General features: G+C 46.9%; 1 protein-coding gene, 1 long non-coding RNA gene and 1 pseudogene across 3 annotated transcripts; 2 read left to right on the forward strand and 1 right to left on the reverse strand.

Annotated features, from left to right (window-relative positions):
- Positions 1-9582: 9582 nt before the first annotated feature.
- Positions 9583-25557, reverse strand: LOC139052750 (uncharacterized). Its single transcript, XR_011510044.1, has 3 exons — positions 25422-25557; positions 18578-18713; positions 9583-10135 (listed from the first exon to the last, which is right to left on the reverse strand). It is a non-coding gene; the product is annotated as an uncharacterized lncRNA (long non-coding RNA).
- Positions 25558-27888: 2331 nt separating this feature from the next.
- On the forward strand, positions 27889-96345 carry LOC135897529 (UDP-galactose translocator-like). 2 transcript variants are annotated; one of them, XM_065426176.2, is made up of 4 exons: positions 27889-28018; positions 33747-33994; positions 40588-40671; positions 95334-96345. In XM_065426176.2, the coding sequence occupies exons 2-4, from the start codon at positions 33818-33820 to the stop codon at positions 95979-95981; spliced, it is 909 nt and encodes a 302-aa protein (XP_065282248.1). In that variant the 5' UTR covers positions 27889-28018; positions 33747-33817; the 3' UTR covers positions 95982-96345. The 2 variants fall into 2 exon arrangements, with proteins under 2 accessions (XP_065282248.1, XP_065282247.1); XM_065426175.2 differs by lacking the exon at positions 27889-28018 and adding an exon at positions 28025-28440.
- Positions 96346-111945: 15600 nt separating this feature from the next.
- On the forward strand, positions 111946-112793 carry LOC139052752 (uncharacterized; annotated as a pseudogene).
- The last annotated feature ends 31386 nt before the right edge of the window (positions 112794-144179 follow it).

The following is a 144179-nucleotide window of genomic DNA, read 5'->3' on the forward strand; positions in this document are numbered from 1 at the left end:
TATCCATGTGCCAATAGAAAGCAAAGAACTCATTTCTCAATTGTCGCAACATTTCTTTTTCATTCCATCTTCAAGAAATTTGTTTACTTCTTTTCCTGGTCATTGTGGACTTGCTTTTGCCAAACTATCGAAAACTTCAATGTGTGCATAGCATAGTGGGCCTGTAGGTTTTCTTTTTTTGTATTTAGCGCATTGCCCTTCTGACTGGACAAATTAAGTAACTGCATTACAAATATTTCACTTCCTTGGAATGTCTGTTCCATGTGCCTCATTACACGGTTGAATTTGGCACATGCACCTTCATATGACCAAGTGTAGGTTTGTATTGCTATGGAAATAAGAACATGCGTGCTTCAATTGTCTTCATCACATTGCTGATGCCTTCAATGTGTGAAAATGGCTTGTAACAATATTGCTGTGTTTCATGTGAGGATATGAAATAGAATAACTTTCTTCTTTTATGCTGAATGTATTCGCCCCTTTTGCCTGTTGGGCTTCAAATCTTATAGATAATGGTGTGAGCAGCCTGGGGTGTGCCTGAAGAGCAATGCTAGTTTGTGCATGATCATATTGTTGCTGCTGGGAAGATATCTTAGGCACATTTTTTTCATGCAATTAACACAAATGTTTCCATCTTTCCCCTTGTGGCTCAATCGTAGTAGACCTGTTCATTTTTCAGTTACTTTGTTGTTTATTTTTGTTACATATCAGTGTTATGTACTATCAAGTTAGTGGGAATATAAAGCTATTTTATGTTGTATTCATGGGAAATCCTAGCCGATCCCTCGTCATGGGTATGTGCCATATGTCACAGGCAACAGTCATTCTAGTCTCTCTTCTTGTGGTAAAAGTATCCCAAAGCCTATTTTGTATGCTTGCAGATGAGTTGAGGTTTACACATCAATGTCAGCTCACAAAGCATCTAATACGGCAATCAGTCAGCCACCTCCGCAGATGGAGAATTCTGCAGTTTCCAATCATACTGTTTCTGTTGTCCTTGGCAGCGATGTTGATTGCACACAGAGGGAATATATTGTAGGACAATAAAAATAACTTGTCATGACAAGGGCAATATATGGTAGAAATTATAATAGGCTATGACCAGCATTAGCGCAAGCCCTGGGGTATCTAAAAAATGAGTAAAGTGCTGGTTTTCATATGCTATAGCTGCTGTGTGCATTAAGCTCAAAACTTCCTTCTTGGCAACATAACCCAGGAATGCCCACTCCAAACACTCTTGCACATGCACTTTGACAGCATCTGCTTTGACCTACCTAATCGCATATCAGTAAAGATGCATCTAGTTCACTAAAGACTGACAATGCTGCAATCGAATGGAACCAAACTGTTCTCGAAAAGTTCTTGAAACCAGTCAAGCAGGTTTTTGAGAACTTTTAATCTGGCAAAATGACAAAATGAAAGTATTTGAAATAAGTGATGCAATGCTGATGAGGTTTGAGCATGCATTTCAATGTGCTTGGCCTTCATTATCTCTTATCATAGTGAACCTGCCAAATTGGCAAGGATCTTGAATGAATTCTTCACTAGGCCCAACTATTTTGTTGCTGCCCTGTATTGTCTCTATAGGAAGGGTGCACAACAAGAATCTTGTGGCTTCCTGTTATAACACTCTATAATTTCCTTAGATGTAGGGCCATTTGATATTCACCAATAGATACTTCCACAGGATTTAGATGATGCCTTTAAAGATGTGTCCCTCATGTTTACATGTAAAGGAGCACTGACATTTAACTTTTGGACTGAATTTTTTCATATTAGTCTGGTTCCAAATGGCAGCTTTTATGACCACACCATGCCACTGAAAGCTGCATGTGCTTTGAGCGATTCTTTATGTGTGCTAAGACTTGCTTCACTAAATAAATTTTCTTATGACTCTTTTCAAACATCTAAATTAAAATTTAATTCTAGTGTTCTATAAGTCACAACCACGATACGATTACGAGCCATGCCATAGTTGCGGACTCCGGCTTAACTTTAATCGCCTGAGGTTTTTAACATGCACCCACTCCACAGTGTGCACCAAGACGGAAAGACCAATATTGTGCTGCATAGTGGTCCTAACATGCTCAGTTTTCAATGACCTAATAATGGCATGGCTTACTGATGAACAACTGCAGCATGCATTATTTGTTTGTGACCTACCATGCAATGTTGTCACCAGATTATGGGGCCACGCAGCCTTTGGCACATGTTTAAAAGTTGGCGTTAAGGATATATTTGTTGCGCATAGAAGGAATTTGAAGTTTTGTAGTGTAGTTAAATGAATGACAGCACGCATAAGAAAAAAATTGTGCCAGGACTACTTAAACTCTGCAGTGTTTGAGTTTGACCAATTCTTACGATTTTGCACATTTCGGATGACTGCAGGTCATTCATTGCAGTTATACCAGCTTTTGTACTTTTTAGACATGCTGTTTGCCCCGGTTTTATACAGTGATCATAAATAGCCACACCACACCATGTTGGTAGAATTCAGAATTTTAGTGAAATGGGGTTGCTCCATGTTGAGGTGCACCAGCAGGTCATAGTAAATGGAAGCCAGAAGCAGCAGCACTTTAAGGTATTGCGCCGCACCATGTAAAGTCAAATTATTGTGCCCCCCTCCACTCTCACTGGCATAACCTGCTGGTGAAGCATTGTGAGCAAGCTTTCGAGGTACGCTGCGCTCTTTCCAAAACAGCGTCCGAGGCAGCCATCGATTTTGCCTACAGGACGAAAAGTCCCTGGCCAGGAGTGCATCGAACATACGAAAATAGCTGTCAATTGTGCTGCTGAACTTCTAGAGATTTATAGTTTTGACCTCAGGTTGCAGAACACAGCAATGCTATAGCAAGCAGTGTGGTGAAAGCTGTTTCACGGCTCTACCACGGCATAGCCAGCACTGCATGCATATACTATATACAAGCATGAGGTTTCAGCAGCAATACTTAACAGTAAATTGTATTTGTACAACTTCACTCTGTCTTTAACACTGCCAGGCTATAAAATACATGAGAAGAGGTCACTGTCTTTCATTTGATGTGTTTATACAAAAAAAGTGTGTGCATGGATGGGGTTAAGGCTCCTTTGTCAAGCCAAAATGCTTCCTGGCATGATAAAGTGAAGCCTTGTGCACTTCAGTCTGCAGTTGCTCACTGCACTTTCAAAAGCGCAATCAGCACAGAGAGCACAGGAAAACACACAAGCAATGGTTCAGCAATTTATTTGAAACAAATGCAACTTTGTTTTACAGAAAGACCACATTCCAAAAAAGCAACCACATGCTATGCAGACAATACAGCCAACTTATGTTAATTGTACAGATGTTAACATGCCCTTCCTTTATATGTGCAAATGTTTCAAGTCTCAAAGTGTGCCCCTACTTTGTAGCTTGTCCTTGGAACAATGGATGATTCAAACAAATGCTAAATTTAGCACCATTGCCACACTGATAGAAGAAAACTACATATTAAAATGGTAACTTCTTCGAGAACAAAAAAGGGTGTATAGTAAATTTCCAATAATCTGACTCCGGTTAATTTAATTTTTTCAGTTAATTCGAACCTGGCCGACGCCCATGCATTTCAATGGGATTAAACATTCATCATTTCGATCCTAAAACTGGCATTCGCCGGATAATGCAAACTTGACCAGACCCCAATAATGACCCCTTTTAGTGGCAGCGCATGTCTCAGTAGAGCTTAGGGGACCGTGAATGCGTTAAACAAATGCCATCTCCTTTCTGAAATGCCTATTTTTGACCCACCCGAAAAAGATTTTCAAGCAGTAACGGTAGCTGACAATGTCAGATTGTGGTACTTATCCGATTCTAACGAACACTTTTTGCTTTCGAAGGACATTGAGACAAAAATTGCCTAGCTGTGCAATCGATTGCAAAACTAAAACCGTGATTGTAGCATTCATATGCTTTACCACATATCATGGCTGTAATACAGCAAAGCTGGCTTTAGAAAATCAGCTGCCATTCTAAAAAATGAGGTACGCGTAGGTTTCTACTTTGGTTTGGAGTTGAGGCATTTCTACTTTAGTTTTATACTGTGGACAAATAGAAATTTGATGCACGTTTGTTTCAGAGGCGTGTTACTCAAGCACATATTGCCAAATGAATTAACGGTGCTTCAGCAGGTTCTTGCATCTTAATTCGACCCGTCAGTCTCGTTAGGGTAGAATTCATGGAAGTTGATTGTATAAATTGCGTGATGAAGCACCAAGAAAGTTACCTTGCTCAGGTAGTAAAAAAAGCATGGAAAAAGTGCTTCACACAACATCCACCGATGTTCTGTTGCAGATGCAAAAGCTGCCTCCCTTATCTGGAACAGAATAAATTCCTTTCGAAGGCAAAATAAAAAACAGAAAGAGAAGTCATCAAGGCATTCCACATCCATCTTATTCAGTCTTTCCAGTGTTGCTACATCACCATTTGCTTAGCCTCTGATGCCAAAAAAAATTGTCGAAAATAAAATAACCTGATTCCCATGTTTTTCACCATCCAAGCAGTGTTTACTGTTAATTATTTATTACTGCTTTCTGTAACCTCACCTGTAAATACTGCATGTTGACCTATATGTTAACACTGAGCTATACGATAAGTTCAGTGAAAGTTAAAAAAGAATACTGGATGTTTATTTCTGTTTTTTTTTTTAGACATAAGAAGGGGTGCTTAAAAGTGAGCCACATTTGCAAAGTGCTTGAATAAACAGCAACTACCCCGGTCATGCGCTAATTGTGGCCATGCTGTCCCTGCAAACTTCTTAATCTCATCCGCCCACCTAACTTTCTGCCGCCCCCTGCTACGCTTCCCCTCTCTTGGAATCCAGTCCATAACCCTTAATGACCATCGGTTATCTTCCTTCCTCATTACATGCCCTGCCCATGCCGATTTTTCTTGATTTCAAGTAAAATATCATTAACTCGCATTTGTTCCCCCACCCAATCTGCTCTGATCTTATCCCCTTAACGTTACACCCATCATTCTTCTTTCCATAGCTCGATGTGTCGTCCTCAGTTTAAGTAGAACCCTCTTTATAAGCCTCCAGGTTTCTGCCCCGCAGGTGAGTACTGGTAAGACACACTAGTTATACACTTTTCTCTTCAGGGATAATGGCAACCTGCTGTTCATGATCTGAGAATGCCTGCCAAACGCACCCCAGCCCATTCTTATTCTTCCGATTATTTCCATCTCATGATCCGGACTCGCGGTCACTGCCTGCCCTAAGTAGATGTATTCCCTTACCACTTCCGGTGCTTCGCTACCTATCGTAAACTGCTGTTCTCTTTCGAGACCGTTAAAAATTACTTCAGTTTTCTGCAGATTAATATTCAGACGTACCATTCTGCTTTGCCTCTCCGGGTCAGTGAGCATGCATTGCAATTGGTCCCCTGAGTTACTAAGCAAGGCAATATCATCAGCGAATCGCAAGTAACTAAGGTATTCTCCATTAACTCTCATCCCCAATTCTCCCCAATCCAGGTCTCTGAATACCTCCTGTAAACATGCTGTGAATAGCATTGGAGAGTTCGTATCTTCCTGCCTGACACCCTTCTTTATGGGGATTTTGTTGCTTTCTTTATGAAGGACTGCGGTGGCTGTGTAGCTGCTATAGATATCTTTCAGTATTTTTACATATGGCTCGTCTACACCCCAATTCCATAATGCCTGCATGACTGCTGAGGTTTTGACTTAATCAAACACTTTCTTGTAATCAATGAAAGCTATGTATAAGGGGTGGTATTAAAATTAGATCTTTCGTCTCCTGTGATAGCTTACTGGTATCCTGTCTAACGAAGTTACAACCGACTTCTATTGCACACTCCTTAATGATGCCCATAAGATTTTCGTTCATTGCTTCAACACTAAGGTTCTCTTCCCGAGTTAAAGCCCTATACCTCTTCTGTAGCTTCATCCGAAATTCCTCTATTTTCCCTCTTACCGCTAACTCATTGATCGGCTTCTTATGTACCAGTTTTTTCCACTCCCTCCTCAAGTCTAGGCTAATTCGAGATCTTACCATCCTATGGTCACTGCAGCGCACCTTGCCGAGCACGTACACATCTTGTATGATGCCAGGGTTAGCACAGGGTATGAGGTCTTTTTAATTTTTAGTTTCGCCATTAGGGCTCCTCCACGTCCACTTTCGGTTATCCCGCTTGTGGAAGAAGGCATTCATTGTCCGCAAATTATTAACCCTACTAATAACTCTCTCCTACTATTCCTAAAACCTTTGCCATATTCCCCCACTGGCTTTTCTCCAGCCTGCTCCTTGCCTACCCTGGCATTGAAGTCGCCCATCAGTATAGTGTATTTTTTTTTACTTTACCTATCGCCAATTCCTCGTCTTCATAGAAGCTTTCCACTTCCTGTTTATCATGACTAGATGTAGGGGCGTAGACCTGTATGACCTTCAATTTGTACCTCTTATTAAGTTTCACAGCAAGACCTGCCACCCTCTCGTTAATGCTATACAATTCCTGTATGTTACCAGCTATATCCTTATTAAACAGGAATCCGACTCCTAGTTCTCGTCTCTCTGCTAAGCCCTGGTGGCACAGCATGTGCTAGCTTTTTTAGCACTGTATATGCTTCATTTGCCCTCCCAACCTCACTGAGGTCTATTATATCCCATTTAATGCCCGCTAATTCCTCCAATAGCACTGTTAGACTCTCCTCACTAGAAAACGTTCTAGCGTTAAACATTGCCAGGTTCAGATTCCAATGGCGGCCTGTCCAGATCCAGAGATTCTTGGCACACTCTGCTGTATCATAGGTCTGACCGCCGCAATGATCAGTTGCTTTGTAGCTGCTGGGGACTGAGGGCCGGGGTTTGATTGTTCTATGCATATAGAAGGTTGTGGCCAAGTACTGCACCAAGGTGGCCAATCCTGCTCTGGTGAGGGAGTGCATTACCGGTTCTGGTCACCGAGGTCAGGCCACCAGGCCTGTTTATACAGCTGTATCAACATGTGGATTTTTTTTTATCCAGTGGAAAATTGCGTGGCACCGGGATTTGAACCACAGTCCTTTTGCACATGAGGCAGATGCTCTACCTCTACGCTATCGTATCGGGGCGCAAGTAGTAAGTAATTATACAGAAAGCGTTTTATTTACTGTAATTGGAGGATTGGAGTAGATTGGTTCGACCACTCAAGGAGTGGGAATGTTTCAACTGTCAGAATTCCGACAAAAGGACTGGAATCACATAAACCACAACTCTGAAGGAATGAAGTGGGAATAGAATGGAACGCTCCCACTCTGCGATTCTGCGCCATGCCGATATATCCTGTTCTTGGGCAATGCCAGCGCAGCTCTAGAACCACAAAGACGACCGCACTACCAGGGCGAAACACATCGAAGGCCCATCAGCTGCTGCATGAGCACGTGCTGCCAACGAGCAATCCTGCACAACACACGCACGCACACACACACACACACACACACACACACACACACACACACACACATATATATATATATATATATAGACACACACACGCAGTGCACAGACTGGTACTGGTACCCTAGGTAGGGGCTAGGACTCGCAAAAACTATAGTGTTATCCACAAATGTGACGAGTAGCAGGCCGCCGAACTCCTTGCCCTGTGCACGTTGCTGTCTATCTTCATGAGCCTAGATCCTGGTGCAACCACTGGTGCCACGCTGCTATTTTCAAAGGCCACCACTAGGTGAAGCGCCAGGGACCGCCCAGGCCAGGGGACATTGGCTTGGTCCGATACACAAACGACAGTAAACTTCGAATTGACAGGACTACGAATTGGATTAGTAAATTCTTAACTAACCGGTACCAATTTGTAACTACTAATTAACTTTCTTCTCCGCGATCGCTAGTAAGATCTGGTGTGCCACAAAGCTCTGTATTGGGACCAATTTTATTCCACCACAAACATGGCTACACACAATAGTTTTGTTTGAAAACATGTGAGTACATATGCTTGTATTGGACAGCAAGAATAATTAAGAGCCAGTAAGCAATGTCAAATACATGCAATCTGGCTTACAAAACAAAAGGAACTGGTCACTATTTAGTAATAGTTTTCCTTTGTGTGAAACAACTTCACCCTTGAAAAGTTCCTCATTCTACAAAGGTTTATATAGTGAAATATAGAAATATTTGGATGTATTTGAGTTATCACCTGGCCCAAGGAACTTCTAGTGGCAGCCTGTCTTGATCTCGCAATTCCTGGCACTGCCCAATATACAGCATGCCTGACTGCTGCAGTGGTCAAGTACTCTGCAGCTGTAGGAAACCGAGGGATAAGGGTTGATTGCACAATTTATGGCATTTCCAAATTTTTAACTTAGTACCATCTCTATACTATGTCGACACTATGCCACTAGACCATTGCTGTGCTGCAGTCACCATAATATTAATTACACATCGTATACACAAGCTATACAACTGTTTAGGCAAAATTTTAAACTGCGCGAGGAAGACAGGACGTGAACTGAAACATAGACACACGCAAAGGACAGACTTCCAACTGGTTTTATTTTGTGAAAGCAAAGAATATATAAGGTACTTCAATATAGCAAAACAAGGAGCAATTGCAAATAATTTGTGCACGAGGTATTGACGAAAAATATCAAGGCCATGTATGCATTAAGAGTGCAGGAGAGTCTTAATGTGCCCATCTAAGACTTTAATTCTTTCCTTGAGAATCTCCTCTTGCAGTGCAGGAGCTGCAACAGCAAAAGCTGCCTGTCTTATGAGGAACAGAATAAATTCCTTTCGAAGGCAAACTCAAGAACAGAAAGAGAAGTCATCAAGGCATTCCACATCGCTAAAAGGTGTGACAAGTTAGCTCACCTTCTTGATCCCTATCAAGGAAAGAAAGAATTCTTAGATGGGCACATTGGGACTCTACTGCGCTCTTAATGCACAGGTAGCCTTGCTATTTTTTGTCACTGCCTCGTGCACAATTTCTTTGCGAATGTTCTTTGTTTTGCCATTTTGAAGAACCTTATAAACTCTCTGCCTTCACCAAACAAAGCCAGTCAGAAGTCTACACTTTGTGCATGCATCTATGTTTTTGTTCATGTCCTGTCTTCCTCGCAGAGTTTAAAATTTTGCTGAAGCTACGGGCTGACTAGCCCAAAACATGCCTTACTTCAGTTTACAGCTGGGCTTGTTGGTAAAGCTACACAATGCAGCTCAAGTGTGTCTGCTCTTCAGTGTTCTCATGATGTGGCTCAGCCTTGAGTGCATGTGTAGTTTCAATACTGGCTACTATATTTTAATGACTAATATAATTTCTATCTTCAACTTCCAGCCAGACAGAGTATCTCATACTACATTCTGAACATTGCTGCAGTGTAGCAGGATTTCTGTCTAATGCATTGGCCTCTACCACCAAATGCCTGAGAAATTAAAAAAAATTATCTAGATTCCAAGCACAGTGGGGATTCATATTACAGGAGGCATACTGCAGGTAAATGGCTACTGTCGGGGTTGTCGGACGATCCTACGGCTGTCAAGCTGATGTAGGAGTCGTCGGACTACCTCGCCGCTGCCACCATTTGAAGGAGTCGGCGGTCGTAGATGAGGAACTCGGTTAACAGGATTTATTTACAGGATTAACATATTTTAAGACAAGATACATTGGCAGTCTAGCGCGACTCCCATATGGAGCCCGCAAGATTAACATTCAGCAAAACAGCATTCGAGCACACAGCTCACTACTACATTTTGGCATAACATCGAGCACTCAGCTCCTTACGACGAGCACGACACGAGCACGAGCACACTCTAGCAGTCTGCAAACGCTGCTTATAAGCCTCCGCTTGACGTCATAGTTCGACGTCATCGTTCGGCGTGGACGGAGCACGAATGGTCGGGAATGTGCGTCCAATCATGGTAAACTTGCCGCCGCCCCGCAGTACAGCCCACACACACAAAGGCTAACACGTTCGAGCCTACACACACAAAGGCTAACGCGTTCGAGGGCTTTGTAGAACTCTCGGTATAACCCGCGGTGTCTTCGACCGAGGGCCTCGTAGAACTTTGCGCCGTCCCGGGTGGCGCGGCGGCGCACCACATTCCAGAGCTGCCCGCGCGCCACGTGGCCGCCTGTCATCCGTAGTTCTCAGAAGGCGCCTCGTCTGGGGGGGTTGGAACACGCGCAGCGGGCTGAAAGCTGCCACGTTGCCACCCCCGTACGGCCATTCCTAACACTACATAGTGTTGGTTCGGGTTCTTCCAAACATTGCAGTGTTGACCAATGTGTTTGTGTCTGGCGAGTGATTGCATATATGACACAAGCTTTGTGAGGAGAGTACGAATGCAAAGGCATGGTTTCTTTGCCTCTTTCCTAACACTTTGTGGCGGCTGCTGTTTTGATGAGTGGAAAACTTGGCTTATGCAGTATGCGCAAATTGGTTTGAGACTTTTAAGACCAATTTCCTTGAGGCAAAGTTTAGCATGGAGCCAGTTTTGTCACAAGGAAGTTATTCCTACTCACACACGCCTGTTTTGTTTTTGTTTTTTTCATTTAGTTTCAGGTCCACCTAAAGTATTGCCGTCATGACAGCCGTCACATATAATATGGTGGCATCAATTTTTGTATTAATCATTCGAGTATTGAAATCTAAAAGTTTGCAGCAGTGTAAAAGGACAGGAGGACAAGAGGAGAGAGGAGAAGAGAGGTTGCAGTGTAACAGAAATAGGCAAGCACTAATTGAGCGACAAGACCACTGGACACAGGAAAAGCAGATTTAGCTGAAACACAGCAGCCTGTAAGGAAGAGACGGAACATAATTCATTGTGAAGCTAAGTCTGCATCACAGTTTTATATACCATCGGAAATCATGAACAAGCCAGAGGCAAAGCATACTGTTACGGGGATGTTGGGAGTATAGAAAGACTGTATTTACAATATATATTGTCACGTGGTAGTGACGGTTGAGAAGGCAGCAAAACTATGATTAATGAAACGAGCGTTTTATTGGGCGAACTTGTGCACTCAAAAGAGGCTACACTCAAAGAAGGATGGTAGCGGCGAACACAATCGGCGGTCGTCGAAAATCTGATGAGCGGGTCAAGCGCGTCAGCTTTTATACATCTGTCGTCAAATGTTCCAGAGCAGTCACTGGGACCTGCGTGCCTTCCACAATGTTCCACATTATTCGCGTCGCGCACACATGCGATCAGATAACACAAGTTGCGGTGAAAGACAGTGGACGGAACCATCGATAACATTCCAGAAACTTCTTTTACATGCAGGCACGTCCTGTGCGATAACATTTGTTAGGCGGCGAGAAGTGGTCGCCCAATAAAGATAAAGAAGTACACGTGTCAATATAAAAGATGAGGCAGAGTAGTTAAGATGGCTGACCACCAACAGCACGCAGCAGCCAGCATGCTGCGGTCTTCTTCCTCTCTTTTTTCGTCCTTCCGTAACAGGACCCCCGGGTGGTGAAGCGCCGTCTCGGCTCATGGTAGGCAAAAAATCGCGAGCGAAGTATGGCTTCAGCCGCGAAACATGCACGACGTCAACAGGCGTCAGACTTGAGGATGCATCAAACCGAAGTGGCAATATCTCGTAATTTACGTCGTTAACTTGACTTAGGACTTCATAAGGCCCTGTGTAGTGAGAGAGACGCTTCTGGGAGAGGCCAACCCGACGACATGGTGACCAAAGGAGCATTCAAGCACCTGGTGCGAACTTAACATCGCGATGGCATCAGTCGTAACTCTTTTGGTATATGCTGCGGGGCTAATAAACGAGATCGGGCGACTTGACATGCCCTGTGAGCACGATCGATGACTTCATCAGCATGGTCAGTTGCAACACGTGGCACAGAAGGGATTATGATGTCAAAGGGCAAAGTGGGGTTGCAACCATACAAAAGATAAAAGGGTGAATATCCTGCAGTGTCACTTCGGGACAAGTTATACACAAACGGCACGTAGGCCAGCGTGGTGTCCCAGTCGCGGTGATCGCTGGAGACCTACATCGACAGCATCTCTGTGATTGTTCGGTTGGGACATTCCATAAGACCATTTGTTTGTTGGTGGTAGGCGGTGGACAGCTTATGCTCAGTGGCACAAGAGCGGACGAGGTCATCGACAACTAGAGACAAGAATGAGCAGCTGCGGTCTGTAATAACTGTCAAGGTGCACCATGGTGGAGAATGACGGCGTGGAGGAGAATATCGACGACGTCTGTTGCACAACTAGTCGGCAACGCCTTTGTTATCGCATAGCGTGTCATGTAATCAGTAGCGATGGCAACCGACTTGTTAGCTCTAGTCGTCGTCGGAAAAGTGCCAGGTAAGTCAAGGCCTAAGCGAGAGAACGGTTCACAGGGAACTTCGACTGGATGGAGTCCTCCGACAGGTGGTAGGGGAAGTTTCTTCCGGCACTGACACAATTCGCAAGTTGCGACATAACAGTGCACAAAGCAGTAGAGACCTGGCCAGAAGAACCGGCGTTGTACATGATCGTATGTATGCAAAACTTCAAGGTGTCCCACCGTCGGTGCATCGTGAAGTTGTTCAAGAGCAACAGATTGCAGATGACGAGGACGGCGAAGGAGCAACTCAGGGCCATCAGCATTCATACTGCGGTGGTAGAGGATGCCGTTGCGCGGCAAGAACATGCGGCATGTGCCGTCAGTGCTGTCGGAGTGATTGCACTCCGGCAATGATGGACTGTAAGGACTCTTCGCGTTGTTGTTCGGTGCGCATGTCAGTCATGTCACTGAAAACCATCACGCAGGTCACCGGATCATGCACAGAAGGATCAAGTGGATCCACGGAGTGACAAGAGGCAGTTAGTGTCCTTGTGGAGGCATCCAGTCTTGTAATTGACAATAATGGAAAATTCCTGGAGCCACAAAGCCCAGCCACCAAGCCGTCCTGTCGGGTCCCGTAGGGAAGACAGCCGGCAGAGTGCGTGGTGGTCTGTAACGACCCAAAATGTACGGCCATACAAATATGGCCGGAACTTGACGACAGCCGAAACTAAAGCGAAGCACTCCCACTCGGTGATGGGGTAATTTCTCTCAGCAGGTGACAGCAGGCGGCTGGCGTAGGCTATCACGCACTCCGTACCATTCTGTTATTGATCGAGAACAGCGCCGATGCCATGGCCGCTAGCGCCAGCGTGGACTTCGGTCAGTGCAGATGGATCAAAGTGGGCAAGTATGGGAAGGGTGGTCAGAAACCTGATGAGAGCGGCAAACACATGAGCCTGCTCTGGGCCCCATGAGAATGGCGTGTTCTTCTTTTTGATCTGTCAAAGGCCGAGCAATGTTGGCAAGGTTTTTGATGAAACAATGAAAGTAATAACACAGGACGAAGAAGCAGCGCACGTCAGAAGCAGAATGTGGCACAGGGAAACTGCGTATGGCACGAACTTTTTACGAATCTGGTTGGACACCGGATGCGTCAATGAGGTGCCCCAACACGGTAATCTGACGGCGCCCAAATTAACACTTCGTGGAGTTGGAGGCCAGCTTTCCAGAAGACCGCAATGATGGCAGTGAGTCGGGTAAGGCAGCTGCCCAACATGGGAGAAAAAACAGCTTCGTCAAGGTAACAAAGACAGGTGGTCCATTTGTAGCATCGCAGAAGAGAGTCCATCACAAGTTCACATGTCGCAGGAGCACTGCATAGGCAAAAGGGCATGACTTTGAATTGATATAAGCCATCCGGTGTGATGAAGGCTGTCTTCTCCAACCATTTCATCAACCGAAATCTGCCAGTAGCTGGATCGAAGATCGATGGAAAATAAGTATTTAGCTCTGTGCAAGCAGTCCAAGGCGTCATCGATGCATGGTAGTGGGTAGAAGTCTTTTCGCATGATCGCATTTAAATGGCAATAATCTACGAAAATATGCCAGGCGCCATCTTTCTTTTTTCACATGGACGACAGGCGTAGGGCTGGCTGATGGCTCGATGACCCCTTTGCGGAGCGTTTTGCTCACCTCTGATTGGATGACTCGACGTTCAGCATGCGATGCACGATAGGGATGCTGACAAATAGGATTTGTGTCTCCAGTGTTTATATGGTAGTGAACAACAGAGGTTCAGCCTAAAGGCCTGTTGCCAAAATCAAAGATTCCACTGTACGATTCAAGCAGGAGACGCATGTCCCTGGCCGGTGCAGAGGTAAGGTTAAGTGCAGTCATTTTTGCAAAGTCGTCCGTTAAGGAACCAGAGCTGGGCGCTGCGATTGGCACTAATAAACCACTCTCAAAATTCAGACTCTCAATATCAAATTCAGAACCACTAGGAACGCTATCCAAGAACATGCTGGCCGGAATCACTTGAGGGCACAGGCTGAAATTCAAAAGAGGTAAAACAATGTCATTATTAAAAACCGTGACCGGTTCAAAGCACATCGATGATGGGGCGAAGCACATATTCACCATCAGGAACCTGTGGCTGGGCAGTCAAAATGACATAAGTAACTGCTTCGGGTGACAGACGCACATCACGAAGCGAGCACAAGTGCAGTGCTCGGAGCATCGGCGAGTTGAGGCAGTTCTAACTGAAGAACGCCGGCCGTGCAGTCGTGGAGAGCAGAATGAGTGGATAAAAAAATTACCGACGATTACGTTACTTCCTAATGCGAAATTTGAGCGCAGCAAATAAGCTGTTTCACCTTTTCGATAGATTGAGGCAAAGAAATCGAGCAACACATGTATCATCTCGACGGCGGCGACGGTAAGCTTCTGCTTCGGCGGCACGCACCTCTGGATTCTGACGGCGACGGCGCTGGGCCTCTGCTCTGGCAGCTCCTTTAGCAGCAGCAGCAGCAGCAGCAGACGGAGGACTTCCATCGGTCGTCTCGCTCATGGCTCAGAAAGAACTGGCAGATAATTTCGCAGTGGCGAACGGCAGCGGCAATTTCGGCTCGGGCGGTGCACATATACAGATCCGCCGCCACCGATCTGGCTCTCTGATTGCCACCGCACAGGGTGAACGGCAGCGGCAATTTCGGCTCGGGCGGTGTACATATACAGATCCGCCGCCACCGATCTGGCTCTCTGATTGCCACCGCACAGGGGTTGCATTGGAGGAGGAGCGAAGAAAGGAATTAAGTTCGAGCCGGCGCTTTGACAACCGGAGACTCACAGGAAGAGGGGGGAGGGGGGCGGCGTGTACACCCAGCGGCAAACGATGGGGGCAGAAGCGCGCGCAGCAAGCGGACAACACGATAAAGGGAGGAGGGAAGAGATAGCAGCGACTGACTGATGCCGCTGACGCCGATAGTGAGTCAACCCCAGCTGCGGAGTTGGTTTCAGGGACAACGCCGCCGATGCCGACACAAACAATATGACACCCTCGCTTCCGCAGCGCTAAGAACCAGGTCTAGCCGTGGGAAGGTGGTCACGTATTCGTCGACGTGCCGGGGCCTACGTGAAATAACCGGCGCGTCGGCAACTGAAGAGCACCCTATCCGCCACACAAGAACAGAGGGGGGGGGGACCCTTTCCTCCTCTTTCTGCATGGCGGCGACGGTGTTCTATGCAGTCACGTTATCTTGACTCTCTAGCGGCGTCAGCGGCATCCAGCGGTATCAGTCGGTCGCTGCTAGCGCTGGGGGGATGAAAGGGGGGCGGAGCTGGTTACGAGGCCGACGACGACGCGAAACCCAGGAACGGACGCCAAAGAGCTGCGCTCTAAAAGTCAAATCCTAGGATAACGTTGTGAGGGAAGATGTTGCTCACAGAAAAGAGAACAGAAGTAGGGCGGCCAGCTATACTTGCAGTACACATTCCAAGAACCAGCATTCCACCGTCAGCCATGTGAAGCACTCGGGCAGCTGCTGGGGTGAGGACCTTCTTTAAAATACTACGCAGGCTAGCACTCATCACAGGTATGTCGGCTCCACTGTCGATGAGTGCTTGGACAGCTATGCTGTCTATTTTAACGCCAATTACACTTCTCCTTGTGTGCATAGACAGAGGATTTGCTGCAGCATTAGGCAATGCAGCACCACCTCCGAGGGCTGCATTTCTTAGTTTTACGAACGGGTGCGGCCAAACGCCACAGGGGACGAAAGGCGACGTGGCTGTGGCGAACGCGAAGATGGGCGACGTGTTTGCGGTGAACGAGACTGGTGTCCGTGCGGCGATGGTGAGCGACTGTACCACATGTTCCTAGCAGAGTTGGCGCTGTTAGATTCGGCAGTAGGCGAAACGTTGCGGGAATTTTCATCAAAACGGCTCAGGTTGCTTGGCATGCGAAGTGTTAAGGGCCACGAGTTGTGACAATATCAGGCGACATGACCAATGCGGCAGCAGGTGAAACATATCGGCTGGTCGTCCGCAGTTCTCTACTCAGTCGGGTTGCGATAACACGGAGAGAAGTGTCGGGGTGGAGCAAAAATAGTAGAAGGGCGTTTGTTAGCTCTGGGATTGGCACCAGCACAGACAGAACGTAAGCCAATGTTTTCAAGTTCCTGGTGAATGATGGCTTGTAAGAAGGGGACTGAAAATGTTGTAGCGTCAGGGATAGGCGAACAGAAATGCAGGCGCCATCGCATCCAGTTCACGTCAACGATTCGCACCACATCCTCCGACAGCAACACATGCTGCTGTGTGGGTTGATCTTCACACGTTGCAGCAGTAGTGGGAAGTCTGGGGAATGGTTGCAAGACGCATCGGCTTTTGGCATGCTGGAATCGTCGGCACTCTTTAAAGATAACATCAACTGTCGAGCAGCTTTTGCGCATGAGCAGATTAAAGGCGTCGTCAGCAATCCTTAAGCACATGCCCGACCTTCTCAGCTTCTGTCATGTCGTGATCGGGTTTGCTTTACGACAAAGTGCCAGCATGTCTTGGATGTACAAGAGATAGGACTCCGTGGGGGATTGGGCACAGGGGGCCTGTTCCTGTTTCGCATCAATTTTATGGCCGGCTGGTTTGCCAAACAAATCTGTCAACTTCTCTTTGCATTGGTCCCAGCTGGTTAGCTCCTCTTCGTGGTTTTCATTACACATTTGCCATGCCTCTTAGGTAGAACAACAGGTTGACTAGCACACGCGTGGGGTCCCATCTGTTGATTCCACTCACACGTTCGTACATAGCCACCCACTTTTCAACATCGGTGCCATTGGTCCCACAGAAAGTTCCAGGATCCTTGGGTTGCGCAACCACAACCTTGGCTATGCCCAATGACAAGGTACTGCAAGATGCTACTTTACCCCCAGATGTCACCTCTTATGACATTTCAAGGCAGCGAGACTGAGACTGCACTGTATTCAGCGGCACTGACAACCATGATGTAGAGGATTGACTTTCCCCCTATGTACAACACATCAGCAGAATAAGAACAAGGAAATGCCCCACACAGGTGCATGGCACTAAACTGGATGCACTACCTGCTGTATGCAAGAGAGAATGAGGAAGAATGAGCTTCCCATTACTCCTGAGCACCTACCTACAACTGCTTTTATGGGCACAGCATTGAAGCTGCAATAGCGGTAATGCCTAACACCACATGAAATACAAAGCACACTACGTCAACACAGAGAAACCAAAACAACTGCACACACTTCTCACCGAAATAGACGCAACACCTGCTTTGTTGCATCTGAGCTGAAACGGGTGAATCCCAAACTCTGTGTCACATAACATCTGAAAAAATTAGCTGCTACGAGAGAACCAATGAGATTAATCTGGCGCGCTATGCATGCATCTTTAGCCTAATATGTAAAGAATTGGGCTGCTGCACTAAGGACCCAGATTAACGACCCACCATCAGGCACATTACTAACTATTATTGAGCCTAGCTGACTGGATGTACGAAGAAGCCAGGAGACAGCTCATGATAATGCTTTGCATAAGAGACAACGAAGCTGAACCCACGTTTTCTGCCTTGTGCTTGCAATGCTCTACCAAGTGAGCTTCAACGGCAGTTGTCCCAATGTCAGTTTTCTTGGATAGCTGCGCATATGTACTAAGCATAGCCGTGGGAGTGCTAGGCAGCAGCACTCACAGTTATGATGGCAGACGTGTAGTATCCTTTAAAACACCGACATTACAAAGCACATGATCTTAGAAGCTCACAACTGGCTAATAAACACTCGTTTTCTACCATGAGGCCCCAAGGCAGCCGAAATCAAAACATTTGTATCTTATGAGCGAGAAAAATCGGGGGAACCATGCAGCTCAATTTTTTGTTTACAAAAAGCATGTGATGGCAACAGACAATGAAGCAACAGTGATATATATAGAAAAATGGGTTAGAGCTGACAACAATCATTGGCAGCTCACACTATAATGCTTTCTCTACAATTTATTGGCTCAAAACATCTGGCAGCAAATCCTCTGGATTCTTCTACTATGTCTTTTGCAACTGAAATTTTAAATGTGTGTAATACTTCATGGCAACTTAAAATGGTTAAGCATCTCCATACCTTAAATTTGTGGACCAGCTTTGTCACCTTTCTAGAACAATAACTCTCTGGTGTCATACATCACTCAAACCAACTAATTCTCACTCAAAGCACTACTTATTAAATCTACCTTTAGATGAGCAGTACCTTCATTAGACGCAGCTGCATACCTTTTTGCAAATGGATATACATACCACGCTCAGATTGAGCAAACCAAACAAACCAACAGCAACCAGTACTTGTGTCCATTTGTCTTCAACGAGGCAGAGACAGGCCAGGTCTCGATAAACACAACAAATATAAGGTACAGGCAGAGGAAATAAGCAGAAGCTGTAAAGACAGCAGCAAAGTGAAACAAATTAGACAAGTTTGCAAACAGTCAGCGATCTGGGCCGCGGACAATGCACAACGTTACTGCTACAATTAGAAGCAAATGCTCCTCATGCAACAAGAAAAAACACGTTTTAGCTGTAAACAGAGAGAAGAAGAAGAAGCCGACTAGTGCGGTCGTGCAAACATCGGCTCCCGCTTCGATCAATGTTCTTGCGCCGAATTTTTGTGCCACCCCTGAGAACCTGGTGGCGATCGACGCGTCGTATCACAAGGATTACGTGGATGCCCATTTTTTGCCGGTGGGTTCATTTTTCGCTTCGTTGAAAACTGTTTTCTGCGTGCCACGTAGAAAAGGTGCCAGCCCCTGGCTCGCGCTGTAGGCCTAGGCCTCACGCGCACGACGGAATGTAGGCATGGCCTCCGGCTCAGCTGTTGAAGGCATGGAGATCACCCCAGAGGAAGATATCGGATGGATGACAGCCATCACTCGCCGAAGGAGACGCGCATTAGCCGCTGGCGGGAAATCCGTGGCTATAAAGGATACCAACCATGGCGGGAAAGGTAGTCGCCGCACGGCCACCTCGCAGAACGTGCTTAAGCGCGTCGCTACCGCCTCTAGGATCCCGATGCTACCGAGGGATCACATCAAGATAATTGTCCGCCCCCGTGGCGGCCTCGACGTTAAAAAGTTCAGCCTGGTGCATCTCTCCAGAGCGCTGGCCATGGCAGCAGCCTTAGCGCCGGAAGACACGACGGAGGACACGTACTGTCCGAACGGCTGTCAGAACATCTTGGTGGTATCGACTCCGCGGGAAGAAAACGCAAAAGCTTACGCCAAGGTACGCAAGATCCATACGAGGGATGGACCCTTCGAAGTGGCGGCCTACGCCGCAGCGGGAGAAGATACATGTAAGGGTGTTGTTCGCGGTATCGACCTGGACATTAGCGACGCGGAACTGAAAACCCTTTTCGTCAATCACCGAAATCCGGGCCTCGTCGAGGTACGTCGGATCAAGCAGACTACAACGGTGGTGGTACTTTTTGAAGGACAAAGAGTGCCAAACCACGTTATTTGTGGTAACGTACTCATGCCCTGTTATCTCTACCGACGACAGATAGATGTGTGCTACGGCTGTGGTGCAATCGGACATAGATCCGACGTGTGTCCCAATCCGGCAAGTGTTAGAAAGTGTAGGGGCTGTGGAATCACTTCCCCACCTGAAGACCATCATTGCGATCCCAAGTGCGCTATTTGCGGTGGTGCACACCCAACTGGGGACCGAAAATGCAGTCGAAGATTCCAGATGCCTTACATTGTGAGGCAAAGGCGTCGTAGGCGCCAACGACAGCAAGCACGCTGTACACAGGTGACCGAAGACATTGAAGACAGCAACAATTCCCAGCGCAAAGGGGTCATGCTAGAAAATGACGCCAACTTGCGCTCTCGCACGAGAGGACGCTCCAGCTCACGAGGGCGCTCCCGCTCCAGGGGGCGTTCTCGATCCAGAGGACAACCCAGCTCTGGAGAATCTTCTGGTGTTGACCCGCAACCCCGAGGACCTGGGTCAAGATCGAGGTCCCGTTCACAGTCGACCCCAAGAGCAACCTGGGCCGATCGAGTCAAGAACGGAGGCCTTGGGAAACCAGGACAACCGACAAGGGCAAGGTCCAGGAGTACTAATGGTAGGGCACAGCCGGAACGTGAGTCAAATCCCCGAATATTGGCATTAGAATCAGAAAATCAGAAATTAAGGCAAGAACTGTCTGAGCTCAGGGAGGCTTTCAAATCCTTTAAAGAAAGGTCCGAAACACCCCGTAGTCAGATGGACACAACGGCTCCAAAACCCTTGGCCGGCAAACCTAAACGTAAAGCCCCCCACCCCGTTCCCATTAGCGAAACAGAGGAAGAAGATTTAGAAACCTCTGAGGCAGATGAGATGGGAGAGAGTGAGGCACCCCCCAAGAACAAAAAAGTCAGAATAGCCGCAAGGTTGGCCACAATAGACAGGACTCTGGCGAAAATCATGGAGCTCATCACTAATCTAGATGCTCGAGTGGGTCAACTAGAAAGGCCCAAAGTTAAGGCAAAGGCAAGCGCAGCGGCTGCATCGGCAGTCCACGGAGGCACAAGCGGCAGCCCGAGCGCGGACTCTAGGGGTTCGGGCAATCAACCAGTGGTATCATAATGGCTTCAAACGACAACAATAACATTAAAATATGGCAGTGGAATTGTGCGAGTTTCCGAAGGCGCAAGGCTCCCCTGCAGCAGCTTATTAGATCGGCCAAAGTTAAGCCGCACGTTATTCTCTTACAGGAAACACTAGCTAAGGAGGATATCTCTCTACCGGGTTACAACTCCGAAACATTGACCATTCCAGGGGGTCGGGGAATAGCGACTTTGGTTCGAAAGGGTACCTCCTATGAAACTCACGAGCTTCCCAAGTACAAGGTTGGTCTAGAAGCACAAATGATTGAACTCATTCTGAAGAACAAAAAAGCAGCTAACGTGTATATAGCTAACGTTTATAGCTCTCCGCAAGATAGGAAAAGGGAGTTTAAGACCCTCTTGGGCCGCATTTCCAGTAAGGCAGATACAGCCCCACTCGTAGTGGCTGGGGACTTCAACGCTCCTAACAAAGAATGGGGCTATGGTCATCAGAGCGTCAAGGGTACTAATTTAGCAACCACGGCAAGTGAATTAAATTTTGCTCTTATTACAGATGCTAACTTCCCCACGAGAACTGGTACCTCTACTACCAGAGATACAACCCCCGATCTTACATTCCTTCGGGGAATTGAAGGCTCATGGGACAATCTGCAGGAGAATTTAGGAAGTGATCATTACATAATTGAAGTGATCTTACAGACGCAACCACCACCACTAAGGAAATATGAGTATGTGGACTGGGATCTCTTCCGTAAGTTGCGTAAGGAAACCAGCATAGATGACGAATCTTATGAGGAGCTCTTAGATCAACTAAAGGCAACGATTAGGAAAGCTACTAAAGCAGTCTCAACAGAAATCGAAGTCCCAAAAATGGACTCCAAACTAGCTCACATGCTGGAAGCGAAAAATTCTCTCCTAACCAGATGGAAGAGTCACAGACTCAATAGAAGACTTAGAGCCAAGGTCGCCCAAGTTAATCGTGATATCGAGACATACGCGGCTCAGCTTTCACGTCAACAATGGGACGAAACTTGCTCAGAAACAGACGGCAGATTGCGCAGAGGAGGCAAATGGAATCTATTGAAGAGCCTACTTAATGACAAGCTCTCCAGAGGTACTACAAACCTCACCATAAACAGACTCGTCAATAAACAGATAACTATAGGACGGACAGCAAGAGAGGTCGCAAACGACCTCGCACACATGTACCTGCCACTTAAAAATGAATATAAAAACGAAGAAGAAGTAAGCGAACCTTACTCCGGAATATCGCAACCGGACTTGGACAGTGACTTCACTGCAGCTGAGATAAGGCATGTACTTTTTAATTTAAATGGGAGATCTGCCCCGGGTCTGGATGGCATCACAAATAAACTTTTGCGAAACCTGGATGATGATGCCATAGACATAATCACGGTCAAAATTAATAGTCACTGGAGATCCGGCACTGTCCCACCGGAATGGAGGGAGGCCAAGGTGACGTTTATACCAAAACCCGGGAAACCACTAACAAAGGAGAACCTCAGGCCCATATCACTTACATCCTGTATTGGTAAAGTAGCCGAACATGCTATTCATAACAGGATAATAGAACACATAGAAAACCAGGAGCTTTTCAGGCACAATCTCATAGGCTTTCGGAAGGCATTATCCACACAGGACGCCATGCTCATGATCAAACGGGCTATTATTGACGACCCTAGCAGGGACGTAAAGGGCATCCTGGGTCTCGATCTTAACAAAGCATTTGATACGGTGGCACATAAACATATTCTACATGAAATCTCAACCTTGAACCTGGGAAGCAATTTTTACAATTATGTGAGGTCCTTTCTAGCTAATCGGACAGCTCGCGTCAAACTCGGCATAGTCACAGGCGGTCCATACAATTTAGGCAACAACGGCACACCACAAGGTTCAGTATTGTCCCCACTCCTCTTTAACATTGCCATGCACAGGCTCTCGGAGGAATTGTCCAAAATTCCGAGCTTGGGGCACGTCATATACGCTGACGATATCACAGTGTGGGTCCCCAGGGGGTCACTCGCAGCACTAGAGCAGACACTACAGGCAGCGGTAGACACCACAGAATCCTTCCTTAAGGGCACCGGACTCAGGCTATCACCTAGTAAATCTGAGCTGCTGCTTTTTAGACAGGGAAGACAAGGTGTTAGAAACCTTGTGCCTTTAGAAACTCTGCCAATAAAAATCACAGACAACACAGGACGGGTCATACCCAGAGTAGAGCAAATAAAAATTCTAGGTCTTCTCATTGACGCAAGGAGCTGTAACGCTACAGCCCCGAACCGTCTCACAGGTCAGGCCAACAGTACTTTAAAGCTCCTGGGCAGGGTTTCAAACCGAAATGCAGGCCTCAAGGAGGACAATCTCATCAGAGCATATCATGCATTTTTCATCAGTCATGTGACGTACATTGCATCATACCTGAACTGGGGGAAAGGAGAGAAGGCTAAGCTAAACGCACTTATACGCTCCGGACTCAAAAGGGCTCTGGGACTCCCGCACGGAACGAGTACCGAACTCCTCAACAAGTTAGGACTGCATAACACTATAGATGAGCTCATTGAGGCACATTCGATGTCACAAATTGCAAGACTCTCCAACACTAAGTCAGGGTGTAAAATTCTAGATGAAGTCGGAATACTGCCTCGAGGAGGAGACGTCTCTAAGCTCAAAATACCCAAGGAGGTGGAGACACAATTAGTTGTGGACCCCATACCTAGAAATATTCATCCTGTGTACAACAAAGGCAGAAGGGACGCCAGGGCCAAATGCATTCTGGGTAAACTGCACCAACAACACAGCTCAGCTCTTTTTGTCGATGCAACTCGTTATGGATCGGGCAACCGCTACGCTATTGCCGTGGTCGATGAGAGCGGTAAATTAATAAGTGCGGCGTCACTAAGAACGAGCTCCATTCATGCCGCCGAAGAAGCGAGCATAGCACTTGCAATTACAATGAGGAGAGGCTCCACAATTTTCTCCGATTCCCGTACAGCTATTAGGAATTACTCAGCCGGCTTCATCTCAGCGGAAGCACACAAGTTACTTAAACACAGTATTAATACTCATAATTACGACCAACTGGGTAGCTCACACCTAGTCTGGTTTCCGGCTCATCAGGGCCACTCGGTCAGCCCCAGTGGCTGCAATCCTAACGAGCAAGTTCACTCTGCTGTGCGAGATCTCACATGCCGCGCATCAGATCAGGAACTGCTCCAGGATGACTGCGGCTCCTACAAAGACCCACTTACTACTTTTCACGAGATCACCTCACACTATAGGGACGGTAGGAGATTTTTTCCTCCCCCCCATCAGAAGCTCAACCGAGCTCAGGCAGTCACATTAAGAATGATTCAAACTAAATCTTATCCCACACCTTTTGTGCTTAACAAAATTGACCGGGACTTTCCCGCGGAATGTAAAAGTTGTGGACACACTCCGTGTCTATTTGATCATATGTTCTGGCTGTGCCCCAACCAAAGGGCTTCGGATCTCAACAGTGAGGAGGACTGGAGTCGGCGCATATCCAGCGATGTCCTCCAAGATCAACTCCTGGCCGTCCGGAGAGCTCACGACATCGGGAAAGCCTTTGGCCTACCGGTGCCTACGTGGGCGGAGCCACCAACATAGCCCGGGGGCTTGTGCCCTCGGACCCTAGTTTCTCTGGACTAAAATAAAGTTCTTGCCATGCCATGCCAGCTGTAAACAGCACGACCGCGCGGAGTTGGTTGATATTCTAAAAACAGCACATACAACAATTAAAGCAGACACATTACATGTGTCATCTGTCTTCTTGCTGTTTTTACAATATCGGTCACGGTTGCAAAGCTACGCACATGATCTATGAACGAAAGCAACGGACGTACATATAAAGCTTGGTGAGCTGATTCATACTAATATATATATATGTTGAATTAAGAAAGTTCCCGTAAAAGTGATAGTAGCAGCAGCAGTAAAGTGGTTTCGTTTACCACCTCGCTCACATCGTACGCATTGTATTATTTAACTCCACGGCTCGCAAAGGAGCTACTAAGAAGCTTCAAGTGAAGGAAATACGCTTTCGATCGTTATCTCACTGCAACGAATGAAAGCCTCTGACGCCCATACCGCGGTCAGCAATGAGAAAGGTAATTAAATGCAGCAATGCGCTGCATGGGTAAATAAGGAGGGCATAGCGTAGTCATCCTATTGAGATGGAGAAAAATAGACTTAAGAACGCGATAAACATCATAGGACGACATCCACGCTAGTTGAGTGCATGCATTTCTGGCGCGTGGAAGATGTCGCTGTTTTTTTTTGTTAATTTTTTTACATCGGTGCAACGCGTAGGAACTGCAGTGTTGAAGGCCCGAACGAATAAATTATACTGCGATCACTGCGGGCCTGCGACAACCGTTTCGTGTTCCTTCGAATTTCGAGATCACATCGACAACAGCTCGAATGCGCAACCGGCGTTTTACGTGTCAGCAAGAGCACGACGTGAGCAAGAGAACGGGTAATCGCACAACACTTACCGTTGCTCCAAGTACGTCGCGGTAGCACCAGCAGCTGGGCAACAAATGTCATCAAGCCCTGCCCCACCGCAGTGTCCGCAACTTGAAGCTTCGCATTCGCCCAAAACTAAAAGCGGACCACAGCCCTACGTACGCGCGCGAACGAGACGCAAGCCATGCCGTCTGAGTTCGAGAGTAGCTATTTCATAAAAGCAAAAACAAACAACAATGTGACGTCACATCCGGTAAAGTCAACTTGTCCTCCTTTCTCACCTTCTCTCAGCTAACGCATGCGCAGCGACCACGGAGCACTCGGGGGCGATGTTCAGGTCTCGCTTACCCATTGTAGCCGTCGCGCCTTGAGTTGCGGTCGGTTGTCAAGAGATGGCGCCACCTACAGCCCTATCTCCGCCAAGGGGGCTAGGGCGGTGTGGTGTCGCGGCGGTAGCGGCGGCGGCTGCTTGGAAAGCGCGGCGACACAGGGAGACATCGCAACACATCCGTTCACTTGTACTTGAATAAACTGGTTGTGCTCTGGCGACTTTCGACGAAATTTTAGTTTCTTGCAGTTATGGCAATTGGTTCACTAAGTAGCGTTCACGAGTAACGTAACAAAAAGCCCACAGCAGTTCGTTTTACACGTACACGCTCTCATCCTTGCATGTCGCTTCGCGCAGCATTACTATAGTCTCGCGTAATTCTGCTGAAAATTGTGGTGTCAAAGCAGGTTCAACGACAACATAAAAGCTATTCACTTGAACTTGGTGTGTGCGTAATGAAGGGTCCATCTTCTTTCTGGGGTTTTACGTGCCAAAACCATGGTTCTGATTATAAGGCACGCCGTAGCTAGCTAGTGGAGGGCTCCGGATTAGTTTTGACCCCCTAGGGTTCTTTAACGTGCACTACAACGCAAGCACACGCGCCTTTTTACATATCGTCTCCATTTAAATGAGGCCGCCGCGGTCACATTCCCGTAATTACAGTTTAAGCACCTTGCGGGACAGAGGTTTGCGGTCAAGGAACTTAACAACCGCATTCCTGTCGCTAGCGCTGACGGCATAGTTGGTGAACAGCGGCTTCATAAACTTCTTAGTGATGAGCTGCAGGAGAACCTTGCGATGGTCGCTGTCTGTGTTGCCACAGCTGAGAACATTAAGTTCCATGAGCGCTGCGACACTTCTCTCAACGCAAACCTCCAAGGGCTTTGTGAAATGTTTTCTGTGGGGAAGCACGTGGTCTACAAGCTTCCGAAGACCAATCAACAGTTTTGCGAGTTCCTGGCTCGGGTAGAAGAGCCCGCCCCGATCTTGGTGGGCAATGAGGCCAAGGAGAGGTGTGTTGCCTTTCTGACACTGCAATAGGGCGATGCAGTTCGAGCAGACAATGCTTTCACTTGCAGCTCTCACTATGAAGCCTCCAACCATGGCGACGCTGGCTTCGTCCGGACCTGTTATGCATGGTGTCAACGTTGTGAGGTGGTTCTTTAAGTCATTCACTGCCTGGTCGAGAAATTTGTTACCGGTGGCAGGCATGGTGGGGCTGTGTTGAATGGGAAGCAGCTGCCTTGCGACGAATGATGTCGAGCTCTGAACGTTGCTCTGGTCGGAGGCAGCAACGATATGCCTGTCTTCAGCATTTTTTCCAGCCCGCATATCGCGCTCTTCACGTCAAGTATATCATTGCTACCGCAACTTCGGCGCAGAAAGCCAAACATGGATTCTATCGGGTCACTCGACATTTTGCGTGTGAGCACAAACCGGAACTTCTTCACAGTCAGCAAGTGACGAATGCACTGCACATTTGACGTGGTCGCAAAGACAAGAGCGTGGTATGTTTCCTTGCTTAAAAAGCTGCCAGCTGCACTTTCCTTCCTGAGGTCTTCGATGTAAGCAAGAAAAACAATCTCGAGCCACTCTAATCTAGGATCATCAGCATCCGTAAACTGGCGGGCGTCGGCGTTGTTGCAATGGATGTGTTGTTGGCAGTTGCTGATGTCCATTACTGTAAACCACCTCTGTATCATTTGCATGAATTCAATTGTGGGTCCTGCTGAAGCGAAGTCCAGATCACATGTGTGGCCGGCCTGATCTTTGAGGTAGCAAAGTGCGGCAGTTACGGGAACTGAAAACAACTGAACCGCTGACCTGACGTTCATTTTTTCGATGTTTGTTGGATACAGGTGTTTTCTGGTCAGGAACCTTACTGGCCTCACTGCCGAGTTTTTCTGCATTTTATACAGACTTTTCACATACCTTGATGTGATCTGCTTTTCTTTACCGAAGTCCTTCGCCAGAAACTGTGACCTCACATTTTTGATGATATGGCTTTGGTCGAAAGAAAGAAAAATCTCCTTAGAGGGATCGGCAGGGTGCGAAGCCTGTATGCTCGCCTTGCCTCCGCAAAGAATATCCATCGCTGCCACATTCACCTTGTGGAGGCGTTGCTCGGACCAGTAGGTCGTGGCTCGGACGCTCGGACACATACAATTGCCCTTGCGTGACGTAGTGCTATATCAGCCAATCAGCTTGCCAAGTTTTTGTCAACCAGCCAATCAACGTGCGCCTGATGGCTGGTTGATCGTACTAGATGGTAGAATACGTCTCCAGGCATTGCCCCAGGTTGCCTTCACGTCATTACTCGTTTTTTTCTGATCGTTTGTTTTACAGCGTTTCAATTGACGTGTTTGAGCGCCTACTAATCGTTCCACGTGCACCATTGCACTGATGCACCTTACGGGATTTCCGATTTATGTGTGCGCCTACTTGTTAATTCATGTAACTTTGAGTTGAGCCGAGGCCGTACACGCAGGTGGGCTGGACTCGCGCATGACACGCGTCCGCTTCGTCTGCCGTGCCTTCGGTGCGCGACTTGCCATATAATAGCGCTTCCAAACTCCGTCCAGAGGTGACTCCGTCTAACATCAAATTTGCCAACATTGAAGAAATATCTCGCTGTCTGTGATCAGTCATGACCGGCATCAGGAAGGACGAAGTTTTACTTGTCGGGTCTAGTGCTGCCGTCGCTGAACAAATCAAAACCGGTATGTGGCTGAGTCTTCTCCCCTGCGTGTTTTTGCTGCTAAGCAGATGACGAGGGAATACCCTCAGCTGTGGGATCATCAAGTACCAGCGCGTAAAAAAAAGAAAAGAAGAATGGACGGAAGTAGAAGTGATATACAGCGCTGTGTAAAGTCTCTTCTACATTCATCCCTTATTCTTTATGCGTTGGTGTTTGGCAATCAGGAATAACGAACTATCTCGAATTTCAGCTTTAGTACAGATGTGGGAACAAAAAAAGGGGGGGGGGAGGGTGTTGACGTCGGGAACTTATAGGGGTTCGTCTTCATTTAACCGCTGTTGTGTAACACACAAGTGATTTGTTCAGTTATTTGCCCTTCCCCGTAACGTCAACCCCGTTTATTGCTATAGCAATTACATGAACACCTAAAGCAAATTTTCGCAAATATTTAAAAATTCAGTATGTGCGCGGTGGACTGACCTCCAAGCCAGAGAGCAGACTAGGTAATGTTGCGCACTTTTTATAACCAGATGGTGCGAGAGAGCGGGAGCACAGGCAGCCCAAAAAAGCGCAGTTGCCGCAGGAGGAAGTAGCCGCAAAATGGGAAATATACCTGGAGAAAAAAATACATGGTTCAAATACTGGTGCAAGCAAAGATAAAAGGTGAAAGTGAACGTTGGTTGTCAGAAATGCGTGAGAAAAAGCGTGAGAAGGCCACACCAAGAATATTTTGGAACCACATAGAATTATTTGGCAGGAAGCCTGGAACAAACAAACTGGAAGGGGACATGGCATTACATTACATCCTAAAAATAACAGCCGAATCTTTCCAAGGCAATGACAAGGTTGTAGTTGAGGAAAAAAGGGGCGTCAAAGAGAACCAGATTGAAAAGGAGCTGGTGCTGACAAATTTCAACTGGAAGAAAGCTGAAGAGAAAATTCCAAAGCGCACAGCCACAGGTCTAGACGAGTTTCCCAGAACCAAAAAGTAAGGAAGCTCTGTTGAAAGCAGTAGAAGAAAGTCTAAAAGTAGGCGAATACCAGACATTTGGCAACAAAGTAGAATGAATTTAATTTATAAAGGTAAGGGGGAGAAATATAGAATTCACTCCTATAGTCTGTTGACCATTACATCGGTAATATACAGGTTACCAATGCAGGCTGCCAGCATGGGCAGCGAATAATGGCATTTTGGGAGAACTTCAGTATGGCTTCAGAATAGGTAGGCATTTAGATGATCACTTATGTGTCCTTACTCAGTGTATTAAAATATGAAGAGCAGAAAGAAGACCGTTATATGTAGCCTTTTTATACATTGCAGGAGCGTATGACAACGTAGACCGTAGCACTTTGTGGGATATTGTAGAAGGGGAAGGCTTAGGCGACAATTGTCTACAGCTTTTGAGATAGATTTACCTAGAAAAGACCGTTTGCGTTGAATGGGAAGAGAAGAAGAGCGAGGAGAAAGTTGATATCAACAAAGGACTGAGGCAGGGGTGCCCTTTATCCCCACTGCTGTTTATGATGTACGTGGTGTGGATGGAAAGGGCACTAGAATAAAGTGATATCGAGTTTAATCTCCTATCCAAACAGGCAGGTACAGTAGTAGAGCAGCAGCTTCCAGGTTCATTTTATGCGGGTGACATTGTGTTGCCTGCTAACAAGCAAAGAGATATGCAATATTTGGCTAATATTGCAGACAGGAATGTGAAAATATAGGATGAAAATATGGTGTTAAAAAAATCAGGTTATATGGTTTTCAATGAAAACAGTGAATAGACAGTTTCAATACAGGCAAGGAAATGCCTTGGTGTATGGATAAACGAAGGCAATTGATTGAATGCAGGTAAAAACAATAATAGCAAAGGGGAAGAGAAATGCAACCATGATGTAACACAGAGTGCCATGGGGATACAATAGGTAAGAGGTGTTTCGGGGTACGTGGAAAGGTGTAATAGTTCAAGGACTTAAATTCAGAAATGCATTATTCAAAAGACTAGCGCAAAATAGCAGGGACACAGACAGAGAAGACAACAGGATGAGCGCTAATGTCTTCTCTGTCTGTGTCCCTGCTATTTCGCGCTAGTCTTTTGAATAATGATGACACACTAGCCCAACTTTCTGCCTTGATCGCTCAGAAATGCAGTTGTTTGCTTGAAGTCGCGGGGTACAATCGGGACTCTATAGCAACCAAAAATTAATGGGACGCCGCACATTGGGCGCTCACTGGAAGACTACAAGTGAAGCTGGGCAGGGTGATATGGGCTGGACAAATTTGAAGAGAGGGAAGCTCACAGTAAAATTGAGTATGAAGAACGGCTGAGGAATATGGAAGAAAGTAAATGGGCTGGAAGAGTGTTCAGGTATCTATCTGTACAGGAATAACATTGATTCAGAGTGGAGCAAAAGAACTAGCAAGCTTACCAGAAAGTGTGTGACATCAAATGCAAAGTCAGAGAGGCTGAGGTAATTCCATGGGTGGCACCAATGGAAAAGAAACCTGCTATGAGTAACTAGGTAAGAGGAAAAAACAAAATAAGGAAAGAAACAAGTTATGATAACTCAAAGGGAAGCTCATTACTTTTCAAAGCGAGATCAGGACGCCTTAGAAATCGCACTTATAAAGCGAGATATAAGAAGGAAGAAGAAGAATCTGCTTGGTGCAGTAAAGCTAGGGAAACGATGGAGCATGTTTTATTAGAATGTGAAGATGGTCCATCTTCACATTCAATGGTCGATTTAGTAATTACTAGCCTCCTTGAAGCCCTTGGGTTCGGCTAGAGCAGGGGGAAAGTAAACATTTCCGCAATAGAGATTAGTAAGAGGCAATTGGAAGATTGGTAGAAGAAAAGTAGGGAAACGACAAACAATGGAGGCATAAAAAAATAAAGTTCACCATAGGGGTTCAGAAACTTTGGTTATGGGATTCATCGTGTGTTTTTTTTTCCCCGTTTTTTTTTCTTTTTTAACATAGGCAGGACCATAGGCAGTATAACAGCAAGAGCTTGGCGCACAACCCACCATCCCATTCCAAAGGGGACGCTCATAACATCCATCCATCAATCCATTTTTAGGGGCCGTCCGTCAGGGTCCCGCCAGCTTGACCTATGTGCAGTAGGAAAGCACACCAAGTATAATAAGTAATATAACGCATTCCGAGGCTTATTTTCCTGCATTTTTTTTCTTTTTCGAGGGCCTGGCATGGATTCTTTAAGCAAAGAAAAACATTGAAGGAAATGTCAGGCAGATGCCTCACTCAGCAGATAGTATGTTAAATTACCCCTTGATGTAATAAACACAATCGTGAAATGAAGCTAGAAACACAAGTTCGAAACAGCCAAATGACTAATTAGACCTTTGTGAAATGACAGTGCTGGGGATTTGCAAAAAGACAGATTCTTAGAAATATCAGTGTAACATGCAGATGCCAAACCTTCACCATCTCTGGCTTGATATTGTGCTGATGCTAGACAAAGTAAAGAGTGCTTTGTACAATTGTGCTTGCAAAGATGTTCTTTCCTTTAATTTAGTTTTTTTAGGAATCGTAACAGCCATATCGAAGGCACTTTTTTGTATTTAATAGTGGCTTCTGCAGATTAAATACCTCAAAGGACCGTCGTCAGCATTTATTGATTTTGTGTATTGTGCGCATAGTATATATCCCATACTGTTGCAAAGATTTGAACACCTGCATGCTGGGAAACCCACATTTGCTGTTATAGGAGGAATAGGTTCAAGTGTCTTCTTTAGCCATGAACAAATAAGTGCCCGTCATCAACCAAGTTTTGAATTTTCATTTTCTCTAGCTACCTTCACATACAAGCATTTTTAATCATGCATGGTTACTTGCGCAGTTTCTAGGAGAGGAGGGTGAGCCTGTCGTTACGAAGTACACACAATGGGCGTTCAGGCATGTCCCTTGTCCATGCCAAAGAGTGTATTCACGACAACGGAAGTAGTAAAGGAATAGTGTTCGAATTGAACTTCTGTGATTTGATGGGACAACCTCTATCCACTAAATCGCGTGATTTTTTTCGGTGTACCTATGAGAGTAAAGGCATTTACTGAACAAATATAACATGAGTGTTTGCAGATGCACCCTGCGTGCAGACACTACAGAGAGCACTGTAGAACACGTAGAAAAAAATTTTGTTGACATAGTAATGCATAAGAATATACTTGAGAAGTGTTGAAATTCGGCCTTGTTGGTACGACATACTGTAAGTGAAGGGCAAAAGAAACAGGGATAGATGGAGTACATCAGTGCGTGGGTTGCACCCTCCATCCATCCCTATTTTTTGCAGTTCACTTGCAATAGGAAAATACCTTTATGCATTGTACCAGTACTATTGTGCTGTGCTGTCAATTCATTGCACCTGACTTCGTGCTAGAAGTGTCATTTGCAGACCTAGTCTGTCAGCTGAAGGGATCAATCCTCCCTTGGGATTACATGCACTTATTTATTTATTTATTTGATACATACTGCCGGCCTGAGTGTCAGGCCTTGGGCAGGAGTGGGTATACATGAAACAATACACTGTTCAGATGATCATCGTCTTTAGGGCAAAAAACAAGAATTTTTCTTTGCATGACATATAACCCATATTACAATGAGGGGCAATGCATTTTTTCCCCATTACGTGCCAAAACACTCTACACATTGCTGAGAATGCACGCACAACACGACCATGTGCTCTCATTTTCCCTTTAACTCAATGTAAAAGACGGGCCCCCGTAGCCCCCCGAACTACTCGCACTATCTATTCGCCGAACACCACACACCTCTGTCATATTCTTCCACCCTGGGTATGTGTATGCTATATGCTTATCCATGCCGTACATGTGGGTTATACTGCTACCATATGCAGTAATTAAATTTGCTCATACCAGGTCTTACGTTCATGACTAAATTATTCTTCAGAATTTTAAGCATGGCAGCCTGCAAACAAATATGATAAAACATAATATTAATGGCATGTGCTGTGAATGTTAAGCCTTCTCAGACTAATGTAATATTAAAAATACAAAACGATATTGGTGCTCAAACCTGAAAGTGATGTAATTTTACTGGCATGGCTCTTCACAGGCAGCGTAGTGGCACCAGTGCGATGTCATTACAGGCCCTACACAACATGTTAAACCTTTTAAGGGAGCCAGAAAGTTTGCTGCACCCACGTATAGTTGGAAAACCATTCAAGAAGTTCAAGGACAACGCTATACTTTGCTATAGCAGTCAGTGCTTCGTCCTTCGGGTGAAACTGCAAATTTTTTCTAGCATGGTGTGAGATGTCTGGATACATGGTGTGTGTAATCCTTCTGCATATGCAGGAACGCAGCAGGCACTCAAGTATGCGTCTCTGGTGACATTGACAGTTCAAAATGCTGCTCTTAACCTAACCATGCGGATGGCTCGCACACAGAAGGACCTTTTCATAGCCAGTACGGCTGTTATAATGGCTGAAGTGATAAAGCTTGCAACATGCCTCATCATGGTACGCGTGGACGAAGGCAGTTTCCAGAAGTGGCGTTCTTCTATTCACCGCATTGTAGTGTTGCAGCCCGTGGATACACTCAAGGCAAGTGCACATACATGTGAGGTTGTATTGCATGAATAAGTTGTTTAGGAGCAGTTAATTGTGTTGTAATGTGCATAAAAAAAATGAAATGCAGCTATTTCGTTGTGGGCAAGGTAAGGAAGATCTTTTTCTGGGATTGTGAACTTTGTGAACAAGCTACAACTTTTTTTTTTGAGTACAGAATTAGAATTGAGGAATAGATCTAATTCTAGTACCTTTAGCTAACACCTTACAGCCTTTTCAGGAGCTCTCAGAACAGCCTGACAGTGCATTCAAATAGTAATGACCACACAAGCAGCTAGACACTTTACTTATTGGTTCCAAGGAAAAAACAAGAAAATGAGACAAACATATTTTTTCTCTCAGCACATTAGGCATGTGGAATAATTTTGCCTGAGGCTGTTGTTTTACCATCTGACAACCTCTTTGCCTCAAGACTCAGCTGTCGGAACATGCTCATCATGAAACAGTTTGTCAGCAGCCTGTTATGTTTTTAGCATAACTGCGAGTCGGCCTAGTTGGAACAGATTCATCTTAAAACTCTTTGTGCGCAAACAACATTCCAGGCTTGTGAAGAATGGGATAGTCATTTCGTGTTTCTGGTCAGCGTTGTTGAAGTCATGTCACCACACTGTAGAGATTGCATTTTTTGAGCAAGTTGATAGGTTGACAAAGGCTGGGTACCCGCTCGCTGTGATGCTGGCGTCGTGCGCTAGACTAATGAAAGAACTTGAAAAGGATAAAGGACAATGCACAAAGAATCAAAGGCAGAAGGATATAGCTTCCAAGGTTTCAGTAATTCTGTATGTGCACGGCCTTTCACACAGACTTAAAAAGGTGGCTGGTAGTTATGAAGTAAAAGTGGTATTTTCGGCAAAAAACAAAATAGGTAGTGTGTGTTCCAAGGTTAAAAAGAAGTTCGAAAGTAAGGATGATGTAAAGAAAGAATGTAGTGTTAAAACATCCGCGCAAGAACCAATTTGTTGATTGCACGAAGAACGTTGTTTACCAGATTCCTATGACGTGTGGTCATGTGTACGTAGAGTAGACTGGGAGATGTATTAACACGAGGTTAAAGGAGCACTTGTCTAGTCTGAAAGGTCGCCCTAGTACGCATTTGGCAATGCATTGCCAAGAACATGATTGCTCCCCTTGTCTTACTAGGACAGATATTTTGTACAGGCATAGGAATCAAACCGCTAGGGAAATCGTGGAAGCACACCGGATTGAAAAACAAAATGAAAAATGCATCAGCCATCCTTCTGTTTCATTGTTAGATAAAGAAAATTCGCTTCTATCATCACATCTTTAACGCATTTTGTTGTAAGTGGTTGTTTTATGCACCTTGCTGTTTTTAGTTTGACCGGGTGGCTTTTGTCCATGTCTTTTTATCACAAGTGTTATATGTAATATTGACGTGCTCTTTTGACTTGATCACGCAGATCTGCGGGTATCATATGCAGTATAGGCTTGCTCTGTTGACTAGATCGTGCAGATCTGTGGGTATTTAAGCAGGTAGTTCTTCAAAAATGAAACCAGTTCTTAGAAAGCGCTCGTCCTTGTGTTGCCCCTATTCTTCGTCCCTGTTTGTTTGCACACAAAAAGTTTTAAGATGAATCTGTTATGTTTTGCTTTATGCAGATTTTGTATTTTGCTATGCAGTTACAAGTGTATTTTGTTTCGCTGTGAATGAATTGCTAATGTGCTCCTGTTGTAATAATGCCCTCTGTGTAAATGTAGTCGAGTAAATAAGTCAAATGCTACTTTGTACCTTTGTTCTGTATTTATTTATTTATTTATTTATTTATTTCGCATGCTTTCAAGACTGAAGGGCATTAAAGATAGAAGTAGAGTAAAAAAATGTAAGGATACTAACAAAAATATTGTCACGTACAAGTTTGTGCCGCTGTGGATGAAAGGACATTGTGAGGTGAAGAGGAAGTTGAAGTGTCTCGACGAGCGGTAGATGGTGGTACCCTGACTACTGAGCTACAACTTCGTTGCTGTATATATTGTAAATACATATATTTTATTCCCCCGTAACAATATTAAGAAAAGGCATCTTGTACAGCAATGTTGAAGTTAGAGTCGGTGATGAATGCGACTGATGCGGCAGAGCAATTGCAGTCCTTGCTTGCCCTAGGGATGAGTGAGTCACTGAAACAGTTTGTGTGGCACATTGGCACCCTGACTGTGGTCAGTGTGGGATGAAATATAAGACTGAGGGGCAGAAAGGGTTTCCTTTAAGAGCGGGGTTTAAGTGTAAAAACTTTGGGAAAGAGGCAGAAACAGGAATGGCATGACGAAAGATCATGTAAATTAAGAGTTTGTTTCATTGATAAGATACTTGCTTAACAAGAATAATTAGACAAGGTGAAGTGTGCACCACGCTTTTGAATACTTTCTACTGCAGTCACTAGTGAAGGCTGAGCCGGATCCCAAATGGTTAAAGCATACTGCAATTTGGAATGAACTAAAGTTTTGTAAAGAGTTAACTTCAGGGAGGAAGAGGCAGAGCTAAAATTATGGCGTAAGTACCTATGCGTGCGGTTAGCGTTATTAGTAACATAGTCCACATGTGAATGCAAAGAAAGGTTATTTGATATGTGAAGGCCCATATACTTGCGAGAGGTAACTGACGTCACTGGGGCACCATTAATAAAGTATGTATGCATGGCAGTGTTAACGAGATATTTGCATGGCCTTACATTTACTAGCATTCAGTAACCACTTAGAACACCACTCAGCTACACAGTTAAGGTTGTCCTGCAGTTCTTTGGAATCGAATGGATTAGTAATTGCACAGTAGAGAACAAAGTGATTTGTGAATAGTTTCATGAGAGAAGAAAAAGTTGAAATGTTGTTAATGTAGATTAAAAAGAGAAGTGGACCCAGAATGGAGCCTTGAGATAGACCTGCTGATACATCAGAAAACCAAGAATTACGGTTGTTATCATTAGCAAACTGCGCCCGATCAAAAAATTCAGTTCAGTCAACTTAAGCAGAAGGGAATTGTGAGTCACAGAGTTGAAGGCTTTGGCAAAATCAATAAATATGCAGTCGATGTCGATACTTAGATCATAAATTTCAAAAAGATTGTTAATAAACGATAAGAGCTGTATTTCACATGAGAAGTACTTACGGAAACCATGTTGACAGAAGTTAAAAAAGGAGTTATATTCTAAAAAAGTCAGCCAAATGCAAATATGTTTACAGAATTTTACAGAGAATTTTACATTAAATGCTTGTTAGTGAGATATGCCTGTAATTGCTGGGTAAGTGTGTGTTGCCTGATTTGTGAACTGGAAGTACCTTTCCCACACACCAGCTATATGGAAGAACAGAATGCTGCAATGACTGTGTGAAAATATGCAAGAAAATAACAACAGAAAATACATCAGTACATTTCAAGATTTTTGAATTGAGGTAGCCTGGGCAGGCACAGGAAGATGTTTTTCGATTGTTAATTAGGCAGCTAACACCAACCCAGTCAATAGTAGTTGGATTCATAGTAAGAAAACCTGAATTTGGTACAAGTGGTAATCTATGTGGCATCACAGTAACATATGAAGAAAATACATCATTAAATACATTGCAGCACTTTTCAAGAGAAGCAGGTTCATCGTTGGGGCAAGTTAAATGGGTGATATTACTTGGAGTACAATTAACTATAATCCAGTATTTTCAAGGCTTGGTTTGCAATAGGGATGGAAGTGTAACAATGTAACAATGTGCTGTTTCACACTAGTGGCAGCTGCGTTGTAGTCATTTTCAGCATGGTAGTAAGCAGACCAAGCGATGTCACTGCGTGAAGCTTTTTTTGCAATGAAGCAACTGGTTTTTTGTGTTATGAAGTCGCTTCAAAAAGGGGTTCAACTAACGGTATCGTGGTTTGCAAATCAAAGTCCTTTGCGACACGATATGTTCGTTTCGTGGCAACATTTTATTTTTGACGATACACCAATTTTTTTCAATACAGCTCCGATCACAATTAGAAATGTACGAAGCTGCTAAAATTTCCATTTCAGAGGTAATTGAAGCCAAATCAGCTTTGCTGTAATTGTGAATCACTTTACTGTTTTCTTTTTGTCTTGATGTGAAAAGTGAGTGCATGGTGATCATTTAAGCCTTTTAAGTAAAGAATTAAGGAAACTACATCAGCATTTGTGATGAGAATCAGGTCTAGTATATTAGATGAAGAGGCAGATACGCGCGTAGATTTAGCTACAAGCTGGGTGAAGTGGAAGTCCAGACAAGTGTTTATAAACTGGGTACTTTGAGAAGACTGGGACATTACTTTGTCATTGTGCCAAATGATATTGGGCAAGTTAGTCACCAAGAAGGAAAATTGGCGAGTTATGGTATCTGACAACAATTTTGTTTAATGCGGTGTGAAACAATTGCTGTGACATAGTTACTAGAGCAAATAAGGCTAACAGAAAAAGGGTGGTACAAGGACAGAGCACTAGACTTCAGCTGACAAGTTTTATTCAGATAATCATGCAAAGGGACTACCGTATGCTCAGAACCATGCGCAGACAAATGCACAAACGAAAGTGCCACAAGGAGAAAAACAAATGTGTAACGAAGCCGATAAGCACCCACAACGAGCGAATACAAACCATTGGCAAAGTTCTTCTCAAGATACAACACTTCTTTATCAATGAGTGCCAGAGGTGGTGTGCTTACGCATTCATCAGCAGTGTTTAAAATGCAGAACGCTTCAAAAATTTTCCTATCTAACTGCCTGGCAAATCATCAGAGTACAACATATAATGGTTTCCAGCAAGTACGGACACGAGCACAAGTAGAAACGGACAGGACAACTCTAGAAACGGACAGGACAACCAGCGTGGTCCTCTCCATTTCTACTTACTTGGGCTCCCGTCCGTACTTGCTGGAAACCGTTATATGTTCACCATGCACCAACTGGCCCAGCAAACTACTCTACTAATCTGAGTACAAGTGTATTATGAAAATGTGGGGAGCAATTACTTTTTTGGCAGTGGTCAGCCAAGTGGCCAGTGCCTGCTAAAGCACTTACAACAGTTCTCGTTAACCTTGTTCACGCTAGTAAACATGCCACAGCAATAGCATCAGCACTAACTAGCCCAACTCTCTTTGTTCATTGCGTTGTGAAGGTCATCGCAAAATGATGTCGAAGTAGTTGGAGGCCGATAGCATATGCAAAAAATGACATCTCTGTTGTCGAACACAAGCGCACAAACAAATTCTGGTGGAGTTTCCATGGGAACAGAGCTTGAAATGAGCATTTCAGTAACTGCAATCAAGCACTTCGCCTGATCGCTCACCACGATCGCAGTGAAAAAATGAATACCGTTTTCCACAATAAAAAATTTCTCTAGTCTTTATCTTAGCAGAGAGCCACTTTTTGGTAAGACATACAATGTCAGCAGCGCATAAATAAATTAGTGAAGACGTTGCAGTACATTTATATAGTAGGCTTCACAGTTAGTGAGAAAAACTTGATATGTTGTTATTCCTTTGCACATCAGCTAGTTATGTCGAACTGTTTCCTTCAATAGCTTGACATGACCGAACCGAAGAGCATGCTTCACATGGCATGTCAACTTCACAAATATTTCTTGTTCACAAATAGCTTGTTTAGCCGTAGTGAATATGGTTGGTGTGTTGCCTTAGTAAAATCTAGTAGCTTTTCCCTAGACTGGCATGTTGTTCTGCATAAATGTTCACCCGCAGACACTCCGGCGAATTTCAGGTTGGATTTCAGTGCCAGAATTTTGTCCTTTAGTTTAAAGCAGGAGATTTCAATTATAATTAGATGAGTCTATCAAGACTGTAAGAGCCAAGTCTGTGGGCTCTACATTCCATATTCTCGGGGACTTCAAACTTAAGATGAAGGGATGAAAGGTTACGTGCCAATTTTTCGGACAGCGCCCACGTTTCTGACGGATTGTCAGAGGTACCACAAAATATTAAGTTATCCCGATCGGAGCGGTCTTTTAGATCAAGACGTGTCAGGAGAGAGGCATTTTCAATTTTTAACACCCTGAGCTACAACTACAGGTACGTCAGCTGCTGACGGGTTATGCTCAAGTCATTCAAAAATCGATTAAACTGTCATTAGACACCAGACACTTGATTAGTTAACTCCACCTGCTTTTCTTTTAAATCTGTGATTTTCAAGTGTTCCAAGTACAAGTAGTAGCAACAATAAGTGGCAGTAACTGCTGTTTGTAGAGCTTTCAAGGTGATGTAAGGCCTTTTTAACCACCACAGTGGCAATTGCATTCTATTGGGGAAAGACTTCAGTGAGCAATGCAAAACTGCTCATGTACTAGATTTGGGTTAAAAATGCCAATAGGCGTATCTCACAGTTTAAGTCTTGCTCTGAAACACTAGACCCAATCAACCAACGAATCATGCTTTGATAAACAGGTGTTAAAATTTGTTGCCTATATTTTACTTGAAAAATAAATTTTACATGTTCACAAAGTCTTTACCTCAGCTGCAGTGACATCCAGTTGTAGATGCTCCGCTCACAGACAACAGCATCCTGTTGTCTTTCTAAAGCTACTGCCAGTGTGACTTCTCCTGTCTGTTCAACTTAGGTGGCTGTGCCATCTTTGGTGTACAACATCCAGAACAACCTGCTCTATGTTGGTGCCACCCATTTGGATGCAGCCACATGTCAGGTGAGACATTCTGCATAACACTTAGTATATGACTACATGGAACCACGTGACCATTGCAGAGCAAGCCTTGGATATTGAAAATACCATAATTACAGTGGAGATGTTCTTCATCGCCATGCATTGCAATCTCAATGGTTGTGATACCTTTATGCAGACCTTCTATATAGGAGTGTATAGTTGAAAAGTGAGAATACTTTTAGAGCGCAGTTCTTAGGTACCCCTTCTTGCAGATAGCGTCAGTGTCAGTGAAACCGAGTGAATGAGCACAGCGAAATATGAAACAGAATGCGGAGAGCAGCTGGGGGATGAAAGATGCGAGGAGGGTGCAGCGCAACCAGGAGGCGAAAAGCAGAGGAGGGTATGACGAAAAGGGTGAGGTGGAACGCGGAGTGCTGGCATGACTAGGCATGTGGCTAGTGTGGAAATAAAGCGCTGACGTGGGCTTCAGGCCCACTGCACATGTGCTACAGTCGAACCCAACTGTATAAAACCCATTTACATCGCATTATTCTGTATATCGAACAATTTCTGAACATGGAATAGTGACAATGAGTATATATAGCAAAAATTATGCTTACATCAAACAAATATAGTAGCGACTCCCGATATATCGAACGACAAACGGCACAAAAGTGCCCCCACAAGTTGGCTTTCCCTCATGGCAGCGCGGTTCCATTCAACCACTCTCCCTAGCATGGCCACACTGCGTCAGGCGAGCCGTCGACACTCCCCCACAAAAAAATTATCCTGACCCGCCCGCAGCGCTTGCTCAGACAGCCAATCAGAGGCTCTTGTGCCATCGTCGTGCAAGATGGCACAAGTGGGAATTGTCACGCTGCTTTTCTGGTTCATTGTGTTTGTGCCTTGTGGGCCTTCTCCCACAGTGTTACCATGATGAAGGGGCAGAATTTGCTTTTCGCCGTGAAGCTTGACATCATAAATTGGGTCGACCATGGTGAAAAGTCGGATCACCCCATTGGGTGCGAGATTCCAAGGAGCACTTTCAGCACGATCTTGAAGAATAAGGGGGAGATTAGGGCTAAACAGACAAACTCGCAACCCGGTGCCCATGGCACCCAACGCGTATGCACGGCCGTGTACGAGTGGTTCATATGAAATTGCTTCAGACGTGCCGGCTTCCGCATGCCCGGTGATGACTAAATTCTGACGAGTGTGAGTGTGATGAAGGTGTTGTCAGTGTTGCCGAAGCTTGTAGCGAGCTGTCAGAATTTCTGGAAGCCGTTGGCGAATCAATGGTGGACGAGTTTGTGAGTGCAGATGATGGTGTTGCGACCAGGAGATCCCAAAAACGAAGACTACATTGCCGACTTCGTACCGAGCACAAGTGAAAGTGGGCACAGTGAGGAAAGCAATGATGGTCCTTTGCCCACATCCTCCGAGGTGATTGGTGCACTCGCACTAGTACAGTGCTTTAAGCACGAATGTGGAAGGTTATGGCCTCAGCTGCTTCGACTCTTTAGACAATGTGGAGAAGTGCGTGCGTCGCAGGCACCAAAATTGCTCAAGCAGAAGTAAATACAGGACTATTTCATGCAAAACTAAGCTAGTTTCACCAACAAAATGATTCCATAAATAATAGATGCAATTATGATGTCCAATTCTTTAGCAGGCATATATCAAATTATATTCTATATCAAACTGATAGGCGTTTTTTTGCAAGCTGGATATAGCCGGGTTCGATTGTATTCGCCTGCGGAATTCGCAGCCACTAGGGAATGCACTCCGCACGAGCCACACGTTCACGCTTACTTTCAGAACAGTGAGCGACGCAAATGGTGAAAATGCTTCGTCTGTCAGTGCTGCTCAATGAGCTGCCCGAACAGATGCTCAGCAGCGGTTTTGAGAGCACCTTGTACTTGGGAAACAAATTGTTTGCCATAATATTTCGCGAATTCAAAACACCTAAACAGCTGCCCTTCAAATTTGCATTGTGGAATATCGTAGTCAGAAATTTTTTGGGGAACAACAACATTCCGCTCAATCCACTGCAAGCTTCTTTATCAGAGGTGACGGCCGAGGTGGATTTTCACCATCTGATACAAAATATGAGCGCCAGATCACATTGGGATGTAATACAGTAAGATGAAAGGCATAAGTTAGTTTATCAGACAACTGTTCAACCAATTTGATGCAAATTTGTTGTGTTTGAATAAAGTGACTAGAATGTTAGAAAAGAATGTTTAATCATCATCATCATCATCAGCCTATTTTATTTCCACTGCAGGACGAAGGCCTCTCCCTAAGATCTCCAATTACCCCTGTCCTGCGCTAACCAATTCCAACTAGTGCCTGCAAATTTCTTAATTTCATCACTTTACCTAGTCTTGTGCCGTCCTCAACTGCGCTTCCCTTCTCTTGGCAACCATCCTGTAACCCTATTGGTCCAACGGTTATCTAACCTACGCATTACATGATCTGCCCAGCTCCATTTTTTTCAATGTCAATGTCAATGTCAATTAGAATGTCAATGTCTTAATGTCAATTAGAATATCAGCTATCCCTGTTTGCTCTCTGATCCACACCGCTCTCTTCCTGTCTCTTAATGTTACGCCTAACATCCTTCGTTCCATCGCTGTTTACGCAGTGCTTAACGTGTTTTCGGGCTGCTTTGTCAGTCTCCACATTTCTGCCTCATATGTCAGCACCGGTAGAATGCACGGATTGTGCATCTTTCTTTTTAATGATAATAGTAAGCTTCCAGTCAAGATATGACAATGTCTGTTGTATGCGCGCGAACACATTTTTCTTCTTCTGTAAATTTCCTTTTCATGATCAGGGTCCCCTGTGGGTAATTTAACTAGGTAAACATGCTCCTTCACTGACTCTAGAGGCTGACTGGCGATCCTGAACCCTTGTTCCCTTGCCCGACTGTTGATCATTATCTTTGTCTTCTGCACACTAATCTTCCACCCTGCTCTTACACTCTCTCTGTTAAGCTCCTCAATCATTTGATGTAACTTGTCTCCGGTGTTGCTGAACAGGACAATATCATCGGCAAATTGAAGGTTGCTGTCATATGTGCTGTTGATCCTCACTCCTAAGCTAGCCCATTTTAATAGCTTAAATACTTCTTCCAATCACGCAGTGAATAGCATTGGAGAGATTGTGTCTCCTTGTCTGACCCCTTATAGGTACCTTCCTACTTTTCTTGTGTAGAATTAAGGTAGCTGTGGAATCGGCAGATATTTACGTAAGCATCCTGTACTCCTTGATTACGTAATGCCTCTACAACTGCTGGTATCTCGACTGAATCAAATGCCTTTTCATAATCTATGGAAGCCATATATAGTGGCTGATTATACTCTGCGGATTTCTCGATTACCTGTTTGATGACATGGATGTCATCCATTGTAGTGTATCCCTTCCTGAAACCTGCCTGTTCCCTTGGTTGACTAAAGTCCAGTGTGGCCCTTATTTCATTGGAGATTATCTCGGTGAATATATTATATAGCATTGTAAATAAGCTAATGGGCCTATAATTTTTCAATTCTTTACTTCTCCCTTTTTGTACATTAGTATAATGTTGGCACTCTTCCAGTTCTCGGAACCCTTCAAGTCGATAGACAGTTCGTATAAAGGGTCACTAATTTTTCAAGCATTATGTCTCCTCAATCTTTGATTAAATTGACTGTTATATTCCGTCTTCCCCTGCCACTTTTTCCCGTTTCATGTCTTGCAAGGCCCTTCTAACTTCATTGCTAGCTATAGGAGGAGTTTCTGTATCCTGTTTATTCCTGTTTCGAATGGAGTTATCCTGAGTCATCTGGGTACTCTACAGGTCAGTATAGAATTCTTCCACTGCTTTTACTGTATCTCCGAGATTGGTGATGATATTACCCGGGATATCTTTCAGTGCATACATCTTTGTTTGTCCTGTGCCAAGTTTCCTTCTCAATGATTTCGGGCTGCATCCATTTTTTACGGCTTCTTCAGTCTTTCTCATGTTATAGTTCTGAATATCGCTTATTTTTGCCTTGATCAATTTTGAGAGTTCCGCGTATTCTATCTTATCTCTTGAGTTGGACACTTTCATTCCTTGTCATTTATTCATTAGGTCCTTTGTTGGGAGAGCTTACCTACTAGTTGCCTTGATGCCTTACCTCCCACTTCAATTGCTGCTTCTGAAGCCAGGCTAGTTATGGTTTCGCATGACATATGTGTTACACATGACACATTCATTACCTCTATGTCATCTTCATCTCTCTTAGCTGCATATTTGTTTGCAAGTACCATACTGAATTGGTTTGCTTTTACCCTTTCGGTGTCTAGGCTGGCCTGCTTCTTCTTCACTAGTTTACTCTTTCTCTCTTCAAATTGAGAAGAATCCCAGCCCTCACTAACCTATGATCACTGCACTTTACCCTACCTAACACTTATACATACTGCACTATGCCGGCATCAGCAAAAAGTATGAAATCTATTTCATTTGTTTCACCATTAGGCTTTTTCACATCCACTTCTTGTTCCTACGCTTTCGTGAAGGTGTTCATTATTCGTAGCTTATTAATTTCCGCGAATTCTACCAACAACTATCCTTGAGTGTTCCTCCACTCGCGGGCATGTTTCTGTGGCAGTGAAGAGAAAGCTGCGGGGGCGGAGCTTCTGCACATGTGTTACCGCGCCAAGTAGTCTGCCAGCATTTGACAGTATTTTTCGTTGGTCGGAACAGATGCTGAATAGATGCAGCTTCCACATGCGACAGTTTCACGTTTGCCCAGACGTGGAAGAAGAAATCCATGAAATAAGTATACTTCCACATTCAGTGGTGTGTTTTTTGTCCTATTGAAGTGCTGCTAATAAGGTGTTTGTTTTTTCTCCCTGAGCTTAAACTAATGTGGATAAAAACACTGGACTCTATTCAGAAGCGCTCTCTCTTGTGCGCACTTTGCCTCCTTAGTTTTTCCTTCATTGCCACAGAAAGTTGTCCGCAAGTATAGCATTGATGCCGTAGTTGCTAATTGCTTTTTCACCAGCCTCCTTTTTTCCCACTTTTGCATTGAAGGCGCCTATTGCTGCAGTATACTGAGTTCGTACTTTTCTCATCATTAATTCAACATCGTCATAAAACCGATCTATTTCGTCATCATCATGACTGGAGGTTGGAGCGTAGGCTTATACTACTTTTAATCTATACCTCTTAAGTTTTATTATGACTGCTGCTACCCTCTGATTAATGCTGCAGAATTCGTCAATATTTCCCAGTATGTCCTTATGGACATAGCAGGCACTGTACTTTAAAAAAAAAAAAATTATGGGGTTTTACGTGCCAAAACCACTTTCTGATTATGAGGCACGCCGTAGTGGAGGACTCCGGAAATTTCGACCACCTGGGGTTCTTTAACGTGCACCTAAATCTAAGTACACGGGTGTTTTCGCATTTCGCCTCCATCGAAATGCGGCCGCCGTGGCCGGGATTCGATCCCGCGACCTCGTGCTCAGCAGCCCAACACCATAGCCACTGAGCAACCACGGCGGGTGGCACTGTACTTTATACTGCTTCTTATCTGGAAGTTCCGTATAGCAGAGAATGTATTGTATTTGCTAATGTATTAATTTTCCATGTTCTATGCATACTCCTTTCATTATGCTGATGTTTATTTCTTTCCCGATTCCATACTAATATGTTACCGTATTTCCCCCTTACACTATGCCTTCTCGAAGGCCTGTAAGGTACATGTAAATAAATAAATAAATAAATAAATGTGGCCATTTGTCAGCACTGTATAAGCCTCACCAGTTCTAAGCTCACTAAGGCCAATGATATTTCAAACAATGCCAGATATATCCTCAAAGAGTCCTGATAGGCTAGCTTCACTCGAGAGAGTCCGAGTGTTAAACGTTGCCACTGTCAGTTTCCATTGGGGGCCTGTCCGGGTCCAGAAATTCCTAAAAAAAAAATTTACCACTCTATAAATTCACAACATTGGTTATCACTGTCGCGTAAAACAGCATGTGGAGCATTTATACAGAAAAGAGTAACGTGTTAGTATAATTCAGATAAAATTATTACTTCAACTGCACGATCGAGTACCATTCACAATAAAGCGGTACATTCCATTAATTGGACTCCGGTTAGTTCGATTTTTTTGTTTATTCGATCCCGGCCAAAGGTCCCGGCCAGCGCCCATGCATTTGTATGGGCCCAAACTTTCGTTATTTCGATCATAAAATTGGTATTCTCTGGATAACTCGAACTTTGCTAGTAAGCACGCACGCGCCTGAACCTTATGGTGACCCCGATAGCGATCCCGTTAGTGGCAGCCTCTGTCATGGCGGAGCTTAGAGAACAGTGAATGCATTGAGCGCACATCATCTCTCGTCGAAAATGCATATATTCGGCCCTCCTTAAGAAGATTTTCAAGCGACAACCACAGCACAGTGTTTCATTACGGTCTTTACCCGATTCTAACGCGTGCCTGTTTTTTATAAACGAAAACTGATCCGAAAATTTCCTGCGTGGTGCAATCGGACGCAAAACCAAAACTGCGTTCGCAATGTTTGCGTGCTTTGCCGCATAACACAGATGTATTGCAGCGAAGCTAGCTGGATAAAGCGGTGTGGCGAAGCTAACTTAAGAAAACCGCCGCCATTGTGAAATTTTTCTTGCTAAAAAATAGGGTGTGCGTTATATTTATACCTTGTTTAGGAGCTTTAATGTCATTTCTACAATAGTTTAGTGCTTTGGACGCATAGAAAGCAGGCGGGTGTTTTTTTTCTTTGGGGGTTGGTGTGTGTTAGAATTGGGCAACTACTGCTGAATGATTCAGTGGGGTTTTAGCACTTTTTTCTGCATCTTCTTTAATTCTACCCGCCGGATAATTCGATCAATTTCGTCGGTTCCGTCAGGGTCGAGTTAACGGAACCCGACTGTATTTTGTAGAACAGTTCCTGAAACTTTCATGTGGCAGGACATGCCACCAATATTTGTGTAATTGCTTTTCTCCTTCAGTCTATTTATGCATAATCTCTCAACCAACAGTAAATCTGCTGAATGGCTGCACATGTATTACACAAGAATAATAAACAGTGCACATGTTGCTGAGCCTATTTTCCTTCAAACAGAAATGTAACTCAGCAGCACTTGGTGCCTTTCTCAAAATGCCTGCTATGCAAACGAACCGTGTTGTAACTGGGCAAGAAGGCAGCTGCTGCAAGCATCATGGTGGACAAGGTTTGATGCAATAATCCAGCATCTTGCTTGGTAATATATACAGAGCACTCATAGCACATTGTGTGTGACATAACAGCGCTAGTTGCTCTTCATTGTTACGATAAACCTGAATTTTACCAAGTCGGACTTGCAGTCTAATACTCTTGAATGTCGTAAGTGTTGCTGCCACATCTTATAAAGCAGATAACTTATTGCTTCATTAATTACTGCGACAGTAGCTAAGTTCTCAAAACAAGCAAAGTTTGCCTTGTCCATCCATTCTGTTACACTGACGAGAGCACACAATGATGATTCCTTTTTTTTATTGTCAGGCCACCTCATGATCATCCCCAGCTTTGCCATTTCCACTGCACAAGAAAAATAAAACTTCTCCACAGTCATCTCCACTGGGATTTGAGCCCATTACCATGAAACAGTGTGCTTGTGGGAGTCGAATGTGCCAACCACTGAGCTATCGCACAAAAACAGTGCTGGGCAGTTAGTGAAAGATCTTGCATTCGTCATAGACACTAAGGGCCTTGGCATCTGCGCAGGTTTTGGAGGCCAGAATGAGCGAAACTGCAGTGGACGAGGAATACATTATGTGTATCACCTAGAAATTGTCCTTGACAAGTTGGCGGTGTGTTTGTGTATAATTCTTCATTGTCATAGTCTGGAAAACAGTGTCGGCAGCACAAAGGATGCTTATGTGACAATGATGATAAGCCTCAAACTTGACACATGCTCACAATAGTGAATGTGCCGAGAATAAGTTTGTCCAGAATAAACAATGTGAATGCCAGCAGCGATGATGCCACATTCAGGGTGTCTACCAACAGGGAACACCGGGAATTCTAAGGGATCTTGAATAGTCTGGAAATACTCGGGGAATTTCTGCTTATACCAGGGAAATATAGCTAATTTTATTGAATGGGAAGAAAAGTCGCGCTAATGCTGGGACACGCCACATATCCCATAGAGTCAATGTATAAGAATGTCTGAAATTTCAAATGCAAGAACCCTTCGCCGTCCGATTTTCCGGACTTTTTGCCGTGACCGCAGGTCCGAAACGGCATTAATCAAAGCCGCCACCGCCGCCATTTTTATTATCTCGCCGCCTCGAACCGACGCTCGCACGCAGATCCCCTGGCAGCCATAGCCACCACCGCAGCAACGCTAGGTCTAGCTGCTTTGACGTTCGCCGCTAAGCTTTCTGCTTTTCGGTGCCGTGTTTTTCATTAAATCGATTCGCCGCTGTCACCAATGGCACGGACTCCGCCTTTATAGTCCTCGCGGTTGGCTTCGAAGCTTGGAAAACACGACGTGTTGCAAAATGCCGGTTTCCGAAAGTTGACTTCGCCTTGATACAGAAATGTCATGCGGTGAAGCATACGCGAAGTATTGCGGTGAAGCTTAACAAGCGTGTGAAGGGGGCAATTCTCACGGGATACAGTATGTATTCCTTAATTATACATGCGTGCACATGCTGTATCCTGTCACAGTACGAGCACCGATATGCCTAATAGGTGCACTGGCTTGCCTTCAGAGCTTTTTCGGACGTGCCTGTGGTGATTTCAGCCCTTAAGGGTAGTAAAAGACATGCATTCATTTTTTCGGACTGCCCACTTCGGACGTTTTCCCGGTCCATAGGGTGTCCGAAAAATTGAATGTTGACTGTACAGCAGACCAAGAGGCTTCAAACGGTCTGTGGGGCGAACGCAGGGCAGAAGGAGGACGAGAACACAAATGACCGATGCATTGAGGAATGAATGGAAATGGAGGTGTGCTACCACTTCTTTTAAGGAGCATGAGTTCAAAAAGCAAAGTGTTGGCTGACACCGAGATGCAGGTGTCCCTCACCCAAACCAAAATAAACTCTTTAAAGCAGTACAACCCAACACTGAAGTGTTTTGTGCGGGCTGAGAGTATGTCAGTACAGTTAAGTTTGACTTTCCAGCTGCTGAGAGAGAATCTCACATGTGACAAAGTTTGGGCCTCATACCAATGAGCTTGCTATCAGTTGATAAAAATAGCTCATATTCGAAAATATTTGCTTCTGTATGCATCTCTTCTTATTCGTATTTGAAAATGTTCGACTCGATTTGCAACAGGCTTTACCATTCTTTTCGAATATATTTTATTAGCTGTGCATTTTATGAACCCGTACCTTCTGCTTTCATTTTGAATAAAATAAACACTACTTCTTGTATTCAAACTGGATTAAGACGTTTTTAAATTTTTTTTAACATGCGTGTCAGCCTGTCTTGACATAAAACAAAGCTCAATAGCATCGCGAGCGTAACCAGTGCTGGGTGATTGTACTGCGGAGGATAGCAACGTGTCAAAGGGCAAGGGGGAGTCGCGGCCATACAAAAGGTAAAATGGTGAAAATCCGGCAGTGTCGTGACGGGACGAGTTGTATGCGAAAGTGATGTATGGTAAAGCGACATCTTAGTCACGGTGATCGTCGGGAACGTACAAGGCCAGCATTTCAGTTAGCGTGCGGTTGAGTCGCTCGGTGAGGCCGTTTGTTTGAAGGTTGTACACGGTAGCAATCTGCTGTTCTGTAGAGCAGGAGCGGAGCAGGTCATCGACGACCTTTGATAAAAAGAAGCAGCCGCGATCCGTCAGCAACTGGCGAGGGGCGCCGTGGTGCAGGATGACGTCGTATAGTAAGAAGTCGGCAACATCTGTAGCCCAGCTGGTTGGTAGCGCTCGTGCAATGGCATATCTCGTGGCATAATCGGTTGCTACAGCAATCCATTTGTTGCCTTTGATAGAAATTGGAAAGGGGCCAAGGAGGTCTAGGCCCACATGAAAGAAAGGCTCTGTGGGGATATCAGTTGGTGGAAGCAAACCAGCGGGAGGCGTAGCAGGCGTCTTCCGGCGCTGACACAGGTCGCAAGAAGCGACATAACGGCGCACAGAGTGATAAACGCCGGGCCAAAGAAGTGGCGCCGCAGGCGGTCGTTTGTACGAGTGATGCCCAGATGTCCAGCAGTAGGAGCGTCATGAAGTTGCTGGAGCACAGCTAGTCGAAGGTGCTTGGCAACGACTAGGAGGAGCTGCGGGCCGTCAGGACGAACACTACGATGGCAATAAGTTCCATTGCGCAAGGTGAACATCCGGAGGGACGGGTCATTGGGTGAGGAGCTTAGGCGTTCCATAAGTGTTCGAATAACAGGATCTTTGCGCTGCTCGTCGCCAATATGGAGGAAGCCGGAGATGGATAGAATACTGATGTCCGAGTCTGCATCGGTATCATCCGGTTGATCCACGGGATTGCGGGACAGGCAGTCAGCGTCTTTATGCAGGCGCCCTGACTTATACATAATAGAAAATGTATATTCCTGTAGATGCAATGCCCAACGTGCAAGTCGTCCAGTTGGGTCCTCCAAAGGGGTGAGCCAGCAGAGGGCGTGATGATCGGTTACGACGCAGAAACTCCGACCGAAATGGTACGGCCGGAATTTCGCGGCCGTCCATATGAGCGCCAGAGATCTCTCGGTAATGGGAGTAATTTCGCTCAGGCGTGGAAAGAAGGCGGCTAGCTTAAGCGATGACACGGTCTTGGCCCTGTTGATGCTGAGCGAGGACAGCGCCGATGCCATCACCACTCGCGTCAGTTCATACTTCAGTGGGCGCAGAAGGGTCAAAGTGTGACAGAATTGGGGAAGTTGTAAGCTGCTCAATCAGGGTAGAAAAGGCTTTCTCCTGCAGTGGTCCCCTAGAGAAAGAAACGTCTTTCTTAAGAAGGTCAGTGAGAGGGTGAGCGACGTCGGCAAAATTCTTCACAAATCACCGGAAATAAGAGCTAAGCCTAGAAAACTACGGACATCGTTTGTTGAACAAGGTACAGGAAAATTTCGCACGGCGTGAACTTTCTGTGGATCAGGTTGTATTCCGGCAGCATTTACAAGATGGCCGAGCATGTTAATTTCACGGCGACCGAATTGGCACTTGGAGGAGTTTAGCTGAAGGCCAGCCCTGCGAAACACGGAGAGTATGGTTGTGAGGCGCCGCAGGTGGCTTTCAATGTTCAGCGAAAACACAATCACATCGTCGAGGTAACAGCGGCATGTAGACCACATCAAGCCGTGCAAGAGAGAGTCCATCATGCGCTCGAATGTAGCTGGCGCATTGCATAATCCAAACGGCATGACTTTAAATTGGTACAGACCGTCCGGTGTGACGAAGGCGGTTTTCTCGCGATCCATCTCATCGACGCTAATCTGCCAATAGCCGGAGCGGAGGTCAATTGATGAAAAGTATTGGGATCCGTGAAGGCAGTCAAGAGCATCATCAATGCGGGGCAGGGGATAAACATCCTTCTTTGTTATCCTGTTTAGGTGACGGTAGTCAATGCAGAAGCGCCACGAGTTGTCTTTTTTCTTTACTATGACAACCGGTGATGCCCACGGGCTACTGGAAGGTCCAATGATGTCCTTGTCCATCATCCTGTCTACTTCTTTCTGTATGATGGCCCTTTCTGTTGCGGAGACAGGATATGGCCGCCTATGAATGGGGCTGGCGTCGCCGGTGTTGATGCGATGCGTGACAACAGATGTCTGGCCAAGTGGATGGTCGTCCAAATCAAAGATGTCCCGAAAAGATGACAGGAGGTGACGAAGAGCTGTTGTTTGCTCGGAGGGAAGGTCAGGGGCGATCATCTTAGAAACATCGTCTGCAGGCGTCAAGTACGGAGGAGTGGGTGACAAAGGCCCGTTGGTACTGACGAAGGATTCAGAGGTCAAAGAAGAAATCTCGAATTCTTCCAAAGGAGTGATATGCGCTATGGCGATAGCGTAAGGCAGCACATGCGACGAAAATCCAAAATTGAGGATGGGCACGCGAGCGCAGTTTTCGCGGATCCGGATTAAGGTGCTCGGTAGGGCAATATTGCGCGACAAAACCACGTCGGTAAGCGGTGACACGACGTACTCGCCATCAGGTACAGGAGGACAGGGCGTCAGGAGGACATTCGTAGCCGCCTGTGGAGACAGCCTTGCAAACTCAGCAGAACATAAGCGGTATGAAGCACTAGTTGTAGCGTCGGTAGGAAGCGGCAGATGCAACTGTACAACACCTGCGGAGCAGTCAATTTGGGCAGAGTGTTTCAAAAGGAAGTCGAGGCCGAGAATTAGTTCGTATGGACAGTGTTCAAGGACGATAAATAGAACAACGGTATAATGGGCCCCAATGGTCACACGTGCTGTGCACATTCCAAGGACAGGTGAAGTACTCCCATCAGTGACTCGCACAGTGCACGGTACGACGGGTGTCAGAACCTTTTTGAGCCTTCGGTGGAGAGCAGCGCTCATAACTGAAAGCTGCGCTCCTGTGTCAATGAGAGATCTAACAGGAACGCCATCAACTTCAATGTCCAGTAGGTTTCCACATGTAGGCAGGGTCAACAGAGGATTTGTGGGCCAGGTCGGAGTTGCAGCTTCACCTCCGGTAGCTGCACCGCCTAGTTTCCCAAAGCGAAGCGACCGGATGCAGAAGGGAACGAAGAGCGGTGAACGAGAGGCGAACGGGACCTACGAACTTGCAGAGATGGGGAGCGGCTGGATCTTGGTGGAGCACTGCCGGCATTGATGTTCCTAGTCAGCGTATAGGGTGAGAAAGTACGATTGTCTGGTACTTGGCGGTAGTGCCTTGGAGACGACCACCGAGGAGGCGACGACCAATGGTTGCGGCAATGACGTGCGATGTGTCCAATACCAGAACAATTAAAACAGATAGGTTTATCATCTGCTGTGCGCCAGTCAGCTGGGTTGCGACGAGGGGGCGGAAAGCTTTGCATCTGGGAGCGAGCGGCCGGAGAAATCTGGTAGGTGTTTGTATGGCGAACCGAGCAGAGAGATGGGATGCCCAAACTTGCTATTTCCTCCCGAACGACCGCTTGTATAAGGGAGATAGCGGGCACGTTTCCCCGACAGTCGGAACGAACTGGAGCCGGAGCCATGGCCTCAAGCTCACGGTGAACGATGCGCATGATTTCTTCCGGTCCTGTGGGCCGAACGAAGCGGGGTGGGTCTTCACAAGAAGATGTCGTGGCGTTATTGAGCAATCGGTCGAAAGTTTGAGCGACGCGGCGACCCTTCACTTGTTCGAAGCGCTGGCACTCCTTTATAATTGCATCCACAGTGGCCCAATCCTTGCAGATCAAGAGATTGAATGCATCGTCTGAAATACCTTTCAATATGTGACCAATCTTGTCTGCCTCAGTCATGTTATTATCAGCCTTGCGACAGAGGGCCAACACATCCTGTATGTAGACGATAATAGGATTCTGTGCATGTTTGAGCGTGACACGCACTTTCTTTTTTTGCCGCCAGCTGACGACCGACAGGTCTGCCAAACAGGTCTCACATTTTTTCTTTGCAGACATCCCAGCTCGTTAGGTCAGCTTCGTGTGTGTCATACCATTGCCTCGCAGTTCCTCTTAGGTAAAATATCACGTTTGTTAGCATCATTGTTGGATCCCACCTGTTGTTGTTGCACACTCGTTCGTACATCATAAGCCAGTCCTTGATGTTGGTGTTGTCCGTGCCACAAAATGTCCTTGGGTCCCGCGGATGAGTGAGGATGACCGTTGGCATGGGCTGCTGAGGCGTTTGATGTGCTGATTCCGATCACACTCAATAGGGAATTTTTGCACGCATCGTACTTTTGCACATTGCTACTAGATGGCAATAGGAGGCAATCAAGGAAGGTTATGGGAGATTCATTATGCAAAAAGGGCCTGGGGGATTTCATACACATAACTAGATAAATTAGGTTAAGTGGCCCGGTCTCATGTAAGGCTCGTCGAAATTGTGACAAGAAACTCGAGCCTATGAGTTATGTGGGCCGTATAAATTGTAGTAAACGTTCACTTCTTAAAATAACAAGCATAGTGTAATGCACGGACCACGTATACCTGTAAATATCTCGCTAGATGACTACGACCACTCGTCACAATGGTGGCATTACGAAGAACGCTGGCAGCGGGGTCGAACGGTTCGATACAGCTGCAAAATTCACCGCGACTTTGCAAATTAGATTTATCATCATCATCTGCCTATTTTTATGTTCACTACAGGATGGCCTCTGCCAGTGATCTCCAATTACTGCTCTCTCTGAAATTAGACTGTGTGATCTGCAACACTAGGGGTGTGGAGAGGCCCGCTGTGATTGCTCGGTGGCTATGGTCTTGGGCTGCTGAGCACGAGGTCGCGGGATCGAATCCCGGTCATGGCGGCCGCATTTCGGTGGGGGCGAAATCCAAAAACATATATTTAGGTGCATGTTAAAGAACCCTAGGGGGCCAAAATTTCCAGAGCCCTCCACTACGACGTGCCTCATAATCGGAAAGTAGCTTTGGCATGTAAAACCCCATAATTTTTTATGGGCGCGAAGAGTATACCCGGCAAGGAAGACAGCAGCCATCCCTGCTTGCATAGATCATTGCACCCACCAATGATTACCAACAATTAGATACGGCCTGGGGACCGCGTAAGCATAAGCTGCGCAGTCATCCATAGCTACGGCAAGGATAGAGGAGATGCACACTCTCCTTCCCAAGCACACATTGATCATATGACCTCGAACTAACCCGAATTGAGCGCATGAGAAGATAATTGCCATCGAGCCTCAGTCCTTTGTGACTCCCTGTTACATGCTTTTTCTCGTGCCCACGATGATGGGTCGCTCCTTCATATGGCTTTTGGACTTTAAACGGAACATCATGGCGACAACAAGACATAAAACGAGAAATAGAAAACATGCATCGAGCTCACCTCTACCATGACTGCAGACGTCGCAATGTACACCTGCTACGAACACAGCATGAATACCAACAACAAAGCCAACAGGGATGCTGCTTATTGGAACTTCGCCAGAACCCTTCTGATGCTAAGACGAAAACATATAAACGCGATAGCATTAAGGGCCCCATGTCAGAGAAAATTTGGTGTCTGTGTTGGTGTCCACGGTCCGTGGCGTTGTCTGTCAGAAAAAAATCATCTTGAACCACAACAACACAGGCTCCCATCGTGGAGCATAGGCGTTACTGAACTAATTGAATTTCTCAAAGTAATATCCATCAGAAATTTGTAATGTCTTACTTACACACAAGGTACAGACATGATAGTGTCGTATTGTAATTTGAATATACTAGAAAACATAATTTTGTTACATGGAAACTCAAACACAAACCCCTTTTTCTTTGGTTACGGGGGTATGAGCCACTGTTGAGTCACTGCTTGTAGCCTCTGCCTTACGGGGGTATTAACCATTGCTCTGCCCTGCACTGCCACTGGGATTGGCCCATCATTATTATCTAACGGGCCCTGTGTCGCAAAATATCTGGTGTCAGTGTCGGTGTCAATGCGGCCAGATGATGCTATCAGGTTCCACTCTTAAAGGCGAAGCTTGTGGGGTCTGATGTGGGGATTCTCACACCGTACTCTTGAGACAAAGGAACGACAACACAGTAGTGCAAACAATCACAAGGGCATTTATTGCACCTTTCATACATCAATGCCTGCTAGCCGAGCTGCTATACACAAAACATGCCGATGGGCGCGCGACAAATCTAGAAGTCCGACTCACCGCGTCCTCGCGAGCGAATATGTTCGCTCCATGCTGGATCCCAACGCCTGGTCGTTCGCGTGTATAGTCACGCGAATCATGGCGCGTTCGAAGGCGGCCACGCGAGGCGGTCTCGCATAAGCCTGGGTCGCCGCGCGCTCGCGGGAGACGTCCCCGCGGCGCGCCGACCCGCCGGGAAAGAGAGTTGCTGCACGTGCGGCCCGCTCGCTGTCTCGAACCCAAGAGAGCAAGCGCCTTCCTTTCGGCGCCCAAGTAACCTCGCGATGCGCAACACTAGCGCCATCTCTCGGACTGCGCCTGTACCATTCCGACCGCCGCGTGTGCGGCGAAGCCGCACTACAGGAGACGCGCTATGCGGGAAAAACATCAGGGGAGGCGCGAGGGTCGCGCATCCCCACAAGCTTAAGCGTCCTCCAAGTTTTTTACAGCGAAGCTGTTTATGCGGACCCTGTGCTGTCGTTTTTGGAGTTCACTAAAATTATCATCATGAGCAATGGCTCGAGCGTCGTCATTTTCTTCCACCGCTGGCTTTTTGATGCCTCTTGGCGCTACTATGCAAACACGCTCGTGCCACTGATTCTGCGTTCGTCATCGTCTTCCACAGCTGCCTCCAATGCCGCTCATCATTCCAGCGTAGAATTTCACTTCTCTTCTATTGTCGTAATGGGGAGGCCACATTTATGGTATGGCCATTCATTGTCTTATGTGATGGACAGATTTAATTTTGAAGCACAAGGCTGTGATCATGAAATGTAAACGCCGTCATCTGCTGTCAACTCAAGAGCAAGCAATGCGAGAGTCAACATCTCCAGACAAAGCAGTGCAAGCGGAGGAGGCACACCGAGCACTGTAGACACAAGAGACAGCAACTCAAGATCAAGCGGTAGAAGAAACAACACAAGGCCAAGCAAATACAATGTTACGCACAAGATGAATAAAAAATCAATCAGATGGTTTTTCTTTCACGCCAAACCTTGCTCTCATTACTGGCATGCAAAATAAGGGGCGGGGCAACTTGCGCACGAAAAAGAAAAGCATGGCAAAGCACAGACAGAAACCTCACACGCAAAAAGAAAGAACACTGGGAGAACTGCAATAAAAAGTGCTCCTAAAGCATGCTCACTATGCAAAGCATTCAGAAGTGAAAATGAGGTGAAGGAATGGTGAAACAAAAGGTTTACAATATAGACTGCTTGCGTAATTTGACTTCTATAGCGTAACACTCGGTGTAACTAACATAGCTTCGCTGTTCGACCATCTTCATGGACCGGAAGGTGTGGTGATTTTTTTTTCCCACCGTATTGGCACCAGCAGAGACCTAACACCAGGCGCACGAGGAGACAGTGCACACGAAGGTACCAGCCATCTCAAATTGCAAGCTTGAACGCAGTGCATATTACCTCCAAAATAAGGCATGCCTTAAAATATGTAGTACTCTTCAGGCGCAGGGACAGCCAAGTGCAGTCACTACAAACTAGGAGAAAATGTGTGCTTAACTGTCTGATTTGGCGTAACTAGCTGAATCTGTCTGGTTCTGAATATTGTTCGCTTTTGTTCTAATGGAGGGGTAAACCTTCATGAATGTAGCGTGGTGATAAGTCTTGATAGACGAAAGAAGTTGGGAGCTATCGTATAGCCCTGATCCCTTCTGTACCAGGGCGCCGTTTTTGCAGAGAGTGATCCTTCTACAGTATGTCAAAGATTGGTGGTGAGGGAATTCGCACTCTCTGGACCGGAGGGGATGGGGCGACAACAAACCCACCCCACGTGCGTTTAGTGAGGGTTCAACTGCTGACCGGCGATAAGGTCCACGCCTGATCGACCGTGAACCAGAGGCATGAGACGGAGGGCGACGTACAACACACACATTCAGTTTAATAAATTAAAATCATGCGCGAGACATAATGAAAGAAAAAGAACATACAACTACAAGTAGTGGGTCCTAGCTCGCGGAAGGCGTGCGGGTCACACAACGCACGCCCTGACGCCACTCGTGCGACACTAAGCCCACCACGTGGGAGCTCCTAAGACTCGCGAATAAACAAAACATACGTGACACAAATGAAAAATACTAGTGACAATAAATGCGGCAAAGACTAAACTAACAGGACATATAAGAATAAACACGCAATGAGTAAATAAAAAGATTAAACACGATTACAAAAATGCAGTCCGGCGGAAAGTTATGAGAGCTGCTGAACACGTGGCGTAGGCTTATCTGCGGAGTGTCGAGTAGGACGTCCGAGCTGGGGAGGCGCCGGGCTGCTGGGTCCACCGTCACCGCACGTCGCTGCCGAAGATCGAAACAGACTCGGGGTCGCGTCTACGGAGGCTCCGGCTACGGGAACTCAGGCCGCCGTCCTCACGCCTGCCTGACGTCCAATTCACGTGCCGCTTGCCTTGCCGGTCCAACAACTCTGTCCGCTTGTCGCAGGTCGCTCCACGCTCATTCTTTCTCCTCCTCTCCCTCTCTCTCGCCGCGCGCCGACTGTGACGTGAGGAACCGGTCTGGGTGCCGGCGGGATCTAGGGAGAGTGCTCCCCGCGCCAGGCACACCGCGGCGGGGACTGTTGGCGGCGGTGGGGTGACGCCGAGGAGTACACGCCCTTTGTGACACAGTACGTTGAGCAAAACGAGAGCAAGGTGAAAGCAGGAGCCAAAGTTTCGGCAAGTGGACTTGTCTTCTTCAAGGCGACATATGCTTTCCTCGCCACAGTATATATAGGTGGGTTTCTTAGCATGTGTTGCCTTGAAGAAGACAAGTCCACTTGTCAAAACGGTGGCTCCTGCTTTCAACTTGTTCTTGTTTTGCTCATCGTCTTGAATTTCTATCTCCCGCCTTCCCCGTGTTTTCCCTGGATTCCTTCTACAGTAAGGCATACATGAGGTATTCAGTTGGCAAAAGTTATCAGGCACTAATACGAGGCGAGGAGGAAGTGAGGAAAGCTTCGGGAAGCGAGGCAAGCTTTAAGCAAACCATCTGGCTTAGAACTAACAATGCAAAACGTTATACAAAGAAACAAAAGGCTATGCAAAGACACTTGGTTGCGCTATTTGTAAAATTCCATAGTCTATGCTGTACATTTTCCTTGTTAATTTTTATTCGTCATATGCTTTATCAGCTGCTCAGTAACGTAATCCACATTGTTCCTACTTGCTCTCATGTCCGTTCGCGCTTTTGAGATATCACTGTGTCTTATTATTTATTTATTTATTTGTTAATATGGTTGTTCATGTGTGTGCTTGACAGTTTATTACCCTATAATCCTTTATTCCGTTGCCAGGAAATAAATGAAACCAATAGCATAAGGCCTGCTTTGACACGTAATTAAACTATTGCATTATCGAGTCACATTTTTTTATGCTAATAATTCTAGTCAGAAGTTGCGTTCAAAAATTGTATTAGTCTGTAATTTTTATATATGTTATGTCTAATATTCTCAAATGACCTTTAGTCAGGAGAAGGTTTCTTGATTGTATCTATGAGTATTAATACTTTCAGAAGGCATTACATGGCTTTTATCATTGATGTGTATTTGTGCGACCTAATATGCACAAAACACACATATCTTCAAAACGCGTTTTGCTGAATCCACTTGTCCTATGGTTCATCTAAGAGGCGCCAGTCTCTTGGTGGTGCGAGGGGACTCAGGCTGTGAAATTTAACTGTCTTCTACAATGACGTTTTGTAACTACTCATATAAGGCTGTTACTTCAGTGAACAATTCTTCGAGGTCACACGAAGTTTCTGCAAGTGCAGCTGTTATTGAAAGTAATATATATATGGTTAAGCCTCGATATAACACACTTCAATATATTGAAATTCTGGATATAATGAAGTATTTACCATTTCATCACCGCTTGTCCATAGAACACCATGCAATTAGATTTAAACTTCAACATAACAAAATTTCGCTTCTGCGGTGTAGGAGTGCCGAGACAATAAATGGAAGCTTCCGCGGACGCAGATGGTCGAATGATTGAATTACAAGCGGCTGCTTGCAAACGCACCTCACAAATCGCGCGCGGTGCGACAAAAGCAACCGCCAAAGTGAAGCCGCTTTGTGTTCCGTATAGAGTCCAAGTGCAATACGATTCTGTGTGTCCTGCGCACTTTGTGCTTTAGGTATGACTTACATCAGCCATGACATGTTCATAAAACCCCTGTTTGCGCTGGGCAAGAAGAGTGCTGAGGCCAACACCGCTGGCATCAGTGTGCACCTCTGTAGGGACAGTCGGGTTGTAATGACCCAAAATTGGAGGTGACATCAGCAAACAGCGCAGGATTGCATACACCACGTCGCACTCTGATGACCATGAAGTGAGGGGCCCGCTGCTTTCAAGGAGCTTCATCAGGGGCCATATGATGGATGAAGGATGAAGGATGAAGCGTCTAAAGTAGGCATACAGACCTAAGAAACTCCGCAGATCTTTGATGGTTGTTGGTTTAAAGAATTTGGGAACAGCCCAAACTTTGGTTGGATCGGGGAGAATTCCGTCCTTAGAGACGACCTAACCTAAAATTGTCAGCTGCCAAGCAGCAAATCGGCACTTCTTGAGGTTTAGTTGTAGCCCTGCATTTGTTAAAAACATTAAAACAGACCAGACCCGTTGAAGGTGCATGGGAAGTCAGGAGCAAAAACAATGTCGTCAAGATAGCACAAGCACGTGTGCTGCTTCAAGCCGCACAGAACTGTGTCCACCATGCGCTCAAGCGTTGCGGGCGCATTATAAAGTCTAAAAGGCATTACGTTAAATTCGTATAAACTGCCGGATGTGACAAAAGCTGTCTTCGGCCGATCGGCATCTGCCGCGGGTACTTGCCATTACCATGAGGGTAAATCTAGAGATGAAAAAAAATCTGCACCTTGTAGACTGTTAGCCTCTATGCATGGAAGAGGGTAGACGTCCTTGCGAGTGATCTTGTTCAGGCGGCGGTAGTCCACGCAAAACTGCACAGAACCATCTTTCTTCGTAATTAGGATGCCAGGGGATGCCCACGGACTGTTAGAAGGTCAAATCACCTCGTGGCGAAGCATGTTGTCGACTTGTTCAGTGATTACATGACATTCTGCAGGAGATATTCAATACAGACGTTGCTGCAATGGCGGTTGCGTGCCAGTATCAATGCACTGTGTAACAGTTGACGTCAGGCCCACGGTAGATTGCCCTACATCGAAAGAACAATGAAATTCTTTTAGAAGGCTTCCAGCAGTCTAGCTGAGACTGCTGGACTGGTGTAAGGGCATCGGCAATTAAAGAATCGAAGAACCAATAGAAAAACCGATTGATTGATTAACATCACTGGGTGATAGGTCACACATGGAAACAGCACTGAGCGCACTGGAACTAGCACAGTAACTGTGATTGGGCATATCCATAACTTGCACGTCTCCGATCACTTCTACATTGCCAAGACATTCCCCTCGAAGCAGCAACATAGGGCATGGAAACGGGTTGCAAACAGAAATGGTGCTCTAGTCCTGTGTGATGTCCACTGTTGCAAAAGGCAGCAGCAGACCATTCTGAGTGAGAAAGCAGTCAGATGGAGACAGTAGTGCTGCAGCGTCTGAGATTATGCTGCAGGACATGGACACGACCATTGAGGCATTCGGAGGAATGTGGGTGTCGGCTTGAACAAGTAGTTTCCTCGAAAGCAAAGAATTGCTGGTGAGTGGCAAATCTAACAGTGGCCGAGACGTTCTAAAGGCTTTCAGACATTCGCCTCGAACAACCAAACACCCTCTGCACTACAGCGTTTGTTCGCTTACCTCCAAAAGCCCTAATCTTCGTCAAAATGGCCTCAACGGCAACCGTGCCTGATGGCGACTGTCATCACACCCATTCGTGATGTCCTCCTGGCATGCGACATCTCTGTGCCATATTCCGTCGTAACCTTTGCCGCTAATCGGATGTGTCTCCCCGTTATCAATTTTGGCTTGATGAAGCAAATGTTACCTGAAGGCATAGCGGTGGCCACGCTCCGTCAATGACAGATGACCACGTCACTGCTTTTGCAGCAGACGCATCTCCAGATCCTCCTGATTACCCGCAGGATGGTTTGAACCTCGACGGCCCATTACGTCCCATGGTTGCTCCGGACCTCGCACCTGACCAAGCAGCTGCCTTATATCGCCTTTTGCTTTCCTACCACGACATGTTTGACACTGACAATCGACCACTTGGTCAGATGTCCCTTGTTAAGCATCGGATAAACACTGGTGATGCTGTTCCCATTCACCGCCAACCGTATCGCATGTCCGTGGCAGAGCGGCAAGTTATTCAGGGGGAAGTAAACAAGATGCTCGCCAGAGGTATTGTTGAGCCCTCGTCGAGTCCTTGGGTATTGCTGCTCGTGCTTGTCAAAAAGAAAGATGGCACGTGGCATTTCTTCATTGATTACCGCCACCTAAACCGAATTACTAAAAAGGACCTTTATTACCTTTTACCACAAATTTACGATGCTCTTGATTGTCTTCACAGTGCCAAATACTTTTCGTCCATCAACCTTCGATCTGGTTATTGGCAAATTTCCGTAGATGAGCAAGGTCAAGAAAAGACCTCTTTCATAACTCCAGATAGCCTCTACCAATTCAAAGTTATGCCGTTTGGTTTATATAATGCCCCTACCACGTTCGAATGGATGATCAACTCTCTGCTTCAAGGTTTCAAATTGTCAACTTGCCTTCGTTACCTCGACGACGTCTTTGTGTTTTCTCCTACATTTGAGACGCGCCTTGAGTGTGTCGCAGCTATCCCTGACGTCTTCCGCAAGGCTGGGCTCCAATTAGGCTCATCGAAGTGCCACTTCGGGTGCCGACAGATTACAGTGCTAGGCCATCTCGCCGATGCTTCTGGAGTACAACCTGACCCGGAGAAGGTTTGAGTAGTAACGGCTTTTCCTGTACCTCAGTCTGTCAAAGACGTCTGGAGTTTTGTGGGGCTCTGTTCTTATTTCTGACGGTTTGTGAAAGATTTCGCAGCAGTTGCTCGACCACTCACTGAACTTCTGAAGAAAGACGTGCCTTTTATGTGGGGTTCCCCTCAAGCTGCCGCATTTTCACGCATTTTCACGCCTTATCACGATTCTCTTTAATCCACTGGTCTTGGCCCACTTTGACCTCTCTGCACCTACAGAGGTCCGAACCGATGCCAGTGGTTATGGGATCGGCGCCGTCTTTTCGCAACACTAACACAGACACAACCACATTATAGCCTACGCTAGCCATCTCCTGACAACTGCAGAGCGCAACTATTTGATTACCGAGTGCGAATGTCTTGCTCTTGTCTGGGCTGTTTCAAAGTTCTGCCCATATTTACATGGCAAGCCCTTCTCAGTAATCACACACCATCATGCACTCTATTGGCTTTCATCGCTCAAGGATCCTACTGACCGGCTCGGTTGTTGGGCCCTCCGACTACAAGAATATCCCTACACAGTGACTTGCAAGTCGGGACGCCAACACCCGGACACGGATTGCCTCTCTCGCTGCCCAGTCGAAGACGCGACCTCTACATCTGATACTAACACCAATGCCTGTGTTCTCTCGGTTTTTCCACTGCTCCATGTCGCCAACGAGCAACACCATGACCCCTCCTTGCGTATCATCATTGACTGCCTGGAATCATCACTTGCCGACAGTTCCCTTTGCTTATTCACACTTCAAGATACCTCTACCTCCGCAACGTTCACCCCGACGGCCCTGTATTATTCCTTGTGATCCCTAAACACTTTGCTCGGCTGTTCTCCACGAACTTCATGACCTCCCCACTGCCGGTCATCTGGTTATGTCACGTACCTACAACTAGATCTGCCGACGCTTCTTTTAACCAGGGCTTGCTCGCTCCATTCGAAGATACATAGCTGCATGTGAAAAGTGCCAGCGACGCAAGATGCCATCGACGCTCCCTGCTGGGTACTTTCAACTACTCGACATTCCCTCAAAACCATTCTTTCGGGTTAGTTTGGACTTACTTGGCCATTTTCCTCTTTCTACCTCTGGGAACAAGTGGATCGCTGTGGCCACAGATTACGCCACGCGCTATGCCACCACCCGAGCGCTTCCTACAAACTGCGCCACAAATGTCGCCGATTTTCTTTGACGCGATGTGATTTTATTACATGGAGCTCCGTGACAACTTCTCACAAACCGTGGCCGGACATTCCTATCAAAAGTTATCGCGGACATCCTGCAGTCCTGTGCCACGAGGCACAAGCTATCCCGGTCATACCGTCCGCAAACAAATGGCCTCACAGAGCGTCTCAATCGCACTCTCACAGACGTGTTCACGAAATATGTCTCTTCAGACCACACTGACTGGGACCTCTCTCTCCTGTTTGTCACATTTGCTTCTAATTTCTCGCACCACAACACCCCCGGTTATTCCCCATTTTTCCTTCTGTTTGGCCGAAAAGCAGCACTGCCCCTCGACACAACCCTCCCTGTTCACGCGGCACCGACCAGTGAATATGCACTTGACGCCATCGCCTGCTGTGCCCACGCAAGGGAAATTGCCCGTGACCGCCTTCTGAAATCCCAAGAGAGTCAAAGGCATTTGTACGACCGGCGACACCGAGACGTGCACTTCCCGCCTGGTTCTTTGGTGCTTATATGGTCTCCGTCGCGTCAAATCGGCCTGTCCGAAAAACTGCGATCTCATTACACAGGCCCATCCCCATGTGCTTCGTGCCGTGACTCCCATCACCTACGAGATCGCCCCTGATGCCCCATCTTCTTCCCAGTCCAGTGATATCATGCACGTTACACGACTGAAGCAGTATCACCCTCCCAGTGATTACATTTAGACGCTCCGGGACGTCACTTGTGCCGCCGGGGAATTTTGCTACACGCTCGTGGTATTCGATTGTTTGAACGAGGCGCGTGGGCACCATCACGCCTCGTTCACGCCTCGTTCAAAGAATGAACTGGGCTCGCGCTGCGAATCTAACCGGTCAGTGCTGCAATGGCTGTTGTAAATATAACCTGTAAATAGTTGCTCGTCTTACTGACTCGTCCTCGTGTAACAATATCAAGGAGAGGTGGTGTGCAACTTCCTCCCGAATGAATGCTTTCATTTCAGCAAGCAACACTGACTGGTCAGAGATCTATGCCAAACCAGCAATGAGGTCATCGCAGAGGAAGGGCGACATGTTAATGAGCGCTGCCTGTGTAGCTCCTCGTAGCTTTGGCATAGAGTGGTGATGTCTGTCACAGACTGAGGATTCTTGGCCAATAGCATGTTGAAAGCATCATCCTCTATCCCTTTTAAGAAATTTCTGATTTTGTCAGACCCCAACATTGTCGTGTTGGCTTTCTTACCCAAGTCCAGTACATGTTCTATGTAGCTGGTAAATGATTCACCCGGCTGCTGTGCACATTCTCACAAACGCGATTCCGCTCATAGCTTGCATACAGCAGGGCGACCAAACACAGCCACTAAAGAGGTCTTAAACAAGGACCACGCTGGAAAGTCAGTCTCGTGGTTGTTGTACCAGAAACTGGCAATACCCGTGAGAGAGAAGAGCACGTTGCTCAGTTTGGCGGGATCATCCCATTTGTTGTAGGCGCTTACCCTTTCACATGTCATCAGCCAGTCCTCGTCGTCGGTGTCGTCCACACCGCTGAAAATGGCAGGGTCCTTGTGGCGAGGCACACCAGAACACAGGACCAACTGAGGAGGCACTTGCTTGGATGGAGTAGGAGGCGATTGCTGGGATGCACCTTCAGGCATAGTTGAGCGTAGGGTATGTGATCAAAGTTCCATGGTTGACGTTCTAGGCCGAAGCAACCACCACGACTGGTAAAGGCTTTTTATTATTCACCAGCGTTTGGGACCGACCGTGAGCGCATGGCACGGACTCTCAGCGTGAGCAGCATTTTCAGGTCAGTCGAGGTTAGAGTATTCTGCAAGTTCTCAATGAAACAATGAATGAGTCATTCTTTCCCCACCTGCACTGAAAAGTGATGATGGCTGTGTGACCCTGTAGCATTCTTAGCTGCGCACTACAGACCAAATGTCACGTGTTCAGACACCCACTGGAAATGCCCATAACCATAAAGTTTTCAAACACATGATTTCCAGTAGGTCGTCCTCTCGTTAGAAAGATCTACTCTGTTTGCTCTCATAATCCTCACACTTGCAAAATTAACTTAAGGTACACCCTCAGAAAAATATCTGCATTCTCATCTAAAAAAAAAGAGGTATCCTACCACATCCAGTATTGATTTCAATGGAGAATGACTACAGATATTTAGGTACTATTTCAGTCTCGAAACTACCTTTTATCTTCCATGGAAAATATGTGAAAGTGAAGCACCTGAGAACAGTGACTATATTGAAGCTTGTTTCATGCACAACCTGGGTTAGTAACAGGAGATGTCTTCTTAGCTTATACCAGAGTATTGTATGCTCATGCCTTGACTACGGTGCTATAGTGTATCAGTCTACTACGCCCAGCGCAAGATGCTAATTCCTATTCACCACTTAGGTATCCACCTTGCAACCGGTGCCTTCAGAACAAGTTAAATAAAGTCGAATAAGTAGTCTCTTCATCTGCAGCACTCATGTTCCTGTTTTACACATTTCTAAGAGCACATGTGAATGAGAAACATCCTTCTTTTTGATGTGAAAGTGTCAAATGGCCCATTGAGCGCAAAAGCTGGCATCTATCCCCTGTAGCAGCGAAACAGCCTTAACTGAAATCGCCATTGGCTGCAACACCATGCCACAAGCTGCGCCTCGACATAGCAAGGCAGGCGAAAGGTTTAAATCTGCGGCCGCGCTAGCGTGCCAGGTGTTGCGTGACAGCTGCAATGCCATGCCGGCCTCGCTCTCACTCTCAGCACAAGTGCTTCTCGACGGATGGATAGCAGGCCTGTGCCCTAGATAGCAGGCCTGTGCCCTCTGCTTGATGACCTCACGCTACTTGGACCTAAATTTCCACTGTCGAACCCGGCATGATGAAAGTGGTGACGTTAAAATTATGGTAGCTTACTCGGTAGCATCCCTATTAACTTCTATGGCAGTCAGGCAAGGTAGCATTACGTCATTGCACTTGCCTTGTGCTATCTAGGAGGCGTTGGCTGAGTGATCATGCCATGTGTTGCATGGGGGGAGAGGGCATCGTCGCATTGGTGGCATGTGGCATTGGCACTGCAGGCTGTTGCTGCTTGCTGGTCTGGGCAGCATGTAGTGCTATTGTACATTACTTGCAGTGCAAAACTCGAAGGACCGCTCAGTGCCGTTCAGTTGGACATTAATGCTTTTGCATTCACAACTTCTAAGAAGTGTTTAGGTGTCCTCGGATTTTTCAGTGGTAAGTGATATGACCTCTGCCGCACTCGTTCATGGCTGACCTGCAGCAAAAGAGCCTTTTTCACTCTGTCTGATGAAACACAGTGAAGAAATGTGTATTCGACTCCTTGAATATTGCCTAATGGCTCCAGTGAAGCCATTTCTAACATGGCAGTAGCAGCTTGTAGATAGTGAAACATCATTTTTAGAAGTCACAAAATATCCTCCAGAGGCACATATTTGAATTCATTTCCTTGAACTTCACTCAAAGTGCTCATGCCATGAATTTTGCACGATGCATCTAAGTCACATGCCGGCATGTCTTATGCAGCAGTGGGCCCAACATTCTTCAACTCTGATGTTCTGCATCTAAAAACATATATTTTTATTGCTGAGGACTATGCATTATTCTCTGCTATAAAATACATCTAGAATATAAAGCTTTAGAAGGCAATCACTTACACAGACTGTTCTGTGTTAAATATCCAATCTCACTGGAAAAGCATAAATATCCTGTAATTAGCAAGCTTTACTCGGCCCTATGCAATAGTTACATATCTAACCAGTATGTCATGATATGCTGGGTTCCTGGAAATAGAGGCATTGAAGGTAATATGCTTGCTGACAAAATCGCCACATCTGTAGAAATGAAAGCCAGCAACTCCTTCATAGCTGTCTCTGACATAGATGTGAGACCATTCCTACGCAACAAACCAAGAAATTATTGGCAACACTAGTGGAATGCCAAAACCTCTAACAAGGTTTAACTAATTAGGCCAGTAAATTGTCCACTAACAGCAAAAAAATTGCGGCTGAACCCATTTCAGTATGACTGTCAATGGTGATGTGTTGGCATTGAGTTATGTAGCAATACAATGTATTGCCATAGCCAAAACGAGTTATGCATGAGGCACGCACTGCAGTGGGACTCTTCTTTCACGCCTTCCTAAGAACACTTGGCATCACCCAGTGCCACCACCGTAAAGCCTGCGGGAGGCCTCAAAAATGCATGGCACACTGATGCATGCGAATCCTGAGCAATGCGTTGTGCAGCAACCAGGCTTCTTTCTGTACACGCTGTGTTATCTAATGACACTGCCGAGGCACTCCGAGACAAGAATTAGGGTGTGCCAGTGCCTGCAAACACTGAGAATTGTTCGTTTGCATGCCACACACCCAATGCCTTATACTCAGTGACCCAAGTTGGCGAGCGGTTCATTGAAGAGCGACACATATCCAGTGCATCGGTGCAGCTCGCTAGTGTTGGCATGAAAGACATTCATTGAAATGTGGCATGTACCCAGTGCATTTATGCCGCAGCCCGCTAAAGCATAGGGTTGCTATCCTTGAGGAATCCTTGTCTATTGGGCTAAAGGATTGTTTTCGTCATTATGGAGCAGCACATTCCCAGTGCTATATACCTAGTTACTCAAGTTGGCATCAAAGATGTTAATTGAAGAGTGGCACACACCTGCTGGGACACACCCAGTGATCCAAGTTGGCATCAAAGAGGTTCATTGGAGACCAGCATAGACTGAGTGGGACACACCCAGTACTCCAACTGAGCATCAGAGCATTTCTTCAAACAGCGGTACCTCCCTAGTCTCGCATCTACAGTGACCTGTGTCAGCACGTATGTAAACATGAACACATACTCATTGACCCAAGTCCGTCCGATGTTTGGTTTCAAACCCTATTACTTCAGCACAGCAGCTCAATGTGCTACCCATTCAACCACTGACTAGCCTGTGACACAGGTAAACTGGAACACGGTTAGATACACAGATACATAGATAGCTCCCGGGAAGTGCCTGAAGCTATGCTAATGCATTAAAATGCATTAGCATTTAGCATTAGAGGCTCAGATATAGGAATAGTGAAGTCAGTGAAAGTACATGGGGTACATTTCGTCATTTCTTTGCAATGGGATGACCACGTCAATAATCAAATAAAATTAAGCCGAATAACTGGAATATTAAGCCGTATCCGGTACCTTGTCCCCAACTCCGTGAGGCTATTGATATACAAATCGCTGTTTAGTTCTTAACTACTGCTATTTGGTTTGGGGAGCAACTACAGAAACAGACTTAATGAAGTTATTGAGAATACAGAAGAAAATACTGAGGCTGATAGACAACGCTATAGTTCTAGCACCTAGTGACCCACTATTTAAAATATATAGGATAATCAAAGTGAATGACCTATATCAATACAGGCTACTATGAGAGTACTGTCTTAGCTGCAAACACTCAAACTTTTTATTCATGGAGATGCGAATCTTTGCTTAAAGGAAAGGCCTATGAAACAAGAAATACAGAAATGTGGAACATTCCTTACTTTCGTACTAATTATGGCTTTCAGATGCTTCAATGTACTCTTCCACGAATTCTAAATCATTGCTCTAGCAAAGGTATAGATGTCTCATTTAAGTGTCGCAGAATTAGTGGCTCTTTTTGTTGTATAAGCTATGCAGCAATTTATTCAAGTGCAGAAGGTTGTAGCAGTTTTCTGTGTTGTATAAGCTACGTATAAACTGTTTTCAGTTTTTCTTTATGGCTTGATGTTTACGTAAAACAATGTGTCACTTTAAAGAAAGTGCTGTGATATTGTGATGTCCTTCAACTGCTGCCATTGTTCACAAAGGGGGCGAAGGATCCCTCAAGCTGTTATTTGAACAGCTTTTCCCTCCGCCTCCTGTTACACTGTACTGTGACGAAGCAAATAAAATCAATCAATCAACTGAGGTATTCTGTCGAATTAGGATAGGCTATACATATGGCATAAACTCTACTTGTTGAACAATGGTGAACATCCCTGTCTGCAGTAAACGTGGCAAGACGCTGACCATCCTCCATGTCTTGCTGGAGTGCCAGCAAATAGAAGCTGAAAGGAAAAAGCACTTCGCTCTAGCCTACTGATGGCATAACCCTCCCCATCCAGCAGCGTTCCTTGGCACAGGCCCGATTTTATACAGTAAATCACTTTTTACACTATGTTGATTCATTGCAAGTCATAAGGCCAGGAGATTCGTAGCACTTCCTCTCTCTAGAGGCTGCTGCTGCTGCTATAGTAACTTCTTGTAAAGCACATGCTTCCTCCCTCTGTATCTGTAGCTGACACACACACACACACACACACACGCACGCACGCACGCACGCGCACACACACACACACACACACACACACACACACACACACACACACACACACACACTGTAACAGATACGAAAGGCGCGGACAAGAAGAGAGAAGAGAAGACGAAGAGAACGAGGAGTTTGAGAGGCCGGGCTGCGCTACGATCATGCTACGATCAACGTCCATCTCCTGTAAATAAAACCATTTCTTCGCAACTCTTCATAACAGTTGTGGTGGAGGGGCTGGGTAATCAACACCCGAAGACGGAGGCTGAACCACAAGTTCTTCGCCGGAGCCGTCGCCTTGCTGGACTCCCACCGAATCCACCGGAGCTGAATATGTCTCACGACGCAGACGAACAACGACCCATTCCAACTGCTGCCCTGACAAGTTCTGTTCTGCAACTGAGAGATGCGCGTCCCATCACCGGGAGATCGGACAACGACGTCGAGGAATGGCTCATCCATTATCACCGGGTGAGTGCCGCCAACAAGTGGGACAGCTCTTCTCAGCTTTCGAACGTCGTGTTCTTTCTAATCGATACTGCATTATTGTGGTTCGACAACCACGAGGAAACGTTCACAACATGGGGAAGATTTGTTTCGGAAATCAAAGAGCGATTCGGCGACTCCGCGACGAAAAAGAAAAGGGCAGAACAGACGCTACTGAAACGTGCATAAGTGCCAGGCGAAACCTGCACGACCTACATTGAGGCAGTAATAAAACTGTGTAGGATGGTGAACTCTGGAATGTCCGAGGAAGACAAAGTCGGGCACATTCTAAAAGGAATTGTCGAAGATGTTTACAATTTCCTCATCGCAAAAGACAACCTGGCTTCCGTCGCTGACATCATTCGGCACTGTCGCACTTTCGAGCAACTAAAGACGAGGCACATAACGCCGAAGTTTGGCAGGCTAGCCAATGTAACGACAGTTGAAAGCGTGGACAGCAACCAGCCCCTTGATCTTGCATCAACGATCCGACAAATAGTTCGGGAAGAACTCAGCCTGCACGCGCAAGTGACACATCCAGGCACTCATAGCTTCGGCCTACCACTAGATTTTGAGCCAGACGTGGCATCCTTCTCCCCGTATCCTGCGGCAAGGGGCACTGAGGATTAGAAACTCGTGCCCCGACAGCAGCCACGTCCCTACGACAGAGGGACGCTCGGCCACAACGAGAGCAGTCGCGTTTTTACCCTCGAGGCCCTGCGACTTCTGTCAGGCCGCGACAAGAACAGCACCGACCCTACTACCACGACGTGACTTTTGAACGATATAAGGGATTTCAGCAAGCAGCAGAGACACGTTATTCACCTGACAACGAACTTTCTCGCCGCCCGCAGCCGCCTACTGTTCGTTTCGAGGAAAACGCTGTGAACCGCAACTCTCCCGTGTGCTACAACTGCGGTTCCACAGGCCATATAGCTCAGTAATGTCGCCAAGCCCATCAATCACGTAGGACATCATCGATGTTCTCGCCACCTAGAACCCGTACTTCATATGACTTGCGGACGACCGATTTGCTTCCAAGGGATCACTTCTCACACGAGACCAGACGCAGCGATTCGCCAGCATCTGAGCGGAGTTTGACACCACCAAATAGCCGTCCCTGTCGCTCTCCGCCTCCTCGGCGCCGTTCTTCCTCACCGCCACCGGGAAACTAGCATCCGCGGCCAATGGAGGTGTGGTCGCCGGACGGTTTTCGCAAGAAATACCTCCGCCTGTTGTGATATACAAAAACAAAATGAATGCCTCGATTGACTGAATACCGTCCATGGCGTTAGTTGATACTGGGGCGACTGTGTCTGTGATGAGCCTTGCTTTCAAAAACCGTCTAGGCCACAAAGTTATGTTTTCTTGAAACGACGGTATTGCCTTTTGTGGAGTACGCAGCAAATGGCTTCATCTCCTTGGTGTTTGTGCTGTGAGTGTTTTGTTGGCTGAGAAAGTGTTTGTGTCGAAATTCCTTGTTCTTTCTCACTGTTCGCACGATGTTATTCTTGGTATCGATTTTCTTGAACAGTGCAGCGCTTCCGTAGACTGTGGTTGTGGCGAAATATCATTGAACAAGTTATTTATATTAGCACATTTTGAACAAAGCTCGGATGGTGAAGACAGGGACACAGACACACTCAGTATTCTTGATGAAGTGATTGCATCATCGTGGTGCCTGACGCTCGTTCGTGTTTCGGCAACTACTGTTGATGCTGATTGTGTTGACCTTGTAGTTAGGCCTCTCCACATAAACTGTGCTAAAAAAGATATACTTGTGCCCTTCTCTGTCGTGTGCATGACGAAAGGAGTCGCCACATTGTGGGCGCTGAACTGTTCCGCCACGCCGGTTGTCCTTCCTCGCGATATGAAAATCGCTCTCCTCGATAAAGCCGCATGTAGTTCAATAGCGGCATTAACTACGGACGTCTCTACAGCTTGCTCTCCTTGCGATAATCGCCATTCTGAAGAGCTAATGCTTGGCATGATCAGCAAGGCTCTCAATACATTGGAACGGCAAGCACTAGTACAAGTCCTTGCCAGGCATGAGGCTGCATTTGACTTCACACATGGAGATGCACCCCTTCATTTACCGTCGTCCCGTGCTCGTCACAGAATAGATACCGGCTCAGGACACCCCATCCGCCAGAAGCCCTACCGAGTGTCATTGTCCGAGCGCAAAGTTATTGCAGAGCAAGACAAGGAGATGATGAAGAAAGGTGTCGTTCAAGAGTCGTCTAGTCCATGGGCAGCCCCAGTAATCCTGGTCCGAAAAAAAGATGGCTCCTGTAGATTCTGGGTGGATTACAGACATCTAAACGCAGTGACGAAGAAGGATGTCTATCCACTACCGCGAATCGATGACGTCATTGATTGCTTACATGCTGCTTCTTACTTCTCAACACTTGATTTGCGATCGGGGTAATAGCAAATACCTATAGACCCTGCCGACAAGGAAAAAACTGCTTTCGTGACTCCAGATGGCCTATTCGAACTTAATGTTATGCCTTTTGGCCTTTGCAATGCTCCTGCAACCTTTGAAAGATTCATGGACACATTACCACGTGGTCTAAAGTGGGAGATATGTATCTGTTACCTCGATGATGTTATAATCCTTGGCCGCACGTTTGAAGAACATAACGAACGCCTCAGCCTCGTTCTCGACTGCATTGAGAAAGCTGGACTGGTTCTAAACTCAAAAAAGTGTCGGTTCGGTGAACGTCAGACACTGGTCCTGGGACACTTAGTCAACAAGGTTGGCATCAGACCCGATCCTCGTAAGGTTGAAGCGGTGAGCTCCTTCAAACCACCGCAGTCAGCACGAGAACTCCGCTCATTCATTGGCCTATGTTCGTATTGCTACAGAACAGCCGCCACAGTGTGGCTGCACGGAGGAGGACGAAGACGACGTGTGTGCCAGTTTGATATAGCGTCGCCATTTTGGCCTCCGTGAGCTTACCTGTAAATAAATTGTAAATAGTATTCGGCTTCAGCTTCACGTAACATTATTTTGGTGGAGGTGGACGTTCCCCGTACCCGTCATGGAGCTTCGCAGCGGTCGCAATGGCGACAATGCAACTTCGGCTCCTGCTGGCGGCACTTCATCTGCGCAAACGTCTCCGCCTGCAGCCCCGACCTACGTCGCCGTTTCCCCACCTCGGGATCCTGGTGTTTTCAACGGAGTCAGCAGTCCTGATGTTGACGACTGGCTCCGCTTATATGAACGTGTCAGCACCAGTCACAGGTGGGATCCGACTGTTATGCTTGCCAACGTACTTTTCTACCTCGACGGAGCTCCATTGGCGTGGTTCCAGACTGACGAAGAGGAGATCTCGAGCTGGGATCTCTTCAAAGACAAGCTACGCGACCTTTTTGGCAATCCGTTTGGTTGACAAGTCAACGCCAAGAAAGCCTTTGCCACACATGTACAGACGTCGACTGAGTCCTACGTGTCGTACATTCTCGATGTGTTGGCACTTTGTGCCAAGGCTGACCCGAACATGACTGAGGACGATAAGGTTAATCACGTCCTCAAAGGCATTGCTGACGACGCCTTCAATTTACTGGTGTTTACGAACGTCACCAGCATCGATACCATCCTCAAGGAGTGCCGCCGTCTTGAGCATGCTAGAAGCCGCCGGGTATCCCAGCACATCACGCGACTTCCCAACACAGCTGCTACGTCATCCTGTGACGACCTCTTCCACCAGCCGTCGCGATGTGACAACTTGACCCGTATCATTCGTCGTGAGGTCGAAGCGGCACAACCGGTGGCCCCTTCATTCCCGTTACCTGAACATTCTCCGGTGACAATCTCCTTGATCCAGGCGGTCGTCTGTCAAGAGTTGTCCAATGTTGGCGTGCAATCCATTCGTCCCGTACGCTCGGAACCTTTGTCTCCAAGCACGTCCCCACCGCACTTTTCTTACTCCTCTTATGGACAGCGCAACCCCTCCGAATGGTGAACCGTGGACGACAAGCCAATTTGTTTCAACTGCTGAGGCATTGGACATGTCGCTGGCCACTGCCGCAGCCGCTGAACTTCTCCGACGCGCTATTATCCTGATTACCCCCGTCACCCCTATAGCGCCTCCTTTTCCTTCGCCCCTTCTATGCCCGCTCCATCATCTGACCCTGCGACACCTTTGCCACGACCCCGCTACTCCCGCTCGCCTTCTCCCTCCCGCCGCCAATCTCGCTCGCCCCCGTCACGCCGTGCTCCTTCTCCGACCTACTTGCCGCACCCCCAACCGGAAAACTAGACAGTGCAGCTTCTGGAGGTGAAGCTGCATTGACGACATTGGCACAAAATCCTCGCTGCACCTTACCCACGCACAAGAATTTTTTGGACGTTCTTGTCGACAATGTTCCTCTGTGTGCGTTGATTGACACCGGGGCGCATGTGTCAATTATGAGTGCTGCTCTTCGCCGTCGGCTCAAGAAAGTTCTGACGCCTGCCCCGAACCGAGTTGTACAAGTCGCCGACGGAGGGACTGTCACTATTGTTGGCATGTGTTCTGCCCGACTCACCATTGCTGAGAGACACACCGGCGTTCTCTTCACTGTCATCAAGCATTGCCCTCACGAACTCATTCTCGGTCTTGATTTTCTTGCCCATCATTCTGCCCTCATTGACTGTTCCGCCGGCTCACTTCGCCTTGACTTGCCTCTCCTTGCCGACCCTGTGGACCCGCCTCCAAGCCATCTGAGCTGCATAGATTTCATTCGCCTACCACCTCACTCTGTGACCCACGTGAACTTGTTGTCCTCTCCAGCTGTACCTGACGGCAATTACGTGGCCGCACCAATTCTGGCCGTTATACTTACGCATGGTGTTACCGTGCTGCACACTGTGCTGAAAATTACTGGCAACCGCACCTGCCTTCCACTTGTCAATTTCGCGCTAACCGCGCAAGTTCTGCCTCAGGGGATACTTTGGCTATAATTCGCGCTTTGCAGGATGATGAGGTCGAGCCATTCACAGTGGAAGATCATTGCAGCTCAGCCCATACCATGACGTCATCGCACGATACTGATGTCGACATTAAGAAGATGGTCTCCTCTGACCTTACACCTGCTCAAGCTGAAGCTCTTTGCCGCGTTCTTGAAGGCTATCGCGACAATTTTGACTTTGACAATAGACCCTTAGGTCAAACGTCCGTCGTGACCCATTGCATAAATACTGGCGATGTGAACCCTATTCACCGATGTCCATACGGTGTTTCTGCGTTGGAACGAGCTGTTATCCAACAGGAAGTCACAAAGATGCTTGCAAAGGACCTTATCGAGCCTTCCTGTAGTCCCTGGGCATCTCCCGTCATATTTGTCAAAAAGAAGGATGGAACGTGGCGCTTTTGTCTAGGTTATCGCCACCTGAACAAAATCACAAAAAAGGAGGTGTACCCTTTGCCACGTATTGATGACGCTCTAGACTGCCTGTACGGTGCCACCTATTTTTCTTCTATCGACTTACGGTCCGGCTACTGGCAGATATCCGTCGATGACATGGACCGAGAGAAGACTGCATTTGTTACCCCTGACGGTCTTTATCAGTTCAAGGTGATGCCTTTCGGTCTCTGTAACGCGCCCGCCACCTTCAAACGAATGATGGACTCTTTGCTTCAGGGGTTCAAGTGGTCCACCTGTTTGTGCTATCTGGACGATGTCATAGTTTATTCGCCCACATTTGACACGCATCTAGACCGTCTTTCAGCGATTCTTGACATGTTCCGCCGAGCCCGTCTCCAGTTGAACTCGTCAAAATGTCATTTCGCTCACCGCCAAATCGCTGTCCTTGGACACCTCGTAGACGCCAGAGGCGTGCAACCCGATCCGGACAAAATTTGCGCCGTTACGAATTTTCCTGTTCCGAACTCTACCAAGGACGTTCGTAGTTTCGTATGGCTGTGCTCTTATTTCCGACACTTTGTGAAGGATTTTGCGACCATCGCACGTCCCCTTACCGACCTCTTGAAGAAAGACGGCCCTTTTTCTTGGGGTCCTGAAAAAGTCCTGATGCCACATCTTTCTCACAGCTGACTACTCTCCTTACCACGCCTCCAATTTTGGCCCACTTTGACCCGTCTGCCTCAACGGATGTTCGAACTGATGCCAGTGGTCACGGCATAGGAGCAGTGTTAGCACAGCGCCAGCGTGGACATGATCGCGTTATAGCCTACGCCAGCCGACTTCTATCACCCGCCGAGCGCAATTATTCAATCACAGAGCGCGAGTGCCTCGCTCTTGTGTGGGCTGTTGCGAAATTTTGTCCATACTTGTATGGACGCCCCTTCTGTGTGATCACTGATCACCACGCTCTCTGCTGGCTATCTTCGCTCAAGGACCCCACGGGACGACTCGCTCACTGGGCGTTACGCCTGCAAGAATATACCTTCTCCGAGGTATATCAGACGGGACGCTTGCACCAGGATGCCGATTGTTTGTCCCGCTACCCCGTCGACAAACCGGCTGATGCGAACGCCATCGCTTGCGTTTTCTCTGTGTCCCAGTTGCTTCAAATCGGCAACGAGCAACGGCACGATCCTTCATTGCGCGCCCTCATCGACCGTCTGTAGTCAACTCCTGGCGACGCCTCTCTCCGGATGTTTCTCCTTAAGGAGGGAACATTATACCGCCGTAATCTCGATCCACACGGCCTTGACCTTCTGCTCGTCATTCCATCGCACCTGCGTTCGACTGTCCTCCAGCAACTACACGATGCTCCCTTGGCTGGACACTTGGGCGTCTCACGCACATACGACCGTGTACGCCGTCGGTTGTTTTGGCCGGGTCTCACCCGCTCCGTGCGGCGCTACGTTGCCGCTTGTGAGCCCTGTCAGCGCAGGAAGAAGCCCTCCACACCTCCAGCTGGATGTTTCCAGCCGATTGACATCCCACTCGAACCCTTTTTCCATGTTGTTCTGGACTTTCGGACCATTTCCTCTCTCGGGCTCCGGAAATAAATGAGTCACCGTCGCTACCGATTATGCTACGCGGTACGCAATCACCAGAGCCCTCCCGACAAGTTGCGCTACTGATGTTGCTGACTTTCTGCTCTATGAAATCATTTTAGTGCATGGTACTCCGCGCCAATTACTCACTGACCGTGGCCGCAGCTTTCTCTCAGCAGTCGTCAAGGACATACTCTGCTCCTGCTCGACAAAGCACAAGTTCAGCACGTCCTACCACCCCCAGACAAACGGCCTCACAGAGCGCCTCAATCGGACCATCACCGACATGCTTTCCAAGTACGTTGCGACCGACCACCACGACTGGGATCTTCACTTACCATATGTGACGTTCGCGTATAATTCATTGCGTCACGACACCGCCGGCTATTCACCGTTCTATCTCCTATATGGCCGAGAACCCGTGTTGCCCTTGGACACTTTGCTGCCCTCGGCCACACGTTCCGCCACTGAATACGCCCGCGACGCAATCGCACACGCCGACCACGCGCTAGCTCGCCCGCTCCCGTCTCGAGGCCTCACAGGAGCATCAGAGATGCTTCTATGATTGCCACCATCGTGACGTGCACTTTTCTCCGGGTTCTCTGGTGCTTCTCTGGTCACCCGTTCGCCATGTGGGCCTTTCCGAAAAGCGGCTGTCGCGCTACACAGGCCCTTACCGTGTGGTACGCCAAGTGACCGATGTCACGTATGAAATCATCCCCGCTGATCTCTCAGCGTCATCATAAGCTGCAAGTGACATCGTTCACGTGGCAAGACTGAAACCCTACCACACACCTTTCACCGCGCATGTGTAGATTAAGCACCGGGACGGTGCTTCTATAGCCGGGGGTGATGCTACGGAACAGCCGCCACAGTGTGGCTGCACTGAGGAGGACGAAGACGACGTGTGTGCCGGTTTGATATAGCGTCGCCATTTTGGCCTCCGTGAGCTTACCTGTAAATAAATTGTAAATAGTATTCAGCTTCAGCTTCACGTAACAGTATTTTCGTGGTTTTGTTCCCTGGTTTGCCGACATCGTTTACCCATTGACATGTATTTTGCGACAAAATGCATCCTTCAATAGGACACCAGAGTGTGACGCATCATTCTCTCAACTGAAGTTTATACTAACGTCAGCACCTCTCTTGCATCACTTCGATCCATCTTGCCCGACTGAAGTTCACACTGATGCTAGTGGAATCGGGATAGGAGCGGTGCTTGTACAACGTCACAGTGGCGCAGAACGTGTTGTCGCATATGCCAGCCGTTGCCTGAGCAAATCTGAACGAAATTATACGGTTACGGAACAGGAATGCCTGGCAGCCGTTTTCGCCATACAAAAATTTCGGTGTTATCTTTACGGTAGACCATTCAAGATTATCACCGACCATCATTCTTTATGCTGGCTGGTCGGTTTGCGTGATCCCTCTGGTCGCCTCGCACGTTGGGTGCTGTGCCTCCAGGAATACGACTTTGTGGTATCGTACAAGAGTGGCCGTCGTCATGCTGACGCAGACTGCCTCTCTCGGATTCCTCTTGTGACTACCGACTGCAATGCTAAGAATTTTGACGACTGTCTCGCTGCTGTTACTTCTACGTTCCCTGACGCGGCAGACTTTCAGCAAGAACAATGGAAGGATGTTACCCTCGATCCACTTTTTGTCACCGCCCATACTTCTAAAGGCAGCGGTCACTTTACTGTCTGTGATAAATTGCTCTACAAAACTAATTACTGCAGGCATGGAGCGCATTTTCTGCTTGTTGTCCCCGAGAGTCTCCGCTCTGACGTTCTACGCGGCACGCATGATAATGTGACATCCGGCCATTTCGGCTTCGTACGAATGCTGCACCGCACGCAGGAGCGCTTTTACTGGCCCAAGATGTACGAAACAACCAAGCGCTATGTCGCTAGTTGTGAAACGTGCCAACGTCACAAGCAACCGACCACCGCAGCCCCGGGTCCCCTTCGGTCATTGACACCGCCGAGTACGCCATTCAAGCAAGTAGATATTGACCTTTTGGGTCCATTCCCATTATCTAACAACAAGAACCGTTGGATAATTGTCTGCGTAGGCCATCTTACACGGTATGCAGGAACTGCAGCTATACCGTCTTCCACCGCTGCTTGCGTGGCGGTCTTCCTGCTGCGTTCCATGGTCCTTCGTCATGGCCCACCACGTGTCATCATCAGCGACCGTGGTCACCAGTTCACTGCTGATGGCATTCAACAGTTACTTCATTTGTGCACTTCACAGTTCCTTCATTCCATGCCGTATCATCCACAGACCAATGGCCTTGTTGAAAGGACGAACAGAACGCTGACCAGCATGCTTGCCATGTGCGTCTCCTCCAATCATAAGAACTGGGACGACGTGCTTCCGTTCATCACTTACAAATACAACACGGGGAAACATGAAACCATGAACTATAGCCCATTTCATCTCCTGTATGCAACGTTACCGCGAAGCCCTCTGGACACTTTCTTACCCTTCGTACTGCACAGTGACGATTCTGTATCGAAGACATTGTGTCTCGCCGAAGATGCCCGTCGAATAACTCATCTTCGTACTCTGGCCTCGCAAAGTCACTCAAAAGAGCGATACGACGACCGTCACGTACAAGTATTGTTGGAAAAAGGTGACTTGGTCCTTCTTTGGACACCGCAACGCAAGCGTGGATTGTGCCAAAAGTTCTTGTCACAATATTCAGGCCCATTTGTACTTGTGGACCGCCAGAGCGAACTCACTTAGTCGTAGCTCGCCTCCTGTGCAATGGTCGGCGATCAAGCAGAACTCAGCTGACTCATATTGCTCGCCTGAAGCCTTTCTACCCTGCTTGTCCACCCTGACTCGCCCCACGGGCTTCGTCTGCTTGCGGTGAAATGTAACGGATACGAAAGGCGCCGACAAGAAGAGAGAAGAGAAGACGAAGAGAACGAGGAGTTTGAGAGGCCAGGCTGCGCTACGATCACGCTACGATCATCGTCCATATCCTGTAAATAAAACCATTTCTTCGCAACTCTTCGTAACAATATATATTACGCACTTTACTGCAAATGTTCTTCGGCCTCTATACAGCCACATTACATATACCTTCTGGAATTCATTGCTACATTGACAACTCATGATCACTTGCTTGGTGCTCTTTGACCGGAACTGGTTCTTGTGCCATTAAGTACCATACATAGTCATCATGAATTAACTGCTCAGAGTTTTTCACTGCCATAATATTCAGTCTGCCTTAATCTGATAAGCATTCACCCATTTTTCAGATGACATCATTTTTAGTGTAATTTAAGAAATCTAAGAATTTAGCCCTTTAATGATGGCACATATAAATAGCCCCCAAAAATGTTATTTTATATCTAAATGTGCAAAGCACGTCAAGAGTGAGCATAATCAGCCAAAAACAAAATATTTTGCAGGAAGCTTTTTCAGCAAGTAGGCTTCAGCCCAAGCTACTTATGGCTTCGTTTTAAATTTGTACAGACAGTTCTCATCATTTGTGAACCATAGGTATACATTTCATTTGCCTTACATCACGTGTGTGACCCCACTGCAGCCAGAGATCTTACACCAATTTGTCTCTTCTGACCATGCTTTCAAAACAAAGCAGGTTGCGTGCCAAGCTTCTTCTTCCTTGTCCTGTGTTCCTGCTCTATACCAACGAATGACAGCTGCTGCCTGTCATTCAGTGTTAGTCAAAACATTTAGCCAGAAACTTGGGAAAAGGAAGAAGAATAACTTTATTGAAAGGTCCGGCAAGTTATTTGGGGATTGGGCAAATATCACCGCCTAGGTGTCGGCCACAAGCCCTTGAGCTTTGGTGGCTTCCTCGGCCCACTGTACGGCCCATAGTTTGTCTTCGAAGGTGGAGCTGAGCAGCGCAGTCTGCCAGCACGTTCAGTTCAAGGCTGCATCCCTGTTTGGAATCCCACTTTGTTCGCACTCCCATAACATGTGTTCTAAGTTTGCCCTGGCATCACAAAACTTACATTGGCTTGACGAATAAAGCTGTAGGTAACAAAGATTCACAATCAGAGGGTTTAAAAATGTTCTTGTCTGCAGCTGTTGTCAAGCGACCACCTTTCTCTTGTTCATTTTCTCGTGTAGTGGCAGTAACTTGCACCTCGCCAGTCTGTAGTGTTGTGTGATTTCTCTGCGACTCGTCAGGCGATCCTCCTACTCCCACACCTCGCCCGACGCCGTGGTCGAGGCGGCGGCGGTGGTAGTGATGGTGGTCTCAGTCCGTAAGCCTTCAAACTGACCCTTGCACCCCCTTGTTGCCAGCAAGCAAGGTTGTGTGGGCAGGCGCCGATACAATGTAAAATTCCTTATTCTCAGTTTTGCCTTCATATAGTATTCGTAACGCCTCAGGGGAGATGCGCCCATTGGCATAGTCGCAAACCGCCATCTGGGAGTCGCTTATCCCTACTTTGGTTGTGGTGATGGCCACCACAAGTGTGATGGCCACCTCCTCCACCGTCTCCATGTGCACCATGCATAGCGTGACAGTCTTGCAAGCATTCTTGTGATCTACCACCGCGTCCACGAAGGCACGCCTACATGCATACCTAGCTGCGTCCACGAACACTGTATCTTCAGAGTTGCCGTACTTCTGTACATCCTGCGCTCTCTTTTCCCTCCTACCCCTGTGGTAGTCCGGGTGCATCTTCCTCGGTAGTGGAGGGACCACCAACCTGTCCCTGAAGTTTCTCGGTATGTCGACTTTGATGACGTGTTGAGCATGATACCCGATGCCTAACTGCCCTAGTATGTATCTGCCCGCCCTGCTCATGGAAAGGCCTTCATACTGCACAATGTCCTGTGCCTCTATCAATTCCCCCATCGTGTTGTGTAGACCCACATAGTGTAACCTGCTCGTGTTGATCGGTAGCCCTATGGCCTGTTTATAAGCCTTTCTGATTAAGCTTTCCATCTGTCTTCTCCGCTACCTGTCACTTGAGGTAGGGTGCCATGTACGTTATTCGACTAATTACGTAGGCCTGAACTAGCCTGATCATGTTACCCTCTTTCTTCCTGCTGTATCTGTTGGCTATGCGTCTGAGTAACCTGACGGTCTCTGCCACCTTCACTCTCCCGATGGCCTCGCCGAAACTTGGGAAGAAAAAAAATTTCTTCGTGTACTTAGTAGTACTTGTTGCGGGGCTTATTTGCACATATTCAGTAAATATAAAGCAGTGCAACCTGGGACACTGTATGTTGCCTGTAAGTGACACTCATCACTAAAAGGTTGATACTGTGACAATACTTAGGAGTGAGGATCAAAGGTGAACATCTCGGCAACCTTTGATTTGCAGGTGACAACGTCCTCTTCAGCAACACTGGACGGATTACAACAAATGAGTGAGGACCTTAAGCAAGAAAGTGTACGAGTGGGGTTGAAGATTATTATTGTTGCGTCCGACCATAAGAATTGGGATGAAGTTCTACCGTTTATTACTTACGCCTACAACACTGCCAAACACGAGACAACCAGCTACAGCCCCTTCTCCCTTCTATATGCTCGGCTGCCCCGTTATACGCTCGACACTGTCCTCCCTTTTTACCACCACAACAATCCTACGGTTGCCGATAGGCTATGCCTCGCTGAAGAGGCTAGAAGATTTGCACGTCTGCGGACTTTGGCATTGCAAGAAAACTCCAAAGCCCGCTATGACGCACGACATCGGCCTGTTACATATCACCCTGGTGATCTTGTTTGGCTTTGGATTCCCACAAGGAAGCGCGGTTTGTCCCAAAAGCTGCTGGCAAGCTACGATGGACTGTATGTTGTCACCAACAAAGTCAGCGAAGTGAACTATACCCTCGCCCGCCTCATGAACACTGGTAGACGTTCTGCTAGGACACAAGTCGCGCATGTCGCAAGGTTGAAATCATGCAAGCCACGACAAGCTAGTTGACTCGTCCAGTGGGCTTTGTCTGCGAGGAGAGGTATGTTGCCTCCAAGCATGTAAAAGGGACGCGGGGATCAAGAAGATAAGAGGAGAATGAAGACTGTGCAGCGGCCATTCCTGCTGTTCGTAGCCTGCTGTTCCAGCTCTCGCGTGCCTAAATAAACCCCTTTTCCCCGTGCTTGTAACAATATGCAGAAGACAAAGATAATGTTCAATGTTCAATAGCCTGGCAAGAGAGAGTAAAACATCTTTATTATTAATATTTGAACCGAGAGAGCAGTGTGGGAGGAACCCTCAGTCCAGGGTCCTTAAGATGATTCCGGCGATGTTTTGAGTCCGTTGTATCACAGCTCGGAGGACCTCGAGAGGTCCGTCGTGGGGGGCATCATCCCACAGCTCTTTGTTGCGTAGGGGGTAAAGGAGAGCTGGCAAGGGAGGAAAGAGGTTTGCAGTGCACCTAATCGTGACGTGGAAGATCGTGGGCGAGCTGCCACAGCCCGGACAACGATCTGCATAATAGTCTGGGTAGAATTTATTGAGAGAGACAAGATTTCGAAAAGTTGCGGTCTGTAACTGGCGTAATGCCACTGCTTCCTCTCACGAGAAGGACGGCGGCGGTGCAGCGTGGATGCGACGAATGCGTATATAATGATGTAGGATGTCTTTGTAGCAAAGCAAGGGATCCCCCCACCCTGAACTAGTCGCCTCACCATGCCAAGCCGCCCGGAGGGAAATTTCTCGGGCAACATGTGCGCGTTCGTTACCCAGCAGCGAGGTATGATCAGGGGTCCAGAGCAAGTGGATGTGGGGAGGTGTGGTTCGTGCATTTTGCGGTATCTGTTCAAGAATTTGGTGTGCCGCTCTCGGGATGCCATGTCCTGATAGGAACGCCCGGCATGCCTGTTGCGAATCCATCAATATATAAACTTCCTCAGGAACACGGATGGCGTGTCGAATCGCAAGAGCAACACCGAGAATTTCTCCGTAAGTGGCATTTGTTCCGCGCATTGCAGCAGAGTCTCTCAGTGGTTCGGTGCCATCCAAAATTACGGAGGTATAGCCCTCTTGAGTGCGCGATGTGTCCGTGTATAAAGTATTTGTTTGCGGGATGTTTTCAAGCATGCGGCCAAGGTATCATACACAGGCTTTGCGCCGTCCTTTGTCATGCTCAGGGTGCATATTACGTGGCAATGGATGAATACTTAGTGCTTGGCATATCGCGGACGACAAGATCGTTGGACGGGTTTCAGACTCAAGGGGTGGGACAGAGTATCCTAGCCATGTGAGAAGATGGCGGCCAGTAGGAGTGAGTAGGAGGCGCTGGTGATGGCTGACCCAATGTGCCTCTAGCAGCTCGCCTAGTGTTTTATGTGTTTCTAAGTTAAGGAGACAGTGTGTCGAAGTAAAGTTCGGGAGGCCACGGGCCAGCTTCGTCGCTTTGCGAATCATTACGAAGTTGTTGTACTTGCGTCAACCGCTGAAATGGGAGATGGTATGTAAGCCGGCTGATCACACATGCCTCCACCAAGTGCGGCAGGTCCTCCTCTCGAAGGCCCGAGCGCCTGTTGGAGACCCTCCGGATCATGGCCAGAATTTGCTCAATCTGTCTGAATAGAAAGGCAACAGTATAGTTAGACCTGCCATCCGCTTGGACGTGTAGGCCGAGGAAGCGAGCACGATTAACCTGTGGTATGGGTATGCCATCCACGTGCGCAGTGATAGGGGGAGTAGAGGAACCGCTGCGGGGGCGAATGATTATGAGCTCCAACTTTTGCGGAGCACATCTTAAGCCACATTCCCTCATGTACTTGGAAACTGTGTCAACTGCTTGCTGGAGTCGGTCCTGGACGGCTCCGTCGGAACCCCATGTCGACCAGATAGTAATGTTGTCTGCATAAATAGCGTGGGCGACATCAGGGATCTGGTCGAGTAGCCAGGGGAGCCCTGCGAGGGGACAGAACAGAGCCCTGGGGTGTCCCACGTCCTACAAGGTGAATCGTACCGGATCGATGCAGTCATATTCCTTGAAGAAATGTGCGGATATAGTTGTACATGCGAATTCCACAATGCAAATGTGCAACATTGCGAAGTATGAGGTCATGTTCAACATTATCGAATGCCCCTTTTGGGTCTAAGGTGATGAGTTCTCTTGTTTGGGCGCATGACGGAGGTCCTATGACTTCCTCCCGCAATTGTAAAAGCACATCTTTGGCAGACAAATGAGCTCGATATCCGAATTGAGAATGAGAAAAGAATGATTTTTCTTCGAGGAAGGGCTGCAGACGCTGCAAGAGTACATGCTCCAAGAGCTTACCAATGCAGGATGTTTGGGAGATAGGCCGTACGTTTTCAACCTTTACAGGCTTGCCCAGCTTAGGGATCAGTGTGATGTCGGCGTGTCACCATGCTTGGGGAAGCGTGCCCTTGCGCCAGCAATCATTGAAGATATGGGTGAGGTGGTTAATATCTGCGTCACTGAGGTTACGAAGAGTGGCTAATCGGATGTGGTCGGCTTCCGGTGCCGTGTTGCGGTGTAGGTCTTGTAAGACCACCTGCACCTCATCAGATGTGATGTCTGCATCGAGCAATTCGTTCGCCTCGCCTACATGAGGATAGTCAGGGTACTGCGGCAGTGGGCCTGTGGGTATAAAATGTGAGTGAGCAAAGAATTGTGAATTGTGAGTCTGTGAGTGAGCAAAGAATTCACCACGTTTTTGCTGTGCTCAATGTGCCTGAGAGGTGATCGCAAAATCCTCACCAGTTATTCCTCATACGGGTCTGCACACTCCTGGGATTCCCGTGTAATTTGATCTATACGTTTCCTAAGTTTGAGGTTGAGGCGTTGTCAATTCCATCATCGTGTCAACCCTCTGCGGGCGTTCCAAAGATGAAGTAAATGCGGGTCAATGTCTGGCGTCTCGGTTGTGGTGCGCAGTGTGCACGTGGTGGCCTCTAGATCTTGTGCGAGAGAGTCAAGCCAGCGTTCGTACCCCTGGCCCTCAGGTGGGTCCTGGCGACGTTCCCTGAATTTCGCCCAATCAGTTATACGCACATTCCGCTTGGGCCCACGCGCACCCTGTAATGACAAGGTGGTCGCCACAATGTAGTGGTCACTACAAAGGTGCTCCTCCAAAGGCCCGTGCGCAACACTGGCCTAGTTGTTGCGCACGAAGGTGAGGTCAGGGCAGGTGTGATGAGATACGGTGTTGCCTAACCAACCAAGTGGGGTGCTCTGGGTCGGTAAGCAGTGTGTATCTCATGTTACAGATGGCATTCCATAAGCGGGTTCCTTTAGCCTGCGATTTAACGTAACCCCATGCAGTATGTGGAGAGTTAAAGTCGCCGGCCACCACACAAACCCGTCCAAAACTACCGAATTGTGTTAGTAGGCATTGAAAACAGTGCGTACGTGAATGGGGGGAACGGTATACATTGAATATAAACAGACTCTCGCTGCGTTTACGTTGCATAATTATTTCCAATATTTGGTGAGGAATGTCAATGCTAGTCAAGCATTGCTAGTGAATGTCAAGCCGCCAAGTGGCAGCTTTTTTTCCGCAGCCCCTCCATCTGTAGCACCTGATGGAAAATAAAGATTTGATTTGATTAGTCGTATGCATGCGACATGTAACATGTTTCGAAACTATGGTTCCAACAAGAGGAGAGACACCCGAGAGCATGCTGTAGCCAGATAAAGAACGGGTGCAATTGAGTTCCTGTAAGATGATGACATCGTGAGGGTTCATGGATGTGGCAATATACTGCTGTAGGGAACCTCGTTTTTGGCAGAATCCCTTACAATTCCACTGCCACACCACTAGTTGCTCCGCGTTACGCAGTGCCATCATCATTGTTAGAGGAAGCAGGAGGTCGTGCATAGAGATGCGTGCACCGGGTGCCCGCATTTAAAGGTTGCGGCCGAGAGCCTTGGTTGGAAAGCCCTCTTTTGTTGTAACCGCTAAGCTCAGGAACTTGCATGCGTCCAAAAGTGCACTCTATACATGATTTCACTTGCTCCGTAATCCCTATTCGTAGGTCCTCCATTTGGCATTCTATCCTGTCCAGAGCCGCCTGCATACTAGTGCTCATGTTTGCCACCAGCGCATCCATTTGTTTTTGGAGGCGCCCGCAGCGCGCCTCCATGTCACGACGTAGGCGGGCTATTTATATTAAAGGATCGAGAGTTGATATCGAATCAGTAATAGGAGAAGGGGTAGGGAGATATTTACGGGGTAGAGCGAGCTGTGGGGGACCCCCCGCCCGACCTACCTCCCGAGGTGCCTCCATTGCTGTTTCCTTCTCCGGGATCCGCTGCACCCCTGAAGGGACCAGGGTCACCGTAGCCGGGGCGATGGTCTGCAGGGCCTTCTTGTAGGGTTGTTGGGAAGATGGGGAAGCAGGGCACTTCTCCGAGAGGTGCACCGATGCCTCGCAGGATCTGAACCGAGTTTTGGTGGAGGTTGGAAACTTGCGACAGGATCTTGAACGGGTCTCCGACCAGTCTTGTCCGGTCTCCTTCATTGGAGCGCATGACGTTCAGGTCTCCGTCGTGTCAGTGGTTGTGGTCAGGTCGCTGGAGGGTTGGAATTCACGCTGCTCTTTCTCGAGAGCTTTCCACACCCAAGCCTTGTTCAGTGTCTGCCTAGCACGCCGCGGGCAGTTTGTATCCATTGTAGGGTGGGTCCCGTCACGGAACCTGCAGTGTGGGGTGCACGGATGTGACGGGGTGGGTTGTCAGTCCTGCACGTCGCGCAAATGACCACTTGCGGCATAGGACAGTAATCAGCCCAATGGCCGAGCTTGTGACATATCTTGCAAACCAGTTGGTGGGGGCGATGGGGGTAGCAGCAGAGTTCTGCACCATAGAAACGCACGTAGGAAGGCACTTTGAGTCCTTCAAATGTCACCAACGCAACATTGGTTTGACCCATCATTCGTGCTTGAAGTATTTGAGTTCCAGGAGCCAAAAGCTCATCCACTAGCTTGGAAGACGATGTACCCAGCAAAAGACCAGGAACAATTCCCTTGCATGAGTTGTCTGGGGCCAGAAAATATGTTGTTATAAGATAGACCCGCTGACCAAGGTTCAGCTCCCTCACCTTGTACAATGCAGAAGGGTTGAAATCTGGGCCAGTTGGTATATACTTGAACGAAAAAACCAGTCAAAAACACAAAGGACAAGAGAAGCTCACACCACAACGACTGGACAATCAACTGAGGTTTATTAGAATCGGTGTAGTCCCAGCAAGGCCAGCAGAGCATGCGCAACTGCATCATCACTAATCACATAGCATGAAAAGACAAGAAACGTTTCTATCGGGACCGACTTAGAAATTCAAATTCTTTTTCATGTAAGCGCACCGAGGTTGTACTAACGCAGTCATCACCTAATAAACTGATGTAGTACGCTTCCAAGATTTCTCGCTCTTCTTTGCCCTTGCCCCTGCCAAGAATCGTCACATTGCTAAACAAAGGATAACAACCACACTCATTGCAATGGCGAGGCAAGTTTGCACCGTTATCTGACCCCAGGGAGGAGTGGTGCTCACGCAGGCGGTCATTAATACATCGACCGGTTTGGCCTATGTAAAATCTTTCGCACGTGAGAGGGAACTTATAAACAACCCCTGCAGCACATGCTGTGAAACGGTTTTCATGCTGCGTTGTGCAAACATGGTTCCTTGCCCTGCTTCGAGAAATGCGCGAACACAGACCCTCCGCCTCTTTTGAAAGCGGTGGCTGAATCGCTGCTTCAGAGGCTAAAGAAGGAACGTACGGAGCTGGTAGATGGTGGGGCTATTGAACGTAGGAAACTTGAAGTAATGCCGTATGTGCATAAAGTGAGCCACAGTATTAAGAAAGTTGCCGCCAAGCAGGGAGTAAGTGTTGTGTTTTCTGCCCCTTGTAAGCTTTCAGGTCTGTGTTTGCGCATTTCTCGACGCTCTCAGGACGCTCTCAGGAACGGAGGAAGCCTAAAAACAGTGAAGAAGAAACTAGGAATTGGCAAGAATCAGATGTATGCGTTAAGAGACAAAGCCGGTAATATCATTACTAATATGGATGAGATAGTTCAAGTGGCTGAGAAGTTCTATAGAGATTTATACAGTACCAGTGGCACCCACGACGATAATGGAAGAGAAAATTGTCTAGAGGAATTCGAAATCCCACAGGTAACGCCGGAAGAAGTAAAGAAAGCCTTGGGAGATATGCAAAGGGGGAAGGCAGCTGGGGAGGATCAGGTAACAGCAGATTTGTTGAAGGATGGTGGGCAGATTGTTCTAGAGAAACTGGCCACCCTGTATACGCAATGCCTCATGACGTCGAGCGTACCGGAATCTTGGAAAAACGCTAACATAATCCTAATCCATAAGAAAGGGGCGCCAAAGACTTGAAAAATTATAGACCGATCAGCTTACTGTCCGTTGTCTACAAAATATTTACTAAGGTAATCGCAAATAGAATCAGGAACACCTTAGACTTCTGTCAAGCAAAGGACCAGGCAGGATTCTGTAAAGGCTACTCAACAATAGATCATATTCACACTATCAATCAAGTGATAGAGAAATGTGCGGAATATAACCAACCCTTATATATAGCTTTCATTGATTACGAGAAAGCGTTTGATTCTGTCGAAACCTCAGCAGTCATGGAGGCATTACGGAACCAGGGTGTAGATGAGGCGTATGTAAAAATACTGAAAGATATCTATAGCGGCTCCACAGCCACCATAGTCCTCCATAAAGAAAGCAACAAAATCCCAATAAAGAAAGGCGTCAGACAGGGAGATACGATCTCTCCAATGCTATTCACAGCGTGTTTACAGGAGGTATTCAGAGACCTGGATTGGGAAGAATTGGGGATAAAAGTTAATGGAGAATACCTTAGTAACTTGCGATTCGCTGATGATATTGCCTTGCTTAGTAACTCAGGGGACCAATTGCAATGCATGCTCAATGACCTGGAAAGGCAAAGCAGAAGAGTGGGTCTAAAAATTAATCTGCAGAAAACTAAAGTAATGTTTAACAGTCTCGGAAGAGAACAGCAATTTACAATTGGTAGCGAGGCACTGGAAGTGGTAAGGGAATACATCTACTTAGGGCAGGTAGTGACGGCGGATCCGGATCATGAGACGGAAATAATCAGAAGAATAAGAATGGGCTGGGGTGCGTTTGGCAGGCATTCTCAGATCATGAACAGCAGGTTGCCATTATCCCTCAAGAGAAATGTCTATAATAGCTGTGTCTTACCAGTACTCAGCTACGGGGCAGAAACCTGGAGGCTTACGAAAAGGGTTCTACTCAAATTGAGGACGACGCAACGAGCTATGGAAAGAAGAATGATAGGTGTAACATTAAGGGATAAGAAAAGAGCAGATTGCGTGAGAGAACAAACGCGAGTTAATGACATCTTAGTTGAAATCAAGAAAAAGAAATGGGCATGGGCAGGACATGTAATGAGGAGGGAAGATAACCGATGGTCATTAAGGGTTACGGACTGGATTCCAAGGGAAGGCAAGCGTAGCAGGGGGCGGCAGAAAGTTAGGTGGGCGGATGAGATTAAGAAGTTTGCAGGGATGGCATGGCCACAATTAGTTCATGACCGGGGTTGTTGGAGAAATATGAGAGAGGCCTTTGCCCTGCAGTGGGCGTAACCAGGCTGATGATGATGATACACATGGCCGGCTTCTCCGCAGTGATAGCAGAGCGGACGGTGGTTGGGGGCTCGCCAAATGTCCGTCTTCCTCGCGTAGGTGCGCTGGGCGACGGGTGGGCGTGCTGGCGACGGCGGCGGCGGACGACAGAATTGCGTCGTTGCAGGGCCCTCGCGTGGTCGCGGAGGGGGACCTTGACGGCGTGCGACGGCGGCGTAGGTCATCGCTTCTGGCTGGGGCTGCAGTAATTGAGGTTGCACCTCAGGAACCCCAAGCGATCGCTGAACCTCATCTTTCACGATGTCAGCGATCGAAGCTACTTGAGGCTGCGACGAAGGCAGGACCTTGCGCAGTTCTTCGCGCACAATGGCCCTGATGGTCTCTTGAAGGTCGTCCGAACCTAGTCCTTGGATGGCATACTGCGGCGTGTGCCCCTGGCGGTTATATTGCCGGGTGCGCATCTCCAGAGTTTTCTCGATCGTCGATGCCTCTGCAGAAAACTCAGCCACAGTCTTCGGTGGGTTACGAATAAGTCCGGCGAAAAGGTCTTGCTTGACGCCGCGCATCAGGAAGCGAACTTTTTTCTCCTCCGACATTTCCGGGTCGGCATGCCGGAAAAGACGGGCCATCTCCTCCGTGAAGATTGCGATCGTCTCGTTTGGCAGCTGCACTCTGGTTTCTAGTAGAGCTTGGGCTCGCTCTTTTCGCACGACGCTTGTAAACGTGTGCAAGAAGCCGCTTCGGAAAAGGTCCCACGTCGTTAAGGTGGCTTCCCGATTCTCGAACCACGTCCTGGCGGCGTCTTCCAATGTGAAATAGACCTGCCGCAGCTTGTCGTCGCTGTCCCAACTGTTAAACTTAGCGACCCTCTCATACGTTTTGAGCCAGGTTTCCGGGTCCTCGAATGTTGATCCGCGGAACGTCGGAGGTTCCCTGGGCTGCTGCAGCACAATGGCGGACGCTGGGGCTACCATTGGGGTTGCCTTGTCCACAATCTTCTTGGTCTTCTCAGGTAGAAGTCCGTGCTCCGGGGGCAGCTGTTGAAGACGGCGGCTTGCTCGATGCTCCGGGACTACGTTGGTGTTCTCTTTGTGCTCCGGGCTTGGATCATGGCTTGTCGGGGGCGTCCGGTACATGAACGAAAAGCACCTCCACCAGATGTCACGGGGTAGTGACGGTGAAGAAAGCAAGAATACGGTGGAATACAAAACTAGCTTTTATTGGGCGAACCTGTGCCTACAAAAACAGGCTACACTTATAGCACAACGATAGCGGCGAACACGGTCGGCGATCGTCAGAAATCTGATCAGCGGGTCAAGTGCGTCGGCTTTTATACAGCAGTCATCGAATGTTCCAGACTAATCGTTCGGACCCGCATGCCTTCCACAAAGTTCTACAACATTCGAGTCACGCGATGAAATCAGATAACACAAGGTTCGGCGACAACACAGCGGATAGAAGCATCGATAACTTTCCAGAAACTTCGGATACATGCAGACGCGTCCCGCGCTGTGCGATAACATTTGTTAGGCGGCGAAACGTGGTCGCCTGTTAAATATAAGTACACGTGTCAATATGATGTCCTGACGATCCTCGGTGGTCAAGCCGGCTGCACTCCATAGAGCACTGGCGAATTCTGGGCGCGTCCACTTATCAAGACAAAGTCCTCCGTGTGGCCGCAGAATTATCTTTTCATCGCGCAAAGGAAGTCGAGGCAGGTTCTGGTTCCGACAGCGCTTGCGTACGGTAAGCTGAAAGGTGTCTAGAATACCTAAGATGTTCTTGGAGGGTTGCATCTTAGCGTGCGTTTGACGGATGCGTCGCTTATGTATAACTGTCCTCCAGCAGCAACCTGCGTCGTCGTCAGTTTTGTCGTTGTAAATGTTCAGGGCAGCATCTTCCTCCATCCTTTCCCCGGTTGGGGTGTCCACCTCTCTTTGTTGGGAGGGAAAATTGGCAATGATGGGATTGGTGGCCAGTCCCACCGTAACCACCTCGGGCATTTTCGTTGTTGCTGAAAAACGTGCGGCGGCATTCTCCGTCGCTGCTTGCGTCTCCTGCTCGTTGGAAAATGATGCTGCGGTAGATAAATGCGCCATCGAAATAGAGTGTTGAAATGGCCAAAGGCCCTTTGCACGCCTGTTTAGAACATGGGTCGTGGAAGAGCTGGTCACTTGGCGCTATTGGTTCATGGTGCAGAAAACACACCAAGGCAGCTATGACCCCCGCAGGAACAGCTGCTTTGGAACTGCTTCAGAGCTGTAGAGGCGCGGGGAGCGGCAAAAAATAAACTCACGGCATACAAGGTTGGTGTCAGCTTGCAAAGAATGCAGCGATTTGAAGTATCGCAGGCGAGTGGGCGCGGCGGGACGTGCGTAGTCGAAGGAGCAGAGAAACCAGGCGTCCACGATTGCCGAAATGCGTATCTCCTAGCCTGGCAAGGGAACAATAATTCAGGTTCGCCAGTCGCCCTCTAGATTCTGTACAGGAATATGTTTATCTAGATCAATTACTCACAGGGGACCCTAATCCTTCGAAGGAAATTTACAGAAATATAAAAATGGGTTGGAGTGCATACACAGGCATTACCAAATCCTGACTGGGAGGTTACCACTATGAGTCTATGATCATTGCATTCTACTGGTGCTAACATATGGGGCAGAAACGTGGAGGCTAACAAAGAAGCTCAAGAACAAGTTAAGGACCACGCGAAGAGCAATGGAACGAAAAATGTTAGGAAGAGGCAGGAAGAGACCAGCGTGGATCAGAGAGAAAATGGGGATACCTGATATTGTAGTTGACATTTAGAGAAATAATGTAGCTGGGCAGGCCATGTAGTGTGTAGGGTGAATAACCACTGGACCATTACAGTTACAGAATGGATGCCAAGGGAAGGGAAGTGCAGTCGAGGGCGGCAGAAAACTAGGTGGAATGATGTGAAATTCAGAAATTTGCAGGCACAAGTGGAATCAGCTAGTGTAAATCAGAGGTAATTGGAGATTGCACGGAGAGGTCTTTGTCCTGGCAGTGGACATAAAAATAAGCTACTGCTGATGATGTTGACCTTGACAAAAGACAGTGATCGTGCTGTGTTCCTAGCTTCACTTCTCCACTGTGTCAACCATTTCACATGCCACAAAAAAATTCGTAGCCCTGGTGGCATTGGGTTCCATGCATGAGCTGCAGGTTGTTTATAGCAGTGTGGAGTGAAATTAGTTTTAGAAAGTTAGATCATGGCCATCATTGTTTTAGGGAAAAAAGTAATACTGAAGTTGCTTTCATGCTTTGTACTGCATCTTTAGTTGCTCTTGTAGCCTGCAGTGTGCTGAAGGCAAACTGTAGAGTAACACTTCAGGCTCATTCCTTCTTTTTCCATTTGGATGACGATTGCAGTGGTGTGCTTTTAAGTGACTGTGAGAAAAATTTCGGTGGGAATGATTCCTTGTGCAGGTGACCTATCAACTGAAGATCCTCACTACCGCCCTTTTCTCACTGGCACTGCTCAACAAGAAGCTTGCAGCTGTGCAATGGGTGGCGCTTCTGGTGTTGTTTGTGGGAGTAGCACTCGTTCAGCTGGCACAGATGGGTGTGCATCCCGCAATCGTGGAGGGCCATGTGCAGAGGCCCCTAGTTGGTTTCCTGGCCATCCTGGCAGCTTGCTGCTTATCCGGATTTGCAGGTGTCTACTTTGAGAAGATCCTTAAAGGCAGTGACGTTTCTGTGTGGATGCGCAACGTCCAACTGAGCACTTTTGCTGTCCCTTTTGGCTTGCTCACGACACTTGCCAATGATTATGCAGAAGTTCATGAGAAGGGATTCTTCTATGGGTACAACATGCTAATCTGGATCGTCATTCTTCTGCAAGCCCTTGGTGGGCTGCTGGTTGCAGTTGTTGTTAAGTACGCTGACAACATCCTCAAGGGCTTTGCCACTTCACTTGCTATAGTGCTTTCATGTGTGGTATCAGTGTATGCCTTTGAATTCCACCTCAGCTGGCAGTTTGTGGCTGGTGCAGCGCTTGTCATGGGCTCCATCTTTCTCTACAGCCGACCCAATGCAAGCATGGTACAGTTGCACATTCCGTCACGCAAAGTTTGAGTACAGTGCATAGTACAAACAACAGTGCACATGCTGTAGGCATGCTTGGATAGTTGAGCATTCCTTCAGTGCAGCATGCCACAGTAGCACTTGTATCAGGACATCTTCTGGCTCGCACTATGCTAGCAGGCAATCAAGACAAGGTTATGCACACTCCTGTCAGTGATGACTTGACATGAGCATGGCTTGTAAGCAAAAGCTTCAGCTACCTTGTACCTTGTGCACTGTGGTTTGCTCGATGCATTGACTGTTAGTATTGGTCCAGTTGTTGTGCACGTGTAAAGTAGGCTATGTATGAAAACGATTTCTCATTTTCTAATTCCCTTCGATTACGATTTAATAAAGCTATGTTGTGAAAAAGCTTCTTTCTGTTCCATTTATGAACCAGAAAGCATCGGGTGTGATACAGATAGTAAATACTGAAGCAAAAAGTATTTGCAATACACATACAGGATACTAAAGGAGAATATTTGTATCTGGCGCAATACTGGCTCTTGATATCACAAGATACTATGGCACATAGGAACACTTCTCATGTAACTCAATTCTAAGGGCCCCTGCAAGTTTACAATAGAGTTGCCTTGCAAACTTCTTAAATTTTACCAGGACATTTCTTTAATATGTCCGCTTTTAATACGTAAGAATTTTCTCAACTTTATAGCTCGGTGTACGGTATTGCTTGCAGTACTTGCTTGAAACCAGCACAGGGGCGCGATCGGGGATCGTTGTTAGGAGCGCGCATTCGGTTGCGCCGCATGCAATTGGCCTAGGCCGCGTCGACTTCATCAGCTGCATGAAGTCAGCACGGCCTCGTCGAATCGCGCACGATGCAACCGAACAACGATCCCCACTCACGCCCCTGATTTGTTATACGAGTACTAGACTGCAACAGCTATGATTACAGAAGACTGGGAAGGTTCACACAGACAAAAAAAGAGCTCCACTTAAATACAAGTTTGCAGATGACTGCTGACAGAACACTATCAGTCCCGTCATTGTATTTTATAGCCCGTTTTTTTTATAGCTTGGGCGCTTGAAGAATGCTGTATGGCAAAAAAATTTATGCAATTATTGATGCTGACTGAGTTATGTATTGCATACATTCAGTTCGTCACTCCTTATATGTATCATCCCTCGCCATGCCTTTTGTTATTTTGTTCCTATTTTGTTCAGAGCGCGCAACCGAACGCATGCTCCGAACAATGATCCGCGATCGCGCCCCTGTCTAAATGTACATATATAGCCTCTGTACGTGTCATTGACTGGCTCTGTTCTCTGCAGGAAATCAACTTGCCATGTAGCAAAAGCTACTGGGCACGTGAGTGAATGAGAGGAGCCAATGAGCAGATTATGTCAGTCACAAGATGTATTAATGTGAGCTTGAGCCGCTTTCTCCGAGAAGGGAGCAGACAACACAGAGCAGATTACACAGCAGGCCAGTTGTGTGTAAGGCTGTCCGCAATTGCATATCACAATTGACATGTAAAAATAATTAGCACGTGTGCAGCGTTGTTCACCAAGAATGTAGACTTGAAAATGCTGGTGGAGGCACATTTTCATGAAAACATATAGTTAGCGTAAAATTGAGAAAGCCCAAGAGATGAACCTAATGCCTGTCATTCTAATAGAACCAGAGGTCAAATTTTGTATGCAGGTCTGCCAAAAACAAATTGTAGCCTAACTCTATTAACGGGCAAACATACACAATTGATTGTAATGGGGGCATGTTGACGCAACCCTGATAAATTGCTGCTATAGGTCTTCGCAACGTTCCTACTGCACATGCTCCCTTTGAGGTAATATGCTCTATATGCGAACTCCAGTTTAAGCTTTTCGATGTACACTATGCACAAATATTTAAGTGAATTCACCTGTGATACTTTCTCCTTGATAAAATATCAAAATTTCCACAGGAACGCTTTAAGCAAAAATTAGGATGGCACTTGTTCTGATATCAAGAGAGAGGTTAATGACATTAAACCACAATTCTAGGTGGCTCATAGAGGACTGTAGAGTTTGGCACAAAGCGTGTAAATCTATATATACAACAAAAAATGCTTTGGTCGTTTGTGTATATGTACACATGCACATCCTGTTGCAAAGGTACAGTACTCTATAAAACATTAAACAGCAATGGCGATAGGACTGATCCTTGTGGTAGGCCTCTTGACTGTAGATACATTAATAAAGACATTATGTATTGATTGCAGTAAAATTCCCTGCTGTTTAAAAATTCATAAACCAACACGACAAAATAATTTGGCAGACCTGCATTCTGAAATTCATTTATTAGGTTTACATGCTCTGCACTGTCATATGCCTTAGTGATATCCAAAGTGACTAAGGCTGCATATTTTTTCTGACATCGAGCTAGTTGAATACAACTTTCTAGGTCGACATCGGCGCACTAAATTGAGCACCCACATCTGAAGCCAATTTGGAATGGGCTCAATATCATGTTCTCTATCAGCCAATTATCTATGTGGTCGTGTAAGATTTTTTCAACGAGTTTGCTAGGTTAGAAGTAATAGATATTGGTGCAATGTTATCCAAGACATAACCGGCACTTTGCTATTTTAATGATGGGATTACTTTTGCAAGTCTCCATTCCAGAGGAATCCACAAATTTTTAATAGAATGGTTTACCATGGTAAGTAATGCGTGTGGTGATATATTAAAGTTCTTATTGCTGCAGTAATGCCATCGGAGCCTGGCACTGAATCAGACAGCTGGTTTAGTACGTTTTTCAGCTCGATAACTGTAACTTCTTCGAAGCCTTCACCATGAATAGGTGACATAGCACGACAGGGTAAAATAGACTTAAAGTGGCATTCTAGACCTTTAGCAATAGCTTCCAGTAATTTGGCCATTTCGCAGGGTGTTCGAACAACAGAGTCAGCGTTTATTTGTGCCGGAAGGACCTTTTTATTTATCAGAAATCGAAAAAAGTGCTTTTCTGTTGGTGGCCTTTGAAAGAAAGTCAAAGTGCTTGCAATCAAAGTTGTCTTTCACATTTGCCCCTTTTCTTTTAAATGTTGCTGCTGCGAACTTATAGTCTCTCCAATTGCTAGGGCACTGCTTATGAAGCAGTTCTTGCAATGCTGCTTTTCTTATCCTGTAATCGCATTAGCACTCTGCACTCCACCAAGGGTTAAAAAATCCACTTTTAGTGGAGTGCACAGTGAATTGAGACTTTTTAACGGAATCTTTTAGAACAGAAAATAAATTTATAGCCTTTTTGAATGTGCTGGAATTAACAAAAGTACTTGAATGTTTAGTAATTTGAGTCAACGGGCATACAAGCTCAAAAAGCATGGGAAGATAATCACTGCTTGTGCCCAAGTTTATAACAGACCATGTGGACATAGACTAATTAGAGCTAGCAAAAGTGAAATCTATCGTGGAAAGTGACTGACTACAAATAAATGTGGGGTTTCTTGTGTTAATTAATGCGTCATAAATTATTGTTAGCAGCCCAATCCCACAAACGTTTACCACTAATGATGGGTGTTAAAATTTCCGGCAAAGATAGTTTCTTTTCTACAGGACGTAACTACTGTATGTAGAACATTAGTGTTCAGAATGCCTCCGGGAAAATAAACTAACTAATGTCCGTCAGATGTGGCCTGGAATAGAAATGTCTGTAGCTAGAATTTCGCTTTCTGAAATCATAAGCTGGCAATATATTTTAGCCTGGTGTGTAATTTTTGAAGAGGTAAAGATAGCTAAGCCACCACCATGGAAAGGGCGGTGTAAACGAAATCTACGGTGATTTCTTAGATAAAATGTCTTTTCCGCTGATAACCAGATTTCTTGCAATGCAGTGACAGCGACAATACCTCGATTTCGTTCATCTTGACAGTTTTGATATGGTTACAGATGAGCTGGATTTATTTACAAAGTGGCCAACGGGGCGTAGAGACGAGATCGCAGGCAGTCGGGCCTTTTTTACACCGTGCGCAGTTCCACTTCTTTGGCTCCGCCGCACAGTGTAACATCTTCCTCTGGCGCAGACGAAGCTTGTCGAGCAAGTTAGGGATCCACATAATTGGTAGTTCTTGATTCAGGAACCCTATGATGGTACTGCTTCAGGCGGGCCACATGAACCACCTGAGCCTGCCGCGACCGTTGATTATTGGCGGTCAGTTTTGCAATGACGTAGTTGATGTCACTTTGCTGAGTATCACGAATGGACTGCTGTTCGTCGAGACAAACTTGCAATACAAGCCTTTCTTCCGTAGAGGTGCCCACAGTAACACATGATTGCCAGAAGCGAAAGTGACATGTACATGCCGGGCGTTATGCATGCCTTGGTTAAAACTTGCGAAGATGGTGTTCTTAAGCAAGCGAGCCAACGCGCTTCTTCGGCACGACACAACGTCTGTGGAATGAATGCACCTGCGTTCATTGCACCTTTCATAGTCTAATGCCTGCTAGCCAAGTTGCTATCCACAAAACATGCCGATGGGCGCACGACAAATCGTGGAAGTCCGACTCACCGCGACCGGATAACGAGCAAAAATGTTTGCCCCGTGCTAGACACCAACGCCTGGTCATTCGCGCATACGGTCATGTGAACCGTGGCGCGTTCGAACGATCGTGTTCGTCCATTCCGTTCCGGGGAAGGCCTCGCGAGATGGTCTCGCAGAAGCATGGATCGGCGCATGCGCAGAACGTCCGCGCCGCTCCCCGAGCCAAAGAGCCTTCTCCTTTTGCTCCCAAGTAACCCCGCCGTTAGGTGGCGTTAGCAGAGCAACACTCACGCCATCTCTCGTACTACCCTGCAAGCATACCGATCGCCGCAGTAAAGCCACGCGGCGAAGCCGGATTATAGGAAATTTCTGGAGCTATGCGGGAAAACAACATGTCAGGGGACGCGCAAGAGTCGCGCATCCCCCAACACTACATATTCCGGCGAAACATGTCACACGGTCTAACATAAAGGCGTGCTTCGCGAATAAGGTAGTACATGCAACAGTGGCCGCGCCAAGGAAATGTCCACACGCTGTCCATAACATGCGAGCCGACATTGTCCTTGGGTACACCGCTAGCGTCCGCTGGTCACAGCAGCAGCTCTGCAGACTTGACGGCACGATTCCAGGCCAGGACTGCGGAACTAAACGTAACAGGTGTTTGCGCTGTTACGTTTAGTTCAGAATTATGTACCAACTAGGCCCAAATGAAGTGTTACAGGACTACGGAAACGGCGACGCAGTAGTCAGTACGAGCAAGCGTCGCTCGCGCCGACGCGCCCTGCTGGCGAGAGCCGCAGTAGCTGTTGGTGACCGCTGGCTCTTCTCTGCCGCCAAAGGTTGCGAGCCGGATACAGGCGGCCGCAGAAGTCGCTACGCCGAACTGGCCACAGCATCACCATTGCCCGGGGTGGCTCGATCGTAGTCCGGGGCAGCGGCACAGGCGATGTGCAGGTGATAGCAAACTAGGGGTGACTCCACTCACGCTGCGCACACTCAACGCACTCGGCAAACACTAAAGTAGTGCAAGGGAGAAGAATTCTGCATGCGCATCGCCCAGGTACGATGTTCAACTCGGCTAGCAAAAGACCGGGTGGCCGCTCAGATGTTTAGTTGACGTGAACGAAGCTCGCTTTCTCTAGTCGAACGAGTAATTTCAATTCGTGCGAGGCTAACTAGAATGAGGGGAGCAAAGTGCAACACCTCAACGCCACGTTCCACCAGGTTGTGTCGCTCCACGTGCGACGGGCAGCTTCGTAAAGCCTTAGGCCTAAAGCTACCCTGACAACCGGCATCCAAAAAACAATACCCAAAATGGGCGCTAAACAGGCAGCCGCGAGGAGACGTCAGCTCTGTTAGGTGGTGCTACCCCGCTTGATGGACACATAATCCAAGTTGACGGCGCCCACCGTCCCAGACGGTGTCGGGGCGCCCGGTGCCAGGCCGCAATACTAGGCAACCCGTAGTGGCACCCGTGGCCCGCGGCCACTAGGCTCCCAGAGCCGTGACTACATCAGAGTCAGAGATAGAAACTATTTACACATAAGAAATTCGGACCACCCACGAGGCTTCCGTACTCGCTTGAGGCTTGTCAATGCTCCGAGGGTGCTAAGCCTCGCTCTCCCAGGATGCAGACCACGTGGCTCTCGTACGGACGAATGTCATTTAAAAAGAACACTGGCGAAAAGGCTTAGCACGTTGACAAGTCCAAAACACTGTAGCCACCGTCGCCTCGCTCAAGAAAGCACGCCGCCAACTCTAGCGATCAAAATTCACGCTAGCCCTACGCTTCGGTTCAAACAAAGGTCTCGAACGAAGCGAAACTGTTAAAAATATCGTCCGATGCCCCAAGAGGCCCCACGTTGGGCAGCCAGATTTGGAGTCCTCACCCGTGCTCTTGGGTCAAAGGAATGACAACACAGTAGTGTAAACAATCACAAGGGCATTTATTGCACCTTTCATAGATCAATGCCTGCTAGCCGAGTTGCTATCCCCAAAACATGCCGACGGGCGCGCGACAAATCGCGGAAGTCCGACTCACCGCGACCGGATAGTGAGCGAATATGTTCGCCAACGCCTGGTCATTCGCGCGTATGGTCACGCGAACGGTGGCACGTTCGAAGATCGTGTTCGTCCATTCCGGGGAAGGCCTCGCGAGACGGTCTCGCAGAAGCATGGATCGGCGCATGCGCAGAACGTCGGCGCCGCTTTCCGAACCCGAACCAAAGAGGAAGAGCCTTCTTTTTGCGCCCAAGTAACCCCGCCGTTAGGTGGCGTTAGCAGAGCAACACTCGCGCCATCTCCCGTACTACCCTACAAGCATACCGACCGCCGCAGTAAAGTCACGCGGCGAAGCCGGATTATAGGAGACTACAGCTATGCGAGAAATCAGCATATCAGGGGACGCGTGAAAGTGGCAATTGCAAAATTGTGTCCAAGAACGTTTGGGGACTGCGAGCGTACAACAGATGGAAAGGCGCATACCCTGTTGCTTCGTGCTAGGCTGTATTGCATGCGACGTACGTACGTGACAAAGGGCAGCACGGCATCCCAGTTCCTGTGATCATGCAGCTGAGACGTACAGTGACAACATGTTGGTAAGCGTACGATTCGTGCGTTCGGTGAGGCCACTTGTTTGAGGGCGGCACGGCGTTGAATGGCGATACGTAGAACCGTAAAGCACTTCCTGCTGGGCTAGTTGGCGCCCTGTCCCTTTGTCTTGTGTGTGTCTGAAATGAAATTTGGCGATGATGAAACTTCCCGCTCAGCTGGCGAGGGTCGACGGCATCCAGCACGCGCTGTATGCCGACGACATAACCATCTGGTCTAAACACGGCTCGGTAGGAGAAATGGAGGCCAACCTGCAGCAAGCGGCGGACATCGTAGACAACTATGCCCGTCGATGCGGCCTTCAGTGCTCCCCGTCCAAATCTGAATTTGTGCACATACGCCCCTCACCAAAGTGCACTACCAAAATCGACCTCTCCCTTAACAGTGGACCCATACCCGAACACGACGAGATCCGAGTACTGGGGCTCTTTATTCACAAAAATCGAAAAGCTTACACAACATTGGCCAAATTGCGTAAGGTGGGGGACCAGGTGGGCCGGATGGTCCGCCAGGTTTCGAACAAGCGCGGGGGGTTACGATGCAAAGACGCCTTGCGGCTGGCGCATGCATTTGTAACCAGTCGAGTCCTTTACTCGGCTCCATACCTCCACCTACGCAAAGTTGACGAGAATGCACTAGAAGTCATTCTCCGTAAAATCTACAAGCGTGCCCTCGACCTCCCGGTCAGCACCTCCAACCTGCGCCTCCTGGGCCTGGGGATGGTGAACACCTTTAAAGAGCTGCGAGAGGCACACTTGATGAACCAATACACGAGACTCTCTAAAACGCCGTCGGGTCGCCGCCTCCTTGCCCGACTACACATCCATCATTCAATACATATATACGGAAGAGCACGTACATATCCCATCACAGTGGAGGATGGATGGATGGATGGATGGATGTTATGAGCGTCCCCTTTGAAACGGGGCGGTGGCTTGCGCCACCAAGCTCTTGCTACTATGCTGCCTAATATCCTACCTAGGTTAACCAATGAAAAAAACAAAACACTATGAACTACCACGTCCAAATTTTCTGATACCCTATTGCGAACTGTGCTTTTGTACGTCTCCGTCCTTTGTCGTTTCCCTACTTCCACCAATCCTCCAATCGCCTCTTACTGATGTCTATTGCGGACCTGTTTGCTTTACCACTGCTCCCGCTGAACCCAAGGGCTTCAAGGAGGCCAGTGGTGCCTAAATCGACCGCTGGATGGACGTCTTCACATTCTAATAAAATATGCTCCGTCGTTTCCCTAGCTTTACCGCAGCAAGCACATGCTTCTTCTTCCTTCTTATATCTCGCTTTATAGGTGCGTGTTCTAAGGCATCCCGATCTCGCTTCGAAAAGTAATGAGCTTCCCTTTGAGTTATCATAAATGGTTTCTTTCCTAATTTCGTTTTTTCCCCTCAAGTAGTTACTCATGGCAGGTTTCTTTTCCATTGCCGCCACCCACGAGATTAATTCAGCCTCTCTGACTTTCCGCTTGACCTTCTTTGTTGCTGTGTTGCCCACCCCACAGGCCGCATACTTGCTGGTAAGCTTCCTAGTTCTTTTCCTCCACTGTGAATCAATGTTTTGCCTGTACAGATACCTGAACACTCTCCCAGCCCATTTACTTTCCTCCATATTCCTCAGCCGTACTTCATACTCAATTTTACTGCGAGCTTCCCTCACTTCAAAACTAGTCCAGCCCATATCCCCTTGCACAGCTTCATTTGTAGTCTTCCCGTGAGCGCCCAATGCGAGGCGACCCACTGACCTTTGGTTCCCGTCGAGTCCTGATTGTTCCCCTGATTTAAAGCAAACAACCGCATTTCCAAAAGTAAGTCCTGGAACCATTACCCCTTTCCACATACCTCGGAGGACCTCGTACCTATTGTATCCCCATAGCGCTCTGTGCTTCATTATGGCTGCATTTCTCTTCCCCTTGACTGTTATGGTTTTTTCCTGTGTTTCCATATATCCGTTGCCTTCGTTTATCCATATACCAAGGTATTTATATTCTGTTACCCGAGGTATTTCTTGGCCCTGTATCTCCACTGTCTGTTCACTGTTTTTATTGAATACAATAACACCTGATTTTCTAACACTAAATTTCAAACCTAAATTGTTGCCTTCCTGTCCACAGATATTCAGACGTTGCAAATCACTTTGCTTGTTTGCGAGCAACACAATGTCGTCCGCATAAAATAAACCTGGGAGTTGCTGCTCTATTACTGTACCTGCCTGTTTGTATGAGAGATTGAACCCGATATTACTTCCTTCTAGCGCCCTCTCCATCCTCACCATGTACATCATAAACAGCAGCGGGGATAAAGGGCACCCCTGCCTCAGTCCCTTGTTGATATGAACTTTCTCCGCGCTCCTCATCCCTTCCCATTCAACGCAAACAGTATTTTCTAGGTAAATCTCTCTCAAAAGCTGTATACAATCGTTACCTAAGCCTTCCCCTTCCAGAATATCCCACAAAATGCTGCGGTCTGCGTTGTCGTATGCTCCTGTAATGTCCAAAAAGGCCACATACAACGGTCTGCTTTCTGCTTTTGATATCTCAATACACTGAGTAAGAACAAACAAGTTATCATCCAAACGCCTACCTATTCTAAAGCCATTCTGAAGCTCTCCCAAAATGCCATTATTTTCTGCCCATGCTTGAAGCTTTAATTTGATTGCCTGCATTGCTAGCCTGTATATTACCGATGTAATGGTCAACGGTCTATACGAGTGAATTCTGTCTTTCTCCCCCTTGCCTTTATAAATTAAATTCATTCTACTTTGTCGCCAACTGTCTGGTATTCGTCTATCTTTCAAAGTTTTTTCAACTGCTTTCACGAGAGCTTCCTTACTTTTTGGTCCCAGTTCATTTATCAGCCTAACGGGAACCTCGTCTAGCCCTGTGGCTGTGCGCTTAGGAATTTTCTCTTCCGCTTTCTTCCAGTTTAAATTTGTAAGCACTAGCTCCTTTCCCCCTTGGGTCTCTTTCATGCTCTTTTTTTCTTCAAATACAACCTCGTCCTTGCCTTGGAAAGATTCGGCTGTTACTTTTTGGATGTAATTTATTGCTGCTTCTCCTTCCAGTCTGTTTTCATCTTCGTCTAGGATATGTTGTTGTATTGTTGTTGATTTCCTGCCTAATAATTTTATGTGATTCCAAAATATTCTAGGTGCGGCCTTCTTTTTCTCACGTATATCTGACAACCAACTTTCACTTTCACCTTTTAATTTTGCTTGCACCAGTATTTGAACCATAGACTTTTTCTCCCGGTATATTTCCCATTTACCGGTTACTTCATCCTGTGACAACTGCGCCTTCTTTGCCTGCCTGTGCTCTCGAGATGCTTTCTGTCGTTCGGCGATCGCTTCTCGTATCTCCTTGTTCCACCAGCTTTTCGGTTTCTTTTTTCCTTTCCAATGAACATGTTGTTTCTCTTTCCGTATTTCTGTCGTTACTACACTTAGAAGCTCACCATATTCCCACCCCTTACTTGGCGACTTGCCAATTTCTTCCTCCACTCTAGTGACTATATTTGCTATTTGTTCAGCGTTCAAATTTGGACTGGCCATTTTGCTTTCGTTGCTCTCTTTCCCAACTACATATCCCATTTTCAAAATGATGCGTTTATGGTCACTCCCTATGCTGCTAAACCCTTCCTCATCGATGACCATTTCTCTCAACTTATACAGGGTGCAGGGCATACCGGAGGATGGATGGATGGATGGATGGATGGTAGGAGCGTCCCCTTTGAAACGGGGCGATGGCAGTTGCCACCATGCTCAGATTTTTATTTCGCCTTTTATTTTTATCTGTGTTATGTGTTATTGAATTTCTCGATTTTCTTTAAATACGTCTTCCTACCCTTTTAACCTTATGTCCCCTCTCTGCTTTTGAGCCACCAATCCTCCAATCGCCTTTTGCTAATTTCCACCGCACATTTATTTACATGACTATCATTATCTCTGAACCCTAGGGCCTCAGGAAGGGTGACTGTGGCCGCATCGACATCGGGATTGATACCATCACATTTTAGTATGAGGTGTTCCATTGTTTCTACATATTTACCACACACAGTACATGTGTCTTCTTCTTCGTTAAATTTCTTTTTATAGCTCCGTGTTCTAAGACATCCTGATCTAGCTTCAAAGAGTAGGGCACTGCCTCTTGAGTTATCATAAAACGCTTCCTTCCTGATCTGCTGTTTCCAGTATCGATATAGTTCTACGCTATGCTTCTTTTCCATTGAATTTATCCAATTTTTACCTTCCGCTTTTTTTAACCTGTAGTTTAATGCTCTGTCCTTTTTCGTCCTCGTGTCTGGCATACTTACTGGTTAGCTTCCTAGTTCTTTTCCGCCATTGTGAGTCAACGCTCTTTCTGTATAGGTATTTAAACACCTTGGCGGCCCACCTGTTATCATCCAATTTCCTCATACGTTTTTCGTATAGGATTTTACTCTGAGCTTCCCTTGCTTCGAATGATGCCCAGCCCATATCTCCCTGTACTGCTTCGTTTGTGGTTTTCCCGTGGGCACCTAGTGCTAACCTTCCCACAGCTCTCTGATTTACTTCTAGTCTCGACTGAACCTCTGCCCTTAAACACAGGACCGCATTCCCGAAAGTAAGCCCCGGCACCATTACTCCCTTCCAAATGCCTCTCAGTACCTCATACCTGTTGTAACCCCACAATGCCTTATGTTTCATTATCCCGGCATCTCTTCGCCCTTTTGCTATTAGAGACTGTTCGTGCTTTTCCGTGTACATCTGCCCTTTGTTTATCCATACCCCGAGATACTTGTATTCGGCCACTTGGGGTATTTCGTGGCCTTGTATTGTAAGCTCTTGATCAGTTGTATCGTTGAAAACCATCCCACCGGACTTAGCTGCACTAAAACTTAAAGCTAAACTGTCTCCTTCGTCCCCACAGTAATTAACCAGAGTTTGCAAATCTTCCTGGCTATCTGCTAACAGTACAATATCGTCCGCATACATTAAACCTGGTAGTCGTTGCTCAACAACCTTTTCGCCTAATCTGTACGACAGATTATACCCTAGATTGTTGTAACCTTCTTTCCATGCTTATCATATAAAGCATGAACAGCAGCGGTGATAGAGGACAACCTTGCCTTAATCCTTTGTGAACCTCGACAGTTGTCGTACTCTTGATTCTTTCCCATGTTATTTCAACATTATTTTCTCGATATAGTTCCTGTAGAAAATCAATTACCTCATTACCGATACCTTCAGCTTTTAATATGTTCCACAGGAGTTCTCTGTTCACATTGTCGTACGCACCCCTTATGTCCAGGAAGGCTAAATACAGAGGTCTATTTTCCGCCTTAGCTATTTCTATGCACTGGGTAAGCACGAACAGGCTATCATCTAAGCGCCTACCACTTCTGAACCCGTTCTGAAGTTCTCCAAGTATTCCATTACTTTCTACCCATGACTGCATTTTTAATTTCACCGCCTGCATCGCCAGCCTATATATAACTGATGTTATCGTAATTGGTCGGAAAGATTTTATGTTCTTCTTATCACCTTTCCCTTTATAAATCAAATTCATTTTACTCTGTTTCCAGCTGTGCGGAATTCGCTTATTTGTTATGACTGCCTCCAATGCTTTTATCAGCGTTTCCTTGCTTCTTGGGCCAAGTTCATTAATTAACTTGATTGGAATTTCGTCTATCCCCGCGGACGTGCATTTTGGAACATTTGCTTCCGCCTTTTTCCAGTTAAGATTGGTCAATTCTAAGCTGTTTTCTATTATGCTATTCTGTGTTGCTCCCTCACTTGGGGCGATTACCCTATCGTCTTTCCTAAATGACTTTGCTATAACTGAACCAATGTAGTTCACAGCGTCATCTCCCTCTAAACAATTTCCTTCGGCATCGTGAATCTGTTCCTCTTTTCTGTGATTAGCTTTACCCAGCCAGCTTATATGGTTCCAGAATTTTCTTGACCCCCCTAGTTGCATCGCGAACTTCAGCCAGCCAGCGATCAGAGGACTGCTTTATTATTGCCTGGACGAGGACCTGCACTTGTTGTTTCTTTTGTCGATAATATTCCCATTTTTGGCCTATTTCCTCTTCAGATAATTGCGCCCTCTTTGCTTCTCTGTGTTCCCGAGATGCCCACCGTCGTTGTTCGATGGCCTCTTTAATTTCCTTATTCCACCAACTTCGTGGCTTCCCCTTTCCTCTCCAGCGGTTTACTCCTTTTACCTCTTTTATTTTTGTACTAATGAGTAGTTCTAACTGATTATAATCCCACCTCTCCATGGGATATTTCTTTATTGCTTCCTCTATGCCAGCCGCTATTTGCGCTATTTGCGCGTCATTTAATTTTGCGTACTCTTTTTGGCTTCCCCGTATTTCTCTTTTGAGTAGGGCTCCCAACTGTAGACTAATACGTTTATGATCACTTCCGAGGCTGTACTTCCCCTCTTCGTCTATTTCCATTATTGCTAGCTTGCTGTACAATCCCTGCGACATTAAGCAGTAGTCAATGGTCGTTTGTCTGTTACGGGACTCCCACGTGATTTGTCCCTCACACTTAGTTTCTATATTTGCTATAACTAGGTTGTGTCGTTCACAGAAGTCTAGCATCAACTTCCCATTACAATCTGTGTATCCATCCAGATCCTCGATGTGGCCATTCATGTCACCCAGCAGACAAATATCAGCACCTTCTCCAAACTGCTTTATATCGTCATCGAGACACTTCACTAGATCTTTGTTCTCTTGCCTGTATTTGTCCCCTGTCCCTAAATAAACTACTCCTAGCCATGCCTTTTTTACCGGCAATTGTAGCTGATACCCAGACATGTTCTTTGCAAGTTAACTTTATTCTTTGCCAATTTGTTCCTTGGTGTATGAGCATACCTACTCCTCCTCCCTTCCTCTCCGTTGTTGTTCTATTGCTCCCTTCCCAGACGTAGCCTTCAATCAGCGGTGGGGCTTCTAGATCCCTGAGGTGTGTTTCGCATAGCGCGTATACACCTACTTCTTCGTCCTTTAACTGCTGTTCTATTTCCAACCACCTCGCTCTCTTTCTACCGCCTTGCATGTTTATGTACCTGATCCTGTTGTTAAATTTATTTGTAGTTTTCTTCCTGGACCTCCTAGTGGCCATTTTATTGGCGTCAGCCTCTACTGTTGAACTTTCCACACTGTTTCCACCTACCCCTACGCCCTGAGGCGCCGTGGACCCCCTAAAAAAGCTACTGCCCGACCTGCCAGGCGCCAGCCGATCTCGGCTCCTAGCCTTCCATTAAAGTGGATGCCATCTCGTGTAAAGCCTCCGCCAGAGCCTGCTCTATGCACTTCTCTGTTTATGCCTGCCACTTCAAATCCTTTCTCCTGGCTTAGCTTTCTTATTTCACAATTTAGAGCCACAACGTCCTTGGCAATTGCTCCGTTCCTTCCTTGCACCTCCGGCACTGTGCATACCACGATCTGGACTTGCTGTGCTATCGCCCTTAAATCGTCAACTCCCTCCGCTAATCTTTCAACTACTTTTGCAGCTTCACCATTCAACACATCATTTAGCCCCGCCGCTACCACTACCAAATTGCGCTCTGCAACATTCTCAGAAAGCTCGCTTTTTGTTTCTTTCAGAACTGCGTCCATTGTCCTGCCTGGGAACGTCCCGACTGCTACCCGCTTATCACCCTTTGCCCGCTCCATTATAGCTCTTTTGCACCTCCTCATATTTGAATCACCACCGAAAAGTACTAGGGCATTCTTTCCCTCCCTCCTAACTTCCAGGTTGTGCTTATCATTGGCTATGAGCTCATTTCTTGGGGTTAGCTTGTTCCCCTCCTCTCCTCGCGCTCGCTGGCGCCCCTGTGGCTGCAGCGTCGCCTCCCGCGGGGCGTGTTGCGCTGCCTCGCTATAACTACGCCGATTCACCGGCGGCGAGCTGACTACCGCTTGCTCTGCCCCCCTGCCCCCGACTTCGCATGTAGGGTCTACCATACTTTCTGTGCTTTTGCCCCCGGCTTGGTGTCCCGACCCATCATTCTCCGCTGCGCGCGTCTCAAGCGCATCGAGACGCCTATGCAGTTCTGCTCTCCTTTCCTTCTCTTCTCCAAGCTCGGCCACAGTTCTTACTAACTGCGCGGCCTGCACCGCTTCCACCTTGACCAACTCGGCGACTTTCGCCTGCAAAGCTAACCGCCTCTCCCGCTCCTCCTTCAGGTCTGCTTTCAGCTCCTCGAACTTGGCTGTCCAATTTCCTTCTAGTTTTTGGACTGCTTCCCTGACCTTTTCGCACAGCCTGCACGTAAAGCTAGACTCCTCCGCGTCTGCTAAGCTCTGGAAACTGGTCTCGTCGAGGGAGCACCAGCGCAGGCACTCGTCGCACTGCACTAGCTCTGCATCCCCCGCGGCCTTCCCTTTGTTTGGTTTCATCGCTAGGCCTACTTCCTCAGGCTCAACGAGCACGTCCGCCAAATCACGTCGAAGAGCTAGCTGAGATAGTTACATACGCCTATCAAACAAGTCCCGCCTAGCACCCAGGCCCAACGAGGGAAACCGCCAGACCCAGACAAAGCCGGCACGTTTACCACGCTTACTACGAATTCAAAATTTCCGCCCCCGCTCCATGCAAAACAAAACTCTTCAAAAACATCAGCCAACAAGAAGAAAAAAGACCACCTAGCCACGAACGAAGTCGCTGAAGCCTCGACACAGGAGCGTCCGCACGCCCAATTACTATTTAAATACAAAAAAACAGCAAATAAAAACAGAAGCAAGCTCAAAGCATGCACAAAAACTTATGATTTCGTCGTCGCCACGGAGCCCCGAAACGCACGTCCATCCGCCACAAATCCAAAACCCGTCACGTGCAGGTATGCCCTGCACGTGCGCCCTCTTCCGGTCAACATGACACGAGAGGACCATAGCGGCAGATGCCTCGCGCGGGCGGAAGCCTTGGCTCGCCACTACGGACACAAACACGGAGTCTTCTACGTGGACGCCTCCGGCCCGTACCATGGGGGTTGGTACACGGCCGCAGTCGTCCACCAAAACACAGCAGTAAATGGACTCACTTTCCGTGCACACAACATTACACACGCGGAGGTGGTTGCCATCGCGCTAGCCGCCGCAGATCAACACTCAAGGGTCATCATCACCGACTCGAGGGGTACTTGCCGCAATATTGAGCAGGGGCACATACCGTACCTTGCCTACAAAATTTTGCAAAACAACGACTATCTCGGTGCCCCCTCGCACCTACGATTATCTGGACTCCCGCTCACACGGGCCTCGAAGGAAACGAGACGGCCGATGCCGTCGCCCGCGCGCTCACTTTCCTGGCATCACCTTCGTCCCCCACCGATCCGGACCCCGAACGCAACCCCGCCTATACTTTCAAAGAGATCGTTCAGCTCTACCAATCTGGCCATGCCATCTATCCCAAGCCCTGTAAGGTCCTCACAATGGCGGAGGAGCGCATTCTCCTTCGCCTTTATACCAAAACTCTGCTGTGCCCGGCAGCCCTAAAATACTTTGACCCCGCTTGCACGGGGGAGTGCCCGCACTGTGGGGAAAAGTCCTCAGACATTTTCCACATGGTATGGGCATGTCAAAAAACCCCAAATCTAACCCCCCTACCCAACCCTTCCCGGGAGGACTGGGAGGCAGGCCTGCTCGGCTGCTCTGACCTGACGGCCCAACGGGCCTTGGTCGAGCGGGCCCGGGCGGCGGCCGACGCCAATGGGCTCCCGTAAGGGGGAGCCCACCTAGTGTTGATGCAAAACCTACCTAAATAAATGTTTTTCAGACAGACAGATACGGTCACTGATGACAACCAAGGAGGATATATAAAAAATATAATATATGGGGTTTTACGTGCCAAAACCACTTTCTGATTATGAGGCACGCCGTAGTGGGGGACTCCGGAATTTTTGACCACCTGGGGTTCTTTAACGTGCACCTAAATCTAAGTACACGGGTGTTTTCGCATTGCGCCCCCATCGAAATGCGGCCGCCGTTATATAAAAAAAAAAAAATCCTCCTTGATGACAACACATGGAGCGCCGCGACGCGGGATGACAATGAAGCAGAAAGGCACGACACATCATCGGCTGTTGTAAGGTCCTTTAGGCGGTAGCAGATGCTAGCGCCGCAGCATAGAGAAAGGAATATAACAAGAGCCATAGAGTTTCATATTAGTAGACCTAGAGGGGAATCTGGCGCTGCGATCGTTCTACCACCATGGACCATAGAGTTTCCTACAAAAATTACTAGAGGGAATTGTCATTTCTGACCACTTTTCGTCACCCAAATGGCAATGCTTTTATTTGTCGCTTTGATTTAGCGATTCACTCTTTTGTCTAGTTCAATATTTGGTGTGAATTGAGGTAGTGACGCAATTTTTATTTCGATTAAGTTGTAACAGTTGGAGACAGAGGTAATCATAATTCACTACGGCTTTATCCATCGCGCTTGTCTTCTGTGTTTTGGTACAAGCGCTCATATGTATCAAAGAGACAGAATTCCCGCAATGTTTTTATTCCAAGTCAAGATAGGCTTCTTCTGGGTTCTGCCGTTGTCAAAGCACCACGACACACAGCAGTAGCTGCCGTAGCTTGGACCGCCGGACGGCATGGCATCAGCACGGTCTGAAAATATCAATAAGTGCACGCTTCATTAATTACCAAAAACATATGTACACGTCATAACTGTACCAAGAAGCCGCTTTGAATGAATAGCGAACCGATGCACAATATAAAACCACCGACACATCCTGACCTCTGACCCATATAACCCGGACTTACAAGGATAAATGTTAATATCCCGTACAGGGGTGTTCAAAATTAATTAAGTTCCCAAGCCGCCATCCTATTTAACCCCATGGAGGGCATCGCGGCCTGAGAAGTTTTGGACACCCCTGTACGTACTCAGTATAAGGAGTATATTGGTAGGCAAAATAGCAGTTTACATAAGCGTGATGAAGATACATTCGAAACGTCCAAATACGAGGCCTTTGTTCAAATGCGCGCCACGCCACGCCTACGCGACATTACGTTGTGCAATGTCTTCGCCACGAAAAAATGATAAAGAACCAAAAATTACTAGAATGCGCAGTACTTCCCAACACGGCCGCCGCAATATGTACATGCCGTAGTCATTGGTGACTTTTCCCCACCGTTACTTTTCTGTATAAACAATCCGCACGGACGCATACACCAGCGTCCGTCCGTGCGCCCTAGATACACACCTCGCTAAAGTACCGAACGCAATAAGCTATGCTCGCTGTTTATGTCACATGCCATTGTTTGCAAGCAATATCGTTAAAATATTCAGGAGCCCTTAAACTTGGCTACAGCGTGCCTAACGTCCTGCTTTCTTTATTTAGGTAGCGCCCGTCCCCGGAACGCCATTTTCGGTCTGAATCAGCGTGGCGTCTTTTATGTTCTTTCCAGTGTTCGTCAGCCTCTAGAACGGGCCAACGAAAAAACCGTCAACCGTGACGCGATCATTTAAACGCGGTTTAGGAATTCAATTTTCTCGAAACCGGAATTTTCCTGAAATGTGCAATTCATGATATTGACCTTAAGCGTTGTCCAGCAGATCATTTTTAATCCGCCAACACGAACTATTTCAATGAAACGCCGATACCGCGGTTATCGCAAACAGCGCTAGGCAAGAACGCTTTACCCTCGCAAACCGAGACGCAGCGTCGCGATGGCGTCTGACAAGCTGCGAGTCGCAGTGCAGTGCACAGCCGTGAACCGGTGCAAGTTAATGGCAGCTTCGCGTCGTTTGATTATTTTCACGGAACGCAACCAACAAAGATTATGCCGTTCTCGGTGGGGATAGCAAGGAAGTACAGCTAGTACAGCCCTCTTGCTACGCGTTTCTTGAGGGGGCATGCTTTTCGCATTGTTCGCGTCTAGCCTCCTCATATAGAGCCGCAAACTGCTTTTTTTAGCGAACCTCGTCGCGCTCACAAGTCAATTACTTCAAGCTTCGCTTAAAAACGCGACTCGCCTTTCACACACACAAGAACGCCGCAGACGACGTTCACGAGACGTTCCCACTGGCACGCCGCTGGCGTCGTCGATTTCTTCTCGATGGACGAATGGTGATTGGTGTTGATGGCAGTACGAATGAAGAACAAAAAGCACGGCAGGTGTCTTCGATAAATTCTGTTTTTATGTATCAAAAACACGCCAAATTTGGGTGTATGATTATTATTTTGTAAAGCGATTGAGCAGAATTCATTACAACATTTTCTTTTTTTGCGCCTGCGTCCCCTGGCGTTTGATGAGAGCATTAGTTCGTTACGTAGCCGTGACGTAGTTCCTGAGGCCAGATTTCTCGGAGTGTCCGCTCTTTGTCTTTTTCTTTCTCTATGCTCCAGCTAATCCAGGCATAGAGTTTCCTACAAAATTGCAACGCTGCGCTCGACCGCGGCCGTGGTTTTTTTTTTTTTTTTTGTTATTGGGCACGCTTTCCGACCGGCGCCGCCATAGAGTTAGTATACTGACTCTAGAGGACAAGCTACCCATAGGGCCCATGCATTAAAATCGGGGCCGGCGCTGGGTGCACGCGCGTGGCAGCAGACGACCCCAAGTGGAGTCCGCTGCTGCCATGCATGATGACGTCACAAAAAGAAAACTTAGTAAAAAATACATGAAATGCTAACGTTATTGTTTTGTTGTTAAATACACCACGCCTAAATAAATAAAGCATTTATTTTGAGCTGCGTTTTAAAACCGAAAATGACTGTCGGCGGCTACACACGCGTGCACGCAGCGGGAGGACCGTTGCGATTCCTTGTGGCTATGTGGTGTGTACTGTAGTATTGAATCACTGTGTAATATCGGCGAGTACGAATAACGTTGCCGTTACGAAGCTACAGAAGCTTCGAACGAACTGTGCTGCATCCACGAAACAGCACGACATGTCGCATCATTTGGACTGTCGGTTTCGAAGAGTCGTGGTAGCACAGCGCCGACTGCATATTGGGTCACTGTGTAATATCGGCGAGTACGAATAACGTTGCCGTTACGAAGCTACAGAAGCTTCGAACGAACTGTGCTGCATCCACGAAACAGCACGACATGTCGCCTCATTTGGACTGTCCGTTTCGAAAAGTCCTGGTAGCACAGCGCCGACTGCATATGGTGCCGACACGGATCATGCATATTGCAGGGTGTGTCGTATGTAGCGATTCTTTAAGTTGTGTGTACGCCTTCTGGCAAAGTCGGATGCCTGTTTGGCCTTGGACACCACGTCGACACACTGTTCTCGAGCTCGAAAACGCAGAAGTGGTGCGCGTCGGCATTGACGTCGATGTAGGGTGCATACACATTTCCAAATCGCTGTGCAAAGTAAGGGCGCCTTTTGTCGATGAGCAAAGTGCATTCAAACATTTCGCGTCGCCTTACGCACGCAGAAGCCTAGTAACGAAAGCCTGGACGTGAAACGTGAATCTAACAGAAAGGCCTGTTCCCGCCTGAAGGCAATGTCAGCAAGTGGGCAGAACTCTGCCCAAGACCACACTAACAACCATAAACGCGCTCCAAGGCATAAAGAAACGAGCTGCTCCAGCGTTGCGCCCAAGTGTGGCTCGAGATCGCAAGCTCGAACACCATCCGGTTCTTCCAGCGCAACTAACTAGAACAACATTCTATCACACAACACAGTAAGAAACCGTAAAATTCTGTTTTAGCGAAGCTGAAAAGCTGAAGCAGCTCCAGCAGCGCGCGCAAAACTATAAACCGGAACACGCCATACTTGTTTAAACAACGTCATCATAACTGTGACGTCACTTCCGTGCGTGGCAGCAGCGTTTTAGTATGGCATTTCGCTTCTACCACGCGCGTGTCACCAGTTAAGGCCTAAAATACTGCTGACACGCGCGTGGTAGAAGCGAAATGCCATACTAAAACGCTGCTGCCACGCACGGAAGTGACGTCACAGTTATGATGACGTTCTTTAGACAAGTATGGCGTGTTCCGGTTTATAGTTTTGCGCGCGCTGCTGGAGCTGCTTCAGATTTTCAGCTTAGCTAAAACACAATGTTACGGTTTCTTACTGTGTTGTGTGATAGAATGTTGTTCTAGTTAGTTGCGCTGGAAGAACCGGATGGGGTTCGAGCTTGCGATCTCGAGCCACACTTGGGCGCAACGCTGGAGCAGCTCGTTTCTTTATGCCTTGGAGCGCGTTTATGGTTGTTAGTGTGGTCTTGTGCAGCTCCTGTTACGTTTTTTAGTGCTGTTGCTCTTGTTTGTTGAATTTACTGATGTGAATGGAGCATATGTAAGCTCTCAGTTTGGCAGAACTTTTTGACACTCGTCACGGACACTTGCTGACATTGCCTTCAGGCGGGAACAGGCCTTTCTGTTAGAATCACGTTTCACGTCCAGGCTTTCGTTACTAGGCTTCTGCGTGCGTAAGGCGACACGAAATGTTTGAATGCACTTTGCTCATCGACAAAAGGCGCCCTTACTTTGCACAGCGATTTGGAAATGTGTATGCACCCTACATCGACGTCAATGCCGACGCGCACCACTTCTGCGTTTTCGAGCTCGAGAGCAGTGTGTCGACGTGGTGTCCAAGGCCAAACAGGCATCCGACTTTGCCAGAAGGCGTACACACAACTTAAAGAATCGCTACATACGACACACCCTGCAATATGCATGATCCGTGTCGGCACCATATGCAGTCAGCGCTGTGCTACCACGACTCTTCGAAACCGACAGTCCAAATGAGGCGACATGTCGTGCTGTTTCGTGGATGCAGCACAGTTCGTTCGAAGCTTCTGTAGCTTCGTAACGGCAACGTTATTCGTACTCGCCGATATTACACAGTGACCCAATATGCAGTCGGCGCTGTGCTACCACAAATACCTTTATTTCAACATCAGGGATGTTAGGGGTGCACCCAAAAAGCCTATAACTGGCTTGACAGAGGGGCGCACCCCCGTACATAAAAACCGGCAGCAACAGAACATGGACAGAACAATAGTAATAAAAAAAAGACTACAGTGCATAGGTAAACATCATATTCAATAAATATTAGTGAACATCTTCTTGAAATAACAAATTAATAAATGAAGGCGGCAGAATTAACACGATACGCTCAGGAACACTAAGAATGCAAAATGAAGAATAACAATAAGAGAAGAAAAAAGAGAGGAAGGAGGTGCGTAGTAAAAAACACCCGTATCGTAAGGTTTTCAGTGCTCATTGCGCCGATTAAGAAATGTTAGTATTATATGTTGGAGCATTTGACGACCGTAATTAGTACGAAAGGATGGCACATGCCAGACGTCGTTGTTACGTGTTGTGTAATAATTAGCTTTGGGCCGTAAGTTAGCTGTGTCATCAAAGAATGTGTCATGATTTTTCCGTTTTCTTTCATATCGTTTACTTAGCAATAAATTATATAGGTCATTAATTGGTGTTACTTTTAATGATGCGAAAAGAGGTTGAGTGTGAGCAGTAAACGGGGCATTCGCAATGATACGAATGACCTTTTTTTGTATTTTCTGTAACCTATATGTATTTGACCATGTTGTTGTACCCCACACCAGATGACAATATGAAAGGTTAGATAAAAATAGTGCATTATAAACTAAAAGTCTAACACTCAGAGGTAGTAGAGAGCGGACTCTGTATAACATGCCTGTGCATTTTGCAAGTTTTTTAACCAGATTGTCGATGTGTATGTCCCATGAAAGATTGCACTGCAGTGTCACACCCAGACACTTTACTGACTCCGCTATTTCAATGCTTTGAAAACCAAGCGTTAGTGTAGGTAAGTGTTCTAGTGGTTTGTTCTTAGGTCTAAAAAGTACAGCTTTGGTTTTGGTAGCGTTAATTTTCAATAAAGATTTAGTACTCCATTCGACCAGTTTGCGCAGAGTTTCATTAGCGTTTAATGTCAAGTTATTAAGTGTTTTAGCCCTAAAAAATATGCTGACATCATCTGCATACATTATACATTTAGCGCTGTTGTCAATATTCACAATGTCGTTGATATAGATGTTAAAGAGTGTAGGTCCGAGAATACTGCCTTGCGGCACCCCAGAATGAATGGATCTAAAGTGCGATGAAGAATTGTTAATTACAACCCGTTGCTGGCGGTGCTCTAAATATGTTATTAAAAGCTGAAGGAATGTGCCGCGAAATCCATAGTGTTCAAGTTTAAGGAATAATAGGTTGTGATTTATGGAGTCGAATGCTTTGGAAAAATCCACGAAAACCCCGAGAGTTAGTTCTTTTCTTTCAAATGACTCTAATATAATTTCCTTCATGGTTAATAATGCTGTTTCTGTTGATTTTCCTGCGACAAAACCAAACTGGGAAGCTGATATGACTTTGTGCTTGTTAATAAAGCTTGTAATGCGCACTAATAAAAGCTTTTCAAAACATTTCGAAAAAACTGGTAAGATCGATATAGGTCGGTAGTTGGAGAAATTATTTTCGTCTCCTCCTTTAAAAATTATGGTAACCTTGGCTACCTGAAGCTTTTTCGGGAATGTTCCTGAGGAAAATGCCAAGTTTATTATGTATTCTAATATCGGTGCAAGTATGTGCGATGTGTACTTCGCTGGCAATATTTGGAGGTCGTCAATATCTTTACTTTTACTGTTTTTCAGCGATTGTAGGACCGACAGAACTTCGTTAGTTGTAACAGGGGTTAAAAACGCGGTTTCGCTAACCTTTTGACTCATGCTGCTTAGGTTGCTGCTTAGGTTGGGCTGCGTGCCGTCTGCGATGGACACGAAGAAATCATTGAAAGCATCTGCTAGTTGAGAGCCGGATAAGTGAGTGCCATGTGTGACTATTTCATCTACTACAGTCTTCTTTTTTAAGTTGAGCAAATTATTGAGCCTCCCCCAAACAATATCGGAGTGCTTTATTACTTCGTCGTTAAATTGGTTACTCATATAATTCCTTTTGGCTTGCCGATTAATACTGTTAGCTTTATTTCTCGCAGCCTTAAACTTCTTCAAATCGTCAATATCTTTTGTTTTTAGAAAGCGCTTAAAAAGTATGTTTTTATTTCGTACTGCCTTTAGACATTCCTTGGTTATCCACGGCTTACGCGCCTTCAAAGCTCGCACTCTTGTTTTGTATGGAAAAGTCTCACAATACAGCTGCTTGTAGGTGGAAATAAAAGTACCATAAGCTTCATCAACATTGGTTTCCTCATAGACGTTGCTCCAGTTTACTTGCGACAGTTTATCATAGAACGTTTGTAAAGTAGTCTGGTTTATGTCTTGAACACGCATAGCAAACCTTGTAGGTTTGTTAGGGGGAACTGTGTGATTTGTAATTAAATAAATTGGTAAGTGATCACTAAGATCAGCTGCCAGTGCACCGGATATTGACAATTCATCACATGCATTAGTAATGAAGGTGTCTAGTAACGTTGATATTTCGGGCGTAATGCGTGTTGGTTGATTTATGATATTGAAAAATGCGTTGGTCTCTAGTATAGTATAGAACTCTTGTTGAAGTGTTGACTTTTCAAGCAAGTTTATGTTCAAGTCGCCACCTAATATGAGTGTGTATTTATTATCATTTACCCAGCTGAAGTACTCGTCCAAAAAATGAAGAAATGTGTTACTGCTTCCCCTGGGTGGGCGGTAGGTGACAGTAAAAAGCAAGGAATTAGATTTTAGGGTAAGTACCTCGTAGTCGTCGGTTACAACACAGAAATTGTCAAGTAATTCGCATTTTAAAAACTTTTTCGACAGTATCGCAACCCCCCCCACCTCTCTTAGAGCTCCGGTTAAGGAAAAATGTGGAGTATTCAGGCAGATTAAGGACAGCAGAGTGGCTTTCGTACCATGTCTCAGAGATCATGACAACGTCAAACGTAAAGCTAAAGCTGGAAAGAAGGGCACATATATCATCGCTTTTGTTTCGCGCTGATCGAGCATTCAGATGCAGAAACGAAATGGTACCGCTTTTTGTCTGATAACGTGTGCTCAACTCGTAAGGTGTCAAGAGATCATAACTGGAAGCGTTCACTGAAGCCATGATCTCGGAGAAGCGGTATGTTGCAGTCTATTAACGATGGCCACACAAAGAAGCCAAAAGAGTTTAAAGAACGAAGCTTTAAAAAAGAAATGCCAATGTAAACTGCAATGGGCATACTTATAGCATGTAACAGAGACAATCTTTTTCACCGCGTCTGTGCACAAGTTGTACACTTTACAGGGCACGGCATAAGAGTTAGTAAATTTGAAATCTACATCGAGGAAGAAGGCACTACAGACTATTTTAGTACAGTCATCACACAGGTATTTACAAACCTCATTATTGGTTAGTCTAGCATCGCTGGCAGAAACAATGGTTAAGATGACGAAGCAGTAAATAGCTGTTTTAAATTGCAAAGTGTCAAAGTATTGATACCGAAGTACGCAAACAAGAGAAGTTATATTCATATGTTTCCAGTTGTTATACTTGTCAAGTAACATTCTATATTGGTGGTCCATGGGCTGATAAGAAAAACGCTTAAGCGACCTTCGCCAGGTCATCCTCACAGGTAACATGCAGGATTGAAGAATTCTCACTTTTGCGCATTAAAATCTTTCCTTGCGATACCCACACGTATTTCCAATTTCTCTCCTTTTTGAGCTTTCGAGCTTTACCCAGCAGCATCTTGTTCTCGACACACAAATGCTCATTTATGTACACGAGGTCACTTGTGTCAAATCCCAGTCTATCTGCTTTGAGAGTTTTCTTCCGAGCAGCTGACAGCAACTTTTCACGAGCAGTTCTTGAGACGAACTTTAACATAACATTAGGTTTCTTCTTATCTTTCGAAGGCACACGATGAACTACATCAATGTCACCGTCAGTAACACTTGTCCCCAGACATTTTGCAATGACCGCAACAGCCTTGCCTAGGTCCTCATTAGCTGCAACCGGAAGTCCTTGAATTTCAAGGTTCATGCTTCTACTATATTGTTTCAACCCTATTATCTCCTTCCTTGCCTGTTTAAGCTCCTCCCTCAGCTCTTCGGTCGCCGCGCGGCTTTCCGCAGCTTCAGCCTTCATTTCAGCAAGTTCCTCCCTGTAACGTTCAATATCCCTCTTAAATTCTTCAAAACCATTATTCATAAACCCAATGGAGCTACGAATGCCACCAAGTTCATTGTGGATTTCAGTACTTGAAGCATCAACCTTCGCTACATCTTTTTTTATTTCTGTGGCGAATGCATCTAGCCTGACTACGAGCTCGGTGAGTACCTTGACAACTTCTTTGATAGTGCTAGGTTGCTTTTCCAGAGCCTTTGCAACATCCCCCAGGGCACCCTGCTCAGTTTCCGACATTGCCAAATGGCGAAAACCAACACCTAAAAGAGCACACTGAAGAAAATTCTACGACATCAAAGTGGACAGCTGTGGCAGCAGCAGCGACGAGACTGTCAGTGTTGTATCTAGGAAGCTTTATAAGAAAGATTTCAACCAACCTGAAAAATTGCAGGAAGCTAGTTAGGTCCAGTCCGTACGCCGTCGCCGCTCTTCGAAACCGACAGTCCAAATGATGCGACATGTCGTGCTGTTTCGTGGATGCAGCACAGTTCGTTCGAAGCTTCTGTAGCTTCGTAACGGCAACGTTATTCGTACTATCCGATATTACACAGTGATTTGTACACACCACACAGCCACAAGGAATCGCAACGGTCCTCCCACTGCGTGCACGCGTGTGTAGGCGCCGACAGTCATTTTCGATTTTAAAACGCAACACAGAATAAATGCTTTATTTATTTAGGCGTAGTGTATTTAACAACAAAACGATAACGTTAGCATTTCATGTATATTTTACAAAGTTGTCTTTTTGTGACGTCATCATGCGTGGCAGCAGCGGACTCCACTTGGGGTCGTCTGCTGCCACGCGCGTGCACCCAGCGCCGGCCAATCGGGAACCGCAAGAGCGCCGCCATGTTGCTACGCGCCGAGGTTGCCAGCTCCTGAGATGCTTGCTAGACTTGGCGACAGTAGTCAGTTTTAATCCGGCAACAGTAGCAGCGTAGCAGCATGGCGTCTCGCTTGCAGTGTTGTGATGTGTGCGTGCAGCCGTGTGTTTGGGCTTTATAAGTTGGTTCTTTATTCTATGTTGCGGGACGGTGTGGGTGTGGTCCATGTTGGCCGTACAGCTGGCAGTTTTGCAACCGAGGGATGATCCTGTTCAAGTTTCCGGTGGTATGCGGTTTTCAGCGGTCACGCCTGTTGCAGGAATGTCACTCGACGACGTTACGAGCTCGAAGCTGTGGTCAGATTAATTCCTCGTTGGCGTTCCGTAATTCTCTTCGCACGGGCGCGCTATGTTGCAAAAGCCGCTTTCGCGGTCTATCTTCGTGACGATAGATCGAGTTTTTTATTATTATAAGTAATGATCCAGCTGTAGGGCACATGTAACCGACAAACGGAAGTCTCAGGAGAGCACCTGAGATGATAGTAGAGCAGGCGGCGCAGGAACTCCAGGGCACCCAAGGGACAGTGGGGGGCTCAAAGCTCGAAGCAGAACGGTACGTAGGTAGGGGCCGCCGAGGCTGGTGTGTGCCAGGGAGTGTTCGCACGGACAGCTCCCCTGGCACGCGCAGCCGTGCCTCGCAAGGTCGAGATACCTTAAAGGCACCTGCACCCATGATCTTTCTTTTGCCTCGGCGCAGTGGGCACGATTAACGAGAATAATGTGGAGGGCATCCGGTGCAGTCGCGAATGCATCATGACAAATGTAGCTCGCGTCGCCTGGCGTCTGTAAAAATATCAGACTTTATGCATAATACGCTTTGTTACGGTACCTTAACGGAATGGGTCTAGAGGACGGTGTTGGTACATTTTTTCGTACCGCCCTAATCCTATACCCCCACTACAAACACACACATACCCCCTTTTTTTATGTATACATACAGTTCCTTGCCATGACGGATCATAGCCTCCTTTACTTTTGAAAAATAGAGGAGGCTATGGATCGATTGACCAGTTCAAGTTGTCAACTTGTCAGTAACTGTCATAGGAATCACTGTAATAAACGCAATTCCACGATCGGATTGTTTACTTTCATTTTTTGTTGTAACACTGAGGACTACATAGAACTTTATTTTGTTTCAGGGTGTCTACCAACCGGGAAAACCGGGAAAACCGGGAATTCTCAGGGATTTTGAGTAGTCTGGAAAAACTCAGGGAAAACTCAGGGAATTTGTGCTTCTATCAGGGAAAATTAGCTGTAATTTTTTTAGAGGGTCAAAAGTCGCGGTAATGCTGGCTCGAGAAACAGACAGGACTCGTAACGAATCGTCGTCGGCTGGAGGAGTTGCCAGTGTACAGTCAACGACCGACTTTCCGGATTCCCGATAACTCGGACTGCTTCGCGGCACCACCACGTACCGCAAAGAGTCAATGTATCATAACGTCTGAAAATTCAGACGCAAGAACTCTTCGCCGTCCGATTTTCTAAACGTTTTGCGTGATCGCAGGTCCGAGACGGCATTAATGAAAACCACCACCGCTGCTATTTTGATTACCTCGCCGCCTTGAACCGGTGCTCTCGCACGCAGATGCGCTGGCAGCCGTGGCCACCACTGCGGCAACGGTAGGCCTAGCTGCTTCGACGTTCGCTGTTAAGCTTCTTGTCGTTCGGTGCCGTGTTTCTTCATTTCTCCGCTGACAGCAATAATTTTGTCTTCGAAGCTCGGAAAGCACGGCGCATTGCATAATGCTCTTTCCCAAAAGTCTGCTTCGCCTCATTACAGTCGTGTCACGCGGTGAAGCGTACAAGCGTAGGAAGGGGCAATTGTCGCGGGACACTGTATGTATTTCTTAATTTTACACGTGTGCACTCGCCCTCACCTGTCACAGTAGGAGCACCGATGTACCTAATAAGTGCACTGACAGGCATTCAGAGCATTTTCAGACGTACATGTGTCGATTTTAGCCCTTAAGGGCAGTAAAAGACAGGAATTTATTTTTTCGGACTGCCTGATTTTTTGGAAGTTTTCGCGGCCCCTAGGGGGTCTGAAAAATTGGACGTTGACTGTAAATTGACCAAGAGTATTCTTCAAATGGTCCGTGGGGCGAACGCGCGGCGAAAGGAGGACGAGAACAGAAAGGATCGACGCACTGAGGAATGAACGACCACTTCTTTGAAGGAGCCTGCGCTCAAAAAACAAATTGTTGGCTGATGCTGAGATGCAGGTGTCCCTCATCCAAACCAATATAAACTCTTTAAAGCAGTGAAACACAACACTGAGGCGTCTTGTGCGAGCTGAGAGTATGTCAGGACAGTTGCATGACACTGAGCATGCTATCAGTTCATAGAAATAGCTCATATTCGAAAATGTTTCCTTCTGTATGCATCTCCTTTTTATTTGTGCTAGAGAATTTCCAACTCGATTTGAAAATTTTTTCGAAGATATTTTATTTGCTGTGCATTTTAATAACCCCTCCCTTATATTTTTTTGAATAACATAAACACTACTCCTTAGTATTCAAATTGGATTAAGTCGGTTTTTTTTCCAAATTTTTTTCATATGCTTACTAGAGAGTGACAGCATAGGGCGATATGGTTTCAGCGCGTCTTGACATAAAGCATAGTTCTGCATCACTCAGGGAATTTTGCAAAGGCACTCAGGGAAAACCTGGAAAACTCAGGGAATTTGTAAATGTCAACTTGGTAGACACCCTGGTTTATGTGAGAGAAGTATGTGGATATCACGAGCTTAAGCCAATGTGCGGTACGCAGACAAAGCAGCTGCTACAACATGAACTGCATTGAGGGCCACACAACACATACTTAATTAAAGGTGCAAAATATAGGGGGAAGCTTCAAAATACACTCTGTAGCACTGCAAAGTATAACATATATTGTATGTGTACAATAAATGTTAAAAAATACAATGCATCAATGTCCCATTTGCCTTCAAGTTTATTATGAAGTTCAAGTTTACTGAAGTTTATTATGAGCATATGTGCAACAGGAATCTACTGACACACCCGCAGTCAAGGTGGCTGTTCCAGGTGTGCTGGAACAGCCACCTCAGTGTAAGTGTGCCTCAGTGTAAGAAAAAGAAATTGGGTAAAAGTCGACACCAGTGCCACTGCTTCTTGCCTCTGACCTGCACGTGCCTCTGCGGCATCTTTGTGCACAAGTGTGCTGGCGTGGCGAGGCGTAGGAGTCATCCGAGATAAAGAGTATTGTTTACATGGAGAAGTGGCTGTTCACATTGCCTGTCACTTTCCCTCAAATGTTTCCTTGGCGACTAGGGTGACACACCCGTAGTCAAGGTGGCTGTTCGAGGTGTGCTGGCTGCCTAAACGAAATAAAAAAATGGCTGTGGCTTAGCTAAGGTTAAGCCCAGGATGCGAAGCATACTAGCCTTTATTTTAGTTGTTTAACCACTGTTTAGCCTGGTGAACTGCTGTTCCTTGGCTATATTTGGTTCGGCTAGACGAAGAAACAACTCATGCGTTACTCTGCTTCGCCTTCAAGAGTGGAACGCGACAGCGTTCCCGTCGACCCGCCAAGGGGTGTAAGACAATGGGCTACGGCGCAGCGACTACGCGCCCCGCATTGGACGCGGTGAGCGTCGAGCAACGCAGCGTTCGGCGCGGCAACGAAATGTGCGCCTGAGCAAGCGACGCATGCCTGAGCCTTAGAAAGAGCTCGTTTCTAAGGCAACACCGCATTCACTAGAGGCGCTTTTGTACCGCTTTGAAGCATCGTACTCGTGGCTCAGTGGTAGCGTCTCCGTCTCACACTCCGGAGACCCTGGTTCGATTCCCACCCAGCCCATCTTGCAAGCGTTGAGCCAAAGCCACCTAGAAACAAGCGCAGCTGCTTATATACCGCCGCGACGCCGCGAGCGACGGCGCGAGTTGCAGCCCCGTTTCTCCTCTGTCGTGACGTCACGGTGTCACGTGGTATGGCATGGGGTCAAAGGGCATTGAAGGCGACACCGCCGCGCCTGAGGAGCTGGGTTGAGCTCTAGTAATATGCTTCGCATAAAAGAAATTAGATGAATGTCGATACCAGTGCTATTACTTATCGCCTCTTACCTGCATTTGCCTCCATGGCCTCTTGGCTTGCGGAGTCTGTATGAGGGAGCTGCTATGGCTAGGCGTAGGCATTGTCTAAGCAAAAAAAAAAAAAGGCCATTCAAATGGGGAATTATGGAAATAAATGCAGTTGTTATGTCTGCTTCTTGCACTCTTCTTGCCTAAAAGTTTTCAAACATTGTCTCCAGAACACACCAGCACTTTGACTGCTTCTGCTTTTTACCTGCAGGTGTTGCTGCGAGATCCTTAGTATGGCTGCGTGCAGCATTGTAACACTTGGTGGAGGCATTTGAAGTGGTAGCCAAGAATATAAAGAATCATCCTTGTCTGCACGAATGCTTTCAATTTCTAAATGCAGTGGTAACTATCACTATTGGTGCAAGGCCCCCCCACATCTATGTGGCAAGTGCCATAGCTCGAAACTGAATTGCTCCTTTAGTGTTTCACAAGGCATCTGATATGTCTACATTAGATGTGATGTGTTTGTTTTTATTTATCCCAGTGTGGAGAGAGCATCATTTTTTTCCATTTTTGCGTGTCTTGTTTTTTGGTTTATTTCTGAATTTATCATGATGCTAAAGTGACTTATGTAATGGCAATCAGCTTTTGTTTTGCAGAAAAACAATGCATTTCCTGACCCATTGTTTGACATCCCCTCACTCGCATGATTGTGCAGAGTATTCTACCTATATTGACTTGCTTGACCTCCACTAAAGAGTCTTGCATTTTCAAATGCGACTCTTTCCTTAAAATCATTCGACACTTCTCACAATTTCTGTACCTTGGGCTTCTGATACTCTGCAGTCACCATTTTTGCTTGTTTCTGACTAGAAATATCTTCTTCAATTTAGAGCTTAAATTTTACTTTTGGAACACATGGAAGGGCTTGCCATTGCATATCTGCATAAAAGGGAAACATGTTTCATTAAACATTTGCAAAATCCAATTGAAGATTGATGAATGCAGCTTGCAGTGTGATATGACTGAATGAGCCATAAAAGTAACTCATCTCACTTGGTAAATGAAAGCACATATTAGTGTGATGCACGAGATACGTTACACTAATGTGGTGGGTTCTCTTGCTTATACAGCAAAATAATGGGTGCGCGAGAAAAAAATTATTTTTCCATAACCCTTGTACACACTGACTTAAGAAAAATGAGCTGGAGCTGTCCACATGATGTACTTATTTTACCTGCGAGTATGGTCAACAAAAATGTGTTACAGCTGCTTAGTGGTATTCGGGATTATAGTATTGCATATGTGCCTGCTGTCGAAAATAATTGAATTTTGAAAATGCTCGCTGGGATCTGATGTGCATATCTGCAGTTTATGGATACATGTAAAAGACTCGGCATCAAGTGCAAGTGAACGGTCCGACAGGCCCGGAGTCGATCATGCAAATAGATTCGCTGCACAAATATGTGACCAGAAAAGATATTCCACATGAAATGGCATGCAAGGAAGTGTTGAAAATATTGCACAGTTAATAAAACGCCTACGCTATTAATATGTGGGTTGATGCACTCGCTATGCAAAACGGAGGTGAGGCGTGCAGACAGCTAGGACACAAGAGTAGAGTATTTACAAGCAAAGAACACGAGCGCCGCCCACTTCTCTACTCTTGTGTCCTGTCTGCACGCCTCGCCTCTGTTTTGCATAATGAATCCTCACTAATTAACTAGCTCAGCTTTCTGTCGTTCTAAGTCTCGATGCACTCGATTTCGTCGGCATTAGGCACTTGCCTCTTGATTACATCGTTGCACAGAAATACTCGGCATCATGGCTGTTTTTCTGCTGTGGCCTTTGTAGAAGCATGATTGTTCAAAGTGCAACAATTAAACAGATTCTTTGAGTTGCTTGTGGCTTCGCCAGTACAATTCCGGTGCGCTGGTCCGCCTGTCCAGCAATTTGCTACTGAAGGGAAACCAGCAAATAAAAACACCGCTCCGCATGTAGAAAAATGCTCTACTGTGACGCTTCTCAAGCGATTGTGATGCACCACAAGAGCTGCCTACTCGCGTGATATTCTCAACAAAGAGATAAGTACAGTCTTGGTCAAAAAACTTGAACCCGCTGTGAACGGCCGGGGAGCAACTGCGCTCCGCTATCGCGGCGCTGCCATCGTCGGCGCGCGCCGCTGCTCGCTTGCGTCGAGGATAAACAGGGCGAGTGAAGCATATGTCTCTTACTCTCAAGCGTTGTTTGATAACAGCGCTCGTGAAAAACTAGTGCGGCGAACGCGGCGCGAACGCGACGGTGGCGAAGCGGAAGCCACACGACCGGCTATACCATGCCGTTTGCAGCGTACGCTGGTTGAGCCGGCGGGGGTCTCTGGCGACCGCTGTCAAACGCGATAGGCTCAAATTTCACAATTCCGAGTGTTGTAGTCATTAGTTACTGCTTTCAGGGTCCAAATTAAAGGAACAGCGCTATGACGAGTCCTGCGCATGCTCGAACACGGGCACTTTGCGAGGATCGTAGCTGAGATCTGACTTAAGCAGCTTAATGATATATTAAATAGCGTGCCACAATGGCATCTCGTATTTGTAATCATGAATGTCACAAGTAGCAAATTAATCAAGAAAGCATAAGTTTCAGGTGGCACCTGCGTCTTTTGACGAAATCACAGGGGAGAGCATGCCTTTAAGGCATTGTGTGTGGCGTGGCCTGTGGTTGCCCCGAACAATTGCAGCTTGCCCATGTGCTTGACTGTAAACTAGCCAAGGTCTCTGGTTTAAAGGACGCTACGTATGTCTCCTTTTTTTTTAACTGCCTGTGAAGCCCTCTCTCGTAGAGACGAACAATACCTCAGTAAACTATATATAAAATACTTCTTTCAGTGAACCCGTCATAGCGACAGCACCGCCAGTGTGACGCCGGCCGTCACTATGAGAAAATCCTATATTCTCGTGGCCCTGGTCTACTTTACGCGATTCAAACGCGTGATACCCAATCGAAATGGGATGAACTTACACTGGTCTCATGTGTGCATGAAAGTGGGCCCTATAGAGAATGAAGCAGTATGCACGAAGATATGAAAAAAGGCGAGGTAGTGGGCACTTTCCAAAATACCGAGGGAATGGGTCTAACTCAATCGGCTACCCAGGCAAGGCAAACGTCTTCTAGTCCCGAAAAGTTTTCATAATTTCACTGTGGGTTTAATTAAACAAATTCAACGGCAAACGCACTCATTTGGTCGTTCCTTAATGGAGAAGCGCGGTCAACGTATTTGAAATATTACAACGGTGGTTCCAGGCCTTTTATGAAGAGAGCCTTTGTAGCCGAAAATACTGCCTCTGGTCTTTTCTAAACAAACGATGATTGAATTGCCCGCATATTGCAATAGAACCTGGAAGAACGCTAGACAGCAATGAGAGATTTTGTTAACTTTTGTTTTCATCGCACTCAGAAACACATTCACAATGTTTATCTAAAAGCATAATGCAATGGCTCTCGCCTTTAAAGTGTAGGATAAAATTGTAATAGGTAATTTCGATTATTAGGAAAAATTTATAGTATAAAGGGCTGCATGTAAGCCGGGCAGTTTCCCCCAGGCCACCGCATGGATGGATGGATGGATGATTGTGGCTCAACCCTTTGAATCGGGCGGCGGCGACGCGCGCCACCTAGCCTTTAATCGTTCTATATGCATGCATACCTATGTATTTACTCCTTTACTTCTGCGTTGATATTGTCCACCAATCAGATAGCCTCCGTTTAGTTATTTCTACCTGTTCAAAGTCTATTCTACTTTCACTGTCTTTAAAACCCAAGGCTTTGAATAGTTCCCCGTTAGATTCAACTGCAGGGTGAAGTTGTTTACAAGCAAGTATCAGGTGTTCCGCCGTTTCCTCCTCCTCTCTACACGCCTCGCATACCAAATCTATCTCCTGGTATCTGGCTCGGTACGTTTTTGTCCTCAGTACACCTGTCCTGGCTTCGAACAACAATGAGCTTCCCTTAGAGTTATCGTAAATATTTTCTTTGGCTATTTCCTGCTTAAACGTCCTGTATGTCTCCAATGCCGATTTGGTTTGCATCTCTGTACTCCACATACCCCTCTCTGCCTCCTTAACCTTTTTCTTGACAGATGATTCCTTACTTGTTCCCCCGCTACTGCCCAAGTATTTGCTTGTCAATTTTCTAGTTCGTTTCCTCCACCTCGTGTCAACATTCCTCGTGTATAAGTAACTGAAAACCTTCCTAGCCCACCGAATTTCCCCCATTTTTCTCAATCGCTCCTCAAAGGCTATCTTGCTACTAGCCTCTCTGCCCTCGAAAGAAGACCATCCCAGATCCCCCTGCACTCCAAGATTTGGTGTCTTGCCATGTGCTCCCAGAGCGAGCCTACCCACCCCACGTTGCCTAATTTCCAACTGTTGCCGGGTCTCTGTTCTAATACATAGAACCGCATTGGCAAAAGTCAGGCCTGGTACCATTACCCCCTTCCATATCCCTCGTACTACCTCGTACCTATTGTAGTTCCACAGTACCCTACTCTTCATAATCGCTGCACTTCTGTTACCTTTGGTCGTTAGATATTTTTCGTACTCTGTCAGATACTCAATGCCATTATTTATCCACACCCCAAGGTACTTGTATTTATCGACTATCTCCAGCGTGGCCTCCTGTATCTTATGCTCGCCGCAACTGTTATCATTAAAAATCATGACTGCTGATTTTTCTTTGCTAAACTTCAAGCCTAATCTGTCTCCTTCTGTACCACATATGTCCATTAATTCCTGCAGATCTTCTGCATTGTCAGCCATTAATACAATATCATCCGCGTACATCAGTCCTGGTAATGACTGTTCAATCAATTTTCCTTGCTTGAGAAATGATAGGTTGAAGCCGAGTCCGCTTTGCTGTATTTTGGCCTCTAGGCCTTGTAGGTACAGCATAAACATCAGAGGCGACAATGGGCACCCCTGCCTAAGCCCCCGCCGAATCATTACAGGCTCCGAAACCTGCTTTTCCCATTGTATAATCACCCGGTTACCTTTATAGATATCTTTTAAGAAATTGGTTACTCCATCTTGCACTCCTAAAGTTTCCAGAATGCCCCACAAGCCCTCTTGAAGTACACTGTCATAGGCTCCCTTGATGTCCAAAAAAGCCAGCCATAGGGGTCTGTGTTCCTTTTCAGCTATTTCAATGCACTGTGTTAGCGAGAACAGATTGTCTTCCAGCCTCCTATGCTTCCGGAACCCATTTTGTAGCTCTCCAAGTATCCCCTCGTTCTCTACCCATGCCTGCAGTCTGTCCTTTATAATCTGCATAACCACCCTGTAAACCACTGACGTCACTGTTATAGGCCGGTAGTTATTTATGTCAGCTTTGTCCCCCTTTCCCTTATATATCATTCTCATCCTACTTAGCTTCCATTCGTCAGGTACTTTACCATCCACTAGCATTTTGCTCACCACCTCCCTCAATGCTTTCTTAGATTTCGGGCCCAATTTCTTTATTAACATAATTGGAATACCATCGGGGCCTGCCGATGTGCTACTTGGTACTCTCTTCTCCGCCCTTTCCCACTCTTTTTGTCCAAGCGAAAGCAGTGGGTTGACCGGGCTATCCCTCTCCGACGTACTGCATGTACCATTTGTCTGTTTTGTAAATTTTTCCCTCATCATGGTTCCTATATGCTCCATTGCCCCCTCTCCTTCTAACCGAGTACCTTGAGCTGTTACTATATACCTCTGCTCTAGGCTTGTCCTATTACCCAAGGAGTTCAGATGTTGCCAGAATTTCCTAGCTGCCTGTTTATCTTTTTTATAGCTTATTTTTGACAGCCATTGGGACCCTTTTGTCTTGATTTTCTCGTTGATCAAACAGGATGCTTCCCTTTTGCATTTTATGTAGTTTACCCATTTCCTCTCTACTTCTGCTTCAGGTTCTCCCTTACTTTTGGAATACCTGTGTTCCCTGGAGGCTTCCTGACGTTTTTTTATGGCCTTCTTAACCTCTTCATCCCACCAGCTCTTGAGTTTTCGTATCCCTTGCCTTGTTTTCCTGACTCGCGCCTTACCTAGCTCACGCTCAAATAGTCTCATTAACTTTGGGTAAGTCCAATCAGTTTCAGTACCCTCTGATACTTCCTCTTCAATTTGTTTGGCCGCTATTTCCACTTCGTCTTCTGAGTAAAAAATCACTTCTGGCGTTTCCTCGCGCGTCGTTCGTGTTTTAGTTTCCCTCTTAAAACTCAACTTGATACGTTTGTGGTCGCTACCTATACTTCTGGAGCCCTGTTCATCTATAATCATGGCTCCTAATCTATCGTACATCCTATGTGACATTAACGCATAATCTATTGTCGAGTGTCGACCCCCTACCTCCCATGTTATGGTCCCGTCACACTTTTCAGTAGAGTTACAGACAACTAAGTTAAGCCTCTCACACATATCCAGCAGCATGTTACCTGTGGAGTCTGTGTGCCGGATTTACTCGCATGAAGCGCCGTACCACGGCGGCCGAAAAACGACCTCGCACCTGGCAGAACGAACGTTGCACTACTTTTTCACGAGCCCTGTTATCAAAAGATGCTTGAGAGTGAGAGATATGATTCCCTTGCCCTCTTTATCCTCAACGCCAGCGAGCAGCGGGGCGCGCCGTTTAGCGCGCCGGCGGCGGCAGCGCCGCGACAGCGGAGCGCAGCCGCTCCCCGGCCGTTCACAGCAGGTTCAAGTTTTTTGACCAAGACTGTACATTCGTTTACTTACATGTGAAGGTATATGCCAGACCACTTCGGGGCTTCGGTGGCACATAAGGCACGAGTGTGCCATAGCGTCCGATGTCGACGCGCGATCGCATGTCAAACCAAAGCCTCAAACCTAAACTGTACGAAACTACTACGCATCCAAAAAACAGATTCGAAACGAAACCGAAATTCGCGTCATCCTTTATTGCATGAACGCGTACATCGTGATTTACATAAGTCACGGACTTAGCGATCGCTTTCTGTAAACTTAATATTAACGCACCACCTTCATAAAGCCATCAGGTATGCGTATTTAGATGACAAAGCATAAGGTGACCTGTACTTGTTTTCAGCTTTTTCAATAGTAATTGCGCTGGCCACATTGACCAGTAGCAACAGGGCTATAGAGGCTAGAAGGTTTTCCTTCTAGCCTCTGTAACAGGGCGGCGCCCTAGAGGTTCCCACTTTTCCGGCCCAGCTTTTCCTCTAGAGTTGTTCTACTAACTCTATGGGCGCCGCCAGGCGCGGGGGCGTGGCCTCCAGAAGAAGGCGATGGTGGCGATCTCTGGATTTTCAATAAAAAATGTTTCAGCGCGGATCCCTCGTTGGACTCACTCTCCGAATCTAGTACACTCTACTGCGGGATATATTCAGGTGATTCGCATGGAGGACGGAAACTAATAGCGTCCTCGATCACCTGCACCAGTGCGCACTTTCATCCTCGATCAACCGCACCGGTGCGCACCGACCATCCTCGATCACCGGAAGCGCACACTGATGGAGCGGTTTTCCGTTGCCCCGTCTTGCACCGAGAAAATCGGCGGTGCGCCGGGGTTCAATCCCAGCAAGCACTGCGGGACGCGCGACGCGCGCGCGCACAGCCGACTGCCGAACCGCAGACGCCAGACGCTCTGGCCCGATAGCTTGCTGCAGTTGCAACGGAGTTGGCGGAGTTAGCTAGTGGAGATGTCGGCAGTGAGAAAGGAAGCGCCAGTAGTTGCCACAATCGATGAGCTTTCTTCAAGTTTGTCTGACAGCGAAGACGACGTACATGCTGATCGACCGCGTCCTAAGACAATGTGGTGAAGAGCGACCGAAAGTGGACAGGTTCGTTGAACGGATCGTCAGGATTAATTATAATATCCATTGGTGTTTGCTTGCAACCAGGTATGTCGGAGCACGCCGTTTGACAAGGTTCGAGCGCTTGCCACGGATGCTCAGCATCCTGCAAACAATAAAATGTGCGCGCGCGCGTGTTCGCGCACGTTTTGCGCGCCAGGGATAAAGTGGCGCTGCATGCAAGCACCCTGCACGGGGCGCAGTTTTGTCCTCGATGTTGTTGACCCTCCGCAGTGCGCCACCACCGCGGTGCAAATCGCACCTTTTTGGTTTCGGGGCCATCCCGGGGCAAGGTGATCGAGGACGCTATAAGGAGAGGCCCTACCCCCTCCGCGCGCTAGGAGAAAAGTGTGGAGGAAATGTATTTCGCTAGAATAGCAGCTTGGGCTTGTTGGTTTTCCATCCTGCTAGTAACAGCGCAAAATGTAGACAAGGGACGAGACAAGAAGACACCACAAGCGCTGACTTTCAACAACGTTTATTCCGAAAGAAACACGGCATCTTATAAACATTGCCATCACGTGTCGCAGTCACGTGATCGCACATCATGTGAAACAAGCACTTTTTTCTTTTGTGCGTGTTTCTTTCGGAATAAACGTTGTTGAAAGTCAGCGCTTGTGGTGCCTTCTTGTCTCGTCCTTTGTCTACATTTTGCGCTGTTACTAGCAGGGTGTGGAGGAAATGACGTAGTAGGTTCTCTTTTTTGCTGAATTTTTATTTCTTTGCCGTGGTGGCTACTCCTTTCGGGCCACAATAGCGGCTTTGTTATGGTTCTGTGCGCTCACACGTGTTGCTCCGTAGGTTTCGTACCGTGGCAAAGGCGCCGTGCGGGCAGGTTCGCGTTGGTCTCCGTGTTTTGTTGCGCTGCGTTAGCTGGACCGTGCTCTCCCGGATTTTGCTGTGGCCAGGTGGGACACGAGGGACTAAAGTTCGTGAAATGAATGCGCATGCAACGCTGTCCGCAATGTACCGCACCACGGCAATGGCAACGGACGAAGGAATATCCGCGGGAAATATTGCCCTCTTTGGCAGAATCATGCTAACGTGCTAATGATTGTGGGTCCGAGCAGCACGGTTGCGCGCAGCGCGGCGTGGTTTCGCGAAAAATGTAAACAAGAGAGGAGAGCTGGCCCGATAGGCGGCATAATCTATTAACGTTGATAAGCGGAGCAACGCCATGATCAGCGCCAACTTCCGGCTTCACTTTCGCTTCTCAAAGAGTGACGTCAGGGCCTCTGAGTTTCCTACGGTGCTCCCTTAAGAAATTCCCATAGACGACCGCACGCCAAGTTTCATCCTAGACGCCAGCGCTCGTTTCTCCCCTGGCGGAGCGATTTCATCTCCAACGGGTGTAGGTTTCCGCCGCCGCCTCCCTTCGCGGTCGCGCCCGCGCTCAGTTCGCGCTGCGCGCGAAACGTCTCTTGTTTGCGACGGCGCCTCTTCGGATGACCGTAAATTGTTATTGTGTTGTTAACTGTCACGACAGCAATGTAAACATGAAATGGTTGATGCCACCAGTGAAATTCTGCCGATTCACAAGAAAATGGTACGAAAGAAGCAGACGACAGACATGGATTACTGCAGTGCGCCGAGCGAAGTAAACAACTGGCAAACGAAGCGAGCTCGTTCATTGATCACTCCTGAGTGTATGACGGTTTCTATATGTAACCCACGTGAATTTAATAATTACTCGGTACATAATCCTTTTATTCATATAAAAACTTTAAGTTCAACGAGCGCTTGTCCTGTCTTCTTTCTCGTGTTTCGTTTGTGTGTGCGCTGCCCAAGAATGGAAACCACGTCTGTTGTATGCGCTAGCAGTGGCCGAAGTTCACGCGTGCCGAGAAATTGAATATGTGCATGATGCATTGAACATAACCGGAGTTCATTCCCGCTTCACCACTGCACCGATCGATCGGGTTACTGGACGATACACACCCGCGTCTTGGTCGCGCCGGCATTGCTGAAGCAGGAATGATTAATAATACTTTCAACTTCCGTCTCTTGAGTACTGTTAAAAAATGGCCAAGCTGTCTACATTGCTGCCTCTATTCCATATTGTAGGAGACGTACTAGTTAAAGTTGTGTGCGCATGTCGTACTTGTGCTATGCGGCGATATATCTTGTTTATTTCCGCACATTGTCGATAGAAATCCGTTGTCGCCATCAGATACAACACGGATTTGTAGCAAACATAATGTGAGAAACTACAAAAATGACTTTAGCTCGTAGGTGCCGTATGTATGTGCCGCATCGTATGTGCTGACGATTTTTCCGGCGGCACATACGATGTCGTTTCCAATTACCTGCTCAGCGTCACTTACATGGTTAAGCAGACGCTGCCCTTTCGCCGCATTGCAGCCATCAAAATAATCGTCAAGCGTACCGATCTTCTTAAAGGCAAATATAGCGTGTGCAGTTTGTTTCACACTAAGGGGAAAACTCGGAACGTATTGCATCGCGATGCGGCAAGCAATGGAGTCGTGCGGCGGCAGCAGCTCGAGCAGGCGCACACGCTTGAGGGGCGGTGTCGTGATCTGCGTCGTCTGCTACGGCGGCGGGCGCTGGCCGCATTTTCGGGAAGCGTGGTACTGTCAGGGGCAGTGCACCGATTTTATCGGTACTGCGGGAACTGAGCTGATATTCTTTACTAAACGTTGTGCGTCGCCAAACTCTGATCCTTCATTGGCGATAATGGAGTTCCACAAACTTCTTTTGACAGCATGGTTCATTTGTTCTTTCGAAAGGCCGGAGTACTGCGCGTGTGCACGTATATTTCTTCACTGTGTGTGCTACCGTAATGAGCAGCGACAAAACGCACCAAGATGTGCGCGCAACGTGCTCAGTCTTTGTTTGGCTCGAAAAGAAAACAGCACTCAACAATGGGAGTCGAACACGATGAAACAAACGGATACGATTAAATGAAAGTTTTAGGTTCAGACAGTGAGCTGGAAGTGATTTTTCTCGACAATCATTCGCTACACCAGACAGACCCTGCCCGCCGGTGGGGAATTGAACACGTCACGCTCGGAACTTCAGTTAGTATCTCGTCATGTCCCCAGCGGCAGCGATGACAGCGCTCATCCTGGAAGGCAGTGAAGTGTAGAATGACTTGATCAGGGATGTGTTCATTCGCAGCACGTCTCAGTCGCTGACGATGGTGGATCGAAGCCTATCCTCGGGCGACTGATAGAGGGGATGCTGCGCCAGCGATACTTTCAACGAGCCCCAGACATTTTAAATGATGTTGGCGCCCGGGGATTGAGGCGGCCGCTCCAAGCGAGTGACTGCGCGCTCTTCTAGCAGTTCTTGCACAGCACGAGCTGTGTGGATCGGCGTCCTATCGCGTTAGAATATATAGTCGCCTTCCAGAAACGGGCCGTCAAGAATGTATGGAATCAGTACGTCGTCTATGATTGCCCTGCAGCGATGAACTTACATTCGAGGCGTATCAGTGGGCGTCGCGCAACGCTTAGCAAAGAATACCGGCTCATTTCACGCAGTAACGATGTGATCGGCGCCCTGCACCTGACAGTGGAACGTTTCCCGACAATGCGGCCAGCGCGCGCCGCCGTAGCAGACGACGCCGTTCAAGATCCCGCCCCTCGAGCACCTGCGCGAGCTGCTGCCGCCGCCTGACTCAAGCGCTCGCCGCATCGCGATGCAATGCGCTTCGAGTTTTTACCTAAATGTGAAACAGACTGTACACCGCCCTTCGAAGGAAATGTCCACGCGCAAACACGTAGGCACACACCGCGCGCGGCACGAAACGTGCCCAAACACGCGCAGTGAAGGAGGAAATCAAGGCGGCGCGAACGAGAGATGGGAGAGGGGTACCACCCGCTAATAGAATTTTGCTTCGCATGCGGCGCTCTCAACGCCGGCGCAGCAGCGCCGCTCTCGGTGCCGTTCTTGTCTATAGACGGTGGCGCCAGATTACCCTCTAGGTGTTATAGTGAGAAACTCTATGAGTTCTACCATTACAACGCCTCCTTTATAGAGATGCCTGCCGCGTGCGCCGAAAACCTGCTGCCCTTACCTTTCCCCTTTTCCTCCTTTTTACTCGAGGCGGTAGCTAGCGATCGTTGCGGTGGTCGCTTGCAACACATGCGCGCATGCGCACATCACCGCATGGCAGTGCGGCCGGCGCACCTGAACATCCGGGGGCGATGTTCAGGTCCCTGTTGCATACTAACTCTATGCCTGTTGCTACAGGTCAATGTGGCCAGCGCAATTACTATTGAAAGAGCTGAAAATAAGTACAGGTCACCTCATGCTTTGTCAACTAAAAACGCATACCTGATGGCTTTATGAAGGTGGTACGTTAATATTAAGTTTACAGAAAGCGATCGCTAAGTCTGTGACTTATGTAAATCACGATGTACGCATTCATGCAATAAAAGATGACGCGAATTTCGGTTTCGAATCTATTTTTTGGATGCGTAGTAGTTTCGTGCAGTTTAGGTTTGACATGCGATCGCGCGTCGACAGCGGACGCTATGGCACACTCGTGCCTTATGTGCCACCGAAGCCCCGAAGTGCTCTGGCATATACCTTCACATATAAGTAAACGAATGTATCTCCTTGTTGAGAATATCACGCGAGTAGGCAGCTCTTGTGGTGCATCACAATCATTTGAGAAGCGTCACAGTAGAGAATTTTTCTACATGCGGAGCGGTGTTTTTATTTGCAGGTTTCCCTTCAGTAGGAAATTGCTGGACAGGCGGACGAGCGCACCGGAATTGTACTGGCGAAGCCACAAGCAACTCATATAATCTGTTTAATTGTTGCACTTTGAACAATCATGCTTCTACAAAGGCCACAGCAGAAAAACAATACGTCTGATGCCGAGTATTTCTGTGCCACGAAGTAATCAAGAGGCGAGTGCCTGATGCGGACGAAATCGAGTGCATCGAGACTTAGAACGACAGAAAGCTGAGCTAGTTGGTAAGGATTCATTATGTAAAACAGAGGTGAGGCGTGCAGACAGGACACAAGAGTAGAAAAGTGGTCGGCGCTCGTGTTGTCCACTTCTCTACTCTTGTGTCCTGTCTGCACGTCTCACCTCCGTTTTGCATAACGAGTGCAGCAACCCACATATTAATAGCGTAGGCGTTTTATTAACTGTGTAATATTTTCCACACTTCCTTGCATGCCATTTCATGTGGCATATCTTTTCGGGTCACAAATTTGTGCAGCGAATCTATTTGCATGATCGATTCCGGGCCTGTGGGACCGTTCACTTGCACTTGATGCTGAGTCTTTTACATGTATCCATAAACTGCAGATATGCACATCAGATCCCTGCGAGCATTTTCAAAATTCAATTACTTTAGACAACAGGCACATATGCAATACTGACATAATCTCAAATACCACAAAGCAGCTGGGACACATTTTTGCTGACCATACTCGCATGTAAAATAAGTAGATTATGTGGACAGCTCCAGCTCATTTTCCTTAAATCAGTGTGTACAAGGGGTATGCAAAAATAATTTTTTTTCTCGCACACCGGTTATGTTGCTGCATAAGCAAGAGAACCCACCACGTTAGTGTAACGTATCTTGTACATCAAATATGTGCTTTAATTTACCAAGTGAGATGAGTTACTTTTATGGCTCATTCAGTCAAATCACACTTTAAGCTGCATTCATCAATATTCAATTGGATTTTGCAAATGTTTAATGAAACATGTTTCCCTTTTATGCAGATATGCAATGGGAAGCCCTTCCGTGTGTTCCAAAGGTAAAATTTAAGCTCTAAATTAAAGAAAACATTTCTAGTCAGAAACGAGCAGAAATGGTGACTGCAGAGTATCAGAAGCCCAAGGTACAGAAATTATGAGAAGTGTCGAATGATTTTAAGGAAAGAGACGTATCTGAAAATCCAAGACTCTTTAGTGGAGGTCAAGCAAGTCAATATAGGTAGAATACTCTGCAAAATTATGCGAGTGAGGGGATGTCAAACAATGGGTCAGGAAATTCACTGTTTTTCTGCAAAACAAAAGCTGATTGTCATTACATAGGTCACTTTATCATGATAAATTCAGAAATAAACCAAAAAACAAGACACGCAAGAATAAACAAAAAACATTTATTGATGCTCTCTCCACACTGGGATAAATAAAAACAAACACATCACATCTAATGTGGACATATGATAAGCTTGTGAAACACTAAAGGAAAACTTCAGTTTCAAGCTATGGCACTTGCCGCATAGATATGGGGGGCCTTGCACTAATAGTGATAGTTACCACTGCATTTAGAAATTGAAAGCATTCATGCAGACAAGGATGATTCTTTATATTTTTGGCTCCCACTTCAAATGCCTCCACCAAGTGTTACAATGCTGCACGCAGCCACACTAAGGATCTAGCAGCAACACCTGCAGGTAAAAAGCAGAAGCAGTCAAAGTGCTGGTGTGTACTGGACACTATGTTTGAAAACTTTTAGGCAAGAAGAGTGCAAGAAGCAGACATAACAACTGCATTTATTGCCATAATTCCCCGTTTGAATGGCCTTTTCTTTCTGCTTAGACAATGCCTACGCCTAGCCACAGCAGCTCCCTCGTACAGACTCCGCAAGCCAAGACGCCGTGGAGGCAAATGCAGGTAAGAGGCAAGAAGCGATAGCATTGGTATCGACATTCATCTAATTTCTTTCTTTTTCTTTTGTTTAGGCAGCCAGCACACCTCGAACAGCCACCTTGACTGCGGATGTGTCACCCTAGTTGCCAAGGAAACATTTGAGGGAAAGCGACAGGCAATGTGAACAGCCACTTCTCCATGTAAACGATACTCTTTCTCTCGGATGACTCCTACGCCTCGCCACGCCAGCACACTTGTGCACAAAGATGCCGCAGATGCACGTGCAGGTCAGAGGCAAGAAGCAGTGGCACTGGTGTCAATATTCACCCAATTTCTTTTTCTTACACTGAGGCAGCCAGCACACCTCGAACAGCACCTTGACTGCGGGTGTGTCAGTAGATTCCTGTTGTACATATGCTCATAATAAACTTCAGTAAACTTGAACTTGATAATAAACTTGAAGGCAAATGGGACATTGATGCATTGTATTTTTGAACATTTATTGTACACAGACAATATATGTTATACTTTGCAGTGCTACAAAGCGTGTCTTGAAGCTTCTCCCTATATTTTGCACCTTTAATTACGTATGTGTTGTGTGGCCCTCAATGCAGTTCATGTTGTAGCAGCTGCTTTGTCTGTGTATCGCACATTGGCTTAAGCTCGTGATATCCACATACTTCTCTCACATATAAAAATAAAGTTCTATGTAGTCCTCAGTGTTACAACAAAAAATGAAAGTAAACAATCCGATCGCGGAATTGTGTTTATTACAGATTCCTATGACAGTTACTAACAAGTTGACAACTTGAATTGGTCAATCGGTCCATAGCCTCCTCTATTTTTCAAAAATAAAGGATGCTATGATCCGTCATGGCAAGGAATTGTATGCATACATAAAAAAGGGGGTATGTGTGTGTTTGTAGTGCAGGGTATAGGATTAGGGCGGTACAAAAAAATGTACCAACACCGTCCTCTAGACCCATTCCGTTAAGGTACCGTAACAAAGCGTATTATGCATACAGTTCATACAACCAACTCTGATATTACTACAGACGCCAGGCGACGCGAGCTACATTTGTCATGACGCATTCGCGACTGCACCGGATGGCCTCCACATTCTCGTTAATCGTGCTCACTGCACCGAGGCAAAAGAAAGATCATGGGCGCAGGTGCCTTTAAAGTATCTCGACCTTGCGAGGCACGGCTGCGCGTGCCAGGGAAGCTGTCTGTGCGAACACTCCCTGGCACATACCTGCCTCGGCGGCCCCAACCTACGTACCGCGTTCTGCCTCGAGCTTTGATCCCCCCACTGTCCCTTGGGTGCCCTGGAGTTCCTGCGCCGCCTGCTCTATTATCATCTCAGGTGCTCCCCTGAGACTTCCGTTTGTCGGTTACATGTGCCCTACGGCTGGATCATTACTTATAATAATAAAAAAACACGATCTATCGTCGCGACGATAGATCGCGAAAGCGGCTTTTGCAACATACCGCGCCCGTGCGAAGAGAATTACGGAAGAAGGATCGACATTTGGGAGAGTTGGTACTGGTTGAACATCTTGAAGGGGCAGCGCAATAAGACGATGACAGAAGACAGGAAAGACACAGGACAGCGCTGAACTCACAACTAACTTTATTCGAAGGCATACACACACTTATGTACACAACCCATCGCCACGTGCTCTCCCGTCCATGGCGTCATTATCAGTGCGCAGGCAAAAAACACGAAACACCATTTAATTTAATGCTACGTTATGAAGCGGCTTAAAAATTCAAATTCACTATCATGCAAGTTTATCGATGGCATGCTTACACAACGCGACCCTTTTTTTCTGATATAGAAGGCCTCAATAATCTCCCTCGTAGTCTGATTTTTGTGCGTGGAAAGTACTGTGGTGTTTTTATATATTGGAGTGCACCCATGCTCAGAGCAATGCCGCGCGACATGCGAGTAGGCATTACCCGTTAGTGAGCGCCTATGTTCAGATAATCTAATATTGAGGCAGCGACCTCTTTGACCTATGTATACGTGACCGCAGGAAAATGGAAGTTGGTAAACGACTCCCATTCTACAGTGCACAAACGGGGAAGTATGCTTAATAGTGCAGCCTGCGCACTGATAATGACGCCATGGACGGGAGAGCACGTGGCGATGGGTTGTGTACACAAGTGTGTGTATGCCTTCGAATAAAGTTAGTTGTGAGTTCAGCGCTGTCCTGTGTCTTTCCTGTCTTCTGTCATCGTCTTATTGCGCTGCCCCTTCAAGATGTAGAATTACGGAACGCCAACGAGGAATCTGACCACAGCTTCGAGCTCGTAACCTCGTCGAGTGACACTCCTGCAACAGGCGTGACCGCTGAAAACCGCATACCGTCGGAAACTTGAACAGGATCATCTCTCGGTTGCATAACTGCCAGCTGTACGGCCAACATGGACCACACCCACACCGTCCCGCAACATAGAATAAAGAACCAACTTATAAAGCTCAAACACACGGCTAGGCACCATAACACGGCTGCACGCACACTTCACAACACTACAAGCGAGACGCCACGCTACAGTGCTCTAGAATATGGGCTCTCCATATTCTAGAGCACTGCTCTCCATATGCTCTCCATATTCTCTCCATATTCTAGAGCACTGTAGCCACGCTGCTACGCTGCTACTCTGTTGC

The sequence above is a fragment of the Dermacentor albipictus genome, unplaced genomic scaffold, assembly GCF_038994185.2.
Source record: "Dermacentor albipictus isolate Rhodes 1998 colony unplaced genomic scaffold, USDA_Dalb.pri_finalv2 scaffold_32, whole genome shotgun sequence".
NCBI lineage: Eukaryota > Metazoa > Arthropoda > Arachnida > Ixodida > Ixodidae > Dermacentor > Dermacentor albipictus.

Excerpts from the sequence above, each read along its gene's own strand:
- LOC135897529 (XM_065426175.2), top strand. The coding sequence starts at position 28,368 with ATGACCGGCATCAGGAAGGACGAAGTTTTACTTGTCGGGTCTAGTGCT. Across the intron at positions 28,441-33,746 it reads CGCTGAACAAATCAAAACCG|GAACGCAGCAGGCACTCAAG; the intron begins GTATGTGGCTGA and ends CTGCATATGCAG. Across the intron at positions 33,995-40,587 it reads AGCCCGTGGATACACTCAAG|GTGGCTGTGCCATCTTTGGT; the intron begins GCAAGTGCACAT and ends TGTTCAACTTAG.